At 35.0% G+C, this 144179-nt stretch overlaps 1 protein-coding gene across 1 annotated transcript; it reads right to left on the bottom strand.

The window, feature by feature from the left end:
- Nucleotides 1-99508: 99508 nt before the first annotated feature.
- LOC308617572 (nuclear cap-binding protein subunit 2-like) lies at nt 99509-101423 on the bottom strand. The gene has a single exon (XM_081234757.1). The coding sequence runs from the start codon at nt 101394-101396 to the stop codon at nt 100926-100928; it is 471 nt and encodes a 156-aa protein (XP_081090883.1). The 5' UTR covers nt 101397-101423; the 3' UTR covers nt 99509-100925.
- Between the last annotated feature and the right edge of the window lie 42756 nt (nt 101424-144179).

Below are 144179 nucleotides of genomic sequence, written 5' to 3'. Positions count from 1 at the left end.
TCAAAATCTTACAGAGTACCTGTTTGGTTTATTTTCAGCTATTTTGAAACAAAATGGTAGCTAATAAATTCTTGAATTACCTATTTCATAATTGCAAAACATTTCAGAGATCCTTGTTACATAGACTTAGGTTACAAAATGCATGTTTTAATTGGTTAAGCTATATATCTGTGTTAAGGTCCATGAAAACTAATGGGTCTAAAAACAGCCCTACCTGTGAAATTATTTAACTTTTAAACTTTTTGTTCAATGGTCAAAAATAGTTCATTTCCAGCTACCTGAGTTAAGCATTCTGAGATAAAAGTTAAATACTTGGGTATTAGGTCTTTGGTGTTTGATGTGCAAAGTAAGCTAAAAGATGTGCAGCCTCTTATGGTGATATCAGTAACAGAAAACTAACATTCTGTTTCTTTAATAACAGCTTTTATCTCAGTTCCTAACAAAGTTTAAAGGGATTTAAAATGTCTTACTCTGATCAGAATTTTTTATGCTTTGTTTTACCTTTGAGCCCAAATATCACCACATCCTTTATATATAGTTAAGGCTGTTACCAGGAAGGCAAGTATTAAAGATAAAACTACATTTGCTAGCTTTTTCTTTTTAATCCTGTTTTTAGAACTGCTTGAGGCCCTTCAGAAACACTACTGTTTACAAGATTACTGAACTGGTGGAAACCATTGAAACATTAAAACGTTGAACTGCTGTAGTACCTCATAAACACATTCATAAAGAAAAGCAGAGCCAATTAAAAAGTAAATTCCTCACGTACTATAAGAAAAATCGCTGCGAGCCAACTGGCAAAAATAATAGAGCTGTCAAAACAATATAATTTCTGTGCACAAGCCAAAGTATATCCAATATAATAATAGAATGAAGATCTCTTGAATAAATACACAGTCAGGAATGAACTTCAGGGGAAAATACATTTGTTTAGAGCTCGGTTAGTTCATAGAAACAAATGTCTGCTTATAAGTTTGTAATATTTGACAAGGGGAAGATTATAGCTCAGCCATAGCCTCCAGTAACTTAAAATATTAGAGGTTTTAGACCTTGCTCAGTTAATGAGTTACCCAAATGTTCACCTTTCACAGATTGATAATCTGGTTGTAGCCTGGGACACTTCACTATCTGTGAACTGAAGGCATTTAACTTGATAGATCAGGGTCTTTTGCCAAATAAATTAAAGCAAATAGGAGTAACTGAGCAAGCTGTCAGATGGTCTAATGCGTATTTGTCAAATTAATCTGTCAGTGAATGTGAAGAGATATGTTCCAGTTCCATCCTGTTCATTAGGGGACAGTCTGTTCCTGAATCCTGAATGGTCAAAGAGTATTCACTTAGATGCGTGAAATACATAAGATCACACAAAAGAAGAATGTAGAGCAGCCTTTTACCACACAGAACTGTAAACATGGACTCACATGATATATACCAATATCTGTAACAGGAAGTCTGTTGCGGTGGCACCATAACAAAGCCATAACAGAACCTTTGATTTGTGAGGCAAAGGGGCACAGGTGTACCTGATCGAGGTAGATGCCAAATGAGGACTTTTGGGAAATGATTTTTCTTGAAGCAAAGATTTTAGAGACTGCTTAGCAGAAGTAACACCTTAATTTCAACTTAGAAGAAAGATATAGGAGGATTACAGTTATTTAGAAGAGAGATTATGAGAATCAACTGTGTCAAATGGATTACTTTTGGAACACAAGAACTTCAGATGGACCCAGAGTAATTTGGTAGTGAGAAAAAAAGAATATTCATGTAAACAGTAAGGTTTCTTCTGGTATCCCAGATATAAATAAGGAAACTAGATGAGTAGAAGTCTTTATCTGGGACAATTTAGTATGAACAAGGTGATCCAAGGTAGTTACTTTACCACCGTTTCCTATGATTATTAAGAAATGTGCCTAGTTGTTTATTCATTGTAGCTAAACCTCACTTGTTTTCTATGCAAGATGTCTTCAACTCACTGATATTATCTCTCTTTGCTTCGACCTTATATGATCAAGTAGCTCTGATTCTAGTGTTATTATATGATCAAGTAGCTCTGATACTAGTGTTAAGTGTTTCCTCTATATACCTACAGCCGAAACTCAAATACCATTCTCAGGAACTCATGCAATCAAATGGCCTTTATTAGTGTTAAAAGATAAATTGTGGCACACTAAAATTTTAAGGGATTATTTAAGCAAAAATTGATTTGAATCAGACAGCATCCAATATAGTAAATAGAAAGGAGCTCTGAAGAGTTGTACAGAATGAAAGACTTTTACAGGCAGAAGGGAGTGGAAATGAGAGAGTTATACTGGGCAAAAAATGGGGTTGGTTATAGCAAAGTTACTTACTTTTAGGTAAGTATATTACCTATCAAGCATATTACCTAACCAGTGCTAATCAGGCAATTCCTGATCAACTAGCTTAAGATTTCATTTCTGGGAGAGCCGAAACTATAATTAAATCTCGGTTTGGTGACCTGGGGCATAGCGTAAGTAAGTTCATTTTGGTCTTGTTGTATTATTTATTAACATTAGATAAACTAATCTGTGATAGTAAACCATCTTCTTACTCACCTAGACAACATTATTTTTGAAAGTTTAGAAAGTTAGTTTAAAGGTATCTATTTCTGTAAAAATCTTTACTCATTAGCTCTGCTAGAGATTTCAGATTCACTGGTCATTTAACAAGGACAATATTTGGGGTGAAGAAAGAGTCTTGGTATTCCATAAATTTGACCTGCTGTCAATTCTGTCTACTTTGGGCCCTTTTAATTTGAACTATAAAATGAAGTTGGAGGTGGAATTGCTGACTCAGGAGAGAGTTGGCATGCTGCCCAATTTACCATATTTTTCCCTGCTCAGCATCTCTGACTAATCAGCTCCATGCAGGGAGAGACATTATCATCTCTGAAACTGATAAAGGATGGTCCCACCTCCTGTTGTCTGCTTCCTGTTAAACTCCTTGTCCATATGCAGAGAGCCTGTAGAGAAAATACTGAATGTCCTACAGGTGTCTGCATACCAAGCTGATCACTGGAGTGAAACAGTCTAATGGCTGAACCTATTCCGTCACGTGTTCCTAATTGGCTCCTATATGCCTGTTACTGTCTTGGCCTATTTTTTCCACCTAAATTTTCATGAGTTAATTTGGCTTTGTGGTTCTTATAAAGAAAAAATTGCAGGTACTATGTTTTAAGTCTAAAGATCACTAAACATATTAGAGCTCTGCTTCTTTGCCCTTCACAAGAGGGCATCTGAAATAATACTTGTTTTCTGGAAAGGTGATGTTTGCTTGTCAATCTTAGCACTCTGAGATGTTTGTTCTTCAAAAATGCTCTGTGGCTCATGACTGGACACATATTTTAACTCTGTGCTTGTGCTGATGGTTCGTTACACATAACTGCTTTATTTTTTTCACACCTTATTGGAAACTTTTTGATTGTTTTTCCTACTAGTAAGTATTGCAGAGATATTATGCATTCAACAAATATGTACTGACAACTTTCATATTACAGTTGACCCATGAACAACATGGGTTTGAACCACGTGGGTCCACTTACATGTGGATTTTTCTCAATAAATATATTGGAAAAATTTGAGACAATTTGAAAAAAAACAGATGAATCATGTAGCCTAGAAATAGAAAAAGAACATTTAGAAAAAGTTAAGTATATCATGAATGCATAAAAGATATGTAGATACTAGTCTTATCATTTACTACCATAAAATGTACACAAATATATTATAAAAAGCTAAAATTTATCAAAACTCACCCACACAAACACAGATTGTAGTAGCTCCATTCTCAGTAGAGAGGAATATAAACAAGCATAAAGATGCAGTATTAAATCATAACTGCATAAAATTAATTGCAGTACATACTGTACCTACTGTAATAATTTCATAGCCACCTCCTGTTGTTATTGTGTTGAGCTCAAGTGTTGCAAGTATCCTCTTAAAACTCCATGTGACGCTAATCATCTCTGCGTGAGCAGTTCGTCTCTCCAGTAAATTGTGTATTGCAGTAAAAAGTAATCTCTCCTGGTTCTTTCATATGTTTCATCGTGTTTAATACAAAACTGTAAATCTTTTTTTTTAAGTTTAAAAAAATTTTTTTAAATCAATTTATTTATTTATTTATGGCTGCTTTGGGTCTTCATTGCTGCATGAGGGCTTTCTCTAATTGCAGTGAGTGGGGCTATTCTTCATTGCGGTGCGCAGGCTTCTCGCTGTGGTGGAGCACGGGCTCTAGGCGCGCAGGCTTCAGTAGTTGCGCACTTGGGCTTAGTTGCTACGCAGCATGTGGGATCTTCCGGGACCAGGGCTCGAGCCCGAGTCCCCTGAATTTGCAGGCAGATTCTTAACCACTGCGCCACCAGGGAAGTCCAAAACTGTAAATCTTGAATAACACCCATGGGACCCTTACGAAATGCCACTAGTGATACTGGAAGTGTTCCTAAGAAGCAGAGAAAAGTCATGAAGTTACAAAAAAAATTGAATTGCTCAATATATACCAGAGATTGAGGTCTGCAGCTGTGGTTGCCAGTCATTTCAAGATAAATGAATCCAGCATCAGGACGGTTGTAAAAAAGGAAAAGGGAATTCATGAAGCTGTCAGTGCAACTACACCAGCAGGCACAAAAATCTTGCACTTCTGGCGACGTACCTTTTTACCTTACCTTGAAAATGCAGCTTTCGTGTGGGTGTAGGATTGCTATAATAAAGTCATACATATAGACTCTAATATGATTTGAGAAAAAGTAAAGTCATTATATGACAACTTAAAGTAAAAGGAAGGTGAAGGATCTAAAGCTGGATAATTTAATATCAGCAAAGGATGGTTTGATACTTTTAGAAAGAGATTTAGCCTAAAAAAAGTCAAGATAAGAGGAGAAGCAACTTTTGTCAACCAAGAAGGAGCAGATGAGTTCCCAGACACCATTAAGAGAATCATTGAGGAGAAAAGATATCTGCCTGAACAGGATTTTAATGCAGACAAAAGTGCCCTATTCTGGAAAAAAAAAAAATGCCACAGAGGATGTTTATTAGTAAGGAAGAGAAGTGAGCACCACGAGTTAAAACAGAAAGGGATAGGCCAACTCTACTGTTTTGTGCAAATGCAGTCAGATTTATGATAAGGACTGTCCTTATCTTTAAAGCTGTTAATCCCCAAGCCTTGAAGGGAAAAGATAAACACCAGCTGCCAGTCCCTTGGCTGTACACAAGAAGTCCTGGACAACAAGAACTTTTTCTGGATTGCTTCCATTGATTCTTTGTCTCTGAAGTCAGGAAGTACCTTATCAGTAACAGACTGCCTTTTAAGATTCTTTTGATAATGGACAACACCCCTAGCCACCCAGAACCCCATGAATTCAATACCAAAGGCATCAAAGTGGCCTACTTGCTCCCCAAAACAACATATCTAGTTCAGCCTCTATATCAGGGTGTCATAAGGACCTTTAAGGCTCATTATACACGGTACTCTATGGAAAGGATTGTCAATGCTATGAAAGAGAACACCGATAGAGAAGATCATGAAAGTCTAGAAGGATTACACTATTGAAGATGCCATCATTGTTATAGAAAAAGCCATGAAATCCATCAAGCCTGAAACAATAAATTCCTGCTAGAGAAATCTGTCCAGAGGTTGTACATGACTTCACAGGATTCACAATGGAGCTAATCAAGGAAATCATGAAAGAGATGGTGGATATGGTAAAAAAAGGTGGGGAGTGAAGGGTTTCAAGGTGTGAATCTTGGAGAAATTCAAGAATGAACAGACACCACACCAGAGGAACAGAAGATGACTTGGTGAGATGAGTGCTTGTGAACCAGTACCAGATGATGAGGAGGAAGATGTAGAAGAAGCAGAGCCAGAAAACAAACTGACATTAGACATCTGACAGAAGGGTTCCAGTTATTCAAGACTGCTTTTGACTTATTTTATGACATGGACCCTTCTATGATATGGGCACTAAAACTAAAGCAAATGGTGGAAGAAGGATTGGTACCCTTTAGAAACATTTTTAGAGAAATGAAAAAGCAAAATAGACAGAAATTATGATGTATTTCCATAAAGTTACACCCAGTATGCCTGCCTCTTTTGCCTCCCCTTCTCCTCCACCTTTTCTCCCTCTGCCACCCCTGAGACAGCAAGACCAACACCCCCTTTCCCTCCTCCTCAGTCTACTCAATGTGAGGACAACAAACTTTATGATGATCCACTTCCACTTATTAAGTAGTAAATAATCATCATACTGTACAGTTAATAAACTTATCTGTTATGTTCATGTGTGAATGTATTTGTGTGAAAATATAATAACTGTATAGCAAGAACCATATGAAATGTTTTTGTTTCTAATCATCATCATCACCAAAGTATTCATCCTGTAGAATATTGTGTGCAAGACGTATATTGAAATGAACAGACTATCCTTACATAGGCATAATATGATTGATATTTAATATAAAATTAATAATGTGTTAGTTTTCTTCCTGTTTTATAACTTTTCTTTCAAATAAATACATTACTGTACAGTATGCCTCTCTCTTGTAATTGGAGAAACTGCATATCAGCCTATCATCACATGTAAGTAGTTTTTTAAAAAAATTAACTGCACTACTGTACACCACAAAAATTTTATAATGATTCATTTATTAGTGTATGGCTAGGCTATGGTGAAGCAATCATCCTGATTACACTAAGCTACCAGAAAGCAATCATATTGCTGCTTCTTTGTTATCAATGTATGAAATGATATACCTGTAAATAAATATGAATTTATTTTTCACATTATCTTTTCATTTTTGATATCTAGTGTTAGTAATACATATAACATCTGCAGTGTTTTATGTCATATAAAACAATATTGATGTAGCTACTGACAGACAATTCATCTGGTAAATAGATGATGTAAACTTACAGTATGGATAAATTCAGTACTGTACTCTAAATGCATTTTCTCTTCCTTATGATTATCTTAATAACATTTTCTTTCCTCTAGTTTACTTTATTGTAAGATAACAGATACATATAACATACAAAGTATGTGTTGATCAACTGTTTATGTTACCTGTAAGGCTTCAGTCAACAATAGGCTATTAGTAGTTAAGTTTCTGGGGAGTTAAAAAGTTATGCACAGATTTTCAGCTACATGGGTTATCAGTGCCCCTAGGCCCCCTAACTTGACCAATACTGGGCTTGCAATGATAAGCAAATGTAGACCCTGTTTTTATGCTCATGGAGTTTTCATTCACCAAGTTATTATTTAAAAAGGTAAAATTGTCACAATGATATGTAGACTAAAGAGACGTGTATATGGATAAGTCTGCATGAATTGGCAGAGTTTACCACACCCGGAGGCAGGAAAAGCTTTAAGAAAAATGATTATTGAGCTGAACTCTGAGTGTAGATTAAGAATTGAATAAGTAGAATGAAGGAGGAAAGGGCATGCACAAATGCTCTCTTGCAGAAGGAAGCATGTGTGTTTTTTGTTTGTTTGTTTTTTGCGGTATGCGGGCCTCTCACTGTTGTGGCCTCTCCCGTTGCGGAGCACAGGCTCCAGATGCACAGGCTCAGTGGCCATGGCTCACGGGCCCAGCTGCTCCGTGGCATGTGGGATCTTCCCGGACCGGGGCACGAACCCGTGTCCCCTACATCGGCAGGTGGACTCTCAACCACTGTGCCACCAGGGAAGCCCTTGAGCGTGTGTGTTTTTAAAAGAATTTATTGAAAGCAAGAGAAATACTAAAAATTAAGAGATTGGTAGAAATAAGACCATGAAGATATCAGCAATGGAGAAATTTGTAAGCTATGTTAGGAATTTTGGGCTTTTCCCTGAATCATAATAAATCAATGAAATATTTTATGCTGAGCTTGGAGAATATAAGCAGCAGATTGTTCTGGCTGCATCATAGAGGATAGAAGAAACAATAGATGCACAGTGTCAAAATAAGAAACTATTGCATTTGCTTCAGTATTCTGGCCTGGGGACTGGTAAAGATAGTTGGGTCTTGAATTGTTTCTAGATTTGTGCTTCTGGTTTTGTAGACAGTCATAAGACAAAGACAGTCATTTTTTTAGCCCTTGAATATTGGCCTCCAACTCATTTATTTCCTGATTACTTGTAGGAGGAAGGTTCTGGGGAATTGCTGAGAAGTTGGGATGATTTTTAATCAGGGAATATTTATGTTGGGTTTTTTTGTTTTAAGTCTAATTTTTGTTTCTTTAATCTTAATTAAGAATTCTTTAAAACTGAAAAAAAAATTCAGTAGTGGAAAGTAAAGTTAGAATAGAATAGGTTAGTGGGTGCAGAGCTTATTGAAAAGGAGGAGATAGAAGACGTATGTAAAGAGTATAATCAATACATGTGGGTATGCATTGAATATGAGTGTGAAGGTTGTGGTGAGGGAAATTATAATGTCGAGGTTATTGCCTAGTTTTCTGAGCTGTAATGTCATTCTGTGGAATAGGGAAACCTGAAAGAACACAAGGCTTTGGGGAATAGATCTTGAGTTGTGTTTTGGACATGTTGAGTTGAACCCAGACAAATTGGAAAATACATTCATATTCTTAATCATTCTGTTATGCCATCTGTCATGAATGAGATTGCTTAAGGATTGAATGTAGATTGATTAAAGAGCTCATAACTGAGCTTTGAGAAATTCCAACATTTAAAGGCCAGGTGAGGCCAAAAAGTATAAGAAGGAGAAGCCAGAAAGGAAGGGAAAAAACCGAGAAAGGTGTGATTCTTGAAAATTAGAGTAAGTAGAAGATATCAAATTCCCATGAGACATCTCAAGTAAGATCAGATCTAGGGGAGAACCTAAAATTTGGATCCAGACACCTATACTTTGGTGACGTTAGTACCTTCCTCAAAGCACTAGGGGATGACCCCAGTCTGGAGAGAGTTAAGGAGTGACTGGAAAGTGTGGAAGAAGAGACAACTTTTTCTAAAGTGTTGACTTTGGCAACAAAGGAGCTAGGTTTATAGCTGGGGTGAATGGGGGTGAATGGGTGTTTGTTTTGTTTAAATAGAAGAGAATGGAATATGTTTCAAAGTCTAAGGATCTCGTTGATAGGGAGAGGTTGACCTCTGGGCAGCAAAAGACAGATGATTAACACAGCTGTCAGGACATCCATCCTCCTGAATTTTATCCTGTTTCACACACCACTTCATCTCTTTTCCTGGCTTCTTCTCAGCTTTGTGGCTTTTTATTATGGGGGTTTCCCAGGGATCAGACCACGAATGGTTCTTTTCTCTACCTACATGCAATCCCTTGGTGATCTCAGCCAACTTTTCCAACACATCTAAAACTGATTTTTTCACTCCAACATGCTTCACACATATTCTTTCCTATATCAGTACATGTTTATTTCATCCTTCTATTTATTCAGGCCAAAACTTGGAGCCATTCTTTTTTTTTTTTTTTTGCAGTACGCGGTCCTCTCACTGTTGCGGCCTCTCCCGTTGCAGAGCACAGGCTCCGGACGCACAGGTTCAGCGGCCATGACTCACGGGCCCAGCCGCTCCGCGGCATGTGGGATCTTCCCAGACTGGGGCACGAACCCATGTCCCCTGCATCAGCAGGTGGACTCTCAACCACTGCGCCACCAGGGAAGCCCCTGGAGCCATTCTTGACTTCTCTTTTTGTCTCCCACCCCTCTCCAGTTCACCAGTAAATCCATGGTCCTAGATTCAAAATATATTCGGGACTGTAACAAGTCCACTGATAAACACCTTGGTCCAGGTCAAGCCATCTCTTATTGACTTAATGCAATAGGCTCTTACTGCTTCTTCTTGCTTCCATGTGTCCTCACTTGATTAAAATTGAACAGAACAGCCAGAGTGATCTCATTCAAAGGTGAGCCAGGTCATGTCACCACTTTTTTAAAAAATTGAGATATATTTTACAAAAAGTGAAGTGCATCAGTCTCAAATGTAGAATTTGGTGAGTTTTAATAAATGCGCAATTGTGTAATCCATACCTCTGGGAAGAAATCAAGTATTTCTAGCCTTCATGAACTTTTTTATATGCAGTTTAGTATCCTGATACTGATGTGAGGGGAAGTTAATGGAGATTTGTGGAGCTCCTTCTCTGTACAGCTCCCTCTTATCTGTCTTCTCCACTAAATGAGACTGCCTTTCTCTGTTTGGGCTTCCTTCCCCTGTACCTTGGTGTACAAAGTGCTTCTAGACAGAAAGATGAGGGGAGAGTATAACTCCCCTTACCAGTTTCCCTTCACTCAGTTCTATGCTGCCTGTAGTCTAATACCTTAAAACATTGTTTCACTTATTTTATCCAACTTTGTATTGTTCAAAGGGAGGGCTAGTCTGTTGTCAGTTATCCTTTATGGCCAGGAACAGAAGATGCTTCATGCCGCTGTTGGCATAAGTTATCTTACCATCTTATAGGCTACCTACAGTCTCTATGTACTTATATATCCTCAATTATATTTTATAATTCTGCTTACTTACATTGGTACTTACTCTGGCAGATGGGCTTCTGGTAAAGAGAATCACTGCCTGTACTCTGCACCATAGCTCTTCATTCATGCTTGTCTCATGGCACTTAGCTCATTTAGGTAGCTAGTTATATGTGCTTGGTTATATCCTTCATACAAGACTGTAAACTTTTCAACAGGAGAAAGCAGCATGCTATAAATATTTATAGATTGAATATATCAGAGAACGAAGTGAATAAGAATGAATTTTGATGATTATGATTTTATGGTGAACTGTAGGCCCAGGAGATGAAGAAATCTGTTTAATTTTTAATTACTTAGGGGAAGTTGTGGGTATCTAATACATATTTATTGGCTGACAGGCAGGACAGGCTCCACAATAAGAAACCCATAACCGTTGTGTTAAATATACAGAAGTTTTTAGTTTTTGCTGACATTTTATTCCTGTGTTCACAACTAAATCCTATCCAATTACTCTCCCTTCTAGGGTGATTGAGATGAAAATCACCCCACTCTTTTAGCCAGTGTGTGAATGACCTCTGCCAGTTAATTCAATGGGAAGAACAATGATAAAAGGGAACAATTTGTTGTTGTTGTTTTTTCTTTTGCCTGGAAGCAAAATTATGTTTGCCATGGAGGGGCTTAATTGGAAGTTGATAGTGTATGCAAGGATAGACCACTTAAATTGCTCTCTCAAATGGGTTAGGCAATCCTGCAAAAACAAAACAAAACAAAACAATACAAACCACAGAAAAAGACATACTAATGAGGAACAGGATAGAAGAAAATTGACTGACTCTTGATCCTAAATAGATACTCATAAATTTAACAAAGTGGTCTGTGGGGCCGCCTCTACTATTGATTCTGTAACTCTGATATCAATAATGTAATATATGAGAAAACTCAAGTCAATGCTCAGATCTGATGAAGTGCCACAAAATGAAGTTGCCTGTAGGCCTGCTCTTATGTAGCCTTCACCCCATGGTAAATTTTGTAGTAGTGGTGGTTAAACTATTAGTCAACGCCTTTAAAGTTTACACTAGTTTATTTCAAATAGTAACATGTTTATTCATTTATTTTATTTATTTATTTTTTCACAATACTCGTCAGGATTGTCATAATAAATGTACCTGCCTCCCAGTTTTAAAAGTTGGTAAGAATATCTTAGAAATAGATAATGAAGCCTGCCAGATTTACAAATGAATGCTTACTTGAAAATAGCATTGTTTGGGACATCTTGGAAGCAATAATGTGAGAAATATGTATGTTGCTATTAGCTATGAACATAGGTTTTTTTTTTCCTTATTCTGTTGTGGAAATAAATGAATAAATATTGAAATTACACTGCTGTAGAAGTTCATTTTATTTATAATGCACACTACATCTCAGGTCATTGTCCTTTTGGAAACAGACTAATGCACAGTTCTCTTGCGTCTGAGGTTACTGAGTTGTTCTAGACCTTATGGCCCTACTAAACTACTCACAATTCTTAAAGGATAAGCAGTAATATGACTTCTAGAAGGGTAATCTGACATCTAAAGGGCTATTTAAGCAACAAGAAGGGGCATGCTTTACGAAAAATTGGTATAATTATGGCTAGAAAACCTGAGTTGCTGCTAATGTGAATGTTCAGTAGATTGAACCCTTCTTAAAGCTAACGTGTTTTGGTTGTATTTCAATTATTATCAGTACAGAATTCTAAAAAAACATTAACTATATTTGTGTTGTTTTCTAGACAATTACACAGGAATAGGGTCCTTAATAGGCACTTTTGCTATCAATGCTATCATAGAACTAACCTAGTGTGGTTATACCTTAGAAAGGTCAGGAAGTTAATACCCACACAGCAAATGCTAGAAATCCCAAAGGAAGGGAAAGGGAAAATAAAGAAGCAAATGTGCTTTCTCGATGTAAGAACCTTATTAACACTGAGTAGTGATTTCTACAAACTGGGGAAATAACAAGGAACAGGTGTGGAAGATGAACAAAATGAAGCACCTAAAATATGAAACTGTAGCCCTATCAGTCAGTGGTTCACAGCTACTTCAGGAAGGATACTTCCCAGAACAGTAGAATATTTCAGGATGATTGAAAAAAATACCTGTGTAGCAATCCCATCTCCTACCCTACCCAGTTCTGATTTAATTGGTCTAGGTCCAGTTTAGGTATCACAAGGTGTTAAAATGACTCTAGGCGATGTTAGACCAACAGGTTTGAGAAGCACTGATTTAAGTCTCTTTGATGAAAATGCTATCTTAATAACTAGGACAGAAAGTGAGAGAAGGATTTTAGTTTATTTTAAATGTATCTACATATAGGTGTGTGTATGTCATTAGAGCAAGACAGGTAAGAAAATATCAGTTTTCTCTTTTCCTAATTAAAATATTGGGACTAATTCTGTCCTCCTTCTTTTCCCTTATTACCCCCCTAGATTCAGTATGAGAATAAAAGATTCAAATATCTGGCTGCTGTCAATGGATTATAGGACACTTTGCCAAGCTAACCTCAAATTGCACAGGATTAGGATTCACTGTGTTTATTACAGCTCCCTGGTTAATTCTTTCTTCACAGTGAAGCTCTTGTAGAAAAGGGGATTATTCATCCTTTTGAGATTCACTGTTTAGTTAGATAGATCTTTAGGATCACAAATTAGTGGAGAAATCATTGTTTTTTTTCATGTATCTGTAGTTTAAACAAACAAACAAACAAAAAACATAATGCAGGTTAGGGTAATGCTCTAATAGAATTTCCCAACTTTGCAAAATAACATTACCAATTAATTGGGCTGATGGCTAGGAAGAGATTTAGTACCTTTATTTCTGTAATAGATATAAATCAATAAAGGGAATTTTGACTGACATATGGGACTAAAACAAATCTTTAAGTAGCACAGCTATTGTTTTCCACAACCTAGGCTTGTCTATTAATAACACTTGCTAAGTGAAAATTGATGCTGCTGGCCTATCCTGTTCACTTTAGGCTGCCTTCCTCCCCTATTATACCTTTTAGATGAGCTAATCTTACCTCTGTATAGAAAAGGAAGAGTCGTCCTGCTTTGTTACCAAGTTACCTTAAAGGCAGTTGGCAGAGGAGAAAGTGAATGTCATCCAACACTGCCTATTACCCAATGGTTATTCATTTGACATGTTTATATTTCTCTCCCGGCATACCAATTAAGAGAGTTCACCTGCTTCTGTTAGAAATCGACTGAGAATGGACTGCTAAAATCAAGCACAATACCCAAGGTCATTGTCTAATAGAGTAAATTGTCCAATTATAGAGTAAGTTGCAGAAACAATAGGGGAAACATGATAAAAATATTTAATTAGTGCTGTCTCACTAATAGATCAATTCCTTCCCACACTGTGTGAACAATAAGATTTAGCTAATCTTTTCATTTCTTCAGAGTGAAGTCTTGGGAGGACCATTGTTGTGGAAGGGGCTGGCAGGTGTTTCAAGGCTGCCCATTGCACACCTATAAAGTGCTTACTATAGCCAGGAGCTATTCTAAACACTAGACATCGTAAATAAATTTAATCCTCACAATAACTTGAGGAGGTAGAAACTAATATTGTCCTCAATTTATAGATGAGAGAACTAAGTTATTGAGACAAGACTAGGAAGAAATGATAGTTCAATTATTTCAGAACTTGCAATAATTTAAGATAGAACATTTTTTTTCCTTCGGTAAACATTGATTGTAGTGGATTTAATTATGTACCCTCAAAAGATATGTTCAAGTCCTATATCCTGGAAATAGAATCTTTGTGTATGTAATCAAGCTAAGAAATAGAATCTTTGGAAATAGAATTTTTGTGTATGTAATCAAGCTAAGATGAGGTCATATTGGATTAGAGTGAGCCCAACATTCAGTGACTGGTGTACTTATGAGATAAAGAAGAGTGACATTTGGAGACAGAGACACAGAATCATGCAGAGGGAAGATGGTCATATGAAGATAGAGGCAGAAATTGGCATGATATAGCTACAAGCCAAGGAATGCCAAGGATTGTAGGCAACCACAAAAAGCTAGGAAGAGGCAAAGAAGGATTCTTCCCTAGGGACTTCAGAAAGATCATGGCCCTGTTGACACTTGGATTTTGGACTTCTGGACTCCAGAAATTTGAGAAATTAACTTTCTGTAGTTGTAATCCACGTGGTTTGTGGAAATTTGTTATGGAAGCCCTAGGAAACTAATACAATGTTGTTATTATTGTGTGGTTATGTTTTTAATTTAATTACATGCATACCAAGATAAAGAATTACATAGTATTACATCCATCCTCCTTCCATCCTTTACTGCCCCCTTCTTATCATCCTTCCTATCTTTTCCTCTCTTCCTTCTTTTTTTTTGATTTTATAATAAGAACATTATTCCCTGTGAAATCTAAATGTACATGCAATCTAGGTATTAACTGATTTCCTTAATTTTCAAGAGTCTCCCTGAGATAAGTGACCTACAGGATATTCTAGGAGCACTTGGAACTTACATAAACCTATGTACAGCAGAATAAATTGTTGAGTTACAACTCCCTGGGCTGACAACAAAGCTCTGGTAAGATAAAGGCCACTGGATAGGGAAATCTTTTTTTTTTTTTTTTTTTTTTTTTTTTTTTTGCAGTACGCCCGCCTCTCACTGTTGTGGCCTCTCCCGTTGCGGAGCACAGACTCCGGACGCGCAGGCTCAGTGGTCATGGCTCACGGGCCTAGCCGCTCTGCGGCATGTGGGATCTTCCTGGACCGGGGCACGAACCCGTGTCCCCTGCATCAGCAGGCGGACTCTCAACCACTGCGCCACCAGGGAAGCCCCCTAGATACGGAAATCTTGACCTTTCCACTACCCTTATGGCGCTATTGCTATGACAGTAATACAGTGCCCATCTCTTTCCACTGTAGCTCAAAACTGATACAATAAGCCAAAACCATGGTGCTGAGAGTGGAATTAATGGCAATATCACAATTTCATATCCAGATGCTAAATAGCAACCTATGGTCCAATTTCCCCCATATCCTTTTTGTTTATCTTCTGACTACAAGTGGTCTAATATTATCATTAAAACTAAATTATAACCTTTGTGCCTACTGTCCAGAAAATTTCTTAAATTCTTTTACTTTATTTCTACTTCCACATATATACTGGTAAATGGTTTTGTCCCTACAACTTGGGTACCCATGTAACCTTTCAATTGGAGCCTTTTTATTTCCCTCTAGTAAGGGGCCAGATGGAATTGTCCAAATCCTTCTGATTCTTCACTTCCTCACTCAGGTCATTGTTTTGCTCCATTCTTTTGCACCATTCTACTCTTACTCCTTTCTGACTTTCAAAAGATTCTCACCTTCAGCATATATGGTAAATAAACTCGAGTCACTTAAGCCTTAGAAAGGAAATTCTATGGATCTTGGCCTTGCTTTGCCAGCCCCAGTCCTTACAACATAAGCCAATTTCTTATAATAAATCTCTCTCTCTCTCTCTCTCTCTCTCTCTCTCTCTCTCTCTTTCTGTGTATACTACTGGTTCTGCTTCTCTGGTTGAACTCTGATTGATGCATTTAATAAAGTTCAAAACCAGATTATCTTCCTCCCCATTTCAGTCTTCTCTATTCTGTATCTTATTATTGGTACCACTATCCACTAAAGACCTATGCTTCATACTAGGATACTTCTTTCCCTTTCCAAGCCTGATCAATCAAGCTTCAATTCCTAAATAGGTCTTATATTTTTCATCTATTTTCCATCTCTCTTGCCTTAGATCAGTTTAGGCAATAATGCCTAAACCCTAAACTAGTCTTTCTACCTCTAGCAGGTCATCCTCTTCCTTGAATCTGAGTACTCTTTCTCAAATGCAAATCTGAAGAGCTTACCTTCACATTTTAAATGTTAACATAGCTCACCATAACTTCTCTGAAAATACAATGCTAAACTGCATTGCTTAGCCCAAGAAGTGCTTTGCAATTTGACTCTTTAGTATCTCTAATCTTATAAATTCCTCACTCAAGTCCTAAGCTCCAGCCGTATACACAAACTCATTTCTGAATTCATCATTCTTTTTTTCTGACTCTGCCTTCAGTCGTGCTGTTTTCCCTACCAAGAACACCCTTCCCAATTCCTTAGTTGTCTCTTTAAAGACTACTCAGTCTTAAGACTCATCTTTAACTTTCTTTCCGTCAGGAAACGCTACTTGTTTTTTCTCTTCTTCCATGCGTTATGTTAGAGCTCCATTTCTGTTAAGAAGCATCCTGTCCCCATCTCTATCATAGTACTTACCACACAGTTCCCTTATCACTGGTTTCCTTATTTGTCTTATTATCAAAATGTAAGCACTTTGAGGTTAGGAAGCATGTTGAATTCAATTTTGTGTTTCCAGAACCTATCTTAGTGTTTAGAACTTAGAATTCAAAGGATATTTTTCTGAATAAATGAATAAGTAAAATATGTACCTTGAAAGTCATTCTCTTTACCTGCCACAGATAACGTTGTTCATTATTCACTAAGAAACAGAGAGAGCCATGGTTTCCTCATCTTCCTTTTCATCTACCATGGAATGACCCTGACTTCACCTTGTCTTAGTAGAAGCAGTATTTCAGCTCCTTTTCAAGCTTATGGTTTTCACATTGTCTTTTTTTTCCTATTATTATGTAAATCTCTTCCCCACTGACTTCCTTCATCTCAGTTTTCAAACATATTGAGATATCCTTTATCCTAAAAATTAAAATCTCTGACCTGTTTTCTGGTTATGTTAATTCCATACTTCTTTCTTTCTCCTTACCAAGAAGGTTACTAAATGATTTGTCTGCAGTTACAGTATCCATTTTCTCTAATCTCTTTTATTTCTCAACTAACTGCAATCCGGACCTCTAGTTGATTTGCTCCTCATGCAAATTGGCATTTCCAAATACCTGAGAAAATAAAAATTAATATTAAAAACAACTGATAATTTTGTGGACTGTTTCCTTTTTTTTTAACATCTGTATTGCTTTAAATGGTGTGTTCGTTTCTGCTTTATAACAAAGTGAATCAGCTATAAACTGGGATGAAGTGTTTCCTCCTTCTTGTCTCTCTAATCCTTTGATTCTGTGTCATCACTGCTCTCTCACTTCTCTTTTCTCTAAGTTCCTCCTAGTCTATTGCCAGAGTTCCTTTCTTTACTTTTTTTTTCTGATTAGTTTTCACCCAGTAATTCACATTTATGTTCACTGTTCTGAAATCTTTATCTCTAACCATAAAATTTTCTGTTTTCCAGGCAATTTTTAATGACCAACAAGGCATTTTCAATGTAATTCAAACAGGGAACTCAAACTTACATACCTAAGACTTAAATTATTATCTTTTCTTCTAAATCTACTTTTTCTCCTGTGTTTTCTACTCAGGTAATATTACATCTCCTTCAGGTGATAAATCTTGAAAATGCCTTTGAATTTTTTTCTTTTTAATTCTCAAACTTTTAATTATTAATCAGGTACTGCTACCACACATGTAAAAGCTCGGTCAAATGTGTTTTTCTTCTTTCTTTTAGCCACAGCTCAAGTTCAAGTCCCTATCATTTCTTGCCTGGGCTAGCACAATAACCATCCTACTAGATGTCACCTAATTTAAGTTTAAATTAAGGCTTCACCCTTTACTCAGTGTTTGAACTTACACATTATACTTTTATTTCTTACTCAGTGAAAGTCTAAATAAATGTTTCTGGTCAGCCAGGAATTGCGGTATGCAGTTGGGAGAAGTGGGAGACATGAGTTGGTATGATGTCACCTGCATTTCACGTTGACTATATTCACTCTCTGAATTTATCACTATAATTGGACTCATTTAAAAATATTGTCACTATTTAATGTTTATCCACCCAAACTTTAATTTTATCTATGTTCTTAGAGCGCAGTACAAGGTGAATTCAATAACTATTTGTTAATTTGTAGTTACCCAGGTATTAATTACGTAGGAAAGTAGAAGTTTAGTCTCTAGTTAATATAACTCCAAAGTTCATTCTTTTTTCATTATATCAAAGTACAAATGTTGTATCAGAGTGTTAGAAAGGATATTTTCAGACTCTCTCTGGGAAAGAGTAAATATTTAACCAATTTACAGTCTTTCACAACCTGAAAGCTCTATAATGAAAAATGAAGCTCAGAATGGTAACACTGACATTAATAATAATAGCAAATATTGTTTTAACATGGTGAATACTGACTGAACTTTATATTATGTCATTCAATCTGCAATATAGCTGTATGTGGTAGGTAGGTGGCAGAGACTTCTAGCTATTCATTAAATTCATTTTCTCCTCTTCCTAGCCACCAGAGTCAAACAGCATCTCAGCCTTCCTTACAGTTAGGTGTGCTCATATAGTTAAATTTTAACCAATGGAAGATGAGCAGAAGTGATATGTGATTGACACATACAGCTTACACATTTGATTATGCATGATCTTTTCTTCTTTCAGGAGACTAGGAAGTAGTATCTAGGCAACACTGAGAGTTACAAACTGAAGATGGCAGAACATTTATTCTTGTATTGCTCCTCTACCAAGTCATGTCTCCTGCTTCTCCCTACCACATACCACAATTACTGGATGACCAGAAACATTTACTTTAGACTTTCACTGAGTAAAAAATAAAAGTATAGTGTGTAAGTTCAAACACTGAGTAAAGGGTGATACCTTAATTTAAACTTAAATCTGTCCAACTCTAGAGTTTGCAGCACATCACTATTGCCTTGAGACTCAAAGAAAAGATCGGTGAACATATATTACAAAACTTTTACAATAGCAGGTTTTAAAGCAAATGCCATGTTTAACATTCTGTTAAACAGACAACTACTTGGAAGAATACAATCAAACAAAATCATTTGCAGTTTGTCAGCATTTTTCTGTAGCCTTTGCATCCTGTTAAATTATCATTCATATATAGGAATTAATGACATGTCCTCTTTCCTCAATTTTTTACTTGTTACCTTGTCATTGCTAAGTCGCTACACAAGTGTTTTACTAAAATCCCTTTATAAGGAGAAGGTGAATGAAAAAATTATTTTGTTTGTTAAACAAATCAGGTTAACTTTATTTTACATTCAAATTAATAATTTATCTTATTGATTTCAATGGCTATGATTGTGTATTGACACACATTTGCAAGCAACTTTTTTTTTTTTTTTTTTTTTTTGCGGTACGCGGGCCTCTCACTCTTGTGGCCTCTCCTGTTGTGGAGCACAGGCTCCGGACGCGCAGGCTCAGCGGGGATCTTCATGGACCGGGGCACGAACCCGCATCCCCTGCATCGGCAGGCGGACTCTCAACCACTGTGCCACCAGGGAAGCCCTGCAAGCAACTTTTATATTTTTCATGCAGAAAAAAACTCTAAGAGAAAACTTTTAATAAACATCATTAAATATACTTATCTTGATAACTAACTAACAATTCTATTAGTTCAATCGGGCCAAATTTATATTTTGATCAGAGTTGGAACCAAATATTCTAGTTAAGAGATACCAGCCAGTGATATTAGGTGGATATTAGAAAATTTTTATCTACCTAAAATATAGAAAAATCTTTTAGTTGAGCTAGGCTTTCCTTTTGTTTTCACATGTTGTCACTCTATCTGATGCTTATTTCTTAAGAGGAGTTACTCAGAAGTGAGGTACATGGTAGAAAACATTTTCATTGGTGAATACAGGATAGAAGTACTTGTTTTGGATGGTGGCCAGGCAACAGTTTATGTCTTCTTCTACATACTGAAACTATATGGTTTATCCTAATTCTGTGATTCCTCTGACAGCAGAAGAGATTCTAAATTTATTTTCTTTGGAGATTGAGGCACCTCTCTAGAGGCAGGTTCAGACTTGCCTGATAGTCTTAATGAAAGTCAAGATGACTGAATAAATTCTCTTTATATACTTTCTGTAAAAAAATTTCCCAAGAGAAATATTTCCTATGGGGTACCATCAGACATGAATAGGTGGCAGATCATTCCATTTCTTCATCCCACATCTGAAAATTTCTAAGTGTAGATTCTAACCTTGGGTAGAATTGAGGTTTTCATTTCAAAAAGTGATCCAAATTGATTTAGCTATTTATATTAGGTTTATTGTTGTTTTGTCAACAATTTGAATTTTAAAAATGCTTCAATCATTTTGAATTTTATAGGATATTGGATTTGGTACCTTTTGTGGTAAATAGGAAGACATGTTGAAGACAGACAAATCTGTTATTACATCTTTCACTTTTCCCCATTAAAATGCTGACTAATATATTTTAAACTGTTCCTCACATAAAACATTCTCAGCTAATGTCATTTATTGCTTTTAGAAATCTAAATGTCCCCCCCACATACTATATTTTAAAAGACCAGAGTAATAATAGTAAAATTTTGTCACTCAGAAAGATTTGGAGTAGTTTTATCTTGGTGATTTTTTTTTTCAGTTATCAGAATACATGTAGGCTTTGGTAAGATCAATTAAATATAAAACCATTTCTCTAACTTAAAATAAAGAGGAATAATGGATAGGTGTGAGTATACAGTATCATAACAAATTGAAAATAGTGCAAATATTGGCATGTATTGCCTAAGTCATATTAAGAGTATAGTTTCATAATCTATTTTTTAGTCCAGTAAAGTTTGATATAATCTTATATGTCCAAGTTTCTTGTCAGATATTCTTTTCCCCAAGAAAATATTTTTCATAGAAAAACTAAGGGCCATAGGTTTTTTAATACATGAAGCAAAAAGAAGTTCCTCACATCTTGCCTAAAGCATCTAACCTCAAAATTAATGACGTTTTATCTATAGAGGAAAACAATGATTAATTAATATTTTACCCCAGAATCACTGGATTGAATTTAAAACCAAAAATTTAACAAACATCAAATATTAAATAGTAGTAGAATTTACATTCCTGTAATTTGAAAAGTTAGATGAAAGACCTCTAAGTGATGAAGTGCAAGACCATTGTTTTGAATTATAAATATTAAGTAAAAATTACTGAAATATGTTGTAAAGAAGTTATATCTATATATACATAAAATTATATGTGTATTTTTAATATTCTTGTATACTTTTTGCATGATGTTTATTTCTACAGTCTATAGGCAGTGTGTTATGTACTTATGAATTTCTAATTCCTCTCACTAACTCAGCCCCTCATCTTAGATCTTTGGTCTAAAGGTTAAAGATATTGGTTTAGAAAGGCTACCATGTAAACAGCACTATAATTAGTTTAAGGAGGAAGTAGATTTTGTGCTTTCTTTTATAAATAATTTTGGGAACCTAGGGAAGGGAAACAAAGAGAAAGTCTCAAGTCAATATAATATCATGGGCAAAGACCCGGTGCCCATTTTAAGCCTGGTATAACTGGAGAACCCCAAGATAATCACTGGTACTATGGTGGAGAATTTGAATGAGAAAGATTTTGCATCAGTAACAGGGTTGTATAGTTCAAGTAGATCTTACTTGTCACATGGAGCCACTCTGTTCTTTTCCATTGGACACTATTGAGCAGATTAATGGTATGATAGTGTTTGGGGGAAAACAAGGGGCAAATGGGAATATGCTGAGTTGTCATAGTAATTAAGGCCAGAGATAATGAGGACATCAATGGGATGGAGGTCTTATGAGAAGAAAAGGAATTAAAATGAAAAATTGTTTAAAAAATAATGTATTTGGTGACTGACAAAGGATGAATTGAAGAAAAAGTCCATGGACACCATGGACTTTAATGTTTCAAGTCATAATAAAAGCTAATTACAGATTGTTGATGATTTCTAATGGAATGTATAATATTCCAGAAGAATATATATATAATATAATCTCAATAATTTGTGAGCATGTCATTAACTGCTTGAGGTTTTACATACTTTTAAATCAATGATACTTGTATCATAATCCCTTGCTGCTAAATCCATTATCTTCATTTCTCTACTGGAATTTGTTCTTGGGTCCACTCATACCTACTGCCCCTGTCACTGCCCCTTGGTGCTTGACTGCCTTTATTTCTGACCCTTACTGAGTTTTTCTCTGAAACTCTCCTCATCTGCAGTACTTTTCTGATCCTCTGCCTGGTCTTGGAATGACCATACATTCCAGAGCACTCCATAGATGCTAACTTTCATCTCCACTCTGGCCATGGGTATAGGGAGCTACCATCCAGATCCAATCTATTTCTGCACCCTCTCTTATTCTTTTTCTCACCTCCAGACATCCTTACTTTTATCTATTTGTTTTTTGGTTCTATACCTTACATATATAAACATATATGTTAATAAATAATTTTCTAAAACTTTTAATCAAAAGCATTCAACATATGTTTTACCATCACAACCACATAAAAAGGAGAGACCCCCCCCCAAAAAAAGACCTGCATGATTTATATATTTAAAACGATGAGTTTGTAATAAGATAAGCAGATTCTTTTTGACATTCCTTTGATGAATAAAATTATGTGTTAAATTCACATGTTATATTGGCATATGTACATAATAGGCTCCAACTACTTCCAACATCTTGAATATGATAATAGGTCAGTGGATTGATTCAGAGTTGTCAAAGGGTCTAAAGTGTCAGCTTTAAGCAAATTATCTTCCCTCCTTACCCTGAAAATCAGAGCTTATATATTTGCTAATTGATTGGCTAACTCTAGAGAGTGGTATTCTCTAGAAGCTTTGGCATACTGTATATAGAGTGTTGATATACAGTGATGATATGCTTGATATAGAGTGTTTAATCAGCAGTTTTGATCCAGGCATGAAGAAATTACCGAAGCAGATTGTAATTGTGTTTGTCCATAGAAGCATTCATTTCATCACTGAAACTTTGTGATTCCTGTTACATGTCCCTCCTAGCAAAAGACATTAGTTAGAGGACTTTTGTTAATAATTCTTTATAAATGCATCCCTACATTTCAAATATGTAAGTGCCCTACATACAAACGAGTTCCATTCTGAGAGCGCATTCATAAGTCCAATTTGTTCATAAGTCCAACAAAGTTAGCCAAGGTACCCAACTAACACAATCATCTATATAGTACTATACTGTAATAGGTTTATAATACTTTTCACACAAATAATACATAAAAAACAAACACACACAAAAATTTTAATCTTATAGTACAGTACCTTGAAAAGTACAATAGTACAGTACAACAGCTGTCATACAGGGACTGGCATCAAGTGAACAGGCAAGAAGTTACTGACTGGAGGAGGGAGAGGAGGTGGGAGATGGTAGAGCTGAAAGATCGTCAGCAATAGGAGATGGAAGGCAAGCTGCAATTTCACTCATGCCTGACGTTGATGGTATAGGTTCTGGTTCCTTGCTGGATTCAGTTCTATCTACCCTCTTGAAAAAGCTATCCAGTGATGTTTGGGTAGTAGCTCTTTTTTTTCCCCATCATAGATGACACAGTAACCCTGGATTTCATTCTGAAAGGCTGCTGCAACCTTCGAGTATGGTTCTATGTTAGGGTCCTGTGTCTCAAAAACTAACGATGCCTCCTCAAATAAAGAAAATCCCCTTGCCATTTCCTGCCTCATGAATCTCTTCGGTTCTTTAGTTACTTCTTCTTCCTTTTGTCTCTCTTCGTCCTTTCTCTGGGCCTCCAATTCCATCAGGTCTTCATCAGTAAGCTCCCCTTGTTGCACTGCAAGGAGTTCAATTAAGTCGTCCTCTTGCAGATATAGCTTGAAATAAAGATACTGTACTACTGTAGTCGATACAGTACTGTACAGTAAAGTACACAAAAGTGCAACCACTTGTAGAGGATACACACACATGACAATGTATGCCAGACACATAAACAAACTTATGTGATTGGACATGCAAACACATGTTCACATCTTTGAAAGTTTGCAACTTGAAGGTTTGTATCTAGGGAACTTACTGTATATAAGATTGAGTCTAACATTGAATTTGTGTTATCAATTGGTAGTGTGAATATCGGTCTTTTAATACAGATGATTACTTCTTTACTGTGAAAAACTTAGAAATCACTGATATTTAGGGTTAGAATTGCATTCCTGTCTTCTGGCCCTCTGAAAAGGAATTACATCCAAACTGAATATGTTTTAACTGTATTCACCTTTAAGAAGACATCATCATATTATTTAATTTCATCTCACTTTGTGTATGGAATTCATAAGGAAAATATGGAAACAAATTGACTTTTACTTGAGAATTCAAGATATGTAGAAAGTCCTATTTGATGCTGTCCAAGAGAAAATTCTGCAATGATGAAGCTGCTCTGTATCTGCACTGTCCAATGCTGTAGACTGTAGAAACATGATCATTTTAAATGTTGGTAGTGTTTTTAATTTTATTTAATTTTAATTATTTTAACTTTAATTTCAATAGTCTTGATAGTGACTGTCATATTAGACAGGGCAGATGTAGAACATGCCATCAACTTTTTGACCTTCCTGCTTTTCTTAATATTTTACTAAAATTATGCAGATACTTTTCTAATTAGCATAACCAACATTATCAAGGAAGATAAAACTGTCACCACTATCATTTTAATAAGTGTTAAGAGTTTGAACTATGTATACCAAGAAAATGTTAGAAAACTTTTTCTTTAATATTTGATGGAGCAATAAAATTCTGTTCTTAAATAAGTGACTCAAATAATGATGAGCATAGAAGGACACATATAATTATGTCACCCAAAATAATTTTCTTCCATAATTGTTTCTTTTATATGACCACTACTTCCAACTTTTGATGGCATCCTTTTTAAGATGACTGACTTTTCATAAAGACAACCATTACACTTTCTAGGACCAATTGACTTCTTGCTGACTGCCTGCTTTTAAAAATACATTCTTCAAGTAATTTGTTTCAAGGCTTTTAGTGATGAAGTCTTCACCTGACTAAAATAATGTTTCATACGTTGGTATTTTAAGAGTGACAGCGTGGTTTTATATAGCCAAAATAATTTATAAAACCTGTCACAAAATTGAGACATTTATTATTGTGTATATAAGAAAATTCCTATCATAGGATTTGTCCCAATGTGCCTTTGAACTGTGGGTAAAGTAATTGACATGCTGTTATTTTGAGCATATTCCCAATATTAGTGATTGATGTCATATCTAAGGTCTAATAAAAAGAATTTAAATTTCAGTCTTAGAACTTTTAGACATTTCCTCTGCCTATGGTTTATTGTAGTCATGTTATAATGTATTGTTGATATCCTCTTTTATTCCACTGATAAATTCTAAGGTTTTAATTTTCTGAAGATGGATACATAAGGAAAAGGAAATAAGTTTACTGACTCAAGGATGGAAAAATATGAAGAATCATTGCTTTTAGTCATGTTAAAGATATTTGTTAGAAAACAATTATTGTTTTTAATCACATAATATATATTTATCATATTTTTTGAGGTATAGTTGATATATTTATCATATTATTTTATTTGCCTAAGAGAAATATATAAAATTAAGTCTAACATTGGGAGAGTTTATATTTGCTATTTTAAATAATATACATTTTCTATTAGGGCAAAATGTTTTTTGTATTTTCTTTTATTTTTAAAAATAAAAATTGTATATGTTTAAATTGTTCAATATGATGATTTGATATACACATGCATAGTGAAATGATTACTACAGTCAAGCTATACCCTTAAGGGCAAACACATGAATATATAAACCACTTTATAGATATGTTATTTAGGATACATTGTTTGAGGAATTTTGAGAAAGCTTGGAAATAAACTTTCATGTACTGTGTTACTTCATGCTGTTAGTGTATTTTTAGGTGGATTAGTAGATTTCTTTTAGCATTCAAAGCTAAATCTTCCATGTTTAATTTTATAATGACAAATAAAAGAATTGCTCATTGCTATAAAATGTCATACTCTTACAAAGTTTGATATATTAGCATTAATGAATAGAAAGCAGTCATTGATCCAGAATAGTAAGCCATATTACTATTATAATAGTAAATCATATTAAGTTGGACACATACTGATATTTTAAAATGATTATCTGTGTTCACAGGTTTATATTAACTTTTTTTCTAATTAAAAACATACAATATGAAATCATACAGAAAGATCAGTCTTATTTTTAATTATTTTCCCCATGTAATTAGACATTTATTCTCTGCAGAGTGGAGTTTGCAAGATTAAAATAGTTATTATTTAAAGGTCATGTATTTAACATAAGCAAGGGACATTATACATTAAATTATATTCCTAATATTGACTATGCATATATTTGTATTGTATATAAGAGAACAGGAATGGGAATAAATACAGTATGTTCAATGCAGAAAAATAGGCATTTTAACACTTATTTTCTCTCTTTACTCTGGCATTTATCAAAAAGGGGCATTAAGTAAAACCAGACAAAGGGGAAATAGTCAAACCAACATTAGAAGTGATACTGTGAGATACATTTTAATAATATATATTTTGAATACATATTTAATATATATATTTTAATGTGTATGATTTTAATAAACATTTTATATATGTGATTTTTAAGCCATCCCATCTATGCTGGTTACTGTAAAACTAGAAGTTTCATACTTGTAAATTTACTTCCTACAACTATAAGATTTACCACAATGTGAAATATGTGTTCATATGGGTAGAATTTACAGTATGAAGCCTCATGTTTCTGCAATGAACCTTGATTAATACTGTCCTGAATCCAGGGTGTTGGATATAGAATTTTATGTAGAATATTGATTGTAATATATCTTTCAGAAGCATAACTTTTTTGTCTTAAAAGTTAAAACCATTTCACAGACAAAACCAATAGGAAGCAAGGGGTTTAAAAAGCATGATTATCAATGGGCCATGGGAAAAGTGAGTGAATAGTGGAGGTCAATACTGAAAGAAGAATCCAGAATCTAAATGACAGAGGAGAAAATTTACCTCATTAGGAATACACATGAGAACAAAAAGGGATAAAAGGGAAGGTCAGCACCTTGGGAGGATAAGATTGGATTCAGTTGACTTTGATAAATTGGTGAAGTTATGAAAAACAAATGGAACTGAATGTTTCTCTTATTCAATAGGAACAAGCATAGCATAATGCAATTAAGACAGAAAAAGGAGTTGCATGAAAACAATGAGCAGTAACATGGATTGCAGTGTGGAGCATTCATAGCATTCTCAAGTAGGAAGGCAACATGAAGGCCATTTTATAGAGCGCTAGAAACATGAGAAGCATTTGCAGCCTAACTGAGAAGTAACTAGGAGTGTTATCATTATCTCTAGTCTATCAATCAGCCCAATAATTGCCCTCTACACCATACTGTCCCCAGATCTAACAGGGAATGGTCCAGGGTATCATAACTGATTAACAACTGACTCTTCACCCGCCAATATCCAATCTATGGGCACATCTTTCAGCACCACTAAAAATATATTTTGAATTTCTTTATTCCCCTCATTTCTAATATTTTTGTACTAGTGCAAAATATCATCACCCCACCCTGCTCTAACATCCATTTTCCAGATTGCAGACCAAGTGATTTCTTCACCTGATGAATCAATATCATACTACTATGTTTATTAATACTACAATGACTTAATGCCAGTAGAATAAAAATCAAACCCCTGAACATTGCTAATAGTTCTTCATATGGTCTCACCCCTCCCCTTCACCCCTTTACATTTGCCCCAGCTTTCCTTCCTCCTCTTCCTAGAACAAGCTGTGCTCATATTTGCCTTATGATGATACATTTTTGTTCCCTAATGAAAAAGACTTTTAAATGGTGTGAGAAATATCCAGTATGGCCTAGGAGTCCAGTAACGCCTTTAACGTTTTCCATGTTTTAAGGAAAATTTTTCAGGTTTGATGTGAAAAATAAGGTACCCAAATATTTAAAATACTTAAAACGTAAAATAAATTTACAAGAAAGCACATTCCCTGTGTAACTAAGCTAATATCTGAGTGACTGAGAAGAAAGGGCAGTTTCTTTCCCCAATATAAATACATCTGTATTCAAGATCACATTTTGTTTGAGCTTTGTCACTTTTCATATAAAATTAATTTTTCTTTGCTGACTATTGTCATAATAATTGGATATCCACTCCATGGAAAGCAATTCTCTGATGTTCCAGTCAGATCTCTGCATTTAAATAAAAACTTAACAGAGCAGAAAACAGAAGGAAAACGTGTAACTGAAGAGGTGCTGTATGTTGCCCTGACTCTGGGTGAGAATACGTTCTGCAGAGTCAAGTTGGCTCAGCCATGCCTACCTCACCCTTCTGTTTGGTGCCGAAGGGGCAATTATCAGAAACCATTTACTTTTTCTGCCTCTCACTGTTTCTTTGCTTAAACTCTCAAAGCCTTGTAAGCTGCTCAAGATAGCACAGATCTAGGGGAGCTGGGCAATTCTCATTATATAACCAAAATAGTTCATTAAACATAAACTGAATGTAGGACTGTGGCTGCAGGCAGCTCTCTGGTCATGCTTTGCCATAGCCAGGTTATTTTAAAGTTGGTATAAATTAAGTAAGTTCCTTTTATGACAGTTATCTTCTGGGCTCAGGAGTATTTCAAGAGGGCAGGGAAATAATTAATTTTGGATTCTTACATATTCAGTATACCTGTGAGCACTGCTTTGGAACCATTTATATTAAAAAAAAAAGTCTGTCATTTTCAGTTGGATGGGTGAGGAACATCACTGTAGTTCTAAATTCTCACCCCCAGATTCAAACAAATAACATACATTTTGAAAAAGTACATTAAATATATCACTACTTAATGGAATATAATAAATATTTTTTGTAGCCATACTAATATATTATACTAGGAAATGTGTTTATGTACAAAAATAAATGTTAAGTATAATTGGTGGGTAGATGAGTAGAAGAAAAAAGTTACAGGCACAAAACTTTTTCTTAAGAAAAAAGTTACAGGCACAAAACTTCTTTTTCTTTTTTTTTATGTTACAAGAGAGAAAGTGCTCTCTTCCTGTGTTCGTATTATTTCAGGACATTGCTAAATGTGAAAAATTGTGTCAAGTTTCTAATGAAAAAATAATGGTGAGGGGCTTCCCTGGTGGCGCAGTGGTTGAGAGTCCGCCTGCCGATGCAGGGGACACGAGTTCGTGCCCCGGTCCGGGAAGATCCCACATGCTGCAGAGCGGCTGGGCCCATGAGCCATGGCCACTGAGCCTGCGTGTCCGGAGCCTGTGCTCCGCAACGGGAGAGGCCACAGCAGTGAGAGGCCCGCGTACTGCAAAAATAAATAAATAAATAAATAAATATATAATAATGATGATATAACATTTCTACTCAGTTTGAATGATTAATTTAATAAATCTTGTGTGCTTATGCCTGGAAGGGACATTAAATATCATTTAGCACATTATTTCCAAAATTATATTCTGTAAAGTCTCAAAGCTCTGAGCAAAAGATAAAAACAGAATTGTCTGTAGTGAAACAGGTTTTGGAATTAAACCATTTAAACAGATTTATCTAATGCATGACTTCACACCGTGTTTAGTACCATGATGTGCACTGGATCAGCCGTGTTTCCTAAATTGATACAGCTTAGTGCTTCCATTAACATCTGAGGAACTCAGCCTTTCTTTTAAGCAAAAGTCAGTAAAATATTGATAAGCTACAAAGCCCTCATTATAGAGTAAAGGAAACAGGGTACAAGGAAGCTAAATGGCTGAGCCAAAGCCACAGAGGGGATTTACTGGTCGTGCCAGGTCTTTTTTTTTTTTTTTTTTTTTTTTTTGCAGTATGTGGCCCTCTCACCGCTGTGGCCTCTCCCGTTGCGGAGCACAGGCTCCAGACTCACAGGCTCAGCGGCCATGGCTCACGGGCCCAGCCGCTCTGTAGCACGTGGGATCTTCCCAGACTGGGGCACGAACCCGTGTCCCTTGCATCGCCAGGCGGACTCCCAACCACTGCGCCACCAGGGAAGCCCCGTGCCAGGTCTTTTATTTTCTAGAACTCTAGTCATTCTACTACACTACACTTTTCATTAACTGAGATGACCAGCACTTTGCCTCGGTAGATATACCTCTTCCCACTAAACTTAAATCCCATCTTCCTAGGTAGCAAGAATCATCAAAGTGTGCCAATCCCTTAAAGGATTTTGGTTTTGACAGCAGAGTGTATAAGCTTGTCAACTGCCCTGGGTGTCCAATCAGATATCTCTCTAGTGATGACCTTTTTATAGGAGTTCAGAAATAATTTTCAGCTGTCACATAGGGTGCCTCTCCAGAGAAACAAAGAAAAGAATTTTATTTACGGGGTGAATTTAACTTCTATGGCAATTTCAAAACACCTCTCCCTATACTCTCTCTATTTATACACATACACCACATGCAGGCACATAAATCTTCTGCAAGAAACTGGAATATATGAGTCCCTCAACAAATGGTGCAAAGACATTAAGAAGATGCTACAGGGATGTTCTAGAGATGCTCTTTTACTCTTGTGAAACACTAATTATTTATTGTTAGGAACCATATACAAGATTGAACTGTCTATATTTTTCTGCAGAGGCATACATCAGAGTCAGATCCACTAGCCTGAGTGTTCTGCTGGTATTTTATATTGTTCATTTGGAGTTGTGAAAATTGACTATTGTTTACTTATATTGACAGAATTATATATGTTGTCTTAAATATATACATAGTTTGTATGCTAATGATGCTAGGTGCATTCATTTTTTGTGGACTTTTAAAACAAGCCTTTGATTAAATGAAGATTTCATTAATATTTAAAAGCACCACCTCTTTGTATAATTAAACCATATTAGTATATTAGTGTGATAATTGTTCTTTTACAGTAATACTAATGATCATTAGTATTGTTATGTAGTATCAAGTCATTATAATCAGTGATTTTCTTCATGCAACTACTATTATGATTTTAGTCATGGGCTATTTGTTCTTGAATATTTAAATTTTGTAGTTCTAAGTATTTTTGAAGGAAGTGGTATATATGGGTCATGATAGCTCAAGGGCTAAAGCCTTTTCATTGCATATATTCTAATAGATTTTAATTTACTTCTCTTTAAAGGGGGTTTTAATTTGATGCTTTAAAATTGCCTAAGTAACACATATGAAAGAGAACAAAATAATATAAAAATGTGTATGGAAAAGGCTCATCTTATATCTTCTGTCCTCTTCACCAAGATCTAGGTCTTATGGATATTCTTTTGCTTTCTCAATTCTGATAGATATTTAACTGCAGAGACTTTCCTATTTTCTCTCTGCATACCCACATATATGTCATTTTACATGAATGGGGCCATGTCATATGTACTAGAGAGTTTTGAACAATTTTATTTTTTCTTATGTGCTTGATCATTCTCTTCTCTCCAATCAACATCTTCCAGATCACCCAGGAATAATGTTGATAGATCCTTTCATTTTTCTCTCTCTGCTTTACATTTTTTCCCTCCCTTTCTTCCTCCCCCCCTGCCTCCCTTCCATCTTTCCTCCCTCTCTACTTTCTTAATGTCTTTTGTGTTTTGTCTTTCTATCCTATCTATCCATCCATCTATCTATCATCTGTCATCTATCTGTCTAATCTATCATCATCATCTATCTCTAAACCTTTTCTTATTATTGTAGTTTAAAATAATGAAATTATAATAGACACAGCCTCTGTATCTTATTTTTTTTCTCCCAAGAATACTTTGTTCAGATCCTTCCAAAACATCAATTATTGTTCTAAATTATGTTGATTAATGACTTTATGACATTCCATGTTCTAGATGTACTGTGCATTTCCAACACCCCCTTATTAATTAACATTTTATTTTCTTTGTTCAGGACTTTGATTTTTCCCCAATATATATCATCTCAGAGCATCAGTTCTGCTTAACAACAGTTTACTAAATACTCGCTTTTCTTTCTATGACTAGATTCCTAGAAGTGAAATATAAGCAAAACAATGAAGTTTTTAGAAGTATGACTCTGGAGGCAGGTTTCCTACATTCAGACCACCTTTGGCATTTTCTCAGACAAGTTTTTGTTCTCAATTCTCTTATCTGTAAAATGGAATAATAGTAGTAAATCCGTCAGAGAATTGTTATGAGGATTAAATGAACCAATTACATAAAGTGCTGAGAATACATGAGTGACACAAAATAAGCTTTATGCAAATGTTAATTGTCATGATTATTATTGCTATTGCTGGATTGAAGGGTATGTGTACTTTTAAAATTTTGATACATGTTGCCATATGGCTTTCCAAAAAAGGTTGTGAAACTTAACATTTCTGTCAACAATTTATGATACAACTCTTTTTCCAACATTCCTACCAGTAGTGTGTTATCATTGTTTTTATTGTTTTTTCTAGAATAAAATGGGTGTAAAATATTACCTAATTTTAGTGTACTTTTTATTCTCCATATTATTAAGGAGTTTGAGGACCTTCTAATATATTTTTGTACATTTTAAATTGTTTTCTATAATTTATCTCCATATTTTTAAAAACCTAAACTGATCATCTCACTTGTAGTTTTCCCTCCAAATGTATCATTGTTTGATTGACTAATAGCATTGAAGTATTTAAAAGTTGTATAGTCAAGGTAGTCTTTTTTTTTATAGATATTGGTATACTGATTTGTTAAAATTTTTTCTTCATCCTTAAACTATACAAGCATCCTTCTAGATTTTTAAAAATATTTGTTACAGTGGTTTTAATATTCATGTTGTTAATTTATTTGAAATGTATTCATCTTTATTTAGCAGAGATAAGGATGATTATACAAAGCTAATTATTAAAGAGACATTTTTTTCCCATTTAACTGACATTTTGTGATTGATACATACACAGACACACACATACACATTTTTTCCCCTCGACTCTAATTCCCTGATCTATTTGTCTGTTTATATAATAAAATATTGATTTAATTATAGTGTTTTATAGTTATAATATATAAAAAGTCAGGGCCTTGCTCTTATCTTCTCATAGGTTTCCTGGCTATTATAGTTTATTTTCTATATAAATTTTAAGAATATTTTATTCATTTCCACAAGGACATGTATAATTTAATTAGAATTGCATTAATTTTATATGAATTTTAAGAAAAGTGACTTTTTTTGATACTTAATGCTTTCCACACAGGGTTATGGGAAGTCTTTCTGTGTTCAGATTTACTCCCTTCATTATGACTTTATAGTTTTCTTCACTATTGGCCCTGTGATTTTTTTGCTAATTTTCTTCCATTGAATTTTATAGCTTTTGTTGGTCTTATAAATTAAATGATATCTTTTCCATTTCTGTGTGTAGTTGATTACTATAGGAATAGAAAAAGTCATTGACTTTTATATGTTGTTCTCATATCCAGTTACTCTACCAAATTCTCAGTCTCTTGAATTTTTTGCACATATTCAGTTATACCAGTTACAGTGTCTGATAGTTTTTTCTCTCATTTTCTAATATTTATTTTAATTGCCTTTTATTCTTGTCACAGTATTCTCTAGAATTTACAGTGTTAGAAAATGATAGTGATAATGGTAATTCAATTCAGTTTAAATAAAATTTTCTCTTTTTCTCTTTTTCTCCAATTCATTTTAAAGAATATAGTCTAGAATAATAAAGATCATACTTCCACATAATCATCCAAAGTGTCTACCCTAAAGTATAAAGGAAGAAGATATCACATTCAGACTTTAATCATCTACTACTGAGATAACAATGTTTAATCTTTAGTAGTAGGGAGAGAGGGGTGTGAAATGGAGAAAATACTTTGAACAGAGATACATGTGAGTTGGTAAGAGGAATATTGAGCGGTCATTTTGGTTGAAGAACAGGGAATTTAAAGTAGAACAGTGATTTGCCTGAAAGCGACAGGTTAAAACTGAATAAATATAATTATTTTTTTATATATTCACATTATGTATTGCAATCTAAATTGTGGAAAAAAATTAAAGTCTTTTTACCCATTGCAGTCCCAGCAGTATCATTTTAGCACTTTATTATCTCAGATGTGAATTTTAAATATTCTATGAAATTTGGGGTTTCTTTCCATTCTGTTCTTATGAATTTGACTCTATTTGATTCTTTCTTTCTCTACCAAATTCTGGTCTTTTCTTGTACCCTTCTGCTGCAAATTTATCTAGGTCATGTCTTTTCATATCCTATTAAGTTGAAAAACATTAAAAAATTCTTTCTCTTAAAAAATTAATTATTTTGTTTTGTTTGTCTGAATAAATCTTTATCTTGCCTCATTTGTTGAAGGATATTTTTGCTGTGTATAGAATTCCAGGTTAACAGCTTTTAAACATTTTTACAAACATTACTTAGTGCCTTTAAAGATGACGCTCTGTTGTCCTCTGGCCTGTGTGTTTTTTACAAAAATTTGCCACTATTCCTATCTTTGTTTCTTTGTAGAAAATGCATCTTTTTTCTTCCATCCTACAATTATTATTTTTTAAAATTACACTTGGCAGCAATTTGATTATGATGCATTGTGATGTTATTTCCTTTCATGTTTCTTCTCCTTGGAGTTTGTTGGGATTCATGGATCTGTAGATTTATAGTTTTCATCAAGTTTGGAAACATTTTGTGCATTTTTTTTTTTTTTTTTTGTGGTACACGGGCCTCTCACTGTTGTGGCCTCTCCCGTTGCACAGCACAGGCTGCGGATGTGCAGGCTCAGCGGCCATGGCTCACGGGCCCAGCTGCTCCGTGGCATGTGGGATCTTCCCGGACCGGGGCATGAACCCGCTTTTCCTGCATCGGCAGGCTGACTCTCAACCACTGCGCCACCAGGGAAGCCCTGTGCATTGTTTTTTTCCAACTGTTATTATTGCCCACCTCCCCTTCTTCTTGGACTACATTTTTTTAAATTACATATATTTTGATTTCCACATATCTGATTGGTTATTTTGAAAGTACACATCCTCCTTGTCTCTCTTTATCATTTTCAACTTTCTTGAATATATGATGGAATTCTGTGTAGCTGTTTTAAATATCTTTATATGATAGATCTATTATTGCTGCCATTTCCAGATCTACTTCTATTGATTAAATTTTCTCAACTTATGGGTTGTATATTATTTTTTACGTGCCTCATTATTTTTAAATGGATGGCAGACATTTAAAATTTTATACATTTGGTGCTTGATTTTGTCATTATTTTAAAAATATTGTTGGGCTTTTTTCAGGAACACACAAACGTTACTTATGTGTGCTTTTATATAATTTACATTTCAAAATTTGCTTTTCAGCTATACTAGGTAAGGTTCAGACAGCATTTGGTTCAGGGCTAATTTGGCTCCATCACCAGGGCAGTATACTTATTAGAATTGTCCTTGGTGCTCCATCTATTAAGAAGTCTTTTTGCTCTGCCTGGCTGGAGCACAAACCCTATGTAACCTGTGGGGTTTTCTGGCTATTCCTTTCCAGAGGTTTTTTCTCAACTTTAGGTAGTTACCTCCCTTGCATATACAAATCAATACTCAGACAAACGAATCAAAAGGATTGTTTTGCAGATGTCCAGAATTCTCTGTGTAGCTCCCTCCTCTTTGATATTTCAATCTACCAACTCTCTCTGGCCTCCCCATCTATGAGCTTTCTTTCCTCAGCTCATAGAGACTACTGTGCTCTGTTTGGGTTAATTCTCCCCGAACTGCAGTATGAATGCTTTTTCTAGGCCATTGTAGTGCCCACCTTATTTATCTTCCTTCTTTCCTTGTTCTGCCTCTTGTCCAAGATCTGAAAGCCACTTTTTATATATCATATTCCAGTTTTCTCCTTGTTAATTTTGTAAACTTGGTCCCTATTTTCCCATAATGGCTGCAAGAGGAAGTTCTAATAGCTAGTGTTTGGCAATTTTTCTTTTCTTATTTATACTTAGTTTTCTTGTATTCATATTATATTTATAATTTATATTATATATTATGTGTAATATTATAAGTATAATAAACTGACATATATTTCAGTTGATTCTTCATCACCTATAAATAAGAATCTATGATTCTGCTCTTTTTGTTTGTTACTGCTATAGATTACATTGATATATTTCTCTGATATTGTACCATTTTTTCACTCCAGTAATAAATATTTGTTAGCTATAATATAACATTTTAAAACATATGGTTGGATTCCATTTGCTATTGTTTTGTAGAATATTAGTATTTATATTCATAAGTGAGTTTGGTCTATATTATTAATACAAATGTTTTACCAGTTTTGGCTATTAAAGCCAAATAAGATTTATAAAGTGATTTAGGGGGATGTTTCATCATTCTCTATGCTCTAGAAGAACTTAAATAATGTTACTATTACCTATTTCTTAATTTGTTTTAGAATTCCTCTGTGAAATCATTTATTTTTTGTGTTCAAAGAACAGTTTTTAAATCACTTTTAAAATAATCTTTTATAGAAACTAGATTCAAAATTTCTACGTTTTCCTATCAAATTGGGTAAGTTGTATATTGGTAAAATTCTTTTGACTGTTAATTGTGAAAATATTTTGCTCTGACTGGCTGTTTATTACTCTTATGAAGCTTCTAATTTTTCAGTAATCTGTATTATATATTATAAGAATATATATACAGATCATTGTATATATATTTATATAATATAATGTATATAATATATATTTGTCAATAATTTTTATGTATTTCAATAATTTTTCAGTAAATACTTATTGTATATATTATGTATGATGTGTATTATATGTATTATATATGTAATATATCTATACTATATATATAATATGCATTGTATATATAGTATATATACAGTATATATTAAATATTGTATGTATATCACATATATATCTTCTTATTTATAATCCTGCATAATTTTATTCTCAGTATTTACTTTCTTTCCTTAATCACTTTCTTAAAAGCTTTACCTGTTTTATGATTTAATAGAAATTCATTATGGATTTATTTTTTTTATTTTAATATTATAGGGATGTGTTTCATGAATTTTAGTTTTAGCTCTTTATAGTCTCTTTAAATTCCATAATATTAGTACCTGGTTCACTAATTTTCTTCATTAGTAAAGAAGGCATTTAATGATGATAAACTTACTTATTCACAGTATATGCTTTTTCCCACAAGTTTTATATGAGATGTTCTCTTTTATACTGCTTCCTTGATAATTTATAATTTCCATTTTTATAGTACCCTTGATTTAAGGACTATTTAGGGATTGTGTCTTAATTTCTGATATTCAGGGAATTTTAACTTCTTTAGTCATTTTATTGAAATGCTCTTAGAAGATATTGTCTGTAAAATCTAATTTATTTAACTGGATGAATTTGAAAATGGGTGGGAAACAAGATTTGTTTTTTAAAATGTTCTGTGGTCATTCAAAGTAATATATAGATTCTTTGGCTGAGGGATATAAAATTTCTCATATATGTTAAATAAAGATTTTGATTACAATTTTAATTCATTGTTTACCTTATTTTTTGTGTAATTAGTCCTATTTGATTTGGGAAATGTTTTACATTTTTCCTGTTGTTTCCTTTTATTTTTGTTAGATTTTATTATTTCTAGCTTCAAAATAATTTGTGCAAAAGTTTTTGCCTTTTATCTCGCACTATGTATGTACACATATACATTTGTTTATAATACCTTTATTATTATTTTATATTCTTTGTATTCTTTTGTTGTTTGATGTTAAAGTCTATCTTGTCTGGTATTAATATTATAACACTTGCTTTATATTTATGTTTACTTAGTATGCCTTTGTCCATCTATTTATTTCAAGCTTTAAGTAAAATCTCAGTTTGACAGTTTTCAACTTTGAATGAAGAATTCAGGAACATAACCTATATACTTGATACTGTTCCTCCCTCTTAAATTAATATTTAAGATTCATTTTAATTTTTAAAAAAAATTTATTGGAGTATAGTTGATTTACAGTGTTGTGTTAGTTTCAGGTGTACAGCAAAATGAATCAGTTATACATACACATATATCCACTCTTTCTTTTTTGTTTTAGATTCTTTTCCATATAGACCATTACAGAGTATGCTATACAGCAGGTTCTTATTAGTTATCTATTTTACATATATATTAGTGTGTATATGTCAATCCCAATCTCCCATTTTATCCCTCCCCACTGTTATCCCCTGGTGACCATAAATTTGTTTTCTGCGTTTGTGACTCTGCTTCTGTTTTGTAAGTAAGTTCATTTGGACCCTTTTTTTTTGGTTTTAGATTCCACATATAAGTGATATCATATGATATTTGTCTTTCTGTGTCTGACTTACTTCACTCAGTATGACAATCTCTAGGTCCATCCATGTTGCTGCAAATGGCATTATTTTTTCTTTAATATGGCTGAATAATATTTCATTGTATGTATGCACCACATCTTCTTTATCCATTCCTCTGTTGATGGACATTTGGGTTGCTTCCATGTCCTGGCTATTGTAAATAGTGCTGCAGTGAACACAGCAGAAGTGCAGATGTATGCTGCAGTGCATACATCTTTTCGAATTATGGTTTTCTCTGGGTATATGCCCAGGAGTGGGATTGCTGAGTCATATGCTAGTTCTATTTTTCGTTTTTTAAGGAACCTCCATACTGTTATTCATAGTGGCTGTGCCAATTTACATTCTCACCAACAGTGTAGGTGGATTCCCTTTTCTCCACACTCTCTCCAGCATTTCTTGCTTGTAGATTTTTTTGATGATGGCCATTCTGAGCAGTGTAAGGTGATACCTCATTGTAGTTTTGATTTACATTTCTCTAATAATTAATCATATTGATCATCTTTTCATGTGCTTTTTGGCCATCTGGATGTCTTCTTTGGAGAAATGTCTATTTAGATTTTCCTCCCATTTTTTGTTGGATTATTTGTTTTTTTGATATTGAGCTGCATGAGCTGTTTGTATATTTTGGAGATTAATCTCTTGTCAGTTGCAAATATTTAGAGAAGAACTAACACCTGTCCTTCTCAAACTCTTCCAAAAAATTGCAGAGGAAGAGATACCCTCAAGCTCATTCTATGAGGCCACCATCACCCTGATACCAAAACAATACAAAGCTATCACAAAAAAAGAAAATTACAGGCCAATATCACTGAGGAACATAGATGCAAAAATCCTCAACAAAATACTAGCAAACAGAATCCAACAACACATTAAAAGGATCATTCACCATGATCAAGTGGGATTTATCTCAGGGATGCAAGGATTCTTCAATATATGCAAATCAATCAGTGTGATACACTGAATAAAAACCATATGATCATCTCAGTAGATGCAGAAAAAACTTTCGACAAAATTCAATACCATTTATGATAAAAACTCTCCAGAATGTGGGCCTGGAAGGAACATACCTCAACATAATAAAGGTCATATACAATAAACCCACAGCCAACATCATTCTCAGTGGTGAAAAACTGAAAACATTTCCTCTAAGATCAGGAATAAGACAAGGATGTCCACTCTCACCACAATTATTCAACATAGTTTTGGAAGTCCTAACCATGGCAATCAGAGAAGAAAAATAAATAAAAGGAATCCAAATTGGAAAAGAAGAAGTAAAACTTCAATGTTTGCAGATGGCATGATACTATACATAGAGAATCCTAAAGATGCTACCAGAAAACTACTAGAGCTAATCAGTGAATTTGATAAGGATGCAGGATACAAAGTTAATGCACAGAAATCTCTTGCATTCCTATACACTAAGGATGAAAGATAAGAAAGAGAAATTAAGGAAACAATCCCATTTACCACTGCAACAAAAAGAATACCTAGGAAACACCTACCTAAGGAGGCAAAAACCCTGTACTCTGAAAACTATAAGATACTGATGAAAGAAATCAAAGATGACACAAACAGATGGAGAGATACCATGTACTTGGACTGGAAGAATCAATATTGTGATAATGACTATATTACCCAAAGCAATCTAGAGATTCAATGCAATCCCCATCAAATTACCAATGGCAGTTTTCACAGGATTAGAACAAAAAATTTTATGATTTGTATGGAAACAAAAAAGACCCCGAATAGCCAAAGCAATCTTGAGAAAGATAAATGAAACTGGAGGAAATGGGCTCCCTGACTTCAGACTATACTACAAAGCTACAGTAATCATTTTACTATTGTTGTTTCCTTTTCATTTTCCTTGTCTTACATGTTCTAATAATGTTGTAACACTTCCTTTTATCTCCCCATGTTAATTTGGGAATTTTTCTCATTGTTAATGTCTGCTTGCCAGTGTTTATAATCAAACATATAATTATTTACTCATATATGAAATTTCAGCCATTTGTCCCAGCAGTATGCTTTCTCTCAAATCTTCCCCGTTTGCGTCCCTTCTCCCTGTCCTGTAAGATAAGACTTTTATAATATTTTTATGCCTTAACCCTTTTACTGTTTCACCTCTTTCCTGCCCACTAAGAACACTGGATTGCTTTCCTTCTCATCTCTTTAAAATTTGCTCTCCTAGATTTTGCATATTTGTTCTAAACTAGCATTAGCATTTTTATTGGCGTCTGATTTTTCCATTGAAAGAAAGGAACTTTCAGTATTTATTCCCTATTTGGATTTAACTTTGAAGTTATCTTTGTCTCTATTAAGATCTCTGTGCTTATTTATTTTGGTGTTTTATTAGGGTCATTATAATTTATTTTCTCAGATGAGATGTGTGGGTGGAAATTGTTTTCTTTGTACAAAGCAGATTCTTTCTGTTTGTAGGTTTATTATACATTCTCTTTATACTTATAGTTTGGGAATTTTATCAAGATGTATCTTTGAAAAAAAGTCAATCTCAACTAGAAATCTATGAGTTCTTTCAGTCTCTAGGACCAGATTTCTATATTTCTTTCCTGAATATTTTCTTTTTGTCCTTTAGACTCTCTTATTTACCTCATATTGGGTGTTTGCTGTGGATATTCTCTCCCATTGGGGCAGAATCATGTAATCTATGTACTTCTATTTAACAGGGACATTATAAGGAGATAAATGAGATAAATCATATTCTTCTAGGTTTTATTCATCTCAGAGGTAATTCTGTTTTCATGGATTCTGAACCAACTCTTGACTATTCATCCCTTACAACTGAGAAACAATATTTTTTCTAAATTCAAATTTAAATCTTGTAAGTTTTCTGCTTAAAATTATTTATTGTATCTTCTCATATATCACTTAAAATCCAGACTTCCTTGCATAGTATAATGTTCTCTATTAGTGAATACTTGTCATCTGTCTGGGTTAATTTCCTGGAACTCTCTTCAACAAACCTGATAATTCAACAGTAATAAATCATATGCCTTTTCCAATACATAACACATTCTATCTTACTTTATTAATAAGCCATTTTATCTTTTGGAAGTGTCCTTCTTTGATGTACAAGCTGATATACTCATTTCTAACTCCTATGGACAGACTTCCTGAATTTCACAGAAGATGTTAGTTGTCTGTTCCTATCTGTTACCATAGCTTTACATGCATATTGGGGAATGGTTAGTGACCCAAACCTGTGTCACCCCACTCTATATTATTATGAGAGCTTCATTCTCCTTGCTTTCTATACCTTCTTTGTTCAAATTTGTAGTAGACATTAATGTACAAACATTCTCTGAAAAGAGAAAATAGTCTTGGTTAGAAGAGAGGGTGGAGGAGAGGTAACTTGACAGTGAGAGGGTGACTTACAACGTATCCTCCACACACAGAACATTGTATAACAAATTAAAATAAATGAAACATTACTACTATTGTTATGCCCCCAAAAGGAATAGAAAACAAGCAACAGTTAACCTGTATAAAATTAATGGAATCAGAATTAGAGGAAGTAGGGATAGAGATGTACATTTTGCTTGTTGTTTTTGTAGCATGGACTTACTACCATCCTTAAACATGGTTTTGATGCAATGACTTGAAAACAATAAAAAGTGCCATAAGCTCTAACAAGTTCAAATCTAAAAGTATTGAATTTCTTGGCACACAGAGATTGTCCTATGCCTGGGGAAATACAGCAAGTGAGAGACTCAGCTTACCTCTATGATACTATTTATCACTTTGTATTAAAATCAATAGTTTGTCTGCATCTCCCTTTAAATATGACTCCTTAAGGGAGAGTGCCTTAACTATTTTTTACATCCTTAGACTCTTGCATAATAATGAAATGTTGAGTGAATATATGAATGACTTGGAGAGTAAACAAATCAATGAATAATTGAATTAATATATTACACTGGTACTTATTTCTGCCAGGGGTGGAAAAAAGAGTGTTTGTTAAGAATTGGAGTATTAGAGAGTATTGGATTGCTAGGTTGCACTGCAGAAGGGATGTGGATCCCATTCACAAAAACAGAATTTAACATAGCAAAGAATGATCTCTAAGATTACACAAAGAATAGATATTTTGTATCATTAAGAAATTGATACTTGCCATCAAGTCAAATGGTATTTAGATCTTCTGGAAAGCTTGAACCATAGCTACTATTGAAAATCCATCATGTTATCTTGAAGGGAAAATGAAAGTGACCTATCAGATGCTGGGTTGGTAATTTAGTTTCATCGTACTGAGTGACGTACATGAGCAACGTGCTTTTCTTTGTCATACCCATAAGCTATTTCTGCTAAAAGCATATGAAGAGTAAACGTATTTTCAGTCATTGACCGCCTTAATTTCCCTGTAGAATCTCAGAGAATTTAACCTTTTTCTAACTAAATCATTACTTTTCAATGATCTCTATTGTGTGCATAAATTCAGACTTTTCACTGAAAGTATTGATTTGGATGAATAAAGTATTGATACTTATATTTTTAATATGGTACACACTTAAACCTTTTTGTATAAAGTCATTGTTTATAACCACAATATTAATATTTGGTAAAAATTGAATCCTTCTCAGTGCTTTCTTTTTTTAATATCTAGATGTACCAAAGTAATTCTCTCATTATTTAACATATTGTAAACTTTACAGGTTATCTACCTTAATCACATGTTCTGACTTTTTATATGCTAATGCAGGTAATGCTGAGACTAGAGAGGTGACTACAGAAAATGAGAGCTGTAGTTCTTGACTCAGGAAATGTAAGACCTGACAATCTGTTCACCACTCACATACCAGTATATTTTGTTTATTTCTTAAAGACTACCTAATTAAAACAAAATTAGCATTTAAAAATAGTTTTCACAGGAAATATTCCTTTATGTTAAAAATCATTGGAGAAATGTGTCCCCTGTTGTCTGAGCCAATCCATGAACATGGAATATCTTTCCATTTCTTTGAATTATTTTCAATTCCCTTCATCAGTGTTTCATAGTTTTCAGAGTATGGTTCTTTCACTTATTTGGTTAAGTTTCTTTCTAGGTATTTCATTCTTTTTGATGTGATTTTTTTTTCTTTGCTTACTTTTTCTAATGGTTCATTATTAGTATATAGAAAAAAACAGTTTTCTGTATATTAATCTCATATTCTGTCATTTTAGTGAGTTCAATTATTACCTAGCTCTGAAATGAATAAAACCTAGAAGAATATGATTTATCTCATTTATCTTCTTATAATGTCCTGTTAAATAGAAATACATAGATTATATGATTGTCTGTGTCCCAGTGGGAGAGAATATCCACAGCAAACAGCCAATATGAGGTAAATAAGAGAGTCTAAAGGATAAAAAGAAAATATTCGGGAAAGAAATATAGATATCTGGTCCTAGAGACTGAAAGGACTCATAGATTTCTAGTTGAGATTGACATTTTTTTAAAGATACATCTTGAAAAAATTCCCAAACTATAGGTATAAAGAGAATGAATAACAAACCTACAAACAGAAAGAATCTGCTTTGTACAAAGAAAACAATTTCCACCCACACATCTCATCTGAGAAATTATTAGTTCTAATAGTTTTTTGTGGAGACTTTAGGGTTTTCTATAGCATCATGTCAGCTGCAAATAGTGACAGTTTTATTCCTTCCATTTCAATTTTGATACCTTTTATTTCCTTTTCTTGTCTCATTGTTGTAGCTAGGACTTCCACTACTAAGTTAAGTAGAAGTGGCAAGAGCGGGAGTTCTTGTCTTGTTCTTGATTTTAGAGGAAAAGCTTTCAGCTCTTCACCATTGAGTATGATGTTAGCTGTGGGTTTGTCATAAATAGCCTTTCTTATGTTGAGATATGTTTCCTCTATATGAACTTTGACAAAATTTTTTTTTATCATGAATGGATGTTTAATTTTTCAAATGATTTTTCTGTGTCTATTGAGATAATCATGATTTTTTTATCCTTCCTTTTGTTAATGTGGAGTATCACATTGATTGATTTATCAATATTGAACCATTCTTATACACAAGGAATAAATTTGACTTGATCATGGTGTATGATCCTTTTTATATATTGTTGAATTCAGTTTGCTAGTGTTTTGTTGAGAATTTTTGCATCTATATTTATCAGAGATATTGGTGTGTAATTTTCTTTTTTTGTAGTGTCTTTGTCTGGCTTTGGGATCAGGGTAATGTTGGCCTCACAGAATGAATTTGGGAGTGTTCCCTACTCTTTAGTTTTTTGTAATAGTTTGAGAAGGATAGGTATTAACTCTTCTGTATATGTTTGGCAGAATTCTCCTGTGAAGCAATCTAGTTCTGGTCTTTTGTTTGCTGGGAGTGTTTTGATTCTAAATTCAACTTCATTGTTAGTAATCAGTCTGTTCAGATTGTCTATTTCTTCCTTATTCAGTCTTGGCATGTTGTATGATTCTAGAAATTTATCTAATTTTTTTATACTGTCTAATTTGGTGGCATATTCCTTTCTAGTATTCCTTTATGATTTTTTGTATCTCTGTGATAGCAGTTGTTATTTCTCCTCTTTCATTTCTCATTTTGTTTATTTGGGTTGTTTCTCTTTTTTTCTTGATGAGCCTGGCTAAAGGCTTATTCATTTTGTTTATCTTTTCAAAAAAAACAGTTCTTGGCTTCATTTGTCTTTTTTGTTGTTTTTTGGTCTCTATTTTATTTACTTCCTCTCTCATCTTTATTATTTTCTTTCTTCTGCTGACTTTGGGCTTTTTTGCTCTTCTTTTTCTAATTCCTTTAGATTATAGATTAGGTTGTTTATTTGAGATTTTTCTTGTTTCTTGAGATGGCTATAAAATGTCCTCTTAGACCTGCTTTTGCTGCATCCCATAATTTTGGATCACTATATTTTTTTTCATTTGTCTTGAGGTATTTTCTGATTTCCTCTTTGATTTCTTCATTGACCCATTGGCTTTTATTAGTAACATATTGTTGAGTCTCCTCACATTTGTGTTTTTTTCTCCCCAGTCTTCTTCCTGTAATTCGTTCTAGTTTCATACCACTGTGGTCTGAAAAAAAACACTTGATATAATTTCTATCCTCTTCAAATTGTTGAGACTTGTTTTGTTGTGTATTATGTGATCTATCCTGGAGAACATTTTTATGCACTTAAAAAGAATGTTCATTCTGCTCTTTTGGATGGAATGTCCTGCAGATTTCTATTAAGTTCAATTGGTCTAATGTGTCATTTAAGTCTATTGTTTTCTTATTGATTTTGTGTCTTGATGATCTGTCTATTGATGTGAGGAGTTAAAGTTCCCTATTATTATTGTACTATTGTCAATTTCTCCCTTTATGTCTCTTAATATTTCCTTTATATATTTAGATGCTCCTATGTTAGGTGTATATATGTTAACAAATGTTATAACCTCTTGTATTAATCTGTTTATCATTATATAATGTTCTTCTATGTCTTTTGATGTAGACTTTGTTTTAAATCTATTTTGTCTGATATGAGTATTGTTAGCCCAGCTTTCTTATCATTTGCTTTTGCATGAAGAAAATGTTTTTTCATCCCCTCACTTTCTGTCTATGTGTGTCTTTAGCTCTGAAGTGAGTTTCTTGTAAGCAGGGTATAGATGTGTCTGATTTTTTTATCCAATCAATGTCTTTCGATTGAAACATTTAGTCCATTAACATTTAAAGTGATTATTGATAGGCATATGCTTATTACCATTTTATTACTTGTTTCTGGATGTTTATGTAGTTCTTCCCAGTTATTTTCTTCTTATTTTTGTTTCTTCCCTTTTGGTTTGATGATATTCTTTAGTGGTATCCTTGTGTTCCTTCCTTTCTAGTTTTTGTGTATCTAGTGTAGGTTTTTGATTTGTGGTAATCATGGGGTTAGTGTATGTTTATCTATAACTATAGCCACTTGTTTTAAACATTAGTCATTTAAGTTCAAACACATTCTAAAAGATCTACATTTTTTAATTCCCTCCCCCATGTTTTGTGGTTTTGATATGATAATTTGCATTTTCATGTTTATCCCTTCACTGTTTATTGTAGTTAGAGTTGATTTTACAGTTTTTGTCTTTTAATCTTCACACTAGCTTATTTAAGTAATTGATCCACAGACTTTACCATATATTTGCCTTTGCTCTTGGGATTCTTCCTTTCCTATATATTCTTATTTATTTTTGTAGTCTGAGAGGAGACTCAATTTCTTTTAGGGTGTGTTTAGTGCTGATAAACTCTTTTAGTTTTTGCTTATCTGAGAAGTTCTTTATATCTGCTTCAATCCTGAATGATAATCTTGCTGGGTTGAGTATCCTAGGCGGCAGAATTTTCTGTTTCAGCACTTTAAATATATCATGCCACTTCCTTCTGGCCTGTGAAGTTTGTGCAGGAAACCTAGCTAGTAGCCTTATGGGTGTTCCCTTCTTTGTGACTCTTTGTTTTTCTCTTACTCTCTTTAAAATCCTCTCTTTATCTTTAAATTTTGCCATTTTAATTATGATATGTCTTGGTGCATGTCTCTTTGGTTTCATATTTTTTGGTACTCTTTGCTTCCCATATTTGAATTCTGTTTCCTTCTTCAAGCTTGGGAAATTTTCTGCTATCATTTTATCAAATACATTTTTTATCCTTTTCTCTCTTCTCCTTCTGGGACCCCTATAATGTGAATGTTGGTACACTAAATCTTGTGCTAGAGGTCCCTTAAACTGTTCTTGTTTATAAATTAAAGTATACTTAATGTGCAATATTATGTATGTTACAAGTGTACAATATGGTAATTCACAATTTTTAAAGGTTATACTCCATTTATAGTTATTATATAATATTGGCTATATCCCTTGTGTTGTACATTATATCCTTATAGCTTATTTTATACATAATAGTTTGTACCTCTTAATTTCCTACCCCTATATTTTTCCTCCCTCCTTCCCTCTCCCCACAGGTAATCACTAGTTTGTTCTCTATATCTCTGAATCTGTTTATTTTTGTTATATTCACTAGTTTGTTATATTTTTTAGATTCCACATATAAGTGATACACAGTATTTGCCTTTCTATGACTTATTCACTTAGCATAATACCCTCCAAGTCCATCCATGTTATTACAAATGACAAAATTTCATTCTTTTTTTGTGGCAAAATAGCAGTCCATTGTATATATATACCACATCTTCTTTATCCATTCATCTGATGATAGATGCTTAGGGTGCTTCCATATCTTGACAACTGTATATAATGTTGCTATGAGCATTGGGGTGCATGTATTTTTTCAAATTAATGTTTTTGTTTTTTCAGGTATATGACCATGAGTGGAATTGCTTGTCATATAGTAGTTCTATTTTTAGTTTTTTGAGAAACCTTCATACTGCTTTCCATGGTGACTGCACCAATTTACTTTCCCACCAACAGTGTAGGAGGGTTCCCTTTTGGAGAAACCTAACCAACATTTGTTATTTGTAGACTTTTTGATGATAGCCACTCTGACGTGAGGTGATATCTCATTATGGTTTTGATTTGCATTTTCCTGATGACAGATTACATAAGTGTTCTTCTGTATCACCTAGTCTGCTGTTATTCTCTCTAGTGTGATTTTCATTTCAGTTATTGTATTCTTCAGTTCTGACTGATTCTGTTTTATGTTTTCTAGTTCCTTGCTAAAATTCTCACCATGTTCATCTATTCTCTTCTGTTGTTCAGTTAGCATTCTTATTACTAATGCCTGAGCTCTTTATCTGGTAAATTATTTATCTCTGTTTCCTTAAATTGTTCTTTTCATGTATTTTTTTTCTCTGTTTTTTTGTTTGAAACAAATTTCTCTGTCTTCTTATTTTGCTTAATGTTCTCTTTCTCTATGAAATTACATGAAACAGTTACCCATCCTGGTCTTAAAAGCTGTGTCCTCATGTGGGAATGTCCCTATGTAGTCTGTGTGTGTCCAGTGGCCTTTGTGGTATATCTGGATCTGAAGAGAGCATTAGTCACATCTTCCCCCAGGGTGGGCTGGTAGCTATTACATTCTTAGGATGTGAGGTCAGAGAGGGAAGGGCTAGAGCCAGAGCCAGGTGTGAGCTGAGGCTTCTCTTCTGATCAGTGGCCAACACCACTCTTTAGGGGCAAGGGCGGGTCCCAAGTTATGGAACAGAAGCCTGGAGGGCCGGTCTTAGCTGGTTCTATTCCCTTTATGTATGTGCTTTCCTACTTCCCTGCATTGGTACTTTCACCCCAGAGGGGAGCAGTGCTGTAGCAAGGGGGGCCAGAGCGGCACCCATTGCTGGCAGCGGTGCACACTGGGGCAGTCCAGGCACACCAACCAGAGTTGCAGACTGCTCCCAACCTGCTGCCTATGCAAGTGCCACTAATGGCTGCTCTTGCCCCATTTGGAAGCTGTGCCAGGTCTGAGCTGAATCCAGTCCCCTGCAACTGTGCACTTTCCTCCAGCAGTGGCAACCTTTGCTCTAGTGGGGAGCTGTACTGTGCAGCAAGAGGGACCAGGGTGGGTGCTGAGATGGTTCTGGTACCAATCAGAGTTCCAGAATGTTCCCTATCTGCTGCCCCCTATGAATGCCAGTAATGGCTGCCCTCACCCCATTTGGATTTTGTGCCAGGTCTGAGCCGGCTCTGTCCCCACAATTGCACAGTCTCCTTGGCGGTGACATCTATACCCCTAGTGTGGAGCTGTATCTCTGAGCAAAAGGGGTCAGAGCAGGTGCTTGGCTCATGCTGGGGTGCATGCTGGGGTGGTCGAGGGAGACTGGCCAGAGTCCAGGAAGTTTCAATCTGCTTCCTCCACTTTGTTTTGGGAGTATGAACTCTTCATGGGTGAGTCTAGGTTTCTTAAAGCCCTGCTGTAAGTCCCACTAGTTCTCAAACCAGCTAAGGGGACTCATCCTCCTGGTGTTGGGCCCCAGGTCTGGGGAGCCCAATATGCGGTTTGAACCGCTCACTCCCCAAGAAGGATCTCTGAGCCTGTGTGATCACCCTCCTCTTCTGTGTCCTATCCTAGGGGTTAGGTCTCAACCTGATTGCTTCTTTTCCCTTCCCACCCAACTCTGCATGGAACTTTTTTACAGCCTTGATTGCATAAGAGTCTTTCTGACAGTCTGAAATTTGTTTTTTGGTGAGAATTTCTCTACATGTAGATGTATTTTTGATGTGTTTGTAAGGAGAGGTAAGCTTTGCATCCTCCCGCTCTGCCATCTTGATCTCCTCCTAGATCTAGTTGTTAATGTTTAAGAAAAATTTATGCAGGCTGAGAATTCTTGCTCCAAACAGAAAACATGAGTAAACTTATTTTTATTGCTTATTAATGTGAAGAATCTTACGCTACAATTGACTTAAGTAAATCTTTAATTTTTATAGTGTTTGGGCAATGTATTATAGCATAACTGGAAAACTTATTTATACTCTAAGAACATCTCAGAGGGCTTTGGGATGAGCAGAAACCTGAGAAGTTCACACTGCACTCCACAGCATTGCCTCCTTTAAAGTTCTTCACAATTAATATATCCAAGATTTAACTTTAGGAACATACTAATAATATAACACATTAGAGATGAGCTACCTGCTCTGGTTAAATTAAGAACTGACCTAAACCCTTTCCCAAGGTTGAGTCTAACTATTTTGGAAGAGTGATTTCACCACTAAACATTTGCAGACCTAATATTCTAGCCAGTGCCAGTGCTGAAAACCTCAAGGAGACATTTTTTTTAGAGGAAAACTAGCTGAAGTAGAAAACTTTTGGAATCATAAGCATTGATACTTCATAACAACAACAACAACAAAACAGCTCTGAGAAACTGAATAATTTTAGAAGAAATTCTACTTTTACCTGAATCATATCAATAATTCTACGTGATAAATCAGCAGGCCAACAAAGCAAATTCTTTAGTTTTTTTTTTCCCTAGCTACTTAGAGAATTTAGGCAAAAATTATTTTCTGTAATTATATTACTCAAATAACATGTAGGCCAAATTTAGGCCTTTACTATCTTGACTAATTCAAAGCATCTGTGACTAAGATGACTCAATATAGAGAGAGAGCAAAATATCCTGATTTCTGTATCATCTAGTAGACATTTAAAAAATTGTTTGTTTTATATCCCATTACTTGCTTTTAATTTTCCACCCCATTTCATATATGAGATTTCTAAAAATCCTAGCTTCAATGAATCAAATATTTTAGGGAAAAGTCAATATTTGTATATGTTTCCTCACGAAGAGCCCACTTTCTTTAGGTTGTTTCATGCCAACTGTGAGCACTGTGGAAATTTTCTGAAGTATTCTGAACCCAACTATCTGTACTATTTAAATATGTACTATTACGTATCCCAGATCAAGTGGTTTTCAGATCATAGGATGCGTTTTAGGTTGTGGCTATTAGTAGAAGATTGAGTATTAGATGCTTTGTTTAGATGATATCTCAAATAATCATATGTGTGGTGCAGTCACTACTAATCTTGAGGTTAATAGTTACATATGCAGTAAATCTAACATCAACTATAGAACTGAAAATCAAATATAGCAAAGAATATATATACATGTAATATGAATATATATGAATAATATATTACATTAATAACATAATCTGTTTTTATTTGTTTTCTTACATAAAATGTGGTGGTGAATATATGAGAAATAAAGTACATCTACCAGAGTTAACTTAGGAAAGAATGAGAACAGAACTAACATTGAAATGGCAATCAGGGGACTTCTCTGGTTGTCCAGTGGTTAAGACTGTGCTTCCACTGCAGGGGACATGGGTTCAATCCCTGATCCGGGAAATTTAATCCTGCATACTGCACAGTGCGACCAAAAAAAAAAAAAAAGGCAATTCGGTTTCTATGTTCTTACATCATTTTCATGACTAAATTATTTTAAGAAAAAAATGAAAAATTTGTAGGAAAATATGTTTTTTATTGTACTATTTATAGAAAACATTTTTTCTTCTTTAAGGACATATTTGTTTACTCAATGATGTGAAACATAATTTCCTTTAAGGATATTGTTTCAGTTTTTGTATCTAGGATTGTGTTTATTATAACTGTGAAGAACACTAAATAAACAATGTGACCTGAAGAAAATAAAATCATCCTCTAATTAATTTGAGCTAAATATTTATTTTAATAGTAAAAATTAGTATATGGTATGCCCTTTTGGAATAGCTTAATATAATTTTATAATTGAATATTGGAACCATGAGAGAAAATGAAAAGAAAATTTATGAATGTCTACTTCTTTAACAACTAAACTATTCAGTGGATTATTATGTAGATATGTTTTAAAACAATCTCTAAAAAAATCTTAAAAACAAAATTTCAATCCTGATTCTGAAAAGATAAAATATATATTGTAATTAATGTGATATAAATTTGATTAGTGTGTGACTCACTCAGAAACTCTTTCTCCTAAACATTTGGTTTAGGGCAAAGAGATGTAAAATGCAATAACTTCCCTGACTGAAAATGAAGGGGGAAATTTTTAAGAAAGGAAATTGTTTTAAGCAAGGCTAAACTCTAGGGCTCTCACAGTGTGTTTAAGAGCCAAGCTTTCTTTCCCACATCTTGTCTCCCATTCTTTTTTGCTCTCCCCAGCTCTGTTCTCTGCATAGCTCTTCACTGTCCTTATTCCAACCAGGGTTTTTCCATGTTTCATCCCTTGTGGCTTCAGGCATAAATCCACAGAATTCTCAGGCACAGTAGAAAAACAACAAATAACAAAAAAACACATTTCCTCCAGGTTGTCCCAGCTAAAATCTCAGGACTATCTCTGCTTGGACTGACTTGAGTAATATGACCATTCTTGAACTGTGGTCCAAAGGGTGGAACATGTCGATTGGAAGGACAGAGCCTGGTGCTTTCCTGTGGTTACTGCAGGAGGGAACAGTACCATTTAACTCACAGAGAGTGAGAGTTGCGAATATATGATTCCCTAAGGAAAATAGAGGTTCATCCACAAGGCATAAGGGAAATGGGTATTGGACTTAAAAAACTCAACTTTCACTCTAATTTGTTTCTAAAACTGGAAGGTTAATGTGGAAAAATTTGAAGAAATCCATGATTGATTGGAGAAACTAAATGGGAAAATATAGATACAGCAATTTCTGTGGTACCCTGTCAAGGTGACAAGAAGTATTAAAATCAAAGTGGATCTGAGAATTTCTTTGTTGAGAACAAGGGTTAGAATGGTAGAAAATGACATTTAAGCCAGTTTAAGGGGAGCCTAAAAGCTTTATTTGTCTCATCATCACAGAGAAGTTACTGGACACTTTTTGTGTATGAAAGTAAAAATAACCATACTTAATTGTGTAGTGTATAAAAAGACTTTCTTTCTACCTTTCTACGTTCCACAGAGGAGTCTATAAAATAAACTGGCAACAGGCAGATTAACAAGAGAAAAGGTATATAAATTTATTAATTTTTAATATGAGAACAAAAGTGAAAACCAAAAAGGCAGTGAGACTTGAGAGCTTATAAACCATCTTAATAAGGAAAGAGGAGAGGAATGTAGGCAACTTAGGGAAGTGTAAATGACTTTTAGGAAAGATGAATGGGTCCTTAGAAGAGTCGATGGAAGTTTTATAGTTTTCGACAGTTTGTCTGGGTGCAGTGTTGCCTTCTAATCTCCTCTCCTGTGAGAAGAGTCAATCTTACCTGGTTGCTGAAATTCCCTGGGAGAGGATTTCTGACAACTGATGTCCTTTCAGAGGATCCTTCTTTAGGCAGATAAGGGGAATTCAGAGAAAGCTTCTCTCTGTGTTTGCTATTTTTCAAGTGGCTTCAACTCAAAATAATCAGTATACCAAAGCATAATATTTTGGGGTGGCATGTGCTAATATCCTTCAACTGACAGTAAAAAAATTCTATAAGGTATACAAAAAGAAACCTCTTGTTTTGTTAAATAGATATATAAATGTATATGTGATTCCAGACTATATACAATAGATAAATGTTTGATCTATCCATGCCTGAGAAATTGATAACTATAGGTGCCTTCATTTCTGGTGCACTATATGTAATGAATTGAAATGGTCTCTAGGAACTACAACTAATGTGCTGATTAACTTTCCTCCTCCCAATATAATTTTCTTTAGAGGAAGATGACATTTTTAATTTAAAAATAAGATGGAGGTTCACAAAATGCTTATGGAATTATTATAAAATTATTTTTCTATTCAGGACCACAAAGAAAATAATAGTTTAGGTTGACTTGTGGCTAGAATTTTGGTAGCATATAAACTGGGAAGAAAGTAGAGCATAGTAGCATTGTATCTTTCCACAAACCTTTGGGGAAAAAAAAAGTGACATATCATAAAATATATTTTTTAATTGTTAAAGTAAGGATGCTAAATAGATAACACTGTGCAGATTAAATCTTGATATATATGTGTATATAATATGTATATAATGTATATCAAGTATACACATACACATATAAATCCAATGGCATTAGAAATTTCAAAACTGAGTTTATGAGCTGAAAGTTTAGGGTGATGGTCAATGGAGAAATCTCTCATCGGAATAGTTGCATGATAATATGGTGCAGTAGACCGTACATCATGATTCTTTGCATGTTCTGATACTGTGGGTACCTAATATAATGTAAACTTTAAACTTTACATACTTACATATTTTTTAATATAAAATATGTTAGCAACTGACAGTGCTGCTTTCCTATATTCATTTTATTCTAAGTGTGCTCTGGATTGAATACAGATTTCTATTAACTACCCCACTGCTTCAGCCTCCTTGCCCCAGAGCTTACCCTGCAGAGACATGATGAAAGCCAGTTTGAAAACTCTCCTATACAAGGGCCAAACACTTCATTGGTGAGAGACAAAAACAATGGATTTTCTCATTTATGTATATAGATATGCATATATACACTTATATGTATAGACATATGTATGTATGTATTTCCCAAAAGAAGGAAAACACATTGCTCTTTTGGTGGAAAGGATCCTGGATTTTCACACTAACTTTTTGGAATGTAAATACATCTTCCCAAGGACCAGATAAATGCTTGCTGTCTCTGGCTTTTATGACCTAGAGATGTCTGTCAGGTCTGTACTTCATTCTCTCGAAATGTAAAAACCTAGAAAGATAGTGTTCCAGTCTACTTGGCACTTGGGGAGCTTAATCTAGGGACCTAGTCTGGGCTATAGCTATTTGACTCTCTTGAGACAGTAAGGAATGCCTATTATCCTTTCAGATAAGAGCAATTAACTTATGAATAATGACATTAATGTCACAGAGAGAAAGTGAGCTTTAGGAAAACAAAAAGCAAACCAAAATGTTATTTTGATCTGTGTTATTTAATTCCTTGCCCTTAACTAATTGTGACTTTGTCTGAAATACATACCTCCTAGGCTTGTGTATTTATTAGTCTATATTATTTGTTTTTAGAGAAAGGCTAGAAGTATTTTTTTTTATTAAAGTGATTCTGACAATCATTTTCTACTGACTTCCTTTCTCTATGACCAATCTCTGGAAACTTAATTCAAGGGTTAAAAGGAAGAAAAAAATGGAGATTTATAATATGGTATGTTAAACAGTATATTATCATATCATGATATAGTGCATCAAGTTGCATTAAAAGAGGGACCCAGATCAATAAACTTACTACAGTAATATTTATAATCGTTAGAAAATAGATGAATTCATTACTTTTTTAAAGGGACTTTTAAAAATAACTATTGGGTTTCTGGTATCATTTTCTCGGCTGTCACATGAGACAATCTGAAATACAACCTCAGTGCCAAGATTTTGACCCCTAATGCTCTGATGCTATTCTTCACTAATCCTAAGAACCAGGATTCTTAGGAACCAAGAATGACTGATTCTATATATGAAACAGGAAAACTCAAGGTGAGCCTTGTGAGAAAGAAAATATTTTTTTCATAGGTACTAGAGACTGTACTACATAGGATCAGATAGAAATTTCAACTTATAGGGAAGAAAACTAGAGGCCAAGAGGTACAAATTGAACATTAAAACAAAATAAAACTCTTGCTTTTGAGTTAGTGTAGTTGGTCTTTGTGGGACACTGCTTCCTTTGACAACAACTAGAGGAATCTGGATAAGTTCCAAACACTGTATTTCTTTTTTTTTTTAACACCTTTATTGGAGTATAATTGCTTTACATTGCTGTGTTAGTTGCTGCTGTATAACAAAGTGAATCAGCTATACGTATACATATATCCCCATAATCCCTCCCTCTTGCGTCTCCCTCCCACCCTCCCTATCCCACCCCTCTAGGTGGTCACAAAGCAGGAGCTGATCTCCCTGTGCTTTGCGGATGCTTCCCACTAGCTATCTATTTTATATTTGATAGTGTATATATGTCAATGCCGCTCTCTCACTTTGTCTCAGCTTACCCTTCCCCCTCCCGTGTGGGAATGTAAATTGATACAGCCACTATGGGGAACAGTATGGAATTTCCTTAAAAAAACTAAAAATAGAACTACTATATGACCCAGCAATCCCACTACTGGGCATATAGCCTGAGAAAACCATAATTCAAAAAGAGTCATGCAATGTTCATTGCAGCACTATTTACAATAGCCAGGACATGGGAGCAACCTAAGTGTCCATCGACAGATAAATGGATAAAGAAGATGTGGCACATATATACAATGGAATATTACTCAGCCATAAAAAGAAACGAAATTGAGTTATTTTTAGTGAGGTGGATGGACCTAGAGTCTGTCATACAGAGTGAAGTAAGTTAGAAAGAGAAAAACAAATACCATATGCTAACAAATATATATGGAATCTAAAAAAAAAGGTTCTGAAAAACCTAGGGGCAGGATAGGAATAAAGACACAAACACTGTATCTTTAAAGCATCCAAGAGCTGTGGAAGCAATGAGGACTAAAATGAAGGAAAACTCCGAAGAAGGGAGAAATTTTCACACGTGAGCTGACAACTGGCAGCTATTATTTTTCCCTGTAATCATTTGTTGGTGCTGAGCATGGACCAAGACAAGGGTTCCTGCTAGGTCATAAACAAAATAACCAAAACTCTCTGTGGTGCCATGGGTTGCTAAAATGACAAAATTGGTATCTTGAAGGCCTTGGATGTATGGTTAGTTTTCCATGCTAGACATTTTCTGAATCCGAAAGGGCCCGTGAAATGGTCCATTGTCATGCAGTGCTTAGGAGCAAAAGGTCTGCTGCTCACCTGGGAGAAGGAACGTGAGGACCGGAGAGGCTGGATAAGCCAGCCTTAAGGAAAGTGATTAATTGACACTGGGGATTTTGAGCTCCTTTTCACCTGTGCACACTTATATTGGGGCTATATAGAGCCTGAGAACCCAGGAAAAGTCCTGGTCAAAAAAAAAAAATACTGAGGAGTAGATAACCAGGAATCATTTTAGCCTTCACATGGGGCTGAAGTGGCATGTTAGAATCTTCAAACCCATACCCATTCTTTATCTCAAGGCATTTACCAAATTTTGAAGTTGTGTGGGGTGAAAAGAGCTGAGCTAAAACCCTCTAAAGGGCAAAACTCAATATCCCGAAATCTTCCAGTGATGGGATGACAAAGACTTGTAAGATCTCAATTAAAAGCCCCAGAAAGAAAGTAATGCCAGAAGGCGATCTTACCAAAGGAGTCTCACCAATATAGAGCCCCATCCTAACTGATAACTAGGTCCAAAGAAGGACATTTTATTATGATAAAGTGTTCAATTCAAAAGGAAGATATCAGAATGCTAAATCTATAAGTTGTGTGACTATTATGTCATCTACAAAGATTTAGAAAAACACGAGGATATGAAACAGTCCCCAGTGGAGTAGTCTAGGGCTTAAATACTTGAGCAGAGTGAATATTCAGTTAGAATTAAGTGTCATATATTTTTCTAATTCTTCACAGCATTCTGAATTTTCAGTCAGGCTTTGTTTTGGCAACTAGAGCAAAAAAAGTAGATGGTCGTGGTAATCTAAAAAATTAATTTAGAATATGATAGTGAGAAAAGAAAAACATAGGTGACCATGTTTTCTATAAAATCCAATGTAAACATAAGTTCATAATTGGCTTGGAAAGTTAAGAAGTAAAACATTATTGATAACACAGAGGAATACTAATAAGTTCAGCAAAAAAGGGGGAGATTTAGAGTTTGAAGAGGAAAAAGTAGTCACTTGAGCTGTGTTGCTCGTGATATGCTCTTGCTAAGCAGTGTTTATTTGGACTGGAGCATCATGGTGTCAGTGAGAAGTCTAGGATTGTGAAACTTGGACCATGTTTGGGAGCAACATGTTGGGGAGAGATTAGGAGATAGAAACTGGAAATGCACCCAAGCTTTCAATCAAGAAAGGAAATAAAGTGAGAAGTAAGAAGAGGTAGTCATGATTCTGAAGTTGAGGGAAAACAAAGGATGAAGCACATTTTCAACAAACCTTAATAAGCATTTACTTCAAGTAAAGGTAAAGAACTGGTTCGTAAACAAGATGATTAGTAATTGTGTCAGTCATGGAGCAGGTATACAAGTGACTGTTCACTGAAGAAAGGGAAATGTTTAGATATTCTGAAGAGGATTACTGCATACAGGGTTTAAATTGACATCGATACCTGAATACCTGATACAGTAATGACCTGAAGTGCCATTATGGCCCTCCTCTTAGAAAGGGGTTACATGGAGGATGGGTGAAAAATGAACTAGTTCAGTTCATCAAGGTCCAATAATAGCAAAAGTCCAGTGGTTCCAGTGGTTCTGCAGACCAATTTAGTAGATATTTACTAGCTCCTGAATGTATGATTGGAATTGACATGTAGGCACACATATACACACATATATATATATATATTATAAAGTATATCATATTAATGTATGTTTATATATAGATACACACATATTATGAAGCACAGAGAATCTACATAATTTTATACAGCTCTAAGTGACAGAGCTGAGGTATGAATCCAGGCTGTCAGGCTCAGATATCTGAATAGTCAACCCTTATGATGCTGCCTATTCTGAAAGTATAATAGAGTATCTGCTTTTGGGTTCACCAAACTGTGGAGTAAGCACTGAACTTAAACCAGTAAAACCCATTTCCTCTCTATTCTAACATGTACTATATAGTAAAATAAATAATATCACAAAGCAAGTCATTCTGCTCTATAAAATTGCAGCGACTTTTTTCATCACTCAAAACATAGTCTGACTCTGGCAAGTTTATTGTGCTGCTGATTTGAGTGCCAATGGCCTCTTGAAGAAAATTGGCTTTTGCAAAATAGTAAGTTTTAAAGCAGTCACACTGCAAACCCCTGCAGCAGAAAGGAGTAAAAATGCTATTACATTTCTTTTATAATTTCTCTTGGATCTGTTTTTCTGGAAAAGATAAAATTGAGCCAAATAGTTTTCACTACATTGGAGGTCACAGAAAAGAACCTTTGTTTATGGGAAATGCTCCACAGAGACAACATCCAATAGCACCCAGTTAAATTGCTGGAAAGGTTGAGCTGGGTTTGCATGGCCATCCCTGTGTTTGCCACATTGCACCCCTGAGGAAGGGAAACAATTATACGATTCTTCCAACATTGTAATCAGAAGTGAAATGAATAATCATCAGTTTGCATCATCCATTCTGGTTTTCTAAGGCAATAATGTTATAATTGAGGCCACAAAGCGAGAAAGACTTTTTCCAAGACTGTTATGGAACAGGAGGAGGAGTTGAAGGCATTCCTTTTGTTCTCTTGATCTCCTACTTAAAATTGGAAAAGTTGTATTTGCCTTTTGTTTATTACATTGCTTAGTAGATTTTGAACAATAGATTAGTACTTAATCTATGTTCATATCATTCCATTTTACCCCAGTAGTCTCCTACTGGTAAGGAGAAAACATCATTCAATGTTGATATTGTTGAAATGGATTCATTAATTTACTTAATACATATTAACTAAGCCATGATGATATGTCAGACATTACATTCAGAATTAGAGATGAAAAATGAATTATAAATAATAATATCCCTAATACACATCCAGGCCTACAAGGGAGACAGAACTGTAAACAAATAAATTAAACTAATATATGAGAAGTGCTTAGTAAGATTGTATACCAGGAACAGAGGCAGTACAGAGGAGGGAATGATTAACTGTCTGTCTATACTCTTCCTGTCATCTTCAGACTTTTACAACTCCATCAGAAGAAAAACAAAGCACATAAAAATAAAAGTTAACGTTGAAAATTAGTTTATTAGCACCCTCAAATGTGTACAAAATAACTGGTAATACTCTAATTTGAATATGGATTGGTCATTTGTTTATTCTTTCAATCACTATGTCAAGGATTAATTTTTAATTTTTTAGTTGTGCAATAAAGTTCAAAATACACATTATCATATAGTAATTTTTCATAAATTTTTAGGAAATACACTTTGTTCAAAATTTTCAGTGATTTCTCAAGATTGTTGCTTAATAATTTTGTTACTTCCTGAGTAAGAGTCTTGGAAGAATTAGGACTGTTCTGTAATTGACTAAGTGACCAAATGCTTAAGCAACATCTTCCATTAATGTAATCCGTAGCTAGGTTGGCTAAGAGGCCATCTATAATGTGACCCGTGGTATTTATCACTTCCTTTACAAAGCTTAAAATCACCTACAATAGCAAAAACCAGAAGAAGAGGATTTAATGGACATCTTTGTTTTGTTTAATTAGCATCATGTCTTTGGGATAAACTGGGAGGTAACTGCATGCTTTTCCTTTGAGAAAATTTCTTTGATTCCTCCACTGTAATTTAAAATGCACAAAGAGAGAAAGAGTTTGTCTTGTTAACTCCTGTATACCTAGATTGAGATCATGACCTGGAACATAATAGGTTTTTTATATAATATTTACTGAGTGAATGGACTGGTACAAGAATAGGAATGTGGTACAAGACACAATTAAATTCCTTCATCTAGAGTTTTCCAAGTGTAGTTGGCAGGCAAATTTCCTTCTCTCTTGAGTCCTGAAGTTATGAACAGGTAGTCTCAGGGCCACCAGCTTTCATGTCTCCACAGAAAAAGCTCAATAAATAAAGGTGACCCACAGCAAGAAGAGATGAGATGAAAAAGATGGTGAGAGTTTTTGTTGGATTAAATACCTGGTTCATACTTAATATCCATCAGAGGAGCCCTGGCTTCTGCAGATTTTTTTTCATCTCAGAGTTACTTCAATATCCTTCCAGTAAAGAAGGATCCTTTAGCAAAAACTAGAGTTGGAAATCTGATTTCCATGCCAAACAAACCTGACTAATCAGGGTAGAAGAGGAAAGCAGTTTGATTCATTGAATTACTATAGATGGAAGTAAAAACTGCTCTAATAATACTTAATATTTTCTACTTAATTAGCATCTTAACAGTGTAAACAGCACTTTCACAGAGTAGCTCATCTGAGATTCATAATGCGTCTGTAAGGAATTTGGTGTATCAATAACGTCTTTTATCCAGATGAAAGTTGTAGTGCTTAGGTAATATTTATTAATATCATAATAATATCATTGAATGCTTAGAATATGCCAGAGTTTGCACTGAGCATGTTAATCCTCATGGAAATGCTGGAGGTAAGTTCTGTCATAACCTCTGTTTAAGAACTGAGGAAGCTGTGATTGAAGAGGTAATTCTTTCCAGAGACACACAGCTAATAGTTAGATGACCAGCCAAATTCACAATGCTAGTCACCGAGATAGCCAGGACCTGAACTTGTCTATTATAATAACAATAATTGGATAATATCTTGTATTATGACTAAATAAGAATCAAAGTATGTTCACATGTGTTTTGTGGGTAATTTTTTTGAAAGAGTTATTTTATTTAACATAACTGATTTACATCTCTTGTGGATTACTTCCACATCTACATGTCTGTTCCTAATTTTCTTTCTGATTTATAGACCCAGCTACTTGAACAGCAGATAGTTCAGTTAGACTGGAGTATAGATTGGAAGAAAAGGGCAGTGTGAGATAAGACTGGGAAGGGTAGCTACTAAATAAATAAAGTGGGCCAATATGTGAAGGGCCTTAAATAACTGGCTGAGAACTGTGGCCTTTATCTCTAAGTGAAGGGGCCAGTAGAGACTCTGGAGCTGTGTACTTGCTCATATTTCTCAAGACATATTTCTAAAATAAATGCTGTTAATTCTCTCTTGGACTATGTAACTTGCTTCCTGCTTCAATCTTTCCACTTTCTGATTTTAAGCTACTATTCTGATCGTATTGTTCTACTCAAAAAGCATCAGTGTCTCTACGTGTCCTACAGAATAAAGTCCAGATATCTTAGCCTGAAGTTCACTGAACTCAACCTAAAATTTCAGAAGCACTTGCCCTACCCTGCTGAGATTTTATCTTTGTTGGAACAGCTTCCCACATGCATTTCTTCTTCCATCAGGCTGTATTCTGATATGACTTGCATTTTCTAATCTTGGTATTTCCTATACCTGCAGTGATCTCCATCAACATTCCTCTACATGAAAATTCCCACATCTTATAGTTCCCACCTCAAATTGCACTTTCCTTATTATGTTTGTTCTCCTCTTTCAGTGGAAATTAATTCTCTAATGCATCTTTTATGATTTGATGGCTCACCAAATTTTGATCTCATTGTGAAAGAATTTTTCTCTGTACAAATTGGTTTGTAAAATGTTGGGTTAAAAAAACTTTAATAGATGTTTCTTCTAATAAGACTTTTAGAGGCTTTTATATGATAGTGTGGATGTCTCTAAGAGGGGAATATGCCATTCAGCATTTCCCAAAATTATTTAACTAAGGAAATTATTTTTTTGTGGATACCTAGGATTACTTATTCACAGAATACTACTTGGGAGAAATAGCACTATTTGACACTACTTTGTTACACTTCCTAATTATGTTTGTAGTTATGTTGCAATTATTCATAAATATACATTCCTTCCTTTCCTTGATTGTCAATTCTTGAGGGCATAAAGTTTATCTTGTTTATACTTGCTTACCTTTAGGAGCTTAGCAAAGTTTTACAACATCTGGTAGTTGTTCATTAAATGATAGTTGAATTTAATGGAATTTTTGCCATATACTTGTGGTTTTCAAGAATAAAATAAGACTGTTTTTTATTAGTGAATATCTTATGTTAAACATTTTTTATACGTGTATCACAGTTTCTGAATTATCACAAATATTTGCATGTATTGAAATATATGCTTTGAGTTATTTCGCCATTTTTGGTTGTTTTTGTTTTTATTCAGAAATGCATTGACAGGTGATGCTCAACTTAATTTCTGAACTACACACACAAAAAATATAAGAAAAATTCAATAATAGCAGCCATAGGTAATTTACCAAAAAATTATTAAAGTTTAAGTTTCAGGGGCCCTCACTCCATGCTGATACCTTTTGAGATACTGGGGAAGCTCCTAGCAATGTGTTCATGTGGTATTATTATTATTATAAATTATTATTCTATGGCAACAATAAGATAGCTTAGCAGCAGTCATTTATTACTCTTATCACGCTTCACTCTGAATTCCCCTCTGTCATATTTACTTACATGTTGGGTAGCTCTGGAATGACCACAGTTGACACCTTTTTAATTTGTGATTTTCTGATATTTATTTTTTCTTTTAATTAAACATCCAAGTTCATACCCAATATAGAAGGAGTTGTCAGTACTCTCCCAGTATTCTCTGCCCCAAGTTTACTCAGAAACTCAACTAGGTCTTTCTGCTGGACAGTTCCTGTGCTCGTGTATGGCTGCCCATCCCCTCCTTGGGACTTTCTCTGGCTGCAGGGGTGTGCATAGCCCGTGCACACACACAAGCACAGAGAAGGCCAGAAATGCCCAGGAATTACTACCTCAGGAACAACCCTCAATCAATGAGGAATAGGAGTGGTATAGACCCCATTTCCCCTTTGCCTCAGGGGGACATCGGACATTCTGTGGTGTGATCTAAAATGTCTCTCAAAGGGCTCAACACCAATTGCTCGAAGTGGTGACTCTATTATTTATGCCCCTTTATTGGTTTTCTCCATATCAGCTTCACTTCCTCACACAGCTTATGGGATCACTCCCCATGTAAGTTAATTTCACCCGTGTTCTCTTCCTATAGGTTGGTTTTGGGAAACCCCGGCTAAGACATTTGGTTTTGTATTTGCAAATTGGTATTATTTTTCTTTAAAGGGTCCCCCGTATTGTGTAAACTTCAAGGCCTATCCAACCTGGATCCTCCCCTCAATGTGGCATACTTATGGAAAAAGAAAACCATTAGTTAATTCTGAAAGCTTCTTACTCATCACAAGCCAACAGGGTAGGCAGTGGGAATTACTGTTATAAATTCACATAATCTTAAAAACAAATGCTGAAACTATTTTTTGATGTCATGAGATAATTTGTCCAAAGAAAAACCTTTAGTTTTATATAAAGAAAAATGTTTTAAAGCTCGACCTCTATCATTCCTCAATAACAGAGCTTAGAGGTTGAAACATGAACTTGGATGCCATTTTGACCTGTTTCATTCAGCAGCGATGCCCCTAAAGCTACTGTTAAATTAGAGAAGTTAAACCAACAAACCAAACAAAAACAGTAAGTAAATGTCAATTTGGCTTGCATTCCCATATACAAAAGTAAGACTTCTGTAAATAAAAGCAAGTCAGAATTGGATGGGGATGTCTTCAGTGCCTCACAGGATCGGTAATAGGGTATATGCACAGCTCTCCTTTCTGGGTCAGCCGTCTGAATCCAGCCCATGTCAGTTGAAGTCAGAAAAGTCATTATTATTACACAGCTGATTTATACACTCGGTGGAATGAGTCTGGTTTTGCTCCAGGTTTTGGAAGACAGGTGCCTGCAGCTTAGCACTCCCCCCATCACATGGTGCACTAATTGGCCCCCTTGTTAGCAACCTGGACAAGAAAGGCCAAGGTTTAAATGAACACTGAAACTGAATGGCACTCACTGTGACCAACCCAGGAGCCTCAGTCCACTGGTCAGACAGTATTGACAGCAGAGCAGTGTTTTCTTTTTCCTGTCCCACACTGTGTAGATTGAAGGGGAAATTCGGAATACCAGACAGCAGCTTGCTATTTGTCCATGACACTTAAAACGTTTTGAAAAGAAAAGGATTTCAAAGGAGATTATCAAAAATTGCTTTTGACATGGAGCTCTGCTTGACGTGTTTCAACATAAGAAGAGTAAAATGCCATGGCTGAGTTATAACCCGTGAATACATAAGTTCATCATCACAACACTTGCAAAGCCCACATTGAAATAGTTGTCCTTCAGGCACTTGGTTTAAAAGTGAGACTATGTCTGATTTCTGTCTGGTTCCGTGATAGTAATAGAGTGGTCATTTTCAAGCAGTTCATAAATGAAGAAGTAAAAGAATGGCTTTTCCATTTTCATAATTTTACTTAGGGTATCTTTTGAAGTGTGTATTATTAATTTGTCCTAATGCTAACTACCAACTGAAACTAATCTCCCTAATGAGGTTCATTTGTCCTTTGACAAAGCAATAAATAGTTTCCTCAAGAAAAACTTAACTAATAGCGTGGCCAGTACCTTATAATTAATTTTCTTCCCCAATCCTTGCAAGCATGAAAACAAACAGTAAATTTTTCATTTGTTCTTCTCTTTAGAACAACTGCTTAGCAGAGATATGCTTGATTAATGGATTTAATTTGTTCCTTTCTTCTGTAGTCAGTTTTCATATTACATTGGTTATCAGAGGATAGGACAATAATGTGGGCATTCTCATTGCACTCCACTCCATCAGTGTCAGCACTGGCTTCTAGTTCCAGGTCTGCATCTTTAGCCTTTGTTGTCCTGCAGAATCTTTCATCAATCTGTGTTACAGTCACCTTGGGAAGAAAAGGCAGAAGCACTTGGTCAGCACTTGCAGGTAATAAAGTGTGTCATTATTTCTAACAAAATGCTGGCAGTGGTGCACCTCTCATTTCCAAGTGAAATATGATTTGTGAGATCAGCAATGCAACTGTTAAAAGGGAAAAATGGGGCCTCCCTGGTGGCGCAGTGGTTGAGAGTCCGCCTGCCGATGCAGGGGATGCGGGTTCGTGCCCCGGTCTGGGAGGATCCCATGTGCCGCGGAGCGGCTGGGCCCGTGAGCCATGGCCGCTGGGCCTGCGCGTCCGGAGCCTGTGCTCCGCAACGGGAGAGGCCACAGCAGTGAGAGGCCCGCATACCGCAAAAAGAAAAAAAAAAAAAAAAAAAAAAAAAAAGGGAAAAATGGAAGGTGCCAGTCTGGTCACTACAAGGCCCTCTGTAAAACCAACACAAAGTACCAAATGCTTCCCTGAGTGCTGAGCACTTTCAAATGGCTGGGGCTAGTTTTGCAAATTGAATATTTTTGTCAGATAAGGAAAGTACCCATGTAGGGGTCAAATAGCATCATAAAAATTATAATAGCATACTTCATAATACTGACCATTTCATAGTAGGGGAGAAATCTCCAGGGCTCAAATCTGTAGTTCACTTGACTTTTCAGTGTGACACAAAATGGCCATAAATTCTAGCTTGAGGGTTTTTTTCAATTATTTTTTTAAACTAGATGTAATATAGGCTTTGTGGAAAAATGGAAATGTTTAAGAATCTTTAAGGGATGCCTTTTTGGAAATTTTTCACTTCACCATAAAATTTTAAACTAAAACATATGTTTAGATATTTTCTGTGTATAAAATAGACTTATATGTTATGTAATTTGACCAAGGGTGCTACTTTTTTGCATATTAAAAGATAAAACTCTAAGTTAGTATGTTTAAAATACAGAAAATATAAACTAAATACATGCCGGTAGTTTGAAGAAACTTTCACAATCTTCTTTTGGATACTGAATTTCATACTTTAAAAAATGACCTGTCTCAAACGTTATAAACTTCCAGTTATAAGAAAAATAAGTACTAGGGATGTAATATTCAGCATGATGACTATTGTTAACACTGCCATATGCTATATATGAAAGTTGTCAAGAGAATAGATCCTAAGATTTCTCTTCACATGGAAAATTTTTGTTCCTTTTTCTCTCTCTCTCTCTCTCTTTTTTTTTTTTTGATCTATATGAGATGATGAATGTTTAAACTAATTGTGGTAATCATTTCATGATATATTAAGTCAAATAATTATGCTATTTACCTTAAACGTACACAGTGCTGTATGTCAATTATACCTCAACAAAACTGGAAAAAAAATTGAAAAAAATGACCCTTCTTTCTGTATAATTGAGGATTTCTTCATTATTAATAATTAATGAAATTAATAATAATTTCATTATTTTTTCTTAGTGCACTTGTCAGTATTATTGGATATTTCTCTTACAATAATATTATATTCTTTGCAAACACTTCAAATGAATACTGCAGGGAATAACTCTAAAGCAATATATTTTTAAATGATTTTGACATTTATTCCAAGCAATCTTTTCTTGGCCTGTTTTGGAAATTAAAAATACAAACCAAAATAAAATACCTGATACTTAAGAAAACTTTCACAATTTTAGATGTGAATTGATGTAGAGTCAAGATTTGGGTTCTACTACCAGTTTTGTCATTTACTATTTTTAAGTTATTAGTCTAGTCATTCATTTTTGTCAGAATATGCAAATACAAGGCCCTGTCAGATTAATTCACAACGGAACAACATATTTGTGGCTCTTCACGGTGCACTAATTTCCTCAGTATTTCTTATTTTAACATGCAGTGTACTCAACAATCTAATCTTCCAGCCATTTATCACACTGCACACCACATCTCTCTTCTTATTATATACGTGTGTGCAACCTTCCAGTCATCCTGAACTTCTTACTCTTTTCGATATTCCCTGTGTATTGTTATGGCTCTGACTCTGTAAGGTGTCTCTCCCCGACTAGTGCCTACTCATCCATCTTCCCTACAGCTCTGCTCAGTAAACTCCTACCAATCTTCACAGCTCAGTTAAAATGTTCTTCTTACTCCCTGAAATCTTTACACATTATCCCAGTTGGAATTAATTTCTTCCATCTTTGTGGTCTTATTTTTTTTAAATAAGACCTGTTTTTAATTCTCTGTTTTTAATTCTCCTAACATACTAACCACATTGATTTGAAAAATAGTTGTGTATATGTATCTGTCCTTACCACTAAACTGTAAGGTCTTGAAGTCTAGACTACATGCTTTTCTAATCTCCTCCTCATCTTGGCCCTGCCTCACAGGCAGAGCAAAAATGCTTGGTACAGAGTGGAGCTCAATAAAATACATTGAGTTGATACATGAATAATTTGATCGTAAATTACAAATATATTTTATTGTTCTGAAATCACAAATACATTTTGCCAGATATTATCCCAGAAAGGGGACAGGAATAATTTTTCAAAGGAAAGTATATAAATACAAAAACTTCCTGTTATTTTATTTTATTTTTTCCCCTTTTGTCACACAGTATGTTTAAATTTTTTTTTCTTTCAGTTTTATTGAGATATAATTGACATCCAGCCCTGCACAAGTTTAAGGTGTACAATATAATGATTTGACTTACACACATCATGAAATGATTATCATGATAAATTTTGTTAACATCCATCATCTCATATAGATACAGCATTTTTAAAAATAGATACAAAATATTTTGTGTGGTGAGAACTATTTGGATTTACTATCTTAACAACTTTCATATATAACATATAGCAGTGTTATTATATATATCACATTGTACATTATATCCTTAGTTCTTATTTATCTTATAACTGGAAGTTTTTACCTTTAGACTGCTTTCATCCAATTCCCACCCTCCCCCTCCCCGTTTGTTTGTTTTTAAAGTATAATTGACCTGCAACACTACGTTATTTCCTGTTGCACAACATAGTGACTTGGTATTTCTGTACATTTCAAAATGATCACCACAATAAGTCTAGTTACCATATGTCACCATAGGAAGATAGTACATAGTTATTGACCATATTCCCCACATTGTACATTTCATAACTATGACTCATTTATTTTGCAACTGGAAGTTTGTACCTATTAATCTCCCTCACCTATTTCTTTCCTCCCCCCACTCTCTTCTGTTATTTTAGATTTCATAACATTTTTTCTAAAATAGTTTCATGTTGCAAAATATTACATAACTGTTTCATAAATTTGCCTATAAATTTGGATTTTTCAAATTATTCTCTGACCATGATTTCTGTTTCTCTTATCCCTCAGGTAGATACTGCAAGGCTCCATCCACAAGTATTTTAAAAATTATAAAGGTTCATGCAGCTCAAAATATGAGAGAGAAAGGGAAAAAAACTCAACAAAATAATTTATATATTAATTTTAACTTAATCTGCTACTAGTAATGAGAACTTTGATAGTAGGTAAGAAAAACAACTTTAGGGAAAAATTATTAATAACTGGGGAAAGTCTTTAATCAAAGCTATTTGATTTAAATCAAGGGAGTCTATGAAACTCCTCCCACTGCAAGTCACTGTACATTTAATATATGGTATCCCCAGGCCTTTGTCATAATCTCAAAGATTGTCTTTCAAGTCTCAGAAATTTATGGAAACAAAGGAGGTCACAAGACTAAAGTCCGTATTTGCATGTCTCAAGAAAACCTTAGGCTTCCCTTTGAGATCTCCCCACCCTGCTATATCTGGGGTGGGGGTGGGCTCCAGTGTGTTTCAGTGATGTTCCTCTTCTCAGATGAGCCTGAAGAGCTATCCCATTAAGCTCCAGCTGCCCATATTTATTTTGCCCAGAAGCTGATGCTGGCCACATGCCAGGATTGCATTCCCTATTATACCCCACCCCCAGGTTTATTGAGATACAACTGACATATAACGTTGTGTTAGCTTAAGGTGTACAACATGGTGATGATTTGATACACATCTATTTTGTGAAATGATTACTACAAAAGTTAATTAACACATTCATCACATCATATAGTTACTCTCTTTTTTTTGTATGTGTGGTAAGAATATTTAAAATCTACTCTGTTAGAAACTTTCAAATATAAAATATAATATTGTTAACAATAATCATCATGCTGTACATTAGCTCCCTGGAAAGTATTCATCTTACAACTGGAAGTTTGTACTCTTTGAAAAACAACTTCCTTTTTCTCCCACCTCTTAGTCCCCACAACCACCATTCTACTCTCTGCTTCTTGAGTTGACTTCTTTACATTCTACATATAAGTGAGATATACAGTGTGTATCTTCCTCTGTCTGACTTATTCTACTTAGCATAATGCCCTTAAGTTTTATCCATGCTGTCACAAGATTTCCTTCTACTCTATGGCTGAGTAATACTCCACTGTGTGTGTGTATCCAATATTCTTTATCCATTCATATATGTATATGAATACATACATATCTTCCATTGTCTCTATCCACTTCTTTATCCTAAGTATTAAACAACACATATGTTATTTCCATGTCTTGCTGTCCATAATAATACTACAATGATAATAGTATTAGTAATGAATAATACTACAATGAATATGGGAGTATAGGCATCTTCTTGAGATACAGATTTCATTGCCTGTGGTTATATACCTAGAAATTAGATTGCTGAATCATATGGTAGTTTTATTTTTAATTTTTAAGGCACCTCCATAGTGTTTTACATAGTGGCTGCATGAATTTACTTTTGCACCAACAGTGTAGGGGGGTTCCCCTTTCTCCACATCCTCACCAACACTTGTTATCTGTTGTCTTTTTGATAACAGTCATTCTAAAATGTACCTCTTTTCTATTTTCCCCTTTCAAATTACAGAAAAGATTGCTCCTTTTGTTATTATCATTATTCAACATCTCATTTACCCAACCTTAAATAAAGCTACATGAAGAATAAAACCTGAGGCTTACACTGGAATCTGCCAAACTAACTTTATTTTAGATCATTGGCAATCTAGACTGTACAGTCTTCTTCTTGTCTTCTGACACTCAGTGCTTATCTTTATGGATCAGTTGTTCTCAACACAAGCAGACACACATCCACCAAAGCAGTGACGACTGAGGGCACAACCTGGGACAAAAGAAAACTGGGTGGACGGATACTTAAAAGGTGAAATAATGTACAAAAGTGCAATTTCACTTTCAACATAGACAATCGTTTATATTAAAATATAATACAACTTGGTTTATTAAGACCACAACTTCTTAAACATGTGTTTATAAATATGACTTAGGCTACCTGTAGTAACAAGATCTGGCAAACTTTTTCTAACTAGGGGCTGAACAGAACCTTTCTTATTTTTTTATTTTATTCTCCACGCACATAATTTTTGTAATAATTTTGTTAAATAAGACTTTCAAAATCTAAACCATTACACTCGTATAAGTGTGAAATAAACATATCAAATATTTTTCTAATACACTAATTAATGAGGGAACTAGTAAAAGTTTAAAATCAGTAAAATAAAGATTTGAATCTTAGAGATTTACATCCTCTACCAAACTTCTTTTGCATCAGGATGAATGAGAACTATTTCATTGCTATGAACAAGAAACATTTGTATTACTTTTAGTTTTCGACTAAAGTTAAAACTAAGTTAAATCCTTCCCCGGTGGCGCAATGGTTAAGAATCTGCCTGCCAGTGCATGGGACACAGATTCTAGCCCTGGTCCGGGAAGATGCCACATGCCGTGGAGCAACTAAGCCCGTGTGCCACAACTACTGAGCCTATGCTCTAGAGCCCACGTGACACAACTACTGAAACACGAGTGCCTAGAGCCTGTGCTCCGCAACAAGAGAAGCCGCCACAATGAGGAGCCTGCGCACTGCAACGAAGAGTAGCCCCTCCCAACGCAACTAAAGAAAGCCCGCGTGCAACAACGAAGACCCAACACAGCCGAAAATAAATAAATTAATTAATTAATTTTAAAAAACCTAAAAGTTAACTAAGTTAACTTCTGTCTCTGCAGAATTATAAAATAGTTTAGTCAAAGACATTCATAGGTACACATTCTGCAGCATCAGATAACCCCAGAGAATCCACTGGACATCACGCAGCATTCCCTTGAGAGAAACCTCAGTATTCTCTTTTGCCCATTTCCAAGCTTTTACATTTTTCCTGACCATCTTTATATTACAAAACATTTTCCCAATTATCCATAATTATTAAATTAATAACACTGTTTTTCACTTAGAAACTCAAATTTTTATTCTTGGAGAAAAAAGATGTTTCTTTCTGCTCCTTTTCAAAGGACACTTTATCCTTATGGCTAGTTTCTTACCTAGTTATTCTAGGCTAGAGTGTCTAAATACCTAAGATGTGTCATATAGTCCCTTAAGGAAAAAAAACAAACAAACAAAAACTAATGAAAATCACTCAAATTCAGAAATTTACCATAGGTGACCTTTCCATGAAGAAGAAAACCTTTGAAAGGGATGACATTTGCAAGAACAGTGATAAGGGCAAGATTTGGGGGAAAAATAAATTCTCAAAGGATTTTAATGTCACTTTAAGAATCAGTGCTGTGACAGATAGTCATCAAACTCATCGTCAAAGACATATTAATGTGCAGGATAAGCTATGGAAGCTAAAGACTTCTTTGGTATCTGAGTTTTAATGCATGAGAGAAAGAAGTAAAAAACAATTCCAATTCTGTATTTTCCAGAGACTGTCCCTGGTTAATGCAATAGATGTTTGATTGTTAAGCCTTATATAATAAAGGGAGCCACCTTTTAGGAGGAAAGGAAGCTTTTGTTTTGTAGTGGTTACTTGACTGTTTAATTTCAGAGATGTCCTTGAGGCCATACAAGAATGTGAATGTGCTTGCCAAGTTATTGGTTGTCTTGAAAATATAGAACAGGCAAAATCAGAATAATAATAGGGCTTTGCAAAATAGTAGTGGATATATAACTTGGCTCCTTTACAAAGATATACAAATCCAAGACAGAAAGGGAAATTGTTATGAGATAAGCTCTGGGCAGTTAGGTTTTCAGTTTGAACCAGTTAGAATTAGAAAGAGTACTACTGAAGATGAAGTACATTTTAATGCTGCCTTTAAATAAAGTGGAATGAATTTAATGAGCTACAGAGAAGGCCAGTTTCTAGAGTGGTGTGTATTGTGTATTGTTCCATGGGGTATCTGTAAATGCCTTACTAATTTCCCTCTTTTAGTGTTGAAAAGTGTTTTAAATAATTCATGTCTTTGGTTATATTCCAAATTTTTAAAAATAAGCATATTTAAACTTTAAAATCAGAAAACATAAAATAGATGTTAATGAAAATTTGGCTCTCAGAATGTGATATAATATGAAATGTGGGGTCTACAGTGGTATTAACCTATTGATTTATTTAATGAATTAAACAGAACTATACAGTTCAGCTAAAAATGAAAAGGGAATCCACTAGCCATGTGTATGATTACTATATATTTATGATAATTAATTATTTTAGTCAACTTAGATTAAATTGTCATTATAAAATACTCTGCTAAATATTTTTAAAATAATACTGGTAAATATTGAGTTTATGATTATTTGGTCTGTACAGCTTAATAATGAAATATGCAGAGAAGCAAACAGCAGATGGATTGCTCATTTCTCCACATCGTGTTAGTTAGTAAAGCTCAATGTTTGCAGCAATTTGTGTGTAAATGATCTGTAGGTTCTAACAGACCACAGCTCAATATTATCCCAAAACTCTCTAAAATACAGCACAGGCTTAGACTGCACAAATTACTGGGTTGTGTTCTAGTCGTGATTAGGAATAATTTCATTATATGCTAAGCTAGACAGAAAAGCATTTTGCACATTGATTTCAATTCAAGGTAGTACACTTTAAGAGGAAAAATTACATAATAAAAACAGAAAGCATCCATGGGAAAGAAGGAATATAGTACATACATAATACTGTATTTTACTTAATAGGAATAATTGAGTAAATGAAATAAGTTTAACTCAGAAATAAGAAGGCATGATAAAAGGAAATACATGTATTCAAATATGTGAAGAGTTGCCAAATGTTAAAAAAAAAAAAAATTAGGATGCTTACTCAGTATTGTCCTGAAGTTAAAAATTACAAGAAAGCAGATTGTGGATCAACATATGCAAGAATTTTCCATGCTCTCCTCTTCGTTGGTGTTGTCTACACTATAAAGTTGGGAGCTCCCACTCACTGGATACATGAAAACTTAAACTGGTGATCCATCTCCCCAAGGTATAATGTATCAAATTATTGCACTTGTTCAAAAGTAGACTAGAAGATATAAAGGTTCTTTTGACTATAGCTTCTATGAGAATTTGGTGGTTATGTTAATGAACACTGTTTAGTATATCGTTAGTGAAGCCAGAGTTATAAATTTTAAAAGATTTTTAATGTTAATAACCATATTCTATAATATGAAGTTATACCAACTATGTTATCACCTCTTAAAAAACCATGCTAATGCAAAGAAATAAGAAATATAATCAAGACTCTTTTAGTGGCAGCCAGAACAAACTGGAAACAGCTTGTTTTGGAAGTTTACAAAATCACTTAGCTGTAAAGTCTTGGATTTGAGTAGGTAGATTCAGGCGTAACTAGATCAAAGTGATCAAATGATATTTTTAGAAATCTTTCTTCTTGATACGTACATCCCCTCCCTCTTTCTCCATCTCTTACAGTGGGTCTTTTATCTGTTGTGTTTTATTTTCTTGGAGGTTCTCTTCACATGCCAAGAAATATGACAATATGCATGTTTAGGAATACCTAGTTCTAAAACTCCCTGATCTCAGAGAGCATAAAGATCTACTTTCTCTAGCATTTATAGGGATCATAAAATAAATATTCTCATTGGCACTGTTATTTACTTTTTTTTTTTTTTTCCGGTACACGGGCCTCTCACTGTTGTGGCCTCTCCCGTTGCAGAGCACAGGCTCTGGACGCGCAGGCTCAGCAGCCATGGCTCACGGGCCTAGCCACTCCGTGGCATGTGGGATCTTCCCGGACCGGGGCACGAACCCGTGTCCCCTGCATTGGTAGGCGGACTCTCAACCACTGTGCCACCAGGGAAGCCCTGTTATTTACTTTTGATTGTATTAGAAAAATCCCTGTTGTCCAGAGGGTGAACCTAGATGAAATTCACACTCTTGTGGTTGAGGATTGGAAGAACTGGGCAAAAAAATCACATGAAATTAGAAATAGTTCTGAAAAAGAAGACAAAAGAATATAACAAATATTTAGTACACACACGTTTAATAGCTAATCTAAAGTAAATTCCAATAGACATGCCCACATGAACCATTGCCTTTCTTACTTATTTCTTAGGCCCTTTGCTATTGAACAAATTACTAGGCCCAAATCCTAGCTTTGAAATAAAATCCAGATTAGGTACTAGCTTTGAAATGGGAGTAACATCTCTGTGTAAATAGAAAATAACTTAAAGAAAACCTGAACTATTCACCAAGCATGGAAAACTTTAAATACTACTTGTTGTGTGGAATTTTTAGTACACATACTTTGACAATATACTTAGCCAATGACTACAAAGCAACTTAATCTTTAGTCATTTGCTCAGTAAGTAAATATTTTTTGAATGCCAGCTAAATATCAGACAGTGTTGCAGGAATAGGTTAATAAAGCACAATTCCTACCCAGCAGAACTCAGTCATCATGGAAATAGATCGCTAAATATGTAACTAGAATCACTATCGTATATGATATTTTAACACTATGTCAATATGACATCCATGCATATTACTATCAGCATATTATATATTATTACATATATATTGTGTTATATGATATATTTTAATACATTAATACAGATCTTCCTTGACTTACAGTTGTATTATGTCTCAATAAACTCATCGTAAGTTGAAAATATCTTAAGTTGAAAATGCATTTAATGCACCTAATCTATTGAACATCATAGTTTAGCATAGCCTACCTTAAAGGTGCTCAGAACACTTACATTAGCCTGCAGTTGGTCAAAAGTTATTTAACACCAACCCTATTTTATAATAATGTATTGAATAGCTCTTGTAATTTATTGAATACTCTACTGAAAGTAAAAAAAAAACAGGGCTTCCCTGGTGGTGCAGTGGTTGAGAGTCTGCCTGCTGATGCAGGGGACACGGGTTTGTGCCCCGGTCTGGGAAGATCCCACATGCCGCGGAGCGGCTGGGCCCATGAGCCATGGCCGCTGAGCCTGCGCATCCAGAGCCTGTGCTCCGCAACGGGAGAGGCCACGACGGTGAGAGGCCCACGTACCGCAAAAAAAACAAACAAAACAGAATGATTGTATGTGTATTTGTTGTGATGGTGTGGCTGAGTGCGAGCTGTGGCCCGCTGCCACTTCCCAGCATCAAGAGAGGGTATCACAGCATATTGCTAGCCCAGGAAAAGGATCAAAATTCCAAATTCAAAGTACAGATTCTACTGCATGCATATCACTATCAGACTATCGTAAAGTCAAAAAGCCCTAAGTCAAACCATCATAAATTGAACCATCATAAGTTGGGGACCGCTTGTATTCAGCATATATAAGTTTTAAAAGGTTAACAAGGCCTGTCAGAGCCCAGCAAAGGAAGCTGTCAACCCTGCCCTGAGGGCTGGGGAAACTTCCCTAGATAGTGACATTTGACCTCGGCTTAGCTGGGCCTTACCAGAGGGGCAGGAGCTGGACTGGTAAACAAATGTGGGAGTAAAAGAGTGTGAAGCAAAGTGCAAAATATATAAAAAATGCTCAAAGATTTTGACAAGATGGCTAAAACAATGTGGCAACAGTATGGGTGGGTGTATGGAAGGTAGGTAGGAGGCAGGAGTTATTATGAGTTTTTATTTTTCTTGGCTCCTTTACTTATTTTTAAATCTCTATATTACTTTAAAGACAGTTTTCATCTATATTTGACTAATATTCTGTGTTTAATATAATTTATTGTTTCATCATATACATTATGCTTCTGTAGGCTTTGCCCCATAAAAAAATCAGAAGAGTATAAATAATTTATTTTTGTTCCTTTTTGTGGATAAGCAGTGCCTTTACACTACCTTAAACACCCCGAGAACAGAACTCCAGGACTTACTTTTCTTTGCATTTCCTCTCAATCTAACATTACTTATTTTTCATCCTCATCGCAAACTTTAGTAAACTCCTATTTTATACTTGAAGTTTGTCTTAACTAAGAAAATAATCAAATTAATAAAATCGAAGGCTTCATCTGTTTTTCATTTTCAGTGATGACATTTCTTAATTTAAATCTCTTTTTTTTATCAGCCAGAGTAAGGAAACCTAACCATCCATTATTTTAACAGGAAAAATTTATTAAAGAATTATATAAATAGCTATCCAGTGTTTTATAACACAGCAGTACTAATCACAGAAAGTAGCTACCATTGTGAAATCTTACAGACCAATAGGAAGAGGTTGGGATAATTCAAATGCAGAAATGTGGAAGTACAGCCCTGTGCAGCTACAGCTCAGACTGTCAAGAAAGCTAGCTGGTGGTGGCATCCCTGAGGTTGTTTGATGAGGCTGGCTTTAGGAGTTTGGGGAGTGTGATGGTTATTTTATGTGTCAACTTGACTGGGCTAAGGGATGCTGAGATAGCTGGTAAAACATTAATTCTGTGTGGGTCTGTGAGGGTGTTTTTGGAAGAGATTAGTGTTTGAATCTGTAAACAGAGAGTAAAGATATATATACCCTAACCAATGTGGGTGAGCATCATCCAATCATTGAGGGCCTTTACAGATCAAAAGGCAAAATCCCTTTCCATCTTCTACCTTTGGACATCAGAGCTTTTGGTTCTCGAGCCTTTGGACTCAGACTTATACTCACAGTCTCCCAGTTTTTAAGCCTCTAGCCTTAAACTTGGGCTTACACAATTGGCCCCCAGGTTCTCAGGCCTTCGGACTTGGACTAAATTTTATCACTTGCTTTCCTGGTTCTCCAGCTGGCAGACAGTAGATTATGAGGCTTCTTGGGCTCCATAACTTTGTGAACCAATTCCAATAATAAATCTCCTCGTATATATATTTACATATATCCTGTTCGTCCTTTTTTCTTCTGGAGAATGCTGACTAATCAAGAAGCAAATGGAAAACTAAAGTCAACTGCTATTACTCACACCAACAGCTGCCATTAAGGTGAAGAACCTTTGCTGGAGTGATGCTAATAGGAATAGGAAGCAAAACATGGAGAAGCAAGTCACTGCATCCCCCACCAGCTGTCCGGTTTCCTTTAGTTTTCCAATTTGCATAACCTAACAAGGACCCCCACTTAGTGAAGAAGAAATGTACATTTTCAGAGTCTCAGCCATAGTATCAAAAATAAAGTATAGCATGTGGGTTTGAAACTGAGAAACACTGAATCACCAGCTCACTGTCCAACTGGTTGAATATTCCTCACAGTTTCCAAATAAAAGAGGAAAATTTTCAGTACAGAAGAGGACATTTTCAAGACTATTACAAATAAGATAAACTATGGGTGACACTAGATCTTTTACTGCTTATGTATTCTTGTAGACTCTCTTGTGTTTACATATATTCATATCTTTACTCATTTTTTTTTATAGTGGCATTCATTCTAGAGCTAGTTCACTGTGGTAGGAGAAAATCCTGAAAAGGTCAAGCCTTGCCTCTCTCATTGTGAGCTAGGCAACAAGAGCATATCTCTTAATTATTTTCAGGCCCATTTTCTTCCTCCATTATCCTAAGAGTTTAGATAATATTCATTTATTTATTTACTTATTAAACAAACATTTATTGAGCTCCTAATGTGTGTGAGGCTTGTGCTACATTGTGAGATATAAAAAATTGGATGATACCAAGCTGTCTTTAAGAACCTTAGGGAATAGAGAAGATACAAATTTTAAGATGTCAAAAACTGCACTGGAAAGATTTCCCCAGGTACTAAATTTATACCATAAATAATAAGAAAAAAATATAGAACTCAAGTCTGTACTTGCAGAAAGGCCATAGGCCAAGCTTACAATCATTAGATAAATATAAGCCTTGGATTACTCTGCTAGTGATACATACAAATATTACAAATGTATGTTTAATACTATATTTTAACACATCATCATCTTTAACAGAGAAAGCAGTACCAGAGCAATACAAATTGTTGTGATATGGTAAAAAGCAAAATGAATTGAAGGCATACAATTTGTAGCACAATGGAATAGTTTCACATTTTCTATTAGCCATCAAATTTCTAAGGTTATGCATAATGTAAAAATATATATGTAACCAGTAATAATAATCAAATACTAACTCTCATGAATGACCTATGGTCTAGGATTGCAGTTAAAATAATAGATGCCTCAAAATCAGTTTTTACCAACACTGTTATCTCTATATCCATGTACTAATAATCCATTAGCTGCCGCTATTTCCCCCTTCCTTTTGTAAAGATGAGCCTTCTGTGGCTCTGACAGATGATGATAGTATTCAAAATTATTTTGTCCCTTCCATTTTCTTTGGTCTTGGTCACGTGACTTGCTCTGATCAGTACATTGGTGAGCAGGAATGACCCATGTCCTGTGTATCCTGATCAGAAGATTTTAGAGACCTTGTAAGTTTTCAGCAATGCTCCTGCCCCTGTGCCTTCTGTCATGAGAAGGATAAGCCCCTCCATTGGGGGTGAGAACAAGAATGAGGAAACCTGAACTACCCACAGCTTGGAGCAAATCCCCAGCAACAGACCTGGACCTGTAGCTGCTGACAAGTAGTGGGAGTGAGAGACTGAATATACAAATGAACCACAGCTAGACTGTCTGACTCACAACCTGCAGCAATCAGCCCAGCAAGCCAGACCACCTGTAGCAATCAGCCCAAAATATCTGGGACTTGATTAATAATTGGCATATTCCCATTTTTGTTTCCACTTCCAAGTTAGGACTGACTAGAAGAAGCTAAATATGCTCCTGTAACCAACCACTTCTATCCAGCCTGCCTTCAGCTTCCCCCTGCCAACAGTCTCCAATCAGGGCATACCTGAAGCCTTTCCTTTTTTCCACAGGAAGACATTCCCACTTCTCAGTCTGTGAGCAAACACAAATGATAGTGGCTGATTCATTTGCTGTAGGAAGCTCTCACTTGAGTGCTCTTTGCTTGTGTCCACAGTAGTGAGAAATAAACATGAGCCATTAAGATTTCAAGATTGCTTTCCTTCAGCATATACTAGAGATTTCTGACTATTATATTAACAGCTGACTACAGAGGAGATTACCTAAAGGGAAATGGAGAATATTTCACCATGAGAATTTGGGTTGGTTTTATTGTTTACATAATATTCATAAATCAAGTAATGTCATATTTTATGTCCAAGAGAAAGAAATCTTCAAACAGAATAGACACTGCAATATTTTTCCAAAATCTCACTGTCACGCCTTGTCCATCTAATCATGTAACAAAAGGCAAGGAGAATGTTTCTAGAGGCTGTTTTTGTTCCCTCCCCGAGCTTCCCCCACTATAAATGATACTCAGCACTACCTAGGAACTTGTTAGTAATGCAAATCCTCAACCCATCCTGGGCCTACTATGGAATCAGAAACGCCAGCAATCTGTGTGTTAACAAGCCTACCTGGTGATTAGGAGCAGGCTAGAGTTTGGATATAGAATATGACATTACCTGACTTGTAAATACTATATGGCCAACAAAACCACCACAGATATCCACTATTTCCCTGTAGGTAATAGTCTTTGTTATCATTTACTACTATAATAGCATTTCTTAGTACCACTGAGTTATTCATACTATCATGCAAAGACCTTTGTGCTTTGAAGTAGTAGCTGCTAATTTTTTTTTTTTTTTTTTTTTGCGGTACGCGGACCTCTCACTGTTGTGGCCTCTCCCTTTGCGGAGCACAGGCTTCAGACGCGCAGGCTCAGCGGCCATGGCTCACGGGCCCAGCCGCTCCACGGCATGTTGGATCTTCCCGGACCGGGGCACGAACCCATGTCTCCTGCATCGGCAGGCGGACTCTCAACCACTGCGCCACCAAGGAAGCCCACTGCTAAATTTTTCATAAGAATTCTGCTGTTTCCTAAGAGAAAGATGAAGGGGTAGCAGTATTTTCTAATTTCCAGGGGTTCCTTGATCGCTAAAATCCCACCCACACATTTCTAATTATGACCACTTGCTCTCAGTGCATTTCAGCTAACACACTATTCCCATTTGGGGTGTAGCATTTCTCTGTTATATGTGACTCCCCTTGCAATGAAGGGAAATTAGGATGCTTACTTCAGTGTGCTTGATACCAGTGACACTCTCCAGTCATTGTGCCATCCCCAAATCTCTGCAGATATTTTCAGACTCTGACTTTGAAGGTATGTACAGTCCCTGTTGAGAACTATTGCTCCTGGGTGGTTTCTGATTTTTTAAAAACTTTGTTGTAATGGATGCCATCTGGAAGCAATTAAGATAAAATTATAGCACATTTGTATGTTTCCCTCCTCCTTTACCAACTTTATGCTACTAATCCGGATTTCATCACTTGGCACTCAGTACTGTGGGCTTCTAACTAACTCATTTCAAGCTCTTCTACAGGTTTTGCTTTACTGCAAGCAATCTTGTATACTCTTGCCAGACCACTGCTAAACAGCACTTTTCTTAGGTAACCAGTTCTAACACAGTTACTTCTGATTTCATAGTATCAATACTCCTATTTGAATTCCATATACATTTATTAACTGGCCATTTCTACTCTTCACAAAGTAAAATTAATCATTATTTAAAACCAACTCTTTGCTTCACTCTGGCAGGGTTCTCAGTGTCTGAATATACTCCTGACATTTCTACTCTGGGACTATCCTCATATTCTTATTACCGATGGTGCCCTCTTCTCATCCTTCCCTGGTATCTAAATATTATGCATCTTTCAATCTAACTTAAACTTCACATTTACAATAGAGACTTATTTTTCTTACTCTCTTTGGTCTCCTGTTATTTGAACTTTTATAAAATTATTGTAAATACCACATAATGTACACCTTTCTTACATATGGTACTGTTAGGGTACATACTTTTATAAATCAGTGTTCTGTGGGCTTCTATTTTAAATAAATTTGTATTTACACTCCAATATCATGTTTAGGATATCTAAAGCAGAGAGTCTAGTTAGAACACTAGACTATTTAATGAAAGAGGTAAATGAGAGGGGTTGACAAATTTAGTTGTGAGAGAGAAGAGCAAGAGACTAATCAAAGCTAAATGCAAAATTGGGTGACTTCTAAAGAGAATCATGCCTGTATTAGATTTCTCCATAGAAACAGAACCAATAGGAGACATAGATATAAATGATATATATAGATATAGAGATAGATACGTAGAGAGACAGGTGGATAGACACATTTATTTTAAGGAATTGGCTTACATGATTACAGAGGTTGAGCAGTTCCAAGATTTACAGTTAACAAGCTGGAGACCCAGGAGACCAAATCTGAAGACCTTAGATGTGCTGATGGTATAAATTCCAGTCCCAGGGCTGGAGAAGACTGATATCCCAGCTCAAAAGCCAAGCAGACCAAGTTCCCTCTTAGTCTTTTTATGCTATTCAGGCTTTATAAATTAATTGGATGAGGCCCACCCACATCACGGAGGGCAATCTGCTTTACTCAGTATATTGATTCAAATGTTAGTCTCATTCAGAAATGCCCTCAGACAGGCTCAGACCAAATGTCTGAACACACAATGGCTCAGTCGAGTTAACACATAAAATTAATCATCAGAGTGTCATTAACTAAAATAGTGAATTAAGAAGAAATTGCAGTCCTTAAAAAGAAAATAGTAAGGCAAAATTAAAATGTTAATAGATTATCTATGGAGAATTTTATGGTGGGCAATAGGAAATGCATCATTGGACCTAGATATTAAAAATGGTGATATGGAGCATAGACAATAAGCATGGTGGTGGCTAGGGGGAGAGAGTTGACAAAAATAAGAGGAAATAATTAGATTAGGGTGATTAAAGAAATTATCACAGAATATGAAAACAAAGAGAAGCATGATTCATTACAAAATAATTATATAGTTGATCCTCATTATTAACAGATTCTGTATTTGAAAATTCACCTACTTTTAAAATTTATTTGTAACCCCAAAATCAGTACTCGAGACACTTTCATGATGATTGATGGACATGCGAGAATAGTGAAAAAATTGAGTTGCCCAACAAGAACATCTCAGCTGGGGTCGAACAAAGTGATGCTTTGCCTTCTTTCTGATCTCACAAAGTAAACAAGTGTTGTAGTTGTGGTCTATTTACTAACATTAAAAAAATTGTGTTGTGCTTTTTGTTGGTGATTCCACTGTTTAAAATGGTCCACAATAATAGTTTTCTTTTAATTTATTTAATTTATTTTATTTTTGACTGTGTAGGGTCTTTGTTGCTGCACGAGAGCTTTCTCTAGGGAAGTGGGCTTCAGTAGTTGTGGCACATGGGCTCAGTAATTGTGGCTTGCAGGCTCTAGAACGCAGGCTCAGTAGTTGTGGAGCATGGGCTTAGTTTCTCTGCGGAATGTGGGATTTTCCAGGACCAGTGCTTGAACCCGTGTCCCCTGCATTGGCAGGCAGATTCTTAACTACTGTGCAACAAGGGAAGCCCCGCAATAATAGTTTTTAAGTGCTTTTTCGTGTTCCATGGCAGAAGAACACTGTGATGTGTGTTATGGGGGGATAAATATGTCTTAGATAAGCTTGTTTCAGGCATGAGTAATGATGCTGCTGGAGGTGAATTCAGTGCTTTTTTTGCTCCATTTTTTTCTTTTTAAAAATTGAATTAAATTAATTTATTTATTATACAGCAGGTTCTTATTAGTTATCTGTTTTATACATATTCATGTATATATGTCAATCCAAATCTACCAATTCATCCCACTCCCCACCGCATCCCTCCCGCTATCCCCTCTTGGTGTCCATAAGTTTGTTCTCTACAACTGTATCTCTATTTCTCCCTTACAAACTGGTTCATCTATACCATTTTTCAAGATTCCACATATATGCATTAATATACGATATTTGTTTTACTCTTTCTGACTTACTTCACTCTGTATGACAGTCTCTACGTGCATCCACGTCTCCACAAATGATCCAATTTCTTTCCTTTTTATGGCTGAGTAATATTCCATTGTATATATGTACCATATCTTCTTTATCCATTCATCTGACGATGGGCATTTAGGTTGCTTCCATATCCTGGCTATTGTAAATAGGGCTGCACTGAACATTGTGGTACATGACTTTTTTTTAAATTATGGTTTTCTTAGGGTATATGCCCAGTAGTGAGATTGCTGGGTCGTATGGTAGTTCTATTTTTAGTTTTTTAAGGAACCTCCATAATGTTCTCCAAAGTGGCTGTGTCAATTTACATTCCCACCAACAGTGCAAGAGGGTTCCCTTTTTTCCACACCCTCTCCAGCATTTGTTGTTTGTAGATTTTCTGATGATGCCCATTCTAACCAGTGTGAGGTGATACATCATTGTAGTTTTTTGTTTGTTTGTTTGTTTGTTTTTCGGTATGCGGGCCTCTCACTGTTGTGGCCTCTCCCGTTGCAGAGCATAGGCTCCAGATGTGCAGGCTCAGCAGCCATGGCTCACAGGCCCAGCCGCTCTGCGGCATGTGGGATCCTCCCGGACTGGGGTACGAACCCGTGTCCCCTGCATCGGCAGGTGGACTCTCAACCACTGCGCCACCAGAGAAGCCCCTCATTGTAGTTTTGATTTGCATTTCTCTAATAATTAGTGATGTTCAGCAGCTTTTCATGTGCTTCTTGGCCATCTGTATGTCTTCTTTGGAGAAATGTCTATTTATGTCTTCTGCCCATTTTTGGATTAGGCTGTTTGTTTTTTGGATATTGAGCTACATGAGCTGCTTGTAAATTTTGGAGATTAATCCTTTGTCAGTTGCTTCATTTGCAAATATTTTCTCCCACTCTGAGGGTTGTCGTTTTGTCTTGTTTATGTTTCTCTTTGCTGTGCAAAAGCTTTTAAGTTTTATTAGGTGGCATTTGTTTACTTTTGTTTTTATTTCCTTCGTTTTAGGAGGTGAGTCAAAAAGGATCTTGCTGTTGTTTATGTCATGGAGTGTTCTACCTATGTTTTCCTCTAAGAGTTTGAGAGTGTCTGGCCTTACATTTAGGTCTTTAATCCACTTTGAGTTGATCTTGTGTATGGTGTTAGGAAGAGTTCTAATTTCATTCTTTTACATGTAGCTGTCCAGTTTTCCCAGCACCACTTATTGAAGAGGCTGTCTTTGCTCCATTGTATATTCTGGCCTCCTTTGCAATAGATTAGTTGACCATAGTTGTGTGGGTTTATTTCTGGGCTTTCTATCCTGTTCCATTGATCTATGTTTCTGTTTTTGATGAACACTACTTTTTATCTTATATCAATCACATTCTTCACCTCCCATTTTTATCAAAGAATTGTGTCATCTGTTTCCCACATAGAAGCCAAAAACCTCTGGTATTTATAAACCAAAGGAGGTAAAACTGTCAATGAAATGTGTATACAAAACATTTTCATAATGTTTAGGCCTAGGTGTTTTTTTTGGAAGGTTGATGGGTTCCTAATATCTAGCTAGTTGTAAATATTAAGAAGAAAATTTGAGAGTCGAAGTTCTAGAAGCAAAACTCATTTTGTACAATGAGCATAAGAAAAGACTGCTATATAATCTTCTCTTCTCTAGTTCTCTCTCTTTTAAATTAAGTAAAGCTTTGCTTTAAGGGATGTATACTTTTAATGCAGAAAATCTGAATAATTATACTTCTTCAGAGTAAAACTAGTGCATCCCAGTTTCAAATTACATTTACCTTCTACCTAAAATTTGAAAAATGAAAGCCTAAGCAAAATAGGTGAAAGATTCCTTTCTATTCAGATAAATACACACACACACACACACACACATAAGTTAGGGAAGCAAATTTAAGTAGCATTTCTAGATTTTTTTTAAAGGATTATTGGACTGAGAAATCTTAGTCAAAGATTTGAGATGAGATTTTAAAAGGAATTCACCACATATTGAGATTAGTTTGAGACTTAGAAGCTGTAAATAATTTGAAAAGAATTCCAGTGGCTGCAGCTGTATGCTATATTGTGCGTCCTATTTGTCGGAAAATAATTTGCCTGATGTAATAGCTACCAGATCCATTGACTCTATGTACAAGATAACCTCCCTGCTGTAAGAGAGTGTAAAAAGTATGGGGAAGGGGCTTCCCTGGTGGCGCAGTGGTTGAGAGCCCGCCTGCCGATGCAGAGGACACGGGTTCGTGCCCCGGTCCGGGAAGATCCCACATGCTGCAGAGCGGCTGGGCCCGTGAGCCATGGCCGTTGAGCCTGCGCGTCCAGAGCCTGTGCTCCGCAACGGGAGAGGCCACAACAGCGCGAGGCCCACATACCGTAAATAAATAAATAAATAAATAAAAAGTATGGTGAAACCCTTGCTTCATGCTAATTAATTACTAGGCATGATGTATGCATAAAGTATACTAAAGTTATGAGTGAAAGGAGAAAATAAGAAAAATACAGTATTTTCACCAGTGGTTCTCAATATAGTGAATGAGGTCAGGATGACCAAGTCTCCTCACCTTCTTAAAAGGTTTCAAATGTAGAGTATGATGTTATCTTCTTTAGTTATATTTTCAATTGGATTTGGGGGAGGAGATGTTAAAACATGTCGTAAAATAGATATCTCCAACATACTTCAGATTTTAATCTTGATTTGTCATTTAAAGTCTCATCCCACAACACCTATTATTCTTAGAGTCTAAAAAAAACATAGTCCTGTTATTGCTTTCAATTCATGGGAATTGAGAATTCTTAGTGGGTAGAGGAGAATCTGTAGGCAAAGTCTGTGGGTAAAATAGAAAAAATACCCATGAAGGGTAGCAGAATGTTACCACCCAAATATGTATCGTTGACATAAGAATGATTTTGAGCTGATTATTTTGAGGAATAACAGATGTAGGAGAAGCTCTGAAAAGAGAGTGGAAGTTAAGTTCTGTAATGGAGATTTCCAACTGTAAAGGAGACCTCCATTTGTAAAGGTGTCTCCCTCTCTGTACAGGAAGAGGGCAACTCTAAATCACAAGAACATCTTATCAGTGAAGAAACCCCCACCTAAATCTGCATAACAAACCTTACCTTCGCCTTATCAAAAAAACCTTACTTCTCCTGGTAACCTCCCCATAACTTACATCCCCATATCTATCTTTCTTTTGTCTGTAGCTGAAGATGGTATTCAAGCTAGTGGCTTAGGCTATCTCAGAGAGTTTTTCATTTTTACCAGAGTATCTCCCATGTACACATGAAGCATACATGTTAATAAACTTATGTTTGTTTGTCTCTTGTTAATCTATCTTTTACTGCAGGGCTTGCAGCCAAGAACTCAAAAACGTAGAGGAAAAATGACTGTTTCCCTCCCACAACAGCAAGGTAATACAGTAGGTAGAAGTCTCTTCTCAGAGAAAATTAATGTAGAACTTAGAAAAAGACACCTCATGTTCTATGAATATAAGACGAGGCACTAACCAGGTATGAAAATTTTAGAAAAGGTCAAGCTAGCAGTGTGCTGTACCTCAAAAAAAAAAAAGAAAAAAAGTCTGTAAAGACACTGAACATGGATCTTTAAGGTCAATTTTTTTTTAAAAAGATGGAGGAATGACCTACTACCTTAGATAAATTGTGGACTATTAAGGGATGACAGAGAGATTAAAACAACACATCCAATATTTTGCTAAGTCATTCCTATCATGTAAGATAATATTCAGATGCAAAGAGTAGACCAAAATTAAGACATAAGTTAAGACAATCATTACAGGTTTCTAGCCATTTTAAATAATTTCAATTCTTCAAGATCAAAATGCAACATAAGATACTGAAAGAAACTGCTGATACAATTAAAGAAGTAAACTATTGTTCAGCTCTAAGAGTCAAAACTTTTAAAGGACAAATAACATTAAATTCATTTGCTAGAATCCACTTCTCCTGATGCTCAACTCACTGTTGTTAAGTGATGTTATAACCTCTGGATGCTAAATCAAATAACCACCTTTCCCCAGGGCCCATCTCCCAAACTGACTTACTTTCCAATATTATAAGAAACTCTAGATTTAGCATCTGTGACGTCTTGGACCTATACTAGGTGCTTTATATACATTAGAACTAAGTTTCATGAAAAGACTAAAATATATGTATTATTAACTTCATTTTGTGATAGGAAAATGAGGTGCATACCAATTAAATTTCTGGCCTAGTGTCACATAGTAGAAGAGTTGGGATTCTTCAAATATAAAAATGGCATTCTGTTCATACTTTCTCAAATTATTCCACCACTTTACTTCATTTGAGAAATGTAATTCCTCTGTTAGCATGTCAAGCAGCAATGCATGTGTAGATTTTCCCATCAGCTTGGTTTTTTTTTTAATGTATACTATATAGATCACTGCTTCTCAAAATGTATTGTGCATATAATCTCCTGGGGATCTTATTAAAATTCAGATTCTGACTCAGGTGTGGCCTAAGATTCTACATATAGAAAAGCACTTTCATGTATATTATTATGTGTGATATTCACTGTAATTCTGAATATTAGGCAAATAATACATCATTAATCTTATTAAGACTGAATTCCTTAGATAGTAAGGGACTTGCCTGCATTTATGCAGTTAGATTTACCAACATTACGTAAACTCTCCTATAAATCTCACATGCAGAAGAGCACTGATAATGTCTTTCATTACAACTTTTGGACAAGGTGAAAAGATGTGGGCTATACTATAAAGTGAATGGTGGATTTGTAGATTATTAAATATATTTATTTAAAGTATGTTGATTGATGTCAACCTTGATAAAGTTTATAGTGAGAAGATCAGAGTCTGTCCTATTCTACACTTTTTAATATTTATCACTAATGAATACAATAAAGATATAGAAGTTATGGTTATCAAATACACAAAGCTGAGATTGACAGCCAGTATTCTGCATACTAGAATCCATAGTTAAAATCCTGGCAGACTGGAATAAGAGGTCAAATATAGCAAGATAAAATTTTACATGCAGATAAAATTCTGTATTCAGTTCAAAAATACCAAGTACATTTAAGGAAAACATATTAAGTATCTTCAAATATTTGAAGTATTTTTATGAAGAAGAGAAGTTTGATGTAGTTTGCATAGATCTCCATGACAGAAATCAAGAGTGAACCAAAGATCAAGGTAATTTGTAGTAGAACATGAAAAGAGTTTTGGCAGGAAAGGAACTAACATTTTTAGAATCTTTGGCCATATAAGGACTGGTGTTCTGCCATATTATTCTACTTAATTATTATAGCACTGCTAAGAGGAAGGTATGTTAAACTGGTACTATAGTGAGGAACTTGAGATTACATAGGTTAAGCTTTTGTAAAAAGCCACATATGGAACATGAGGTAAACTCACAATTGGGGCTCAAGTCAGCCTGCTTCATTATGCTAGAAATAATTACCAAAATAATACATTCTTTGTCGTGGGAATTATTCAAACTGAGTCCAGAGAAAAATCCCTTAAGTGGGAAACTAAAATAGATTAATTCCAAATTTCCAAATTTTCTTTTGAGACATAATTAGTTGATTGACCAAAGGGTGGGTAGGCATCAGTTTTAGCCTGGGCAATGGATAGTTTCCATGAGATTTCTAAACTTGGAGTATATTATTCTTCTTACACATTATTCAAAGTACCAAATCTAAAGTTCAAAAATTGGGAAAAGCTATGTTTTCTTTCTAGTTAGAGAAAGCTGGTCTATAGCTAAAGCAGAGAGAATCAGAGATGAGAAAGGGAGAGCCCAGAGGCATCCAAAAATCTGATTCTGTATTTCTGAAGCTAAAATACATTCTGGTCATTGGTTCATGACAGACGCTCCTTTGCCTTTGTCTTCAGCTAGTCTGAGTTGGATTTCTCACCACTGCAAAGCAGAGTCCCCAGTCACTTTTTGCCAAGAATGCCAACAAATAAAACTTAAGATACAGAAATGGCATCTGAGGATTAAGTCTTTGCATATATGAGTCACAATATTGAAATAAATTAAAGTTAATCCTTACACAAAAATTGTTACCCCATAATGTAAAGTTTGATATTTATCTCATCTCAGTTTTTTCTTGTGCAAATGAGTTTTGTGTTCATCTCACTGTTTAATTTCTCCAATAAGTTTGCCTTAGTAATAATGGCATAGGGATATGAAAACCCAAGTTACCAATAAGGTGTATATGACTTGACTGTGTGTGGGTTTGTGTGTTTGTAAAATCAGAACTCTAACTCTAGTTCCTTGTGCTGCTGTATAGAATTAAACTTACTTTCTATTAAAGATATAATTGCAGCTGAAAGGTTTTTTAATTAAAACATATAAAGTTATACTTCCAGTGTTTTATATGGGGACCTCAACATTAACCCTGCAGTTAATGTACTTAATGAGTTATTTTATATAAAGCTAATTAAAAATTTAGGGTTTTAATATAGTCTCTGCTCCATTTTACTCTCAGCATCTCATACCATATTCAGAATAGTGAATTAAATTATGATGAAATAGTTTTCATTGTGTCTATAACGATTAACATTTTAGCAAGGGTTCCTAAACAGAGCCATGTATCAGAGGGTCAATTGTTTGATAAGAAGTTACTCTGATGGTTTTTATTCAAAAATCTTGTTATAAAAATCACTCTTTAATATATACCTAGACTGAAATTTGGGATACATATATTATTCCACTAAATTTACACTTTCCATCACCTTGATTTCTAAAAACAAATGTTATTGTGTCAGTTTGGCTATTGATGTTTTACATATTTGGTAAAAATGAGTTTTAAGTGGCTATTACATTATATTAGAAAACATTAAGACATTATTTTTTAAGTTTTATTAAGATAGAGTATATTATTGAAAATATTTTAGAACATTACACAAAAATTTTCCTTAATGCCAAGAGAAGGTGGGGATATGATTCTTGTGATTTTCTTTCACATACCTGAAGGATATGAAAGAAATTACTCCTTACCAGTGAAAGGTTGACATGCATTTTTATTACTTGTTACTTTTAGTAAAGTTATTATATGACATCTAATGTTTTGAGAAATGAAACAAAATGACAATCATGTTATTTTATTTTATTTATTTATTTTTTTATTAGTTTCTGCTTTATAACAAAGTGAATCAGTCATACATATACATCTGTTCCCACATCCCTTCCCTCTTGCGTCTCCCTCCCTCCCACCCTCCCTATCACACCCCTCCAGACGGTCACCAAACACCGAGCTGATCTCCCTGTGCTCTGCGGCTGCTTCCCACATCTATCTAACTTACGTTTGGTACTGTATATATGTCCATGCCTCTCTCTCGCTTTGTCACAGCTTACCCTTCCCCCTCCCCATATCCTCAAGTCCATTCCCAAGTAGGTCTGTGTCTTTATTCCTGTTTTACCCCTAGGTTCTTCGTGACATTTGTTTTTCTTAAATTCCATAGATATATGTTACAATATGGTATTTGTCTTTCTCTTTCTGACTTACTTCACTCTGTATGACAGACTCTAGGTCTATCCACCTCATTAAAAATAGCTCAGTTTCATTTCTTTTTATGGCTGAGTAATATTCCATTGTATATATGTGCCACATCTTCTTTATCCATTCATCCAATGATGGACACTTAGGTTGTTTCCATCTCCGGGCTATTGTGAATGGAGCTGCAATGAACATTTTGGTACATGTCTCTTCTTGAATTATGGTTTGCTCAGGGTATATGCCTAGTAGTGGGATTGCTGGGTCATATGGTAGTTCTATTTGTGGTTTTTTAAGGAACCTCCATACTGTTCTCCATAGTGGCTGTACCAATTCACATTCCCACCAGCAATGCAAGAGTGTTCCCTTTTCTCCACACTCTCTCCAGCATTTATTGTTTCTAGATTTTTTGATGATGGCCATTCTGACTGGTGTGAGATGATATCTCATTATAGTTTTGATTTGAATTTCTCTAATGATTAATGATGTTAAGCAAGCTTTCGTGTGTTTGTTGGCAGTCTGTATATCTTCTTTGGAGAAATGCCTATTTAAGTCTTCTGCCCATTTTTGGATTGGGTTGTTTGCTTTTTGCTATTGAGCTGCATGAGCTGCTTATAAATTTTGGAGATTAATCTTTGTCAGTTGCTTCATTTGCAAATATTTTGTCCCATTCTGAGGCTTGTCTTTTGGTCTTGTTTATGGTTTCCTTTGCTGTGCAAAAGCTTTCAAGTTTCTTTAGGTCCCATTTGTTTATCTTTGTTTTTATTTCCATTTCTCTAGGAGGTGGGTCCAAAAGGATCTTGCTGTGATTTATGTCATAGAGTGTTCTGCCTATGTTTTCTCTAAGAGTTTTGATAGTTTCTGGCATTACATTTAGGTCTTTAATCCATTTTGAGCTTATTTTTGTGTATGGTGTTAGGGAGGGATCTAATCTCATACTTTTACATGTACCTGTCCAGTATTCCCAGCACCACTTATTGAAGAGGCTATCCTTTCTCCAGTGTACATTCCTGCCTCCTTTATCAAAGATAAGTTGACCATATGTGCATGGGTTTACCTCTGGGCTTTCTATCCTGTTCCATTGATCTATCTTTCTGTTTTCGTGCCAGTACCACACTGTCTTGATTACTGTAGCTTTGTAGTATAGTCTGAAGTCAGGGCGCCTGATTCCTCCAGATCCGTTTTTTGTTCTCAAGATTGCTTTGGCTATTCGGGGTCTTTTATTTTTCCAGACAAATTTTGAAATTTTTTGTTCTAGTTCTGTGAAAAATGCCAGTGGTAGTTTGATAGAGATTGCCTTGAATCTGTAGATTACTTTGGGTAGTAGAGTCATTTTCACAATATTGATTCTTCCAATCCAGGAACATGGTATATCTCTCCATCTATTTGTATCATCTTTAATTTCTTTCATCAGTGTCTTATAATTTTCTGCATAGAGGTCTTTTGTCTCCTTAGGTAAGTTTATTCCTAGATATTTTATTCTTTTTGTTGCAATGGTAAATTGGAGTATTTTCTTGATTTCACTTTTAGATTTTTCATCATTAGTGTACAGGAATGCCAGAGATTTCTGTGCATTAATTTTGTATCCTGCTACTTTACCGAATTCATTGATTAGCTCTAGTAGTTTTCTGGTAGCATCTTTAGGATTCTCTATGTATAGTATCATGTCATCTGCAAACAGTGACAGCTTTACTTCTTCTTTTCCAATTTGGATTCCTTTTATTTCCTTTTCTTCTCTGATTGCTGTGGTTAAAACTTCCAAAGCTCGGTTGAATAAGAGTGGTGAGAGTGAGCAACCTTGTCTTGTTCCTAATCTTCGTGGAAATGGTTTCAGTTTTTCACCATTGAGGACTATGCTGGCTGTGGGTTTATCATATATGGCCTTTATTATGTTGAGGAAAGTTCCTTCTATGCCTACTTTCTGCAGGGTTTTTATCATAAATGGGTGTTGAATTTTGTCGAAAGCTTTCTCTGCAGCTATTGAGATGATCATATGGTTTTTCTCCTTCAATTTGTTAATATGGTGTATCACATTGATTGATTTGCATATATTGAAGAATCCTTGCATTCCTGGAATAAACCCCACTTGATCGTGGTGTATGATCCTTTTAATGTGCTGTTGGATTCTGTTTGCTAGTATTTTGTTGAGGATTTTTGCATCTATGTTTATCAGTGATATTGGCCTGTAGTTTCTTTCTTTGTGACATCCTTGCCTGCTTTTGGTATCAAGGTGATGGTGGCCTCGTAGAATGAGTTTGGGAATGCTCCTCCCTCTGCTATATTTTGGAAGAGTTTGAGAAGGATAGGTGTTAGCTCTTCTCTAAATGTTTGATAGAATTTGCCTGTGAAGCCATCTGGTCCTGGGCTTTTGTTTGTTGGAAGATTTTTAATCACAGTTTCAATTTCAGTGCTAGTGATTGGTCTATTCATATTTTCTATTTCTTCCTGAGTCAGTCTTGGCAGGTTGTGCATTTCTAAGAAATTGTCCATTTCTTCCAGGTTGTCCATTTTATTGGCATAGAGTTGCTTGTAGTAATCTCTCATGATCTTTTGTATTTCTGCATTGTCAGTTGTTACTTCTCCTTTTTCATTTCTAATTTTATTGATTTGAGTCTTCTCCCTTTTTCTTTTGATGAGTCTGGCTAATGGTTTATCAATTTTGTTTATCTTCTCAAAGAACCAGTTTTTAGTTTTATTGATCTTTGATATTGTTTCCTTCATTTCTTCTTCATTTATTTCTGATCTGATCTTTATGATTTCTTTCCTCCTGCTAACTTTTTGGGTCTTTTGTTCTTCTTTCTCTAATTGCTTTTGGTGCAGGGTCGGGTTGTTTACTCGAGATGTTTCCTGTTTCTTAAGGTGGGATTGTATTGCTATAAACTTCCCCCTTAGAACTGCTTTTGCTGCGTCCCATAGGTTTTGGGTCGTCATGTCTCCATTGTCATTTGTTTCTAGGTATTTTTTTATTTCCTCTTTGATTTCTTCAGTGATCACTTCATTTTTAAGTAGTGCATTGTTTAGCCTCCATGTGTTTGTATTTTTTACAGATCTTTTCCTATAATTGATGTCCACTCTCATAGCATTGTTGTCGGAAAAGATACTTGATACAATTTAAATTTTCTTAAATTTACCAAGGTTTGATTTGTGACCCAAGATATGATCTATCCTGGAGAATGTTCCATGAGCACTTGAGAAAAATGTGTATTCTGTTGTTTTTGGATGGAATGTCCTATAAATATCAATTAAGTCCATCTTGTTTAATGTATCATTTAAAGCTTGTGTTTCCTTATTTATTTTTATTTTGGATGATCTGTCCATTGGTGAAAGTGGGGTGTTAAAGTCCCCTACTATGAGTGTGTTACTGTCGATTTCCTCTTTTATGGCTGTTAGTATTTGCCTTATGTATTGAGGTGCTCCTATGTTGGGTGCCTAAATATTTACAATTGTTATATCTTCTTCTTGGATCGATCCCTTGATCATTATGTAGTGTCCTTCTTTGTCTCTTGTAATATTCTTTATTTTAAAGTCTATTTTGTCTGATATAAGAATTGCTACTCCAGCTTTCTTTTGATTTCCATTTGCATGGAATATCTTTTTCCATCCCCTCAGTTTCAGTCTGTATGTGTCTCTAGGTCTGAAGTGGGTCTCTTGTAGACAGCATATATATGGGTCTTGTTTTTGTATCCATTCAGCCAATCTGTGTCTTTTGGTGGGAGCATTTAGTCCATTTACATTTAAGGTAATTATTGATATGTATGTTCCTATTCCCATTTTCTTAATTGTTTTGGGTTCGTTATTGTAGGTATATTCCTTCTGTTGTGTTTCTTGCCTAGAGAAGTTCCTTTAGCATTTGTTGTAAAGCTGGTTTGGTGGTGCTGAACTCTCTCAGCTTTTGCTTGTCTGTAAACATTTTAATTTCTCCATCAAATCTGAATGAGATCCTTGATGGGTAGAGTAATCTTGGTTGCAGGTTTTTCTCCTTCATCACTTTAAATATGTCCTGCCCCTCCCTTCTAGCTTGTAGAGTTTCTGCTGAGAGATCAGCTGTTAACCTGATGGGGATTCCCTTGTGTGTTATTTGTTGTTTTTGCCTTGCTGCTTTTAATATGATTTCTTTGTGTTTAATTTTTGACAGTTTGATTAATATGTGTCTTGGCGTATTTCTCCTTGGATTTATTCTGTATGGGACTCTCTGTGCCTCCTGGACTTGATTAACTATTTCCTTTCCCATATTAGGGAAGTTTTCAACTATAATCTCTTCAAATATTTTCTCAGTCCCTTTCTTTTTCTCTTCTTCTTCTGGAACCCCTATAATTCGGATGTTGGTGCGTTTAATGTTGTCCCAGAGGTCTCTGAGACTGTCCTCTATTCTTTTCATTCATTTTTCTTTATTCTGCTCTTCAGCAGTTATTTCCACTATTTTATCTTCCACCTCACTTATCCGTTCTTCTGCCTCAGTTATTCTGCTATTGATCCCCTCTAGAGTATTTTTCATTTCATCAATTGTGTTTATAATTGATGCTTGATTCATCTTTAGTTCTTCTAGGTCCTCGTTAACTGTTTCTTGCATTTTGTCTATTCTATTTCCAAGATTTTGGATCTTGGAAATAGAATCTTGGATCATCTTTACTATCATTATTCTGAATTCTTTTTCAGGTAGACTGCCTATTACCTCTTCATTTGTTAGGCCTGGTAGGTTTTTATCTTGCTCCTTCACCTGCTGTGTGTTTTTCTGTCTTCTCATTTTGCTTATGTTACTGTGTTTGGGGTCTCCTTTTTGCAGGCTGCAGATTCGTAGTTCCCTTTGTTTTTGGTGTCTTTCCCCAGTGGCTAAGGTTGTTTCAGTAGGTTGTGTAGGCTTCCTGGTGGGGGGGACTAGTGCCTGTGTTCTTGTGGTTGAGGCTCGATCTTGTCTTTCTGGTGGACAGGTCCACGTCTGGTGGTGTGTTTTGGGTTTCCTGTGGCCTTATTATGATTTTAGGCAGCCTCTCTGCTAATGGGTGGGGTTGTGTTCCTGTCTTGCTAGTTGCTTGGCATAGGGTGACCAGCACTGTAGCTTGCTGGTCGTTGACTGAAGCTGGGTGCTGGTGTTGAGATGGAGATTTCTGGGAGATTTTCGCTGCTTGATATTATGTGTAGCTGGGAGGTCTCTTGTGGACCCTTGTCCTGAAGTTGACTCTCCCACTTCAGAGGCACAGCACTGACTCCTGGCTGCAGCACCAAGAGCCTTTCATCTACCCGGCTCAGAATAAAAGGGAGAAAAAGTAGAAAGAACAAATTAATAGAAGAAAGAAAGAGAGAAAAAAGAAAGAAGGAAAGAAAGGAAGGAAGGAAGGAAGAAAGAAAGGAAGGAGGGAGGGAGGAAGGAAGGAAAGAAAGAAAGAAAGAAAGAAAGAAAGAAAGAAGGAAAGAAAGAAAGAAAGAAAAGGAAAGAAAGAAATGAGGGAGGGAGGGAGGAAGGTAAGAAAATGAAAGAGAGAAAGAAAGAAAGGCAGGAGGGAGGGAGGGAGGAAGGGAGGGTGGGAGGAAGGGAGGGAGGGAGGAAGGAAGGAAAGAAAGAAAGAAAGGAGTGGCTCAGGCAGGGAGGGAGGAAGGGAAGGTAGGAAAAAAGAAAAAGAGAAGATAACGTAAAGTAGAATAAAGTGTGATGAAATATAGTAGCGTTATTAAAATAAAAAAGTAATTAATTAAAAAAAAAACAGCAGATGGATAGAACCCTGGGACAAATGGTGGAAGCAAAGCTATACAGAGAAAATCTCACACAGAAGCATACACATACGCATTCACAAAAAGAGAACAGGGGGAAAAATCGTAAATCTTGCTCTCAAAGTCCACCTCCTCAATTTGGGATCATTCGTTGTAAAAAGAGGAAAAGGGGAAAAAGTCTTAAATCTTGCTCTCAAAGTCTACCTCCTCAATTTGGGATAATTCGTTGTAAAAAGAAGAAAAGGGGAAAAAATCTTAAATCTTGTTCCACGTGTAGATGAATTTCTGATGTATCTGTGGGGAGGAAGGTGATCTCTGCATCTTACTCTTCCACCATCTTCACCCCTCTCCTCCATGTTATTTTATATAAATTGAATTAACAGTGACAGTCATGGTGTTTGAAATATGTTTATAAACATGAATATAAATACACATATATAAATAAAATTATTAATTAAAAACAATTTACAATTTTAAAAGGTTTTCTGAAAATATCTTAACAGTCATCCACAACACTTGCTTTTCTTTTGGTGATAACACCACTTTTTCTTGGTGGTTATACTCTTTCCTAATTATTTAATTTTCCTACAATTCTGTGAACTGTTCAATGATATTGAATATAGTCTTTTTGCATCTCTATTTGTATCTACTTATCTATGCTTAAGTGTGAATCTATGTCTGTGACATATCAACACTTTTTTAATTAATAAAAAAATTATAAAAGTGTATTTCAAGTCCTAAAACCAGCTAATTTAGTGGCATTTTTTTTCTTTTTCTTTTTTTTTTTTTATGGTACACGGGCTACTCACTGCTGTGGCCTCTCCCGTTGCAGAGCATAGGCTCCGGATGCGCAGGCTCAGCGGCCATGGCGCACGGACCCAGCCGCTCCCCGGCATGTGGGATCTTCCCAAACCGGGGCACGAACCCGTGTCCCCTGCATCGGCAGGCGGACTCTCAACCACTGCGCCACCAGGGAAACCCTAGTGGCATTTTAATTGTGGTTTTGCTATAGACAAAGTTTGTGTTCCTCCAAAATTCAGATGTTAAAACCTAATACTCAATGTGATGATATTTGGAGGTGGAATCTTTGGGAGGTGATTAGGTCATAAAAGTGGAGTCCTCATGAATAGGATTAGTGCCCTTTAAAAAAGACACCAGAGAATTCTCTTTGCTGTCCACCATGTGAGGATACAATGAGATGTAGGCAGTCTGCAACCTGGAAGAGGGCTCTCATGAGAGCCCAAACATGCTATCACCCCGATCATGGACTTCCAGCTCCCAGAACTGTGAGAAAGAAATTTCTGTTGTGTATAAGCCACCCACTTTATAGTATTTTGTTATACAAGTCTTATCTAATAAAGATAAGTTTACATATATTTTTGATATTTTAATAATGCATATGATTATATGTGAATTATTCTAGAATTAGATTTTCCCTTCAATATTTTTAAAAATGTACATAATGAACTTCCAGAAATCTTTATGAGAATTTCCTGGTGATACAGAAGATCAGCATGGAAGATGCAACATATAGGGTATTTCTGTGGTACCTCTTTACATAAAGACTTGGTAAAATATTTCATTTGTAATCATAATAATTTTAACTATACATTTTGAAAATCTCAAGATAGAGAATATGTATATTAATTTAAATGTATTTTTCTCTAGTTTTATTGAGATATAATTGGCATATAATATTTTATTAGTTGCAAATGTACATGATGATTTGTACATTTTCACAACATGTATATTGTGAAATGATTGCCATGATGTGTATAGTTAACATCCATAATCTCACATAGTTACACTTCTTTTTTTGTGATAAGAACTTTTCAGACTTGCTCTCTTAGCAACTTTCAAATATGCAATACAGTATTGTTAACTAGAGTCATTATTGTAAATAGAAATTCACAACTTATTTATCTTATAACTGGAAGTTTGTACCTTTGACCACCTTTATTCATTTACCTCCCTCTACTATCCCCAACCTCTGGCAACCACAAATCTGATCTCTCTTTCTATGAGGGTTTTTTTTTTAACATATATGTATATTCCATAGAAGTGAGATTATACAGTATTCATCTTTGTCTTATTGATTTCACTTACCATAATGCCTTCAAGATCCATCCATGTTGTCACAAATGGTAGCATTTCCATCTTTTTCATGGCTGACTAATATACCACATCTTTTTTATCCATTCATCCATCAGTGGACACTTAGGTTGTTTCCATGTCTTGGCTATTGTATATAATGTCACAATGAACATAGCAGTGCAAATATCTCTTTGGGGTAGTGATTTTGTTTCCTTCAGGTATCTACCCAGAAGTGGAATTTCTGGATCATATGGTATTTCTATTTTTAATTTTTTAAGGAAACTCCATACTGTTTTCCACAGTGACTGTACAAATTTACATTCCCATCAAAAGTGCACAAGGGTTCCCTGTTCTCCACATCCTAGCCAGCGTTTGTTCTCTTGTCTTTTTGATAATAGCCATTCTAACAAGTGTGAGGTAATATTTCATTGAGATTTTCATTTTCACTGCCCTAATGATTAGTGACTTTGACCACTTTTTCATGTACCAGTTGGCCAGTTATATGTCTTCTTTGGAAAAATATCTATTTTGGTCCTTTGCCCATTTTTATTTATTTTATTTTATTTTTTTTTAAGTTGGTCCAATTTTATTGAAATCTGTTACAGAAGACAATTCAAATAGGAACCACTGTGGTTTTAACGCCTATAGAAATCTGAGTTACGTTTTACTGCAAAATATAAAATACATTATTTCAAAGTACAGTATACAAAGATTTTAATAATGAATTTTATGTCCTCATTAAATTAGATATTTGCAAATGTCTTCCTAAATACAACTAATTTAGAGCTATCTATCTTTTAAAGTTCAAATAGCCAGTTTAAATTTGAGAAAACATACACTTACTGTAACATGAAAGATGTTCAATTGAGATACTTCAGCCCCAACTTCACAAACTACTGGAAATTGATTAGGAGCTACTTTGTTGCTAGATGAAAAAATATCACTTACATCAGGGAAAATTATATTAGACTACCAGTGTAAAATGAGCAATAGTTCACATAATATTAGAGAAATTCTCTCTTGCCTTACAAATGCAAAACAAATCCTCCAGACTCCCTTCTCTGTAGAGACCACCAGCTCACTACCCAGGCTCTGAAACTCACCACAGTTAGTTAGGGAAAAAAACAAAACAGACTTCAGTATGAGAACGAGCCAAAACATTTCCCGAGGGAAGCATTTCTGATTTTTTGTTAGGCATTCTCTCTTGATCTTTAAGCTCTTTTTTAAAAAACAAAACAAACAACCCCACTCAATTCCCAAGATCAGTTTGAAAATGAAAAAAATAGATCTGCTGGCTCTCACAGCAACCTTCTTCATGTCAAGGCACTGATTTAACTCACATCTCCTGATATTTCCTCCCCATTTCCTACTGACAGCATCTCCCCCTGCCCTTAGAGTAGTTGAGGTTCCCTCTAATACAGACCCTTGTGTTTTTTTTAGCATTAGCTAAAACATATTTTGAAAAATGTGTTTAGTAAATACCCTTCAAGTCCTGACCTAATTTCCTGATATATAAAGCACATAAGAAGTGGTGTCCCCTGCGACTGTCTAAGGCTTACCAACTATTTAGGAAGTTCCCTTGACTCTAAGTTTGCCTTTAGAGATTAAAATTCAACATAGAAAAAAATTCAGTTATCAAAATCTATTCCTAATTTAGAGTAAAGCTACATTACATGGCAAAACTCCACTTAATAAACTTTATCTCATGCAAACTTAAAATTTTAAAAATAGTAATTCCAGGCCCCATGATAGACCATGAACCTACTTAGATACAAACATGGTAAACACTTAAAAAATTTTTTTCCCAATCTTCCTAAAAGAGGTGTGTTTTGGCTGATAGAGCAACATTACACATGAAGGCTGTTGCTAAGGAACACAATTTCTGACCTGGTAACAGAAATCATTCTGGTAATCTGACACACAACCAAGATGCTAAGACTACAGAATTAAAGGCATTCTTTTGGATTCTGTCCTTTAATCATTTTTTTAAGTGGAAAACCATGAAGAGCCTTCCAGCTCAGCAGAGACATATTAAATAAAGCTTGGTAAAAACAGGCAGGTTCGCAGACCTTGGGAATGCACATCAAATTCAACAGGCCAAAGGAGTGAGTTTTTCATGACAGGGCTCTCACCACTCACGGGTTTTGGGCCAGTTTTCCATAACCTCCTCTCCCAGCATCGTAGTCCTGACGATACTCGTCTCGTACCTGGCCCCCAGAACGCCCACGGCCATACTGCCTGCCCTCCTTAAAGCCTGCGTCCCAGTCTGTGCGAATGATCCGGTCATCCAGACGAGTTCCATTTATGTACCGCATGGCATTTTCTGCATCTGCTCTTAAATAGTACTCCACAAAGCAGAACCCACATGCTGTTTTCTTCATTTTATCCAGGCCCATGATGATTTTCTTTTTGTCACCACTTTTGCTGAAGAGTTCATAGATTTGTTCTTCAGTTGTATAAAAGGAAAGATTTCCAACATACAATGTACAGCTTTTCTTCAGTAATTTTTCCTGTTCTTCATTGTCACCCCGGAAGTGCTGGTCCCGGTACTGGCTCAGCTCGACGTAGGAGTCGCTGCGCAGCGCCTTCAGGAGGCCACCCGACATAGTGCACAGATTTCAGCCGAGGACGCCGCCCCTTTGCCCATTTTTAAATTTGGATTATTTATTTGTTTGTTTGCTTTTGAGTTGTATGGGTTCCTTATATATTTTGGGTTTTAACCCCTTATTGCATTTATGGTTTGCAAATATTTTCTCCTATTCTGTAAGTTGCCTTTTCATTTTGTTGATCATTTCTTTTCCTGTGTATTAGCTTTTTAGTTTGGTATAGTCCCACTTATTTATTTTTGGTTTTGTTGCTTTTACTTTAGATGTCATATCCAAAAAAATAATTTCCAAGACCCATGTCACAAGTTCTTTCCCTATTTTTCTCCAGGAGTTTTATGGTTTCAGGTCTTACATTTAAGTCTTTAAATCATTTCAAGTTAATTTTTGTAAGTAGTGTAAGAGAGGGGCCTAATTTCATTATTTTTCATGTGACTATCCAATTTCCACAGCACGATTTATTGAAGAAACTGTCTTTTCTCCATTGAGTATTCTTATCTTTCCTGTCAAATATTAGTTGACCATATATACCTGGGTTTATTTCTGAGTCTCTGTTCCATTCCATTGGTCTAAGTGTCTGTTTTTAAGCCAGTATCATACTGCTTTGATTACTATAGCTTTGTAATATAGTTTGAAATCAGGATGTGTGATGCCTCCAACTTTGTTCTCAAGATTGCTTTGGTAATTCAGAGTCTTTTGTGGTTCTATGCATATTTTAGCTTTTTTTTTCTTTTTCTGTAAAAATGCCATTGGAATATTTATATGTATTGCATTAAATCTATAGATAGTTTTGGGTAGTATAGACATTTTAACAATATTAATTCTTCCAACCTATAAATATAGGATATATTTCCCTTTATTTGTGTCTTTCTTCAATTTTTTTCATTAATGTCTTATAGTTTTCAGTTTAGAGATCTTTCACATCCTTGGTTAAATTTATTACTAAGAATTTTATTTTTTATGCTATTACAAATAGAATTATTTTCTTTACTTTTTTCAGATAATTCATTGTTAATGTATAGAAATACTACTGATTTGGGGGTGTTGATTTTGTATCCTGCAACTTTACTGGATTTGTTGATTAAGATCTAAGAGTTTATTGATAGAGCCTTTAGGATTTTCTACGTATAAAATCATGTCATCTGCAAATAGAGAAAAATTTTACTTCTTTTTGAATTCTGATGATTTTTTTTCTTTTTCTTGCCTGATTGCTCTAATTAGGACTTCCAGTCCTATGCTGAATAGGAGTGATACAAGAGGGCACCCCTGTCTTGTTCCTGATCTTAAAGGAATAAGTTTCAACATTTAATCATTGAGTATGATGTTAGTTACAGGCTCCTCATATATGACGTATCTTATGTTGAGGTACATTTCTTCTACACATAATTTGTTGAGACTTTTCATCATGAATGGCTATTGAATTTTGTAAAATGCTTTTTCCTGCATCTATTGTGATTTTTCTTTTTCATTCTGTTAATGTGATATATCACATTTATTGATTTGACTACATTGAACCATCTTTGCATCCCAAGGATGAATCCCACTTGATCACGGTGTATTATCCTTTTAATGTGCTGTTGAAGTCTGTTTGCTAGTATTTTTGTTGAGAGTTTTGCATTTATATTTACCAAGGATATTGGCTGATAAGTTTCCTTCCTTGTAGTGACCTTATCTATCTTTGGTATCAGAACAGTGCTAGCCTCATAAAATGAGTTTGAGAGTGTTCCCTCCTCTTCAATTCTGTTTTTTGGAGAAGTTGTGAAGGATTTATGTTAATTCTTCTTTAAATGTTTGGTAAATTCACCAGTGAGGCTATCTGGTCCTGGGCTATTCTTTGTCAGGAGGCTACTGATTACTGATTCAACCTCCTTACTGCTTATCACTCCATTTAGATTTTCTATTTCTTCCTGATTCAGTTTTGTGAGGTTGTATGTTTCTAAGAATTTATCCATTTCTTCTAGGTTGTCCTGGAGGAAAGCTAAGTTTTCTAGGTTGTCTAGGTTGACCAGCATGTCTACTTGCACTCTAGGAAATAATACATTGAGAGTTTCCATTGAAGTATTTTTTAAATATTATATTATATTTAATATGCTACTGCCTTTCAAGAAAGGGCCAGTTAAATAAATTATGGATCATAATAAAATGGAATTTATGTACCTGTCTAAAAAATGAGGGATGTATGTATTAATGTACATACACTACCTATTATTAAATGAAAAAAATCAAGGTACAGAAAAGTGTGATAGTGTTCTATAGTTCTTATGAAATAAGAGGGATTCAGCATGTATCTTTTGTCACTTGTGTAAATATAGACATCAAGAAATAAAGACAAAAAACAGTAATAATCCTTATTTTTGTGTATTTGTAGGTTAGATGGGGGTGAGAATGAGATGGATTTTGCATTGTATAAGTCTAATAATTATATATAAATATATATAAGTAATGTGTTATATGTGCATGCATATAAATGATGCACACATATACATGCCACAAGTCTCCAAACATATATAATGTTGAAATGTACAAACTACTGAAAATTAAGTTGAAAAAATTTGACTTGGTTATATGAAAATGAGTTATTCACTCTTTTTCTAAATAATTACCTCTACACAAAGGCAATATCTAGGTAGTCAATCTGGCATTTTCTGTCCGGGTGCTTAAATTTTAGCTTTGTTGTCTTCATTTTCCTGACCTAAGGCCAGTGTTTTGACACTGGTTCTTTTTCTTTCTTTCTTTTTAACATCTTCATTGGAGTATAATTGCTTTACAATGGTGTGTTAGTTTCTGCTTTATAACAGAGTGAACCTGCTATACATATACATATATCCCCATATCTCCTCCCTTTTGCATCTCCCTCCCACCCTCCCAACCCCACCCCTCTAGGTGGTCACAAAGCACCAAGTTGATCTCCCTGTGCTATGCAGCTGCTTCCCACTAGCTATCTATTTTACATTTGTAAGTATATGTGAGTCCATGCCACTCTGTCACTTCATCCCAGCTTACCCTTCCCACTCCCTGTGTCCTCAAGTCCATTCTCTACATCTGCGTCTTTATTCCTGTCCTGCCCCTAGGTTCTTCAGAACCATGTTTTTTTTTGTTTTTGTTTTTTTTTTTTTTTAGATTCCATATATATGTGTTAGCATATGGTATTTATTTTTCTCTTTCTGACTTACTTCACTCTGTATGATAGTCTCTAGGTCCATCCACCTCACTACAAATAACTCAATTTTGTTTCTTTTTATCGGTGAGTAGTATTCCATTGTATATTTGTGCCACATCTTTATCCATTCATCTGTTGATGGACACATAGGTTGCTTCCATGTCTTGGTATTGTAAATAGAGCTGCAGTGAACATTGTGGTACATGATTCTTTTTGAATTATGGTTTTCTCAGGGTATATGCCCAGTAGTGAGATTGCTGGGTCATATGGTAGTTCTATTTTTAGTATTTTAAGGAACCTTCATACTGTTCTCCATAGTAGCTGTATCAATTTACATTCACAGCTGCAGTGCAAGAGGGTTCCCTTTTCTCCACACCCTCACCAGCATTTATTCTTTGTAGATTTTTTGATGATGGCCATTCTGATTGGTGTGAAGTGATAACTACATTGTACTTTTGATTTGCATTTCTCTAATGATCAGTGGTGTTGAACATCCTTTCATGTGTTTGTTGGCAATCTGTATATCTTCTTTGGAGAAATGTCTATTTAGGTTTTCTGCCCATTTTTGGATTGTTTTTTTTTTTTTTTTTCTGATATTGAACTGCATGACCTGCTTGTAAATTTTGGAGATGAATCCTTTGTCAGTTGCTTCATGGGCAAATATTTTCTTCCATTCTGAGGGTTGTCTTTTTGTCTTGTTTATGGTTTCCTTTGCTGTGCAAAATCTTTTAAGTTTCATTAGGTCCCACTTGTTTATTTTTGGGGTTTTTTTTCCCATTTCTCTAGGAGGTGGGTCAAAAAGGATCTTGCTGTGATTTATGTCATAGAGTGTTCTGCCTATGTTTTCCTCTAAGAGTTTTTTAGTGTCTGGCCTTACATTTAGGTCTTTAATCCATTTTGAGTTTATTTTTGTTGACACTGGTTCTTGATAGTGAAAAAATTGCCCTGGGCTCGAGTCCTAGATATGTGCATATGTCAGAATATTATGGACTCATTCCCAGAACACTAGGGAAATATCCATCTGCACAATAGGAAGCAAGACTGGGATATCTATATTTGCACATTCTGAATAGCTCCATATTTTTCCCAGTGTTCAGAAAGTTTTTGTACAGTTCATTAGCCAATAAGGAATATATTTAAGCTGGGCTCTAAAGGTTTGTTGAAACAAGGGCACAAAGCCCTTGATAAGAATTTATTTCTACAATAAAGTATAATTCTTTTCAATCATAAGAAACCAGCACTCTGCTTCAAAAAGGAAAATTATATATATACATTATATGTGAAATTTGTGAAAGATACCACAAATAATGACATTCTATAATGCAGCCACAATGATGCATTGGACACTGAGAGAATAGCAACGCCAAGTTCTCACAGAAACATCCCTTGAGCAATATACGATACTTGATAGCATGCTCAGCACATTATATAATTTTTTTCTCTTATGACATATTTTATATAAAGAAAATTTTCTATTATAGTCGGTGTTCTTCAGTGATTGCTGTCATAATAATACTTGATATAATGGGCTATTTTATAATCCACAGAACACTTTCATTCATATTATCTCATTTGTTTCTTGTGGAGGTTAATAGCATTTTAAAGAAGGCAAAACTAAGTTAAGGAATGTCTGTTTCTTGTTCAAAGCCAAATATAGTAAATATAGATGTAGAGAGAAACTTAGATTTTGTGACATCTTATTTTATACTCTCATTATATTTTCTTAGGTCTTTAAAAAATCACATGTTCCAAAATATTCTAAATCTCTCACTGAGGTATTAGATGTCCCACTAGGGTGGCATATACCATAAATTGTAACCACTGATGTTACTGTGTAAGGGAAATTTCACATTTGGGAATGACAATATTAATATTTTATTTTTATTGTTATTCTTTCCTTTGTGAAAGGAACTATATTCCTTCCCTACAGTAGCCTGTGACTGTAAGTACCTAAAAAAAATGTCAAGGCCCTGGAAACTTTACCATCAGAAAGTAGGTTGCTCAAACTATATATCCCTTAGGGATTCCATCTTCCCCCTTGTCTACCTTAATCATAGCCAAGTGAATATTGACAAGGAATGGCCCCCAGAGAGCAGAGCCAGAGCCTGCCCCAGAGCAGGAGTTTATGTTGTGGCTGCCCAGCAGCTGTATTTGGTAGTAATTTGCACTAGTAATTTCTGTAAACATCTTCTAAATAGGAATTTTTGTTACAGATACATTATTTCATCCCCACCACTGTGCTTTCATTATTATTGAAAACAGAGGATTCATTTATTACCTTCAGATCAGTGGACTGTGATATGTCATCTACCATCCTCTGTGAGACAAACACAAAAGAAGCAAACATCCTGAGCTTTGAGATGGTTTGGTAACTAGATGAAATTTTGAGTCTGTCCCTACTGTGAAAAAATTGACTCAGTATTTGGGGATCAGTATCTCCTTTGACAGCTAGTTTGCCAAAGGGGTGGACTGTTAAAGGATTAAAGTTACTTACATAGAAATAGAAATCTATATTATTGCAGTATGAAGTGTCCTCAAGTGCACGCACACACACAGACACACACACACAAACACTGCTCAGACTCCCTTGCAAATAATTATAGCCATGTGACTGTGTTCTGATCAAAGCTATTTAAGGAAGAATTGGTAGTAAAAACTTATGGGAAATCACCTTTTAACCTTTCTTCATTTATCCAGTATCCTGCTGGAATTTGTACATGATGGCTGGGACATTAGAAGCGTTCTTGGACAATGAAGCTACTTTGAATACAAGTCAGGAAGTAAAGGTGGCAGGACAGAGAGAAGGACTAGACGTCTCCGACAACAGAGCTGCCAGAGCAGCCCTGCTCCATCTGGAGAAGCATATCTTGCTGATGCCGCTGCTATTTCCAGTCACTGTTATTAGCACGTGAACATGCTATCCAACTAATACCAGAAAGATTGGTACAATTTGTTACCATATTAGGGACTCACTAGAATGCCATATTCTCCTTGCTGCTTCCCTATTGCCTGAGCTCAGTCCAGTATTGAGACAGAAGAAGAAGTATTAGCAGGAAGTAAAAGTTAAACAAATTTAAAGGACAGAACCAGGGTTTGAGATAAGCAAATGAAACGCGTTGCTTACTGAACAAAGCAAACTGCAAATAAAATAAATGAATAAAATTGTGAGTGGTTGCTAGACCTTCCAAGTACAAATAGTACGAGTTACAGTCCAAGAACAGGAAACATGTGAGATAGCAGATAGATTTAGCTGATATAACAAATGGATAAAAAAATAATGCCTACTTCATGAGATGTTGTGAGATTTAAACAAAATAATACATATAAAGTGATTATCATATTACCCAACAATTAATACCTTTTCAATAAATATTATTATATATTTATTAACTAAAAAAATGGCATTAGTCTTAAAATGACTAAGGTTTTCCAATTTTACATCAGTATAAACTGGGAGAAAGAGATATTAATATTATTTTTTGGCTAAATAGTAAATTCATGTCATAGTAGGCACATTTTTATGAGTTTGTAACATATAAAATATTGTTATTATGTAAATATTTAGCATTTTGTCCTCAAGATTTACTCTGCTTTCTTTCAGCAGCAATTTAAAAAGGGGAGAAAACTGTCCAATAATAGAATGTGGAAATTTTAAAAAGGAAGAAAAGTAAAGCAAGATTTTTCTTATCTGACAGTGACATGTCCTATAATGTTACTGTTAAAAATTTGCACTTGTTTACATTGAAAATGATTAAAAGATCAGCTAAATTGGCTAAACTGTACAGTAATTACTAAAATTACTAAAATGTACTGAAGTTTTTATGTGAACTCAATATACGACCAAGGTGGCTTTTCAAAAGTGTGGAAAATGATGGTGAACTTAGTAATTATTATTAGCATAATTAGACATCAATTGAAAGGAATAAAAAGGTTTGGGGAAGAGATCATTATAGATGGAATAAATATTTATGTTGTAAAAATAAAACAATAGTTGAAAACTACCAAAGAATCTTTGTTTACACTCAGAAAGGACACCTTGTTAGACATGTGAGAAGAGACAAAAGTCACAAGTGAAGAACATTTGGTACACTAAATGAAAAGATTACATGTAATTTTACCATAAACAAAGTCTAAGAGAAAAAGAGACTGAGACATTGTTTAAAACAAATGTAGTAAAGATGAATATTCCTAGCAAATTAAGTCACATGAAGCAGGCAAATAGCCCCTACATGCCCCTGCATATGAAATTGAGCATCTTTCTTTGGAAAGTGCTTGCCTTAGGAGGCAGACCAGTTTGGCATCCTCCAATGAGAAAGCCTAGCACCTGTCACCCTAAGATGAGACCTATCCATCTACACTTCTCACACAGTTCACAGAGCTTAAATAACTTTTTATTTTGCCTCACTACTAAATAAAAAATGATGGTCAAATCAACGGACATTTCAATAAAACCTCCCACATAAAGGACATAACAAAACAAACAATGTGACAAAATTCAGGAGCAATGGAGAATATTAACATATGTATAGTCAATTTCCACAAAAATCTAACAGAAGATATTCCATCATCTGTGGGAAAAAAAAAGTGTTATAAAACAGTAATTTTTTCTTAAGTACACAATTTTGGAAATTATCAAGCTTCTTAAAAGATAACAAACCTATAGAAAGGCTAGAAGATAAAAGGTGAGAAATATCTTCTAGAAAATAGAAGTAAACTATAAACAAACCGAAAACAGGATAAAATAGAGTAAAAAATAGATACCAATTTAGTAAAGCATATATCTAATTAATAGGAGCTTCTGAAAAGCCACAGAGAAATGTTGTTGGGAGATTATATCAAATAAAAATATATAAGGAAATGTATTAATATTGAAAAGCACTAGTTTTCAGATTGCACGACCCACTTAGTGCCTAGCCCAAAGAATTAAACTAAACAATCCAAACAGAAATATAAACACAGGGCTTCCCTGGTGACACAGTGGTTGAGAGTCCGCCTGCTGATGCAGGGGACACAGGTTCATGCCCTGGTCCGGGAAGATCCCACATGCCGTGGAGCAGCTGGGCCTGTGAGCCATGGTCGCTGAGCCTGGGCGTCCGGAGCCTGTGCTCCACAACGGGAGAGGCCACAACAGTGAGAGGCCCGCGTACCACTAAAAATATATATATATATATATATATATATATATATATATATATATATATATATATATATATATATAAACACAAAAGTTTATACTTGTAAAACGTCAAAAACCTGAATATTAAAAGAAGATCATAAAATGAAAGAGAGATCAAGAGTTAGCCATAAAGAGAGAGAGAGAAAAAAAGCTTCCCAACATAAATCTTATCTTTAGTCATTTTTTTGATCATTTGTGATGTAAAGAATTTTATAGTTATTCAAATTTTATAGTTATTCAAAGTTTCAAGAATTTTAAATATTTTACTGGATTGTTTGTTGTTATTTCAACATTGCTCTGCTATGCGTCTCCTCCACACTCTCCTATGCATCTCAAGGATGACGTTGTGATCTAGATTTCCCAGATTCACATGACAGCAGAAATCTGGGTTAGATGCTGCCAGTGAAAGGCTATTCTACACCTACTGGAAAGAGGGGATAATGGGCAGATGGAAAGACAGAGAGCACATGGCTTGCAATGAATTCTGTGTGAACTCACCCCAGATCCTGCACCTCAGGTGTCCTGAAAGCTCAGAGCAGTTTTTATTTGAACTCTACTTTCCTACTTTCTTGGTGCCAGGAAACCTTGATTACTTTCAGTTTTCCTGATGGAGCCCTATTTAATATCCCTTCTGCGCACACAGTCATAGGAAAATTAAAGGAAGGAAAAAGAGAAAAAGAGAGAGAGAGAAGAGGTTAAGTGAAAAAAAGTAAGTTACTAAACAGTGTGTAATTTGTATTCAAATACATATGTAAACCTCAAAATCTCTACATCTATAAAGAACATAAATAAAGGTGTGGCAGAGCACATGCTCAATAGTTAATACTGATTATTCCAGAGAGATGGAACTGGAATGGGGTTAAGATAACAAAAAAATGGGGTGAAGATAAAAACACTATGTTTTTCCTTATGTATATTTGTACTGCTTGATTTATTGCAAAGATCATAAATTGGTCATTTAATTATATAATGCAAATTCAAATGTCATTTTAAAAATATTTCCCTTACAGTACCTAGAAGGATGACATGTGTCTTCCTTCATGTGTCTCTTTCATCCTCAATTCACTCCAGAGTTCTTCCTGAGTTTAGAATTGAGTAGAGCAATTAGTTACTTAGTAGTTAATTAGCTAATTAGTAGTTAAATAGCACAACAGCAGTGTTTCTAATGACCTTTCTATAAGAGAGTGATAAACTCTGGATTAAAATAATATGAAGCATATGTGTTTGGGCAGGAGCTAGTGGTAGTAGAAGAGGGAAGCAGGATTAAGTTATTCCGTATACTTAAATTAAGCTATCTACTTGGGAGGCTTTAAACAGTAACTGTATGAGTTTCAAAACAACAGCAACACTAACAAAACACCACATTCTTTTTTTGTTTTTCTGCTGCACACCTGCAATGTTGCATGAAGATAGCAGCAAAGACAAGAACAGAACTTAGTGTCTTGTTTATGTATGTTGAAAAATGCTGCCATGATGCACTTCACTGCTATTCAGGTCAGCTTGTAAGCTTTTGAAGTGTTTTAAATGTTACACACAAATGGGAAATGTTAGTTGCTCTGATAAGGTTTAATCAAATTATGTCCCAGAGGCTGTATTTTTTATTATTATGAATGAGCATGTTGACATAAGGTGTGACAGAAGCAGGAGTAGTTATGTCTCTGCTTGTGCTGACAGCACATTATGTTCACATCATGTTTTTGAATTTCGTTTACAGATAAGCACAGTAATTGTAACATGAAGTGCTGATTTATGAAAATAGAGGAACTAAAAACGTCATTCAACTGAAATTGTAAACTGTATTGTAGAAGGCTGGGCTCAAAATGCACAGTCTTATCTACTTGAAAAAATTTTCCATTCAAGTAATTTTATGAAATTCTGTCTCTAATAGATGGAAAGTGTTTCTACTGATAATTGATTAACGTATCGTTGTATACAATATATGTTATATATATTATATGTATATAATTAAATTTTGATCCAAAAAATTGAAGTATCCTACTAAGTAGGTGGCTTATGTTTCTAATTTACATTTGTATTAAGTGAAATTTAGCTAAAAAATTATTGCAATATTTTTTGTGTTCTCTTGATCTCTATAGATGAAAAAAATTGTGAGAACTTTAATCAAATACAAATATTTTTATAAAGGAGTTTTTTAATGTTAACATTAAGTAAGTAGAGAGTTTTTAAAAAGAGTTTTATAACTACAGGTCATCTTATTCAGTGATTCCCAACCTATTGTAATGCACTTTTAGAAAATTCCCTGGCCTAACACTGTTTTACTTAATCTGATTCTCTTTATTTGGGCCAGGACACCTATTATTTATATATTTTTTAATAGAGTCTCAGGTGACTTTGATGATCCTTTATTCACATTTCTGATAGGATGCATCTTCTCTTGTGGATTGATGAGGAACTGGAAATCTAGAGACCTAAGACAAATGTTCAAGGGGAGATTAGCGCCCTGTTTGATAGTCTGCTACCTTGCTTAGAATCTTGGTTACCGTGTTTTCCTATTGCAAAGAGTATTCACAGGTTTTGAGGGGGGGACATTTAACAAAGTAAAAATTAACATTTAGATCACAGGATATGGGCCTTGAGAGATGACCCTGTTTGTTTATTTTAGCAAGCCTGGGAATATTTTAGTGTCATAGCGTCTAAATTTTTCCTTTACCTAGTGTTGTCAATATTACATTGATATAAAAGGGCAGATGAAAATTAATGAAAAAGTGAGCCTTAATCTCTCTGAATTTCTTTAGAATTTTTATTTACTATTGCAGGCAGCTTCTAATATTTCCATCTATTTTTTAACCTTCCTAATCTCTGTTACTTAGTGCAATTTCTACTGAGGGAGAATTTAAAAACAGATCACATGGAGATCAAATATTCTGTCAATATACAGTAGTAGACTTATCTGGTGATGTCATAAATTACTTAATTAGCCAAAAGAGATATGTAGGATGTGTAATTTTGTCAGATAATGTATGAAACAATCACATAACATGAAGAAAATTTGTGTACCTTGATTCGACGTTGAGATATGGCCTTGGATGCTTTAATTAACCTCTATTTCTCTGTTTTCTTATAATTAGAATGGAACTATAGTAATACATAACTCATAGGGTTGTTGTAAGTAGTGGCAGGCATTGAACAGTAGTGCTCAGATCTCCTTCATAAAACTGGCTGCAAGGAGCAACAAAGTTGACTATTTTCCCCAGATGCCACCCTCTGGATCCATCAAGATATTTGCATTGAAGCCATCCTTCTCCCAGGATGCTTCCAGTCAATGACTGACCACGGCAGGGGTTCTAGTGCTCACCTTTTCCTGAAGGATTCAGGGCTTCACTCACTGGTAACTTTGGCTCAGGGACTACCATCAACCTTGTGGAATCTTTCCTAGTGCTGTGCTGTAGTCTGAGGCTCTCCCTGCCCCAGTGTCCTTCCTTTCCCCTCTCCTTTCTCAGATGCCATACCTGCTTTGGATTCTGAAGGCTTCTCTTACATACTACTGCTTCCTCACCTTTATCCTACACAGAACATTTCCCATCATAAATGGCTTTCACATCTCATCATATCATGGTGCCTGCTACTTGGAGGACCTCAATTAAGACTTGGGCATAAACAAATGAATATTAGTAAAAATATTTAGAATATTGCCTGCACATAGTACAGTATATAAGCACTATATAAGTGTTACCATGAAAAAACAAGTAGGGTGAAAAGGGTCAAAAGGCACAAACTTTCAGTTATAAAATAAATGAGTCATGGGGGATATAATGTACAACATGGTGACTATAGTTAGTAATACTGTACTGCATATTTGAAAGTTAACAAGGGAGTAGGTATTAGAAGTTCTTACTACAGGAAATAAAATTTTTTGGAACTATGTAAGATAATAAGTGTTGACTTATTTTTATGATCATTTTCCAAAGTATACAGATATCAAATCATTATGTTTTACACCTGAAACTAATATAATGTTATATGTCAATTATACCTCAATTAAAAATAAGTAAAGGTTTTGAATAATACCATGAGTAATTTTATTAGATATGTATAAGAGAGACAAACTCAACAGAAATATGAGAACTATTATTGTTGAATATGACAAAAAATGCCATTACTGGCCATTTTACTACCAGTATAATTTTGACAATTGAGTTTCCAAGTTCTTGGCATAAAGAGTAAGTGGTAAATTTATTTACTGAAACAAGCAATTTTGTCACAGTTACTTTAATTTCCTGTAAAACCTTAATTTCCTGTAAAACCTTCTACAGAGAAACAACCTGTAGAGCAAATGCGACAATATAATCTCATAGCTTCCCGTGTACTGTATCTAGAGGCTCTGATTTATTTAGCTTAGTAGAGCATTAATTGAAAATTTAGCAGCATGGACTTAATTCACATTAGGCTCTGTGTCATGGTGTGCAACAATCAGTAAGTCAAAAGACTCTGGTTGCTTTGAATAATTTTCTTTCATTTTGGGTGAGGGGGAAGGAGGGTGAGGGAAATGCACAAAGTTAAACAATTATGTTTATAGAAGAATAAAGGATAATTAATACAAATTGAAACATACAACTTCTTGTAGCTGAAGTAGGTCAACATGGAGTTATTTGTAAAGATCATTTGTCCATAAAATGTTATTAAACATTATAAATTATCTCCTGAAAATTATTTTGACATTTTATATAACATTAATTTACCAACATTTGTTCTACAAATTCTATGAAATATTTATTGAATTTTCTTATGTAAAATTTGTATATGAAAGTAAAACAATTTCTAATTCATCTCAGGGCTTTTCCTATCGCTTGTTTAGAATTTGATTAGTGAGTTTTTAGCAAGATACTTAATTATCTGGGCTAAAGTAAGGTAGAAAAATTGGGTTTGAGGACTAGCACTGCCATTCAGTAAACTCTGTGATCCTAGATGTTTTCCAAACCTAAGTTTACCTATCAAAGGAAAATATTATATATTTCATATTAATATTTGTGGATATTTATATTCATTTTTTATATTACCTGGACATTTGATTGGTATAAGTTTTCTTCTATGTGCATTACTTTCTATTCATTCCCCAATCCTCTATGCCACCTCTTATGAAGTTGGTGGTTAATTTATCTAAAGCTGCTTCCAGCCTAAAACTCACTTGGTTTAGAGTAATTAATCTTGTGTTGGTTTTTAGCCTCATTACTCAAACTGATAGGACATTGGGCAGAGTAGAAAACAGGGAATTGGGCTGAGTAGCAAGTAAAAGAAGGACTTGGGCCAATTTCTTGTTTCACGGGTCTTTACAGTCTCATTGGTGCTTTGATACTCTCCTTATTGCTCTCTGAGACCTTATGTGCCCTCAGGTAGCAGTGAACCCAATCAAGACGTTTCCAGGTAACTAGCTGTAATCTCCTTCTGCTACTTCAGCATCCATAGGGAGCCACCGAGAGCTGGAGCTTGAGGAAGCAAATGAAAATAGTGTGTTTCTGCTAATTTATATGCACACCAACCACTCCACCGATCTTCTAAAAGGAGCAGACTCATACAGAATATTCAGCAGAAGAAGAATAAAAGGAAAAACAAATAACTGTGGGAGGAAAGGGGGAAGGTGAATCAAAGATGAGAGAGAGTAAAGGGAACACTTCCCTTTGCTCACTTCCAATTCAAGAATCTGAGAAGGCGCTCCCACCAAAATTAACACTATCGCTTTCCCTGTTAGGTCTGCAGATTCCCGGGTGTTCACAATGCATTACTTTACATTTTAACTCATACTGGTAAGAAAAATTTTATAAAAATCAATGACTCACTTTGTTCAAAACTACTCACATAAGTCCAATTTTCATAAAGGAACATGGGACTTTAGTATACAAATTTCGAGGTGTCATGAGGCACTATTGATGTTGATATCCAATTTTGACTGATCTTCATAATGAATGTAGGATGAAAAACAATTAATGTTTAATAGGTAGAAAAGTTGGGACTGAAAATGGTTATATAGTCTGCCCAAATTCATGCATTTAGTAAGAGCACTTGGATTGAAATCCAAATATCTTTCTGCTTTACTACTTCTTTTCAAAAATTTTCAACAATTTACCCCAATTACTTCAAAAAAAGAAAATGTCTATTTGAAGGCACTAGAAGTTTATTCTATAGGTGAAAACAAAGTTTCTTACCTTCTCTCTTCTTAAGCCTCCTGTGTTTCCTCCCCTAACATCCCTCTCTAAACTTACATTTTTATTCTTCTCTATTTTAAAATAGAGAAGCAAACATACAATGTTTTTCTTATCTTCCTACCACCAAAACTACCAGTTTATATGCATTTGTTCTCATACACCTTGGCTTCCCATCTATATTAATAATAAATATCACTGCTTGTATTAAATGCCCATCCTTTGCTTTCTCATGAATTTTACTCTTAACATTACCCTCTATATTTGATGTCATCAGACTTCTTTCTTCTGGAACTTGTGCTCCAGTTTACAAACATGCTCTGGCATGTCCTGTCTTAAATGAACAAAACAGAACAACCAACCATCCAAAAGATAAACACAAACATCTCATAATGGTTCACATCTCTCTAAATCAGTTTCTATGTTCCTTTCAAAATGAAACTATATATATATATATATATATATAGTTCACTACATTGGGCTGTATTCCTTTAACCTCCAATGAGACTGCCCTTGTCATGGTCACCAGTGAATTTCATCTTGACTAACTCAATTATCTTTTCTCTGTATTTGATATCTCAACATACATAGTTGATGAACTATCCTTGATAAACTTTTCTATTTCCTTCCATGATACCATACTCTTCTATTTTTCTGAGAACTTTATAATCACCTGCTTCTCAGACTCTTTTGCTAGCCTCTCCTTTTCTGTAGGTTAAAATAGTCCAGGTCTCTCTCAGGGGTTTCCTTTATCCTTCTACCAGATTGATGGCTTTTATAGTCTCTGGATTTAATGCTATTGATCTGCCAGTGACTCACCAGAAACTCATTTATCCATTTGTTACTTGACATCTACATATAGATATCTAATAAGCATCTCACATATATTTGGCAATAAGCACTCCTTTTATAGTCTATTTCATTTCATTAAAGTCATTACCATCAATCCAAAGGTTAAGCCAGAACTCTAGGTGTTATCTTTGATTTTTTCCTTTCCCTTACTCTTTAACTTCCAATCTGCCAGTCATTTATGTTGATTCTGCCTCTAAATATCCCAAAGGGGCCCACTTTTTTTCTATTTCATAATTATTACCTACTTTTCTGGGTCCTGAAAAGGAAGAGAAATCCACTTAAACAGGTTAAAAGTGAGAGAATAAAGGAAAAATTTCAGGGTGTTGAATAGAATTAAAGAAGGTTATAAGAGATATTGGGACAACCAGGACTAGCAACAGCAAGTTGCTATTGCATACCCAGGCTTGTACTATCAAGAGGAGGAAATGCTCTGAAACCCACTTAGAGCCAGACTCTTGAAATAGGGGCAGCCTGGCAGGAAGGAGCTGCAGTCAACACATCTCTTACATCTGTAAAGAAGCAGAGAGAGAGAGAGCAGAAGGAAGGAATAACTTTACTGTTATCTCTTTGCACATTCCTTTACCATGTTGAGGTCTCTTTGGCAAACACAATGGAAAGCGAGCAAGCAGTGAAGCCTGTGTGATGCAGTCTATAAGAGATGGCATCCTCGGCCACAGAGTAGGGCAGAGGAAGGTGGCAGATGACCTGGGAGGAAATGGTGAGTAACCAGGACACCATTCTAGGCCAAGTCACCCATGTCTAATCCAGACTCCTGCAATCACTTCCCAGTTGGTCTAACTACTTGATTTATGTAGTTAATAATATTGCTGTAATCCATTCTCCAAATGGCAGTCCAAGGGATCCTTGTAAAAAATTAATCAGATCACACCATACTCCTGCTTAAAATCCTTAGAGTATTATGCAAAATATTTACACTGGCTCACCAAGGCCTACAGTAACTGGTCCCTGCTTTTCTTTTTAAACTCCTGTGATAGATTGGATTACTGATGATTAATACATTATTCCCTGACATCTTTGCCTTGTGACCCACTCAGTTTGAATATGGCCATTTGTCTTCCTTTGAGCAATGGGAACGAGCGAATATAATATACACCAAGAACAACCAAATATGTGCAAACCAAATGTTTGCATGGAAATGCTTAGCTTCTAGTAGTTTTGACCTCCATCATAAGAAAACATGCCCTGGAAAGTTGTGGGTACAAGGCTGAAGATAGAGCCAAATTGAACCTGAGCTGCAGTCTGGAGCCAAGTTCAGCCAAGCCCAGGAGATGTTAGATTTTTGTTTCCACGAGGGAAAGAATATGAATTGTCCACTACTAAGTTATTGAGTTGTTTGATACCAAACATTATATGACAGGAAAAACATTATTAAACTAAAATTGGCCATCTTCCATTGAATCCATATGTTCTAACACAAATTGCTTACTTTCTCTAACCCCTGCATATTAAGATCCATTACATCTGATTGTAATGTTCTTTATTTAGATCATTGATGGCCACTTCCTTCTGGTCATCAAAGAATATGCTCATGACTTGCAAATAAATATTTATAGCAGCTTTATTTACAGTAACCAAATACGGAAAGCCCCAAGTGTCTATGGCTAGATTAATGAATAAGAAAACTCTTATATACCCATACAATGAAATTTTACTTAATAATAAGTAAAAAAAGTATTGATATATGCAACAACATGGTTAAACCTCGAAATAATGGTTATGATTGAAAAACACACATGAAAATTGTATACATACTCTAGGATTCCATTTATATAAAATTCTAGAAATGTAAACTAATCCATAATCACAGAGAGCAGAATACTTATTGCCTAGGGGTGGTGTGGAAGTGGGTGAGATTGATTACAAGGGTGTGCAAAGAAACTTTTCAAGTTGAAGCATTAATTTTCTTAATAGTGGTGAGAGTTTCTTGGGTATATACATGTGTCTAAACACATCAAGTTGTACACTTTAGATATGTGTGGTTTATTTTACATCAATTATATCTCAATATCACTATAAAAACTAATGCAGATTCTGTGTTCTGTTCCATGTTATACAGCTGTTTCAATATAAAATGTTTTAAATTACACACTTAACTTATTTACCTACCCACCAACCAAATGTTTAATGTATCCCTTGTATTCAAATCAGTGAAGAGGATTGTATTCTATTTTTGCTTGTGAGAGTATTTATTATAAACATGATTAATATTCAAAGAAGTAAATATTCAAATGGCACAAACATGAATAAAGTGAAGAATATCTTGCATAGTAACCCCTTCCCATTCCCTCCCCACTGCTCACAAGTAATTTTTAGAATTTTTTCCTATGAAGTTAGCCCAGCATTTATTTGTTTTTATCTTTTTTTTTGAATCCCCACAATGTACATTTCGTACCTGTAACCCATTTATTTTGCAACTGAAAGTTTGTACCTCTTAATCTCCTTCACCTATTACTTTCTTCCCCCCACCTACCTTCCCTTTGGCAACCACCTGTTTGTTCTTTGTATCTGTAACTCTGTTTCTGTTACATTTGTTCATTTGTTTTGTTTTGTTTTGATTTTTTAGATTCCATATAGAAGTGAAATCATACACTATTTGTTTTTCTTTGTCTGGCTTATTTCACTTAGCGTAATACCCTCCAAGTCCATTCATGCTGTTGCATATGGCAAGATTTCACTGTTTTTTTATGGATGAATAATATTCCTTTGTATATATGCACCACATCTTTTTTATCTACTCATCTATTGATGGGTACTTAGGTTGCTTCCATATCTTGGCTATTGTAAATAATGCTGCAATGAATGTAATGGTGCATATATCTTTTCTAACTAGTGTTTTCATTTTCTCTGGGTAAATACCCAGTAGTAGCATTGAGTAGTTATATTTTTAACTTTTTGAGGAATCTCCATGCTATTTTCCATAGTGACTGGACCAGTTTACATTTCCACCAACAGTGCACAAGGGTTCCCTTTTCTCCACATTCTCCTCAAACCTTGTAATTTGTTGTCTTTTTGATAATAGCCATTCTGACCAGTATGAGGCAATATCTCACTGTGGTTTTGATTTGCATTTCCTTGATGATTAGAGATGCTGAGCATCTTTTCATGTGCCAGTAAGCCATCTGTGTGTCATCTTTGAAAAAATGACTGTTCAGATCCTCTGCCCATTTTTTAATTGAGTGTTTGCTTTTTTGATGTTAAGTTGTATTAATTCTTTGTATATTTTAGATATTAACTGCTTATTGAATATATAGATTGCAAATATCTTCTCTTATTCAGCTTTTTAGTTTGATGTTGTCTTATTTGTTTATTTATTTATTTGTCCTTTGTTTCCTTTGCTGAGGAGACATATCCATAAAAATATTACTAAGACCAATATCAAAGAGTGTACTGCCTATGCTTTCTTCTAGAAGTTTTATGGCTTCAGGTCTTACATTTAAGTCTTTAATCCATTTTGAATTTATTTTTGTGCATGGTACAAGAGAGTAGTACACTTTGATTCTTTTGCATGTAGCTGTTCAGCTTTCCTAACATCATTTTTTGAAGAGACTGTCTTTTCCCAGTTGTATATTCTTGTCTCCTTTGTCCTAGATTAATTGCCCATACGAGTGTGTGTTCATTTCTGGACTCTTTATTCTGTTTCATTGATCTACATGTCTGTTTTTGATCTACAGGTCGGTTTTTGTGCCAGTACCATCTCATTTTGATTACTGTAGCTTTGTAGGATTTCTATTTTAAATAATTAGGATGGATTTTCTCATTACTTTTAATAATATTATTTTATTATATATTCCATATTATGAATTGCAATTAGATAATTAGCATATATTTGATTTTGTTATATTATTAATTATAATTATATAATTATTTATAATTATATAACTGTATAAAATTATAATCATATAATGAACAATTAAATAATATTATAATACCTCTATTTTATATTGATTTTTCTTGTCTCCTTATTCTTTCCTCGCCATGAATGTTGAGAAGTTTCCTTACCAGTTAAGTTAACTTTGGCTGCATAATAAACCACTCAATAACTTTCTCCTGTATTGGTCATCAGTTGGCAGATTAGTAGGATAGGAGTGATGGGAAAATGGGGATGGGTGGGTGGGAGATTGTCTATCCACAGGTTGTCTTGATCTCATGTCTGACATTTAGCTAGCTTTTGGACAGGTAACAGTCATAACTGGGCTTCAGGCTAGCCTGTCCAGCATGCTGGTCCATGATTATTTATATCTTATCAGGGTTTTAGAGCAGCAAGAAAGCAAGCTCCAATGGGCATGCCCTTTTCAAGCCTTTGCTTTTGTCCCATAGGTCAAAACTGAAAAGGTCAAAGAGCCAGTGAGGAAGGATACTACCCGAGAGTGTAGATGCAGATAGTTGGGAACAAACCAGGGGCCATAACTGCAACAATGTATTTCTAGCCTCTGACCTTATTATTCACAGCTGAATCTGACTTAGAGCTCAGTTTCCCTTTGAGGAAAAGATTATTTGTTCAGCTGGGAGGAATATGGTTAGCCTCTAGTCTCTAGCTGTTAACTCCTTCACTTCCTCTTCTGCTTTTCAGCTGAGGTCTTGCTTTGCTTGGGGGTCCCAAGCCATTGACTGAGCAAGACAGCAGTAAAGGCTTAACTGTTTCTGTCCAATGCTAGACTTCATTAATGAGGTATCTTTGCTCAGGAGCTCGCTGTGGACTGGCAGAGACTTTGTCAGATCTGCATAACAGTCTGACAGCTATCTTTTCCCAATTTGGGCTCCTTCCTTTTCTTTTTACAGATGTTTCTCCTCATAAATCTTTTGCACATCTAACTCTATTTCAACACCTGCCTCCCAAAGGACCCATTAGGTATGGTATTCCTCCTACAGGCAAAATGCTCTCATATCTTCTCAAAACCCTGGAAGTCTTATTTAATCACAGAATCAGGATCAAAGTCTAGGATCTCTTGTTCTATATCATGTCTCAGGGTGGCTCCTTGGAAGCAAGTTTTTTGTTTGTTTATTTTTTAATTCAGAGATATATGAACTACACTATGGCAATACAGAACAGAATTACTTCAAAAGATACCCTCAAAGGGGTAAAAGTGAAGGCACATAGTGATCACTGGTCCTTCATAATATCTAAATCCCTCAGATTCCTAGGAGTGACTTCCCAGTTTATTTTGTCTTATTTCTGGAATTGTCCAATGTTCTCTCTCTTTTTTTTTTTTTCTTTTGTCTCTACTTTCTGAACTCTCAGCTCCACTCTGAGACATCCTCACTTTTCCAGAAGACTTGGCCTCATTTTGCACTGGAGTAATTTTTTCAACCAGATTTCTGCCCATTGAATGTTCCCAGAGGCCTTTTTACAACTGAAGCAAATTCAGTCCAAGTTGTTGGTCCTTTAGGTTGGAACCACAACAACCCTAAGAATGTCATTTCCTTCTATATATAATTTATAATGCACTCCATTTGATGGCAGCCACATAGGCAATTTTTCCCCAAACATGCTTCTCTGTAAATAGACACTGCTACTTTTAGTTTTAACTTCTCTGGGACCATGTCTTTATGATTCTTAGAATTTCTTTTGTCTATTTGAGGGTGTATATTAGTCAGCACTTGAAATATTCAGAAGTCTTAATAAAGTGTCTTCTAGCCATACTACTAATTTGATCTTTGTTTCCAGGCCTTCTTTGACTTTCAGAATTTTTTATATTGGCTTGGAATCCAAGAGATGAGAAACAATTTTATTTTCCAAAATAGCAAGCTCTAGCTCCTCCATGTTACCTCTGCATTTTGCTTGTGAGTTTAACAGTTCTTTATCTAGTTATTTCTCTCTTTCTGTATCTTACCATAGATAGTTAAACTCCAGCAGACACTTTACATTTGGATTATAAATCGGCTTGCCAAGTTTGGGTATGGTTCATTTTCTGTCTTATAAGGTACTGCATAGGACAGTTTTGTGAATTATTTTGTAATTGTATGACATGATGCGCCATTCTTCCATTTTTCCACGGCTGTGTACTTGTCATTTTCCAACCTCTGCTAATAATTTCTTTGCTGCTTTCCAGGCTCCACCACTACTAGGTTCAGCACTTTGCTACCATTATCTGTAATGCTATATTTTTTTTCACAAAATTATTAAAATATTTACAGGAATACCTTGGAGATATTGTGGGTTTGGTTCCAGACCACTGCAATAGAGCAAACATCGCAATAAAGCAAGTCACATGAATTTCTTTGTTTCCCAGTGCATATAAAAATTATGTTTACAATATAGCTTAGTCCATTAAGTGTGCAATATCATTATATCTTAAAAAAAGCAATGTAAATACCTTAATTTAAAATTACTTTATTGCTCAAAACTGCTAACCATAATTTGAGCCTTCAGTGTGTTATAATCTTTTGCAGTAGTAACATCGAGGATCACTGATCACAGATCACCATAACAAATATACTAATAATGAACAACTTTGAAACATTGTGAGAATTACCAAAATGTGACACAGAGACACAAAGCAAACACTGTAGGAAAAATGGCCCTCATAGACTTGCTCAGTGCAGGGTTGCCACAAACCTTCAATTTGTAAAAAATGCAGTGTCTGCTAAGCCTAATAAATCGAAGCACAATAAAATGAGGCATGCCCATATTTACAATTGGAATTTTTCAACAAAAATGAAAAAGCAAATGAGCCTGAAAGAGGAACTAAACTGTTATCTAGAATGTATGCCTCAGATCATTCAATACCTCAGTGTCTAAGCTTCCTCTGCACCTGACCAGCATAACAACAGTGACTCAACATGCACAGCAGTGGCACTAACAACAGCATACATTTTCCCCTTAAACTTGCCCAGAGTAAAGGAAGAGAACAAGAGGAGAGTATAAACTCTGCCAAAGTCAGTGTATTTTCATACTGCATGGAACTGTTAACAGCCTGAACCTTTTCCCTCATTTCTGGTAGTTGCAGATTGATGTAGCAACAGTCATTTAGCAAATTCGACACACATGATGAATGCTATAGCCCTTTGCTACCAATATCTGTAGGGGTTAGTTTCTCCTGTGTAACCAATTATCCCCAAAACTCAGTTGGCTTAAAACAACATCCACTTATTCAGCTCGTGATTTTAAAGCACAGAGTCTCTGGGATGGACTGGGCCTAGGTAAGCTTGCTCAGACATTGGTCCTGGTGGTCTCACTCTATCTACTCTCTTGCAGTTGGTTGCCTGTCAGCTGGGTCAGTGGACTGGGACCATGTGTTGCTCATCAACCACCAGGCTATCTTGGCTTTTTCACATGTCATCAGGTTTCCAAGAGCAATTAAAACAAAATTAAGCTCAAATACCCAAGCATTTTCATGTGTCTGTTTCATATTTGCAACAATTCTTTGGACCAAAATGCATTACATGGCTAAGACCAGAGTTGGTATAGAGGTTATTGTCCAAGTATGTAGATAAAGGGAGGTGTGAACAAGTTGAGAGCCTTTCATTTAACAATATAAGTACAAAATTATTTAGCCTCCCCCATTACACTTAAGAAATTTTTTTGGTTAGTGATATCATCATTTTTAGGTCATTATTAAATTACATTTATAACTTAGTATAACATACCTACTAAGCCTCTGATTCTTCATTTACGAACATTAGACATTTGTTTATGTGTATGACTAAGTCTAGGCCAAGTTATCCTGCAGTATTAATGAACGTAAAAATCTCTGCTAATTGAAAAAAGGTTTATCTTTCACTTACTTATAGCATGAGTCAGCACATGGGGAGGGGGCGACGAAGGGCTTTTCCGTCAGGTGATTATTGGCAAAAGAGTGCAATTCTACCATATGCCTGGGAGGGGAGTGAAGACTGAAATATTAGCAAACAATACTAATAATTACCACACTATGAAATGCAAGGAAATTGGAACCTCTACACTTTTCTCTAGTTTAATTCCACAAGTCCAGCTTCTGTAATTAGTTATTTACTTTATATTAAGTATTTTGCAGCAGATTATCATTAAAGTCATTATAAATTTTACTTACTCCTTCGACAGAGAAGCTAATTTGGACCTTTTAATCACATTATCATATTTATGTTAGCCTTTCACTTGGACCCATTACTTCATTGATACAAGTTATTTATCCAATGTATCTTTATAACTAATACAACTTCCCCATGAATTGCTCCTGATATTACCCAATCTTCAGACTATCACTTTGTTAACAATTATGCAAGTATGTGCAGAGACTATTAAATACCTTGCCCTGCCAGGGAGAATTATTCATCTTCAAAATACCTTTGGGTGGACAAATTCCTGATTTGGGGAGTTTTCTTCCTTCCAATGAATTAATAAGAGAAATTTAGAACACTTGAATATCTAAATAAGTTTTCCTCTAACTTTCCTGATTAATATAATATCTGAAATTTTTCTTACTCATTTTATGGTTTCTTTCTTACTTCTTCAAATACTGTTTTGAAGTCCATGACGGGTCCCAGAAACTTATGCATTTTTAACAAGCACTCCAAGTAATCTGTCATATTAACAAAACAATGGACTAGATAATTTAGGAGATATAATTCATTTTTAATAATGCCACTCTTGTACTGAATAAAGAAAGAATGTATTGCTTTTCAAACAGCACTGTAAGGTTGAGAGCAGTCTCTTTCTTAGTCAAGGTAAAAACACTTTGGGACTGTGCCTTTCAGAGTTTCTCATGTTGCTGAATGTTGAAAACTAAACTTTTTATATTATGCACCACAAATGAACTCTAATCATAGCAGGGATGCTCCATAACCAACCTAGATATGTATTGCAGTGGTACTACTTTAACTTTTCTCATGTGCATCCATGGGTTTTATAAAGCTTTTGTATTTGCTCCATCATAATTTAGTAGAAGTATACCTGCTAGTGTGTAAGCATAACATCCAGAACACATTATGACAGCTTATTGTGAGAAGTAAAAATTATACCTTCAATTTTTTTTCTTATTCTAACGTATTAATTTAGTTAGAGATAGCTAAGATGGTGTAGTGCTTTGTAATTTCTTTAAAAGCAGATCGTAGACGTAATGTACCATTTCTGCCTTCCTCAGAAAAAAGGTGCCTCTTGCCAAATTCTATTAACTTTTATTGAACTGATGTTCTTGGTACTGTATTACTAAATTTTATTAAACAGACCATAGTTTTTGGTAAATTTTATTGAAATACATTTATAGAGAAAAGGTAGCATATTGCAAGTGTGGGGCTTGGTGAATTTTTACACAGTGAAACACAACTGCATAATCAGCACCAACACCAAAAAGTAGAATACTACCAGCACCCAGAAGTACCCCTCAACCCTCTCCAAGTTAGTATTTCTCAAGAGGAAAGTTGTATTGTGACTTCTAACATATAACACACAATGCATAACACATAACACATTTATGTTAATAAAATCATAAAATATTAAATTTGACAAACAAATTCAGGAATATTTTGAGAAGAGTTTTATTTAATATAAACAAATCATGATATAACTAACTGGATTAAAAAGAACCTGAAAGGAAAGCTGACAAGAAGGGCAAGTTGAACTTGAAAAGAACAAAAAGACATTATTTCTATTTATTCTCACTGGGAGGTATATGATGTCAAATGACCAAATTACTTTTGAAAAAGTGGTCCATCGTTTAGGTCATAATAAGTGCGGTCTTATTTTTACAACGCCATTTATTTCCTCAGGGTAGCACAAAACAAGGGCAAGTTTTAGCAAAACTAATAATGATTAAGGAACAAATCCTTCCTGTTCAAGCTGTTAGGAGATACAGATGGCATGGTGCAGATAAACACAATTTTAACCTTGCATTTTTCAAGGTTTTATCCGCTATTACACTCATCTATGCTTTGGGGGAGTTCATTCTCTGGGAGCATAATAACAAAGATTTGCCTCCCTAATACTCTGGTCCATCTAATAGAGAAATTAGAGCCACCATTAGTCTGAAAAGAGCTTTGCAGAGTGAGTCATTTATTGTCTAAAAGCTGTAAAGCCTTTTGCCCAGATGGATGATGGGTATACATGTTGGCTAGCTTTCCAAAGTATTACTGATTAAGCTGGAACATTTTCTGAGTGCTTTTCTTTCTATTTTAAATCTCAGCAGGAAGGTCATGCTCATGGATAAGAGTTTCTAAACTTAGTGATTCAGGCCTAATATGGAGAATGAGCAGACACAGGGCAAGGTTCCCTGTGATGCTGATTTAGCATCTAGTCTGTATCCATGCAACACTGGGATATTTCCCTGAAATACCTTTCAATTAGTTTAAGATATTTTAACAAAATGTGTTGAGTTTAAATTGTAGTGCTTGTATGTGCATCTCTGCTATTGTTCCCGCTGCTGAAGTACAATCACTTTTTCGATAGGGAATGATTCTTCAGCCTCTTGTCTCAGTAAGACTCTCTAACCTTGGAAATCACAAGGATGGGACCCTCAAAGTGACCTGTCCATACTGAAATACCAGTTGTTCAATTTGAAAACGTGGGACTGGCTGCTGAATATAATAGGAGAGGCAGCAGCCGGTCCCAATGTTCTCTATTGGTTTCCCAGCTGCAGACACATGGTTACTAATGTCTTGGATGCCCCTTAACATCATGGGAGGCTTTTCAAGATGGTGGCTAAAAGTAGATGACCTGAAGTCAGATTGTCTGGATTTGAGTCCCAGTGCTAATATTTACTATGTTCATACCGTGGACATTAAATATCCTTATCCACAAATTAATAAAAATAATAATGATAATGAAAATATTTTTATAGCATATTATGAAAATTAAGTGAACTAGTTAATTCATATATTTTGTTTACAATGGTGCTTGACACATATTAATCCCTAGAAACGTATTTTTTTTGTATCCTTCTTAAAGTTATGTAGGGCTCCATGGTTGTATTGGTCTATTTCTGACCTGGGACTGGATTCTGACTTTACTTACCCTTTCATTCTTCTAATCAAATATACTGATTCTACTCTCTGCTAGGTAAAAATTGGTAGATTGCTCATAGCATATATCTCTATTCCCAAAAATAATGACAGTAAATATGCACATAAGTTTTTAAAGATATTTTGTAAATAAAAATATTTATGAAAATTAACAAAACATGTCAATGTAAAATTGACTTTAACTCGTGGGCATTTTGATAAAACTTGAATCTCATTATGTGCTTCTGTTAGCAATGCATAGTAAAGACCCTGAACAAAGTATTTGGTCATAAACTCTCTTTAATCCAGTTTTAAATTTCTATATCTTTTAAAGGATTCTATTAGATTCAATTAATGATTCAAAAATTCTAAATAAAAGTGTGAATGTTTATCACAGCTTGAAAACTACAATATTCATATGATACACTACAAAATATTTCAATAATAGAAAGGATAATTGATTGCAATCCATGACTTGCTTCCATACCACTGCCTTCTCCAGCCAGGAAGGAAGACAAAAAACAAGCCCTGGGCAAGAAACTCTGCCAATAATGCTATGGTGAGGAAGTTGTTAATACATACAACATTACCAGCCATTCTCAATTGGATCCAAGGGAGTCACAAAACTTCATTTTGCTGCTATGGAGTCTAAGATATATAGGTTTCAACTTTATAAATCTATCCTGAGCTTAAACTGAGGTGAAGTGGTAAAGAGTAGAATCTGTTACTGAAAGACAGAGAAGGAGGAAAGAAGGAAAAAAGAAAGGAGGGAAGGGAGGAAGGGAGGAAGGGAGGGAGAAAGGAGAATGAAAGGAATAGAGGAGTGAGAGAGAGAGAGAGAGAGAGAAGAAAGAAAAAAATAAAAGAACAGGAAAATTGGTAGGCAGAGCTATATTTCTCTATCAAAAATGTTTAGATTTACTTGTTCGGAGATTAAATCACATACTGGCTATTAATTAGGATTCAAAGTATTCCTGCTCTTGGTGATACACACATGACAACTCCTTTACCAGTGAGCTTTATATGGTTAGAGAAAGGCAACTTAGTGTTACTTATTTTTTTAATACATCTTTATTGGAGTATAATTGCTTCACAATGCTGTATTAGTTTCCGTTGTACTACAAAGTGAATCAGCCATATGCATACGTATATACCCATATCCCCTCCCTCTTGAGCCTCCCTGCCTCCCTCCCTATCCCACCCTTGTAGGTCATCACAAAGCACTGAGCTGATCTCCCTGTGCTATGCAGCTGCTTCCCACTAGCTATCTATTTTATATTTGGTAGTGTACATATGTTGCTGCTACTCTCACTTTGCCCCAGCTTCCCCCTACCCCCACCGTATCCTCAAGTCCATTCTCTATGTCTGCGTATTTATTCTTGCCCTGCCACTAGGTTCATCAGTACCATTTTTTTTTTAGATTGCATATATATGTGTTAGCATATGGTATTTGTTTTTCTCTTTCTAACTTACTTCACTCTGTATGATAGACTCTAGGTCCGTCCACCTCACTACAAATACCTCAGTTTCATTTCTTTTTATTGCTGAGTAATATTCCATTGCATATATGTGCCACATCTTTTTTATCCATTCATCTGTCAATGGACATTTAGGTTGGTTCCATGTCCTAGCTATTGTAAATAGTGCTTCAATGAACATTGTGGTACATGTCTCTTTTTGAATTATGATTTTCTCAGGGTATATGCCAAGTAGTGGGATTGCTGGGTCATATGGTAGCTCTATTTTTAGTTTTTTAAGGGGCCTCCATACTGTTCTCCATAGTGGTTGTATCAATTTACATTCTCACCAGCAGCGCAGGAGGGTTCCCTTTTCACCATAGCCTCTCCAGCATTTATTGTTTGTAGATTTTTTGATGATGACCATTCTGACCAGTGTGAGGTGATACCTCATTGTAGTTTTGATTCACATTTCTCTAATGATTAGTGATGTTGAGTATCTTTTCGTGTGCCTCTTGGCCATCTGTATGTCTTCTTTGGTGAAATGTTTGTTTAGGTCTTCCACCCATTTTTCAATTGGGTTGCTCATTTTTTTTGATATTGAGTTCCATGAGTTTGTATATTCTGGAGATTAGTCCTTTGTCTGTTGTTTCATCTGCAAATATTTTCTCCCATTCTGAGGGTTGTCTTTTTGTCTTGTTTATGGTTTCCTTTGCTGTGCAAAAGCTTTTAAGTTTAATTAGGTCCCATTTGTTTGTTTTTGTTTTTATTCTCATTGCTCTAGGAGGTGGGTCAAAAAAGATCTTGCTGTGGTTTATGTCAAAGAGGGTTTTTCCTATGTTTTCCTCTAAGAGTTTTATAGTGCCTGGCCTTACCTTTATGTCTCTAAACCATTTTGAGTTTATTTTTGTGTATGGTGTTAGGGAGTGTTCTAATTTCATTCTTTTACATATAGCTGTCCAGTTTTCCCAACACAGCTTATTGAAGAGACTGTCTTTTCTCCACTGTATATCCTTGCCTCCTTTGTCATAGATTAGTTGACCATAAGTGTCTGGGTTTATCTCTGGGCTTTCTGTCTTGTACCATTGACCTATATTTCTTTATATTGTTTGCCAGTACCATACTGTCTTGATTACTGTAGCTTTGTAGTATAGTTTGAAGTTGGGGAGCCTGATTCCTCTAGCTCTGTTTTTTCTTTCTCAAGAGTGCTTTGCCTATTCAGAGTCTTCTGTGTTTCCATACAAACTGTAAAAACGTTTTGTTCTAATTCTGTGAAGAATGCCATTGGTAGTTTGATAGGGATTTCATTGAATCTGTAGATTGCTTTGGGTAGTATAGTCATTTTCACATATTGATTCTTCCAATCCAAAAACGTGGTATATTTCTCCAATTCCTTATGTCATCTCTGATTTCTTTCATCAGTGTTCTATAGTTTTCTGAGTACAAGACTTGCCTCCTTAGGTAGGTTTATTCCTAGGTATTTCATTCTTTTTCTTGCAATAGTAAATGAGATTGTTCCCTTAATTTCTCTTTCTGATTTTTCATTGTTATTGTATAGGAATGCCAGAGATTTCTGTGCATTAATTTTTTATCCTGCAACCTTACCAAATTCATTGATTAGTTCTAGTAGTTTTCTGGTGACATCTTTAGGATTTTCTATGTATAGTATCATGTCATCTGCAAACAGTGACAGTTTTATTTCTTCTTTTTCCAATTTGTATTCCTTTTATTTCTTTTTCTTCTCCATTTGCCATGGCTACAACTTCTAAAACTATGTTGAGTAAGAGTGGCGAGCATGGACATCTTTGTCCTGTCCCAGATCTTAGTGGAAATGCTTTCAGTTTTTCACCGTTGAGTATGATGTTTGCTGTGGGTTTGTCATATATGGCCTTTATTATGTTGAGGTTCTTGACTCATTAGTCAGATGACCTTGATTTTGATCCCAGTTTGTCCTCTGTGAAACTATAGGCATGCCAGCTAATCTCAGTGCAGTTCAGTTTCCACTGCCACAAAATGAAGAGCTGGATTAGGTTACTGCCACAGTACATTTTAAGTGTAAAGTTATATGATTCTATGACTTGTCTCTTTGTAAATGCATGGTTGAAGATAGTGTGACACTAATTTAAAATCCAGTTAAAGCTTTGGATATTTCAAGATATCCATTTATTTACTGACACATATTATAGATAAACATAATTATTTTACTTTTTCTGTTTTATCTGGTGAAAACAAGTGTCATAGTAAACTGTGACATCCTGTTTTCATATCAAGTACATTCTGAAGATTTTGTATTCATTGTTTCATTGAGAATGGCAATCCACTGTTAACTGTAAGAATGAAAAAGCATGTTATTTTAGAGTAAGATTATACTTTTCATTACTATTTCCCACTTTTTTGCTTCATAATCTAGGAAATTCATAATGTTTATCATCTTAATTAAGATGCACATTATTTCTTAGTTTTCTCTTAGTTATTTCTTAGTTGTCTTTATATTTCTCTTATTTCCCTACTAGCTGGGTAAGTCTTATACCAATCTACAGTATATTTCTGTTCAAATAGTTGAAATATGTTTATGAACTATGGCATATATTTTTGTTTTAATGCCTTTTAATTTCAAATGGAATTTTAACATATTAGTCACTATATATTTATATCTATTATATATATATATTTTTTAAAAAAAAATAAACTTATTTATTTATTTATTTTTGGCTGTGTTGGGTCTTCGTTTCTGTGCGAGGGCTTTCTCTAGTTGTGGCAAGCGGGGGCCACTCTTCATCGCGGTGCGTGGGCCTCTCATTGTTGCGGCCTCTCTTGTTGCGGAGCACAGGCTCCAGACATGCAGGCTCAGTAGTTGTGGCTCACGGACCCAGTTGCTCTGTGGCATGTGCGATCGTCCCAGACCAGGGCTTGAACCCGTATCCCCTGCATTGGCAGGCAGATTCTCAACCACTGCGCCATCAGGGAAGCCCTATATTTTTAAATAAGGTATATAATTACATATTACATAGGTTTTTAATACTTATTTAGAAAACACAAAACGGAATTGTCAACATTTGATTATCTCAAGGAATATTTGTCATTTTAACAGAAACATGGCTCATATTCTGGGTTACTTTTTAGTATCTTTGTGGAATGTGTTGGATTTTTTGGTAAATATACAGTGTTTGAATTATTAATAAATTGTGTTTCATTTTTGAAAAGCACCTTAAGTGTTGTGCTTAAGGTGAGGCATCAAATAATCAAATGGAATTTCAGTTATCATCTAATCATAATATTCATCTTAGTGAAAATGGATAGTCAATGCTCAATTTAACATGGCTTTACAGCTGATCTCTCATAAGAGTATTATGTCATACTTCTAATTCTTTCTAAACCTAATATTTATTTTTAAAGATTATTAAGATTACTGAATGATTATTCATTAAGAACTCTATAGAATATAACCTTTCTTTGGCAAAGTGTCATGACTCAAAGAATATCACAAATGAGAAGACTATTGAATGTGTATTGTTCTTCTTTTCTGCTGTCTACCTTATTCTTTAGTAAGTGAAATCATTAAAGCAACATTTACATTTCCCAGTTCAGATGCAAATCGTATGTTGGGCATATGGTGTGATAGAAATTTGGCAGTTAGTACAGAGATGGAGTGTTATGGATTTCAGCTTAAGTGCCTGAAATTTGTGTGGAAGGTCAAATGATATTATATTAGTTTTTTGCAAAACAAGTGGATAGTACCATTTTGTAAAATATAAGCAGGGTTGCTCCTAGAGAAGAAAAAATTTAAAGGTTATAGAAATGTCTTCTTCCCTCTTCGTGAAAATGGAAACCATTTCTCCATATATAAAATGGAAATAGTTGTCCCATGTTTTACTGCTAATTTTGATTTTAAAATTGCTTTTAGCAAGCTAAAGGAGATTTTACAAAGTTTTGTTAGAAAAAAATATTTTCTATATTAACCAATTGAAGGGTGGGTAGAAACTTAAAGCAATTTTGAATTAATTAGCTTGAAAATAATGGCTTAAAAATCTTTCTTACATATTAAGTAATGCAAGCTTTTTTTGAGCTGGAAATTAGTGAATCAGAGTCAAATTGAACGTTTTTCAAATAACAGTTTCATGCAATCTTTTCCATTACATATAATAATTCATAGCCTTTTAAAGCACTTTAAAACTCACTAGAAATTTAACATAATCACTGTGAAATATAATTAAAAACTTTAAAAGTTAAGTGAATATTTTAATAGTTTCAAAGTTTATTAATTTAAAATAGCAAAAACAATATCAAGAGGCAGGCAGTAATATAAACACACTTTCTCACGATCTGGAACAAGAGAATCCTTTTTGTCAACCAGTTCCCTATAGCTCATATCCTGGTATGATATAAAGATTTTAGACAAATGTGTTTGTATTTGGAAAAGTCTTCTACTTCTTCTTGTTTTCAGTCCCAATAAATATTCTGGTTAAATAATGCTTTACAAACTTGCAACTTGCTGGACAGTTAAAAAACAAGAACACAGGTGACCCATACCTATATCTGACAAAGGACATTTATTGTAATGCAGCCCTCAAACTACCTTTTTTCTAGCCCGTTACTATCCTATGTCTTTCTCACAGGTCATGTATGGAATTGCCACCTGTTATGTGTTGAATTTTGTGCCCCCCCTGCCCCAAATTCCTAACCCCCAGTATCTCAGAATGTAAATTTATTTGGAAATAGTGTCATTGCAGATACAATTAGTTAAGTTAAAATGAGGTCACTAGGATGTGCCCTAATCCAATATGATTCATGTCCTTGAAAGGAGGAAATTAAGACAGAGACCGACATGCATAGAGGGAAGGTGATGTGAAGAAACACAGGGTGAACACAGACATCTACAAACCAAGAGAGACAAGGAAAAGGTCCTTCTCTCACAGCTGTCTAAAGGAACCAGCCTTCCTTGATATCTTGATCTTGGACTTTCAGCCCCAGAATTGTGAGACAATAAATTTTTGTCTTTTAAGCCACCCAGTCTGTGGTCCCTTGTTATGGCAGCCCTAGCAAATTAAGATGCCACCTATGTTTATGTAATTTCCAAACAAAGAAAACTCCATTAGCTATTTAAGTTGTTTCAACCATTGAATATATTCATTTTTCTCAATGAAATATGACCATCTTCTATTCCATCTCCCCCCTTCCCCTCGCTATGCTACTACATTTGGCTTTTCTCTATTCTTCTTAAGCTTAATTTTTTAATGTTTGAAACACATTCTAAACAACTCAGGGTTTGGTGTCAGTTACTTTGTGGTAATTTTGTTGTGCATTTAGCTCCACCTCAATGCTAAGATTAAAAGCCAAATAAAATGTATTCATTGTTATTAGCCAAATATTTCCTTCCTAGAAGAGTGCCTAAAACTAAGGAATTTTCCAGGACCTGGGAATTTCAGGGCTAATACATGGAAAGTGTCCTGCGAACCAGGGCAAATGATGCCCTACACCTTGACAAGTTAAAAAAATGGAGGGATGGACTTGAAAAGACTAATAGTTCTCAGATTATGGAGGTTTCCTAGAAATAGTGAGACAGAATCAGAACCTTGAGTGGCCAATATATGGGAGAGAATTCTAGGTGGTCTGTGTCTGACAACTGAACTTCTTGCAGGCTAGTCTTCCCCTCAAAACATTTATTGAATTGCAAAGTTATGTAAGGTAGGAACATTTTAAAAATAAACAAACAAAAAATTGCTCTGAAGAGTACAGTGGGGATTTTGCCTGTTTCATGCTGAGAAGACAAGAATTAAGACCCAAGTGAACACATTAGGTTGTCAGTTTGAAACCTTGGAGTAATGCATCTTATGCACAGAATGAAGTAAACACGACCTTATCAAAAGTGCAAGCTATCAACCCTTCAGTTCAATCCCTGATTAGTGTAAGATAATAAGACCCCACTTTATCTGGTAAAAAAGAAAAAGCTCTCAGGAGATTATGGCATCAACTACAAATGTTTTGAACACAATGTAGGGCATCAAACTTAGTTGATAGGCATGTCAAGAGATATAAATTGCAATAAATTACTTGATTAATCTTCAAGAATACAAAATAGAGAAAAAGTAGGGAAGAAAATATACAATACAGATAGGTTTAATAGAAAATATACAGTAAGATGGAGGATGTAAATTTTAACATAATTAATACAAATGGACTAATTGCTCAAATCAAAAGACAACATACATAAATCATGCATATGCTGCTTAGTAGAGATACACTTTAAAAATAAGGAAAGAGAAATCACGAAAATAAGGGATAGAAGTAGTTATAACATGAAAACAAATTCACTGAAAGTTGGTGTAGCTATTCCGATCTTTGTTAAGCATGCTTTAAGGCAAAAAACATTGTTAGAGCTACAAACAAAATAAAAGTTTAATAAAGAAAACAGTTTATTGGGATTGCGATAGAGATACCCACTATCACCATTTCAATTCAGCAAGGTACTTGAAGTCTTGGAAAATGAATTAAGTCAAAGAAAATAAAATATATAAGGAATGGAAAATAAAAATAACTGTCATAAATAGAAGGTAATGTTTAAGTCCCTTTTATTAGAAGGAGTCAAAACAAAGTTTCTTTTTTCTTTTCTTTTTGTTTTAGGGTCCCACAATCTAATTTTTCTCTCTTTTAGCATTATTGATATATAATTGACAAAATTGTCAGATATTTAAAATGTACAACGTGAGAATTTGACATGTATATATTGTAAAGAATTCCCCCCATCGACTTAATTAACAGATCTGTAACCTCACATATTTACCTTTTGTAATGAGAACATTTAAGTTCTACTCTTAGCAAATTTCAGTTATATAATTCAGTGCTAGCAACTATAGTCACCATGTTTTACATTAGCTCCTCAGGTCTCGTTCATTAGGTAACCAAGTTTTTACCCTTTTACCAACCTCTTCCAAATTTCCACCCTCCCTCTACCTCCCAACAATCACTATTTTATTTTCTGTTTCTATGGGTTCAAGTTTTTTGTTTGTTTATTTGCTTTGTTTTGTTTTATTTTGTTTTGTTTTTAGATTCTACATATAAGTAATACTGTGCTGTAATTTGTAATTTGTCTTTCTCTGTCTGGCTTTTTCACTTAGTATAATGCTGTCAGTTTCATCTATGTTGTCACAAATGACAGGATTTCCTTCTTTTTTAAGGCTGAATGTTACTCCAGTTTGTGTGTGTGTGTGTGTGTGTAGACATATATCACATTTTCTTGATCCATTCATTTGTTCACAGACACTTTGGTTGCCTCTGTAACTTGGTTATCGTGAACAATCAAAATTCTATATCAAGTAAATTCCCATGAAATTTACTTTGGCTAGTCTTAGGGGAAATATAGGTAGCCCATCAGCAATGTCCAATCAGGGTCAAAGTAATTGGAGTATTTTTACCCCTAACCTCATCAGCCTTTGGAAAGGTCTGCCCTTGATGAATACAATTTCCACACTTGTGATTCTCCTTGTACTTAAGTCAGCTCCAACAGCTTGAGGGTATTCCTCTGACAAAGAATTGCAGGAAGAGTCATCATACTGGGAGTTAGTGTGCATTGAAAAATAGAGAATTTCATGTGAAAGGCAGGAGAGACGTATTTTCAACTTACTTCGGTGTTTTCAAATTTCTTTCAATAATGTTTTTTGTCTATGTAGAGTTTATGCACTTTTGAGGAAAATTTATTCTTTTTTGACATTTGCTGATGTATTTAAATAGTATATTATTTTTAAACATTATTGTTTATTTGCTGATAGAATATATATTATTGATGTTTGTATGTTTACCTTCCCCCATCCAAGTTGATAAATTCAATTATTAATTCAAACAGATTATTTAAATATTATTTTGGATTCTTAGATAACTTACCTGCATCCCAGAATGAAGGCTACAATAGAAAATAAAATTCCAGGCAAATGTGATAGGAAAAATACTATACTAAATTGTTTTGATTTGAAAAATATGTCCCCACCTGTCTCCCTCTCTTTGTTCATTATTCCTTATTACCTTTTTGGGTATTTTTTCGGTACGCGGGCCTCTCACTGTCGTAGCCTCTCCCGTTGCGGAGCACAGGCTCCATACGCGCAGGCTCAGCGGCCATGGCTCACAGGCCCAGCCTCTCCGCGGCATGTGGGATCTTCCCAGACCGGGGCACGAACCCGTGTCCCCTGCATCGGCAGGCGGACTCTCAACCACTGCGCCACCAGGGAAGCCCTCCTTATTACCTTTTAATCAGAGTGTAGCTTGACATTTCTTTATAAGAAAACTTATAAGGCATAAATGGTTTACTAAATTTCATTGCTTCTTAGGTGTGTTTTTACAACAAAATGAAAAAAAATGACTTTTCATCAATTATTCTATTAACTATTGTCATTAATATGTAACACTTTCATGTATTCAAAAGGCAATTTAATACAGTTGTATAAGCCTAATTTTAAGAAGTCAAGGATAAGAATTTAAAATAAATATCGCATTTATTATGCAGTTATGTTTTGCATTAGCATTCAAAAGAAAGAATGAACAAGTATTTTAGAGTAGTGTGCTATTTCAATGTGAGCAAATGGAGCTGAAGATTATTTTTTATAACTGTTCTTAGAGGTGTAGTAATATAAATTGATTCCTTGTGGCATCAGTACAGGGAAAAAACAGTCTTGTTTAGGAAGGTAATGTGACAGTTCATGAATGTATAAAAAAGCTAGAGTCTGGGAAAAGAGGTCACAACAGGAGGACACAGAGAGAAAAGAATCAAAAGATGAAGAGAGGATATGGTTGCTTTTGGTGTGATAAGAACAGGAAGTGAAGAATTCACAGTGGTAGGATGACTGAACTAACTTTAGGAAATAGAGAGGTTTCTAATTCAAATTTGAGCTACTAGTTTTTCTGTGTTATGGTTATTTTGCTAAACCTTCAGTGAAGTCTTCTATACATACAGAAACCTTGAGTGAGAGTGTGTATGCATGTGTGTGTGCATGTGGGTGTGTTAGCTTATATATATGTGGGAATATCTGTGTATGTATTAAATAAGTAGGTTACATGATTCTTTTGCTTCTATGTACCCCCCCCAAAAAAAACCAAGAGAAAGATAATTAATGCATTGAAGTAAGTTAAAAGAAGCATGAACTTGAAGGTTATCAATGAGCTTGGAGGTCACCAAAGTGCCATAAGACCCTTAGATTTTGCAGAAATCTTAGGATGCTATATGGTTATTCACAAGCAAGAAGATGGAGGCTTCAGCTAACTTTATCAAGCTATTAATGGATTAGTGACCTCAGTTGACATACACGTGTTTGACTAACCCAGTCAGCAATTTACTTGCACTGTTTTGTTTTTCTGTTCATAATTTATTGACATTGAATCTCTTAAAACTATCAAAGAAAATTTAGACACACAAGTAAATGAGAAAACTTTTCACATGCAAGCATAAATTTGCCTTTAAGCAACTTCATCTCAATACCCTTAAACACTTGTAGGTACAGGATGTCTCTAGATGCTTTAACAAATAAAACTCAAGATCTCAGTTATTAATACAGTAGGAGTCTACTTCTTACTTACAGATTTCTGTGTATGTGATGGGTATATTCATGGTGGTCATGGTGGTATACACAGTCATTCAGAACCCCAGGAAGATGGAAGCATTGTCATCTTCAGCATTTAAGTTCAAAGTTAATCAATGTCCATCCAGCAGAAGTAGGAAGAACAGAATCATTAGTGAATGTTTCTTATAGGCTAGACCTGAAAGGGTCTGACAGTATGTCTACTCTTCATCAGTTATATACTACACCTAACTGTGAAGAGGCTAAAAAATTTAGTCTAGTTTTGTGTTCAGAAGAAAGAGAAAACAGAGAGGAGAGTCTTTGTCAGGTATAGTCTGCTCTGTGTTCTCCAGATAACTGAAAAATACTCCCCCTCCCAGAGACTGTCCAGTGTTTCAAAAGCTCACTGCAACTTGTGCAGGGGGACAGCAAGGGTAATTTTTATATACTATTCACATAATAGAGCTTTTAAAAAATATACAACCACACTGGGCATATACCCTGAGAAAACCATAATTCAAAAAGAGACATGTACCAAAATGTTCATTGCAGCTCTATTCACAATAGCCCGGAGCTGGAAACAACCTAAGTGTCCATCATCGGATGAATGGATAAAGAAGATGTGGCACATATATACAATGGAATATTACTCAGCCATAAAAAGAAACGAAACTGAGCTATTTGTAATGAGGTGGATAGACCTAGAGTCTGTCATACAGAGTGAAGTTAGTCAGAAAGAGAAAGACAAATACCGTATGCTAACACATATATACGGAATTTAAAAAAAAAATGTCATGAAGAACCTAGGGGCAAAACGGGAATGAAGACGCAGACCTACTTGAGAATGGACTTGAGGATATGGGGAGGGGGAAGGGTGGGCTGTGACAAGGCGAAAGAGAGGCATGGACATATATACACTACCAAACGTCAGGTAGATAGATAGTGGGAAGCAGCCGCAGAGCACAGGGAGATCAGCTCGGTGCTTTGTGACCGCCTGGAGGGGTGGGATGGGGAGGGTGGGAGGGAGGGAGATGCATGAGGGAAGGGATGTGGGAACAGATGTATATGTATGACTGATTCACTTTGTTATAAAGCAGAAACTAATTAAAAAAATGAATAAATAAACTTAAAAAAAAATGGAAAAAAAAAAAAAAAAAAAAAAAAAAAAAAAAAAAAAAAAATATACAACCAAGACAACTCACCAAAAAAGATATACAGATGGCAAATAAACATATAAAAAGATGCTCCACATCATAGTCATTAGGAAAATGAGAACTAAAACAATAATGAAATAGTGCTACACACCTATTTGAATGGTTAAAATCTAGAACGCTGACAGTACCAAATGCTGAGGAAGATGTGGAGTACCAGAAACTCTTATTCATTGCTGGTGAGAGTAGAAAATGCTACAGTTACTTTGAAAGGCAGTTCGGCACTTTCTTACAAAGCTAAATTAAACAAAGCTTTACCATAAGATTCAGCAGTGGAGCTTCTAGGTATTTACTCAAATGAGTTGAAAGCTTATGTTTACACTAAAGCCTGTACATGAATGTTTTAGCAGCTTTTTAAATAATTGTCAAAATTGGAAGCAACAAAGTTGTCCTTCAGTAGGTGAATGGATAAACAAACTGTAGTGCCTCCATGCAGCACAATATTATTCAACAATAAAAAAAAGAGCTATCAAGATACACACACACACACACACACACACACACACACCCTGAAGAAACCTTAAATGCATATTGAGAAGTGAAAGAAACCAATCTGAAAGGTCTATAAGCTATATTATTCCAACTATATGATATTCTGGAAAAGGCAAAAGTATAGAGACAGTAAAAATATTCGTAGTTGTCAAGGGTTCAGGAGAAAGAGGAGAGGGATGAATAGATGGAGAAAAGAATTGGAGAAAAGCATTTTTAGGGTGACACAACTATTCGTACGATACTCTAATAATGGGTACATGACATTATGTGTTTGTCAAAACCCACAGAACTGTACAATAATGAAACCCAATATCAATTTTGTACTAAATTAATTAATAATAAATGTACCAATACTTTACTTTTTTACTTTTCTGTAAAACTACAGCTGCTCTAAAAAATAAACGCTATTAAATTTTTTAAAAAAATATTCAAGACTACTTTAGACTTTCTGACAATTTACCTACAGACATTTCAAAACTTTGAGAAATGAGAAATGATAACTAAGGTAGGGGATGAGAGATACATTCCAGAGAATTCTTAGTGGAGTTTGAAACAAGAGGTCTCCCAGTTATGCTATATGAAAAAAAAAAAAAAACTTTCTGGAAAATAAGTAAAAACATGGAAAACCCATTCACAAGGTCTTCAACAGAAACCGACTCATTCTTACATAAATCATCAGCTGTTCTAAGCAGCACCTGTTTTGTTGAGGAATCCCCAACAAATCTCCCACTTTAAATGAAGCTTTCACCACCCACAATCTCAAATTCTTTATCTTCTCAACTGTCTCCTATTTTTCTTTTTTTGTGGTACGTGGGCCTCTCACTGTTGTGGCCTCTCCCGTTGCGGAGCACAGGCTCTGGACGCGCAGGCCCAGCGGCCATGGCTCACGGGACCAGCCGCTCAACGGCATGTGGGATCTTCCCGGACCGGGGCACGAACCCATGTCCCCTGCATCGGCAGGCGGGCTCTCAACCACTGCGCCACCAGCGAAGCCCTAACTGTCTCCTATTTTTAATAATAAAAATCACATAAAAATACAACCAAAATACAATTAAACAAACTAAACTATTACCAAGTAAAATGAACACCCTCTGGATTTCCAACTCAGGGATATTTTTGTGGGAATGAGAACTATTTGGTAGCCTCATAGGAAATAAGCCTGTTATAAATGAGTGACATTCCTTATGGTTTTAGAAACTTCTAGGCAATAAGACTATCCATTAAATAAATTTGGATTTTAGCCCTCAATTATTTTCAGTGAAGCTTCTAATCCAAGGACCTACCTAGACTAATGAATAGTCTTTGTGTGATGATTCCATTAATTGAAACTCCTTAAGAACCATGTCTAAATTATTTACAGATTTATCCTTGCACCTAAGACAGTACTTGAAAGAGTAAGAAGTCAGTATATATTTGTTAAAGTAAAATCTAAGTAGATTAGAGACTCTGCCCAAATTATATTATCTTCTTTCTTTGAAATGTTCATTCTAGATTTTGAATGCTCTCGATAACAATTTATGAATAAGTGCCTGAGCATCAGCTCTCCAACCTCTTTTTGTTCATTGTGTTCTCTACTAAAGGAAAATCCTGACTCTACATTCTAAGAACTGCACCAGTCATATTCTAGATTAGCAGTAACTTCCCACCAATTTCCATGTCATGAATTAGGTAAGGATTTAAAGGACTAAAGTTACATTTTTCTAGGTATAATCTGTAATATTCTTACTTTGCAAAGTCATTTTTGTACAAAAGTAGAAAGGTAAATGGCATGGTCTCTACTACAAATTAGTGAATATTGATATTTTTCTGTTCATTGGAGTTATATAAGAGACCTTGAGAAAATATGACTCAGTCCTCTGGCTTTAAGTAGATTAGTAAAATTAAATCAAGGTTTTCAATTTTGGCATAAATTCATTTGATCTAGGGTATAAAGGATAATAATATGGGAATTATAAATTGTTTCATACTTCATATTTTCTTTAGTTTTGGGGCTATATAAACAAATTTGCCCTAATATTCTTCAAATCAGATTATGAATAGCTACAGAGGTCATGAGTAGTGATGAAATAATAGTTATTTTATTTATTCTCGAAATAACTTTAAACTGTCTGCTGGAAAGGAATAATTAAACAAAATAATGAATGTAGTAACCAACCTGAGTGAAATATAATCTCTTTTTAGCTGTGATATAATTGACATATAACATTATATTAGTTTCAGGTGTACAACATGATGATTCAATATATGTATATATTGCCAAATGATCAACATAATAAGTCTAGTTAACATCCATCATAAAAAATAGATTATTTTTCTTGTGATCAGAACTTTAAGATCTATTCTCTTAACAACTTTAAAATATAAGATATAGTAAAATTTACTATAGTCACCATGCTTTACATTATATCCCCATGACTTACTTATTTTATAACATGTAGTTTGTACCTTTTGACCACTTTCACCCATTTCATCTACCCCTTGCCACTGGTAACCACCAATCTGTTCTCTGTATCTATGAGTTTAGGTGTTTTGGGTTTTTTTGTTTGTTTGCTTTTAGATGTCTCATAAAATTGATATCATATGGTATTTTCCTTTCTCTGTCTGACTTATTTTACTCACATAATGCCTTCAGGATCCATCCATGTTGTATCAAATGCTAAGATTTCCTTCTATTTTATGTCTTAATAATATTCTCCTGCATATATATATATATATATATATATATATATATATATAATATTTTCTTTATCCATTCATTCATTGATGGGAACTTAGGTTGCTTCTATGTACTAGATAAGAGGGGAAGGGGCAACAGGAGTAGGGGCTTAAGAGGTACAAATTATTGTGTATAAAATAAGCTACATGTATATATTGTACAACACAGTGAATATAGCCAACATTTTATAATAACTATAAATGGAGTATAACATTTAAAACTGTGAACCACTATATTGTACACCTTAACTTTCATAATACTTCAACAAAAAAAATAATGTTGCAATAAGCATGGGGATGCAGATATCTTTTCAAGTTAGTGTTTTTGTTTCCTTTGGATAAATACCCAGAAGTGGAATTGCTGAATTATATGATAATTCTATTTTTTATTTTTTGAAGAATCTCCATATTGTTTTCCATAGTGTCTGCACCAATTTGCATTCTCAACAACAACACACAAGGGTTCTCCGTTCCCCACTTCTTCACCAACATGTTATTTATTATCTTTTTAAAATGATCATTCTAACAGGTGTGAGGTTATATCTCATTGTGATTTTGATATGCATTTCCCTAATAATTAGTGATTTTGAGCATTTTTTTCACATACCTGTTGGCTGTCTGTATGTCTTCTTTGAAAAAATGTCTATTCAACTCTTCTGCCCATTATTTAATCATTTTTTGCAATTGAATTATATGCATTCTTTATATATTTTGGATATTAATCCCTTATCTGGTATATGGTTTGCAAATATTTTCTCCCATTTGATAGGTTGTATTTTCATTTTGTTGATGGTTCACTTTGCTTGGCAGAAGCTTTTTAATTTGATGTAGGTCCATTTGTTTACTTTTGCTTTGGATGCCTTTACTTTTGGTGTCAACTTAAAAAAAAATTATCACTGAGACCAATGTCAAAGAGCTTTCCATTTCTGTTTTCTTTTTCTAGGAGTTTTACAGTTTCAGGTTTTATGTTCAAGTCTTTAATATTTTTTGAATGAATTTTTGTATGTGGTCTAAGACAGTGGTCCAGTTTTATTATTTTGCATGTGGCTGTCCAGTTTTCCCAACATTTATTGAAGAGTCTGTCCTTTCCC

This window comes from Mesoplodon bidens (genome assembly GCF_964165515.1).
Source record: "Mesoplodon bidens genome assembly, chromosome: 5".
NCBI lineage: Eukaryota > Metazoa > Chordata > Mammalia > Artiodactyla > Ziphiidae > Mesoplodon > Mesoplodon bidens.
The sequence above is the reverse complement of the archived record's forward strand: the minus strand, read 5'-3'. Positions and strand labels throughout refer to the sequence as shown.

Coding starts and splice junctions, on each gene's coding strand:
- LOC308617572 (XM_081234757.1), bottom strand. CDS start 101,396: ATGTCGGGTGGCCTCCTGAAGGCGCTGCGCAGCGACTCCTACGTCGAG.